Source organism: Vicia villosa, linkage group LG7 (assembly GCF_029867415.1).
Source record: "Vicia villosa cultivar HV-30 ecotype Madison, WI linkage group LG7, Vvil1.0, whole genome shotgun sequence".
Classification (NCBI taxonomy): Eukaryota; Viridiplantae; Streptophyta; class Magnoliopsida; order Fabales; family Fabaceae; genus Vicia; species Vicia villosa.
The window spans coordinates 43,991,922-44,136,100 of NC_081186.1; the positions used below are offsets into that span (position 1 = coordinate 43,991,922).

Below are 144,179 nucleotides of genomic sequence, written 5' to 3' on the forward strand. Positions count from 1 at the left end.
TTGAAAGCAAACAAAAAATGAAAATTTTGGATATGCAAAATGGTGTGTAAGGAGTAACTGATATCAGTGATAAAGCATTGAAGGAGCTTACACTGCTCAACCCAGTAAATGAGCTAATGGTTGACATTTGGGGACTTTGCTGGCCTCCAACTCCTAGCTGTTGTTCCTGCTCTTGCTCCAGCTCCCTCATAACTACAATTTAATCATATGTGCTGAGTCCCTGAGTCAATCGCAATAACATAACATTGATGTTAAATGGGAATTATCATGTAATCTTATACTTTTCAACATGAAGGCATGCTATCTTACCTTTTTAATGAGGAGGATATGAAAGAAGAAAAGCAGAACAACAAGTAAAGTAACAATCATAGCCAGTTGTTGAGCCATTTCAAAAGCTCAAAATACACCAGTCATTCAGAAAATATGCCAAAGAATGAGTAAAGAAATGGTAAATCAGAAAATCATACTCGGCAATGAAGACCAAAGTGATTTACACACTTGTCGCAAACTCTCCAATGCTTGATGTATTTGAAGACCTGAAACAATATTATTCAATGATATAAACTTTTATCATCTAGTCATTTCAGAGAAAGTATGAATATGACACTGAAAGTTTGATTGTTAAATCATCTTTTCCATTTTGACAGCCAATAGAGGGAAAATAGGTTCCTAGGCCTTATGCCAATTAGCTTTACCAACATCTATTATTTTCTTTTTCCCTCAAAATAATTTAGTAACATTATTTGAAAGTTTGAAGAGATTCACTACAATAGATGCATCTGACTGCACAAAATTGCAAACCCAAAAAAGTTCAGTCACTTTTCTGGTCCATGGCCTGATTACTTCCATATTCACCTTTGTCATCTCTACCTACAAATTATTTTTCAAACAGGGCACATATTGAAACAAAAAAAGTAGGGAAGTAAAGAAATTTAGACATCTTATCGTGACTATGTACCTGCTCATCAACAACTTAAGCTGATAATGACTCTCTGGAATGATCAATATGTTGGAGAAGGCTGACCCAGGCTGTAGCGGCAACAAACGCACTCATAACAACTTCTAAATCGCATAACCATGCTTGCAACAACATTGATCAGAACAAATACTGATCGGTCAAAACAATAATGCTCAGAACCAATAACTGTCTCAACTTCTAGGGTATACTTCAGGGCAAAAGTGGATCTGGGGAATTTGGTGAGAGGGAAAGTGATTTTGAATTTATGAGACCAACGAACAGATCTGAGAAGAGGAGTACGAAAAATGGTTTAGATTTTTCATTGGAGGTGGTGGCCGTAGATAAGGTGGAGAAAGGAGACAACAGCGACGGCGGCGGTGTTAGGGTTTGAAGAGAAGAGAGAGCAAATTAAAAACAGGAAAGAGAAGAGGGAAGGAGAGAAAGAGAGAAACGTGAGAAAATGGTGAAAAACGTTTCTTTTCTCTCTCTGCAAGTACAACTGTCATACCCCAAAATTTGCCCGCCATATTTTAAGATATTTGGGCTCAGATAGTCTCCACAGGCTCATGCAGTCTCTGACTGAAAACATGATCACTCTCCTCCTAAGCAATATGTCCCCGACTAGGGTTTGGTTCCATTTCAAGGAAACAAGATTTATGACACCCCAAGTGGACTTCATGGCCTCTCACATGCTTCAAATTATCCTCATGCCAATTTTCAAGCCCTGATTCATAAGATTGCTCATTAAACTACTCAAATGGCCCACAATCGACCAGTTTGACCTAAAAATCAACTATGGTCAAACCACAGTCAAAACCCCTGATATTTGGGCAACATCAACATTTTTATGTTATATTCATCATTTGATCAAAATTTGATCATGATTCATAAGGAAAAAGGTACAAAATCATCAAAAGAGGAAGTTACTAAATTAGGGTTTTAAGGTGAAAGTCAACTGAACTTTGACTGATCATAACTCTCGCATGGTTCATCAAAAATTGCCCAAGCAAAGCCTATTCGCGAGGAAATTTCATTATCTACAACTTTGATGTTAGGTCCAAAGTCAGGAAATGCACCAGTTGAAAGATACGAGTTAATACATTATAGGTCCTTTTGAAAGTCAACAAAAAGACATTTTTTCTCAAAGGATGGTAAATGAACATGGTAAACTCAATAAAGGTGAAACCAAAAGGATCTTTTAGAAGACTCTTCGAGATTTCTAAAATGTACAAGAACACCTTTATAGGATAAAAATTGAATGAGATATGAGTAGTGCAAGTTAGGCGAAATTTGAGAAATGCATAATGCCTTAATTGACAAATTTCATATTTTTAAGTAATGGGCCCATGATTTTATGTCACACATGATTCAAATTTTATAATAGGCCCATAAATATATTTATCTTTATTTTATGATTTTTATTTCTTTTAGTTTGAATTTATTCATTTAAATTCAAATAAAAACCAAATAAAATCATATTTAAATGATAAAAATTCATGTGTTTATTTTTTATTTTTTAATCAAGCTAAAAATCATGTTGGGACCCATAAAGAAATTCCATGTATATTTATTCATGATTTTATTCTTTTATTTATTGAATTTATTCATTTAAAATTCAAAAAAATATCAAATAAAATCATGAGAAATATCATGTGATTTTCTCACTCATCTAATCAAGTCCAAATCTCCATCCAAGGGCTAGCAAATCGTGAAAAATGGCATGGAAATAGAATTTGACCAAGAAAAGAAAGTTTTAAATCAAGAATCAAATCAAATTTCCTTTGAGTTAAGACATGATTCCTTTCCAATTTTTTTTAACCCTAATATGTTTACTATATATTCATAATGTTGCAGCCTCACTCTCCACGAAAAAACCCTAGCCTCCAAGAACTCATACTCAAAGTTTCAAGAAAACCTCAAAAAGGCTTGAATTTTGGTATTCACATTGGCAGTCGTGTTTCAATCAAACCAACAACATAATTCTCTCCCTGAGGTAATTTAGAATGAATATGGACTAATGCTTGACTGCATATTACGTAAAAACCACAGCATGTTCGTTCATATTTTGTTCAAGTTTTTTTGATTTTCGTTTGTTATGCTTCATTGATTTTCAACATGATTTGATGCTTTCAATATGTTTGAAATAATGTTTTGAACAGGTCTGATGTATCCCATGAGAGTTTCGATCCCTGAATAGAGATACACCATGGTTAGGGCACCATGCTTGAATGCATTCGTATCACATGTTCCCAGCCATTTTAGACTGAAACGATCCCATATTTGAACTTAGGGGTTTATTCTAAGTGAATCTGGGCTGTCACGTTCTGCTTATAACTCGTTTTTGCAGGTTTTAAAATTGTCAAAAAAATCGCTCTGAAATCCGCAGGTAAAATCCTAGATAATCCCGCAACTGAATCCGTAGGTGTAGAGGTAGGGGATGATGAACAGTACGTTGGACTTGTTGACCGTTGCGTTGGCATGAGGGGGAAATCCTATTCGTCAGTCAGCCTGCGAGTGGGTCAGCATGGTTGTTGGTGTTTGAAATTTTGACCATGTATATGTTCCAGGTATTTATTCATTCAGGTCCAATCCAATAACACCAAACGCATTCAGAACAGATGGCAAGGCAAGGAGACCAATGACGTCCATGGCATGGGTTCAACACCCAGCTACATCATATTTTTCTTCTTATTTTTGTACCCTTTTGGTTTTGGTTTATCTCCTTTTAATTATTTCACTAATTAACCAATTAACCACTAAACTAGTTAATCACTTCAAATTAATCTAAACATTTAGGATCTAATTAACCTATCCATTTTCACTTAACATCTTTTCTTTTTTAAAAATAAAAAAAATAAAATAATAATAATAATATTTTATTTTAGGGTTAGGATTTTTACTTTAATATTTCCTTATTTAAATAATCCTTAAAAAATAAAAAATAAACATACTTCCTTTTAAATTCTAATTAATTAATTTGGTAGAGTTAGAATTTGGTTTTAAATTAGGTTTTAATTTAAAAATCCAAAAAGATTAATTTACACTCGATTTTCTTCTCTCACCTCCAAATCTCGTGTATGGCGCATGTTTGCTTTATTTTACTGTTTTATTTATTTATTTAGATATTAGAATGTATATAGGTCCAAATGTAAACATCTAAAGAGAATCTCCTTACTTTCCCGCACTTTTAATTTCTGTATTTTTGTTGTATTATGTTAGATGTATACTTAAACTAGGGCATGTATGGCAAGCTCGAATCGAACGTTAGCTCACTAAAAAATACAAGATAAATTATAATCGAATCCAACACACATGCACGCACTCACCCGTAGGGTACGCCCCTCTTGGTTGCCTTTAGAAATAAGGTCGTGTCCCTCGAATGTAGAGGTACCTATTAGCAAAAGTCCCTCGATTGAAAATCATCGCAAAGATCATAAGTCCCTCGATGACCCTCGATGTTGCCTACGATAATATGATCTAGTCCCTCGAATGGTTGCCTACGAAACGATGATTGTCCCTCCGAATATTTGCTAAAGGTACCTCTACTTGTTGCCTTCAAACGACCTCGATGACCCTTCGATGACCCACACGTCCAATATAAATAAGGACTACCTACTCCTATATAGTATGGATAGTCCTAGGAACTTTAAAAATTACAAAAAAAGACTAATTAGTTAGGGTAGTGCTCTTGACCTGCCTAGCTCAATAAAAATATCTTTTCAATACTATTTCGAAAAACTAAGGCTACGCATTTACGCTAAAGTCCTTATGCCTCCTTTCAAAACAAACAAACAAACATGAGCTAAGCAAGTTAAGAGCCCGTAGATAACTACGGATGAAAAGGGTGCTTGCACCTTCCCTTTTCATAACTTACCCCTCGAGCCCGTTTTCTTTCAAAAAAGGTCTTTTTCTGTACTTTTTACCTTTCCTAACATTGGACAAAATAAAAGTCGGTGGCGACTCATGCTCACCGCAACATTGTTGCATATGAAAAATAAAAGTCAGTTCACCGAGTTACAGAACTGGCGACTCTGCTGGGGAGTCTTTAAAGAGGGGTTTACCTTAGGGCTTAGATCACCAATGCTTGTTTGTTTGCTTTACTTTTCAAGGTTGCTTGGTTTTTTTTGGAAGATGAATCCTATACCCGGATTCGAGTGCACCTTAAGATAGGAGCGGCATAGTCATGGAGACCTCCCTTGTGCATGCTCGGGATTGGTCAATATGAGAGTTCGCGCTTGAGTTAGGCCTCCACTGGTTATTATGTACCTCTTTTTCATGAGAGAGGTTTACGTATGTACCTTTGGGTGCGTCGGAGCTCAAGGACCTTTAGTCACCTTTAACCCATCTTGACTTTTAGGAACGTAGTGGGAGGGCTATTCTTGATGCATGTCAAGTTATGGTCGCGACCCGATACTACAACTCAGATAGGTTTCTTTTTAAAGTATCATTGTGTGGTATTCATGTACCATGTTCGAGGGTGCTTTAGAGGGGCTGACAATTCTGAGTAACTGGTAGAACCATGTTGTTGAAATCTCTTTATCCATAGAAGTACCTTTGGGGAAGGGTAATCACCTGGTCATACTCCATGCAAGCTGTAAACATAAGGACTCTTGTGTGACTTGTTTGCTATCTAACCCTTTGATTTCCTTGCAGGTTTTTCTTGTAGGACCCGTTTGTCCTTACTACCTTATGTTTTGCCTGATGCATTGCACTCGCATGACATCATAATATCATAACATAGCATATCAACTAACCCTTTCAAGGATCTTAGGGATTTAGGGTGCACAATTTCAGGTGCTCTTACCAAGGACTGGATTCCTATCGAGGGGCAAGAGGATTTATGTTTCTCTGGCCATTTGTCTTCCAATACAGAGACTCAGTACCTATCAAGGGGCAAGAGGATTTATTTCCTCTAGCATGTACCTTCAAATTCAGAAGTATCCCGAGTCAGAGGCGATGACCCACTCGATATGGTGAGCTTGATTCTCAAAGAAGGACGTTCCAAGACAAAAGTCAAAATTCTTCAGACGAAGCTGTGACTAATTCAATGTCTAAATGTCGCAAACTAAATTTCCTAAAGATCCTTAAAAAAGTTGCATCTACATTCATAACATCGCATCACAGGTTTCTGCCACAGGTTTCTCACCTCCTCGCTGTTTATTTCAGCATCATGAATCTCGAACAATCAGTTAAGGATCTCCAAGTTCAAAATGCCGAGTTCCAAGCCTTGATTCTGAATTTGTCCAAGGGGCAAGAAGAGCTGAAAACCATCCTCACCAAGAAGAAGAAGAAGGGAAGAAGACTCTGGGGAAAAGGCTTAGATCGATCTTGCAACTCAGGGATGCCGAAGCCTCTGAAGACAGTGACGAAGATGAGCAAGATGATGATGCTAGTACCAAAACTGATGCAAAAAGTAACCATGATTCTGCCAAGCCCTCCAAAGAAGAAGAGGACTATTACCATGAGGATGAACATCCTGATGACAAATACAAGTTGCTGGAAGAACGTATGAAAGCCATGGAAATTCAAAAGGTACCCGGGCTAGACTTTGAGGAATTAGGACTCATCTCTGGAGTTGTCATCCCTCCGAAGTTCAAGATTCCGATTTTTGCTAAATATGACAGAGTCTCTTGTCCTAAGTTGCATTTGAAATCATATATGAGGAAGATTCAACCTCATACTGCTGATAAGAAGCTTTGGATCCACTTCTTCCAAGAGAGTTTGTATGGAACTCAACTCGAATGATACTATCAACTGGAGGGTGCCAACATCCGTAATTGGGAGGACTTGGTTGTTGCTTTCTACACGCAATACCAATACAATGCTGATCTCGCGCCAACACGCATGCAACTACAAAGTATGTCTATGGGCCCTAAAGAAAGCTTCAAAGAGTATGCTCAGAAATGGAGGGATCTGGCAGGAAGAGTTCAACCTCCCTTGACTGACCGAGAGTTAGTTGACATGTTCATGAGTACACTAACTGGTCCTTTCTACAGCCATTTACTCGGAAGCTCCTCATCTGGTTTCACCGATCTCATATTAACTGGGGAACGCGTTGAAAGTGGTATCCGAAGCGGAAAGATTCAAGTAGCTACAACTTCCAAGAAGCCATGTAATGGGAAGAATGAATCTAACACCGTTGGAGCAGTCCTGGTCTCGGGTCAAGCGCCAACGCAACAACAACGCAATAATCAACGCAAGCAGAACGCACCCAAAAGACAACTCCCCAAGATCAACATGACTTTGGCCGAAGTGTTACCACAGTTGCTGAAGGAAGGGCTGATTGCATTGAAGGATCCTCCTCTGAAGCCTAATACTTCATCTCATCAATATAATCCCAATGCAAGATGTGCTTATCACTCCGACAGCATTGGACATGACACAAATGATTGTTGGCCATTGAAGAACAAAATCCAAGACATGATCGATGCTGGTGAAATTGAGATTGATCCTCCTAAGACTCATGTGCCCAATCATGACAAGACTGCTTAACCTCTATAAGGAGGACCTTTAGATCATCATTTTTTACTCGCATTCGCAATTTTTATTCTGTTTGTTTAAACATTTGAATTATGCTAGACATTATTTATTTTAAATAATCATCATCAATGCATTGCTTATGTTTGTCTTGAATTATTTCTTCTCTTATTAATACAATAAAACTTCGTTTTACCTTGTTTCCCTTTATGATATTCAACTCTCGTTAAAACTGTGAGCCTTTCGAGGGAGGATGACAAAAACGATACCGCAACCTCACACAGTATGCTTTTGAACGGACTATGCTGACGATGTACATGCATTGTTTCAATTCCTAAACAGTGGAGATATAAGAATGTTAATCCCTCATCAACCCCTTTGAGCCTAAGGCGTAGGAGTTTTCTTTCTCGTACAGATTAAAACCCTTAATCTCAACCTGGGGCAGGGTAGATTCTCAGTTGACTCAATTATGCCAGTCATTATTTAACACAATCAGTGATGGTTCCCCAAAATCATTAAGCCAGGCAGTCAATGTCCATAAAAAAAAGAAGAAAGAAAGACCGCTAAGTCAAAACCGATGAAGGAGGCTTAGCGAAAAGAGAAACATCTCGCTGACCGAAACTCCAAAATAAACAGTCAGGCAAAAGTTAGGGATAGCCAAAGTCAAAAAAAAAAGAAGTCACCACAAATCCTCAACAAGAAATATTACAAGAAAATAATGATGACTGCCTTTGCAAATAAATTCTGGGTTTTTGAACCATCACCACTGTCAGTGTTACAATTTCAAACTCTTCTGGAGCTTCAATGCATAGTCAGCTGAGTATAGGATTGAAGAACATCACGAAGATTGGGATGGGTACAAATAAATTTGAGCCATTTTCCTTTGTTTCTTAAAACCGTGAACCAAGCCACGTTACAACCTTTGAAAGTCCTAACTGAAGCATGGTTAGCTCGAAAGCATACTGTTACCAAAAAGGTATCCTGACTCCTTAAGGTTTACCATAAGATCCAGAGTTGATATCATGTTTTTACAAATATCGCTTTCCTATATCTTTTGATTTACTAAAAATGTTTTAAAACTTCAAGACAGATATATGCATTGCATTTCTATGAGTGGCATTATAAAACAATTCTGCTACATAATTTCAAATCTTTAACATTAGAAAGAATCTGCATGGGGAATGACTAATGACTAAAAGTTCTCCCAATAAGACTAAATTGCAGAGATGTCTCATACGCCTGACTCAATCATCTAAACAGCTTGTATATACAAGAGGCATGACATATTGTTACCCCATCTACCAAGGGCAATCTGGTCATAGTTCATAAAATCTCTCAAAGACGCCAAACTATCGGAAAGGCTAGGCCATCACTGAGGGCATGTTGCGTTAGTCACAAATCTCAGCAAGAGCTTCCAGCTACCTGCATCAGATGGTGTCGGCATCTATCTCACCTTCGAAGTTCTAATTCTAATCTCAAGCATCAAGCATACCAGGTTACTGAATTCAGGAGCAGCTAGACTCCCAGGCTAAAAATGTTTCCCAACAACAAGTACCTGAAGACAAGGGGCAACAAAAATATCTCTGGGAATCTTCCCCACAAAGTTATTTTCACAATATATCCCCACAAAGTAATCCTTAAAAAGTCATCGTCAAATAATCTCTTCCCAACAGAGGCTCGGTTCCCCGATAAAGCTTATGTCTTCGATACCGCCGATTCTCCGACACAATCTTCTTCTCCAATAGGGTGTGCTTAAACTCACCATTCCCATTAGAAGTTGACACTCACAGTCAAGCTCGATCAGATCCTACATCAGAAGATTACTCTTCTCTCTTGTCCCTAGGATATATCAGGATCAGATCATTCAAGCTACTCGCATCCCCAAGCAAAGATTAAAAATCCCCAGCTGGTATCCTCGAACGGAAGACAGGAATTCATAATCACCCTGTCAATATCTCCCGTAGTATACAGAGATTTACTTTCTCAAACTCGCGGTTTCTACACGGAGATACCAATATGCTTCGGCTATATAGTCCATCTCTACATCATTCATAATATATACATAACGTGCATCATCCTCGTTCATTTCAAGAACCTCATTCACATCACACATGCATCATGATATTGCATAAAAACTAATCTCACCTTTCAGGTCGACCAATCGGTCATGCAACTATCATCAACAAAATTAAATGCAGCCTAAAGTATGGCTATTTTAGATATGGTCTAATGAATGACTCGTTCTGACATCCTTCATCAGATATGGTCTAATGTACGACTCGTTCTGGTATCCTTCATCAGATATGGTATAATGTATGTCTCGTTCTGATGTTCTCCTTCAGATATGGTTTAATGTATAACTCGTTCTGATGTTCTACTTCTAGATATGGTCTATTGTACGACTCATTCTGGTATTCTTCATCAGATATGGTCTAATGTATGGCTCGTTCTAATGTTCTCCTTCAGATATGGATTAATGAATAACTCGTTCTGATGTCCTACTTCCAGATATGGTCTATTGCACGACTCGTTCTGGTATCCTTCATCAGATATGGTCTAATGTATGGCTCGTTCTGATGTTCTCCTTCAGATATGGTTTAATGAATAACTCGTTCTGATGTCCTACTTCCAGATATGGTCTAATGTACGACTCGTTCTCCTCTTCTGATATGGTCTAATGAATGACTCATTCTGACACTCTCTACCGGATATAGTCTAATGTATGGCTCGTTCTGATGTCCTTCTTCCAGATATGGTCTAATGAATGACTCGTTCTGACACTCTCTACCGGATATAGTCTAATGTATGGCTCGTTCTGATATGCTCCTTCAGATATAGCCTAATGAATGACTCATTCTCTCAAATGAAGTATATTTTATGGTTCACTCTTCAAATGAAGTCTAATGTACGACTCATTCTTTCGAATGTAGTCTAATGTACGGCTCTTTCCGACATCTCCTTCAGATTCCAACAAACACTTATCAATGCTTCAAGCTCGGATATAGTCTAATGTACGACTCATTCTGACTTTCATATTATTAATGGCTGGATGGCATCTTTAATCCCATCTGTGAAAAGTCCCTACATCATCAAGGGCAAATTTCTCGGTATTCTAGTGTTCAATCTCCTTCAACCTTCAGATTCCGACTGGCACCCGAGCCAATCTACATCCTCAGGTTTAAGAAAATTGAACAGGGGCAGCTGTCATACCCCAAAATTTGCCCGCCATATTTTAAGATATTTGGGCTCAGATAGTCTCCACAGGCTCATGCAGTCTCTGACTGAAAACATGATCACTCTCCTCCTAAGCAATATGTCCCCGACTAGGGTTTGGTTCCATTTCAAGGAAACAAGATTTATGACACCCCAAGTGGACTTCATGGCCTCTCACATGCTTCAAATTATCCTCATGCCAATTTTCAAGCCCTGATTCATAAGATTGCTCATCAAACTACTCAAATGGCCCACATTCGACCAGTTTGACCTAAAAATCAACTATGGTTAAACCACAGTCAAAACCCCTGATTTTTGGGAAACATCAACATTTTTATGTTATATTCATCATTTGATCAAAATTTGATCATGATTCATAAGGAAAAAGGTCCAAAATCATCAAAAGAGGAAGTTACTAAATTAGGGTTTTAAGGTGAAAGTCAACTGAACTTTGATTGATCATAACTCTCGCATGGTTCATCAAAAATTGCCCAAGCACAGCCTATTCGCGAGGAAATTTCATTATCTACAACTTTGATGTTGGGTCCAAAGTCAGGAAATGCACCAGTTGAAAGATACGGGTTAATACATTATAGGTCCTTTTGAAAGTCAACAAAAAGACATTTTTTCTCAAAGGATGGTAAATGAACATGGTAAACTCAATGAAGGTGAAACCAAAAGGATCTTTTAGAAGACTCTTCGAGATTTCTAAAATGTACAAGAACACCTTCATAGGATAAAAATTGAATGAGATATGAGTAGTGCAAGTTAGGCGAGATTTGAGAAATGCATAATGCCTTAATTGACAAATTTCATATTTTTAAGTAATGGGCTCATGATTTTATGTCACACATGATTCAAAGTTTATAATAGGCCCATAAATATATTTATCTTTATTTTATGATTTTAATTTCTTTTAGTTTGAATTTATTCATTTAAATTCAAATAAAAACCAAATAAAATCATATTTAAATGATAAAAATTCATGTGTTTATTTTTTATTTTTTAATCAAGCTAAAAATCATGTTGGGACCCATAAAGAAATTCCATGTATATTTATTCATGATTTTATTCTTTAATTTATTGAATTTATTCATTTAAAATTCAAAAAAATATCAAATAAAATCATGAGAAATATCATGTGATTTTCTCACTCATCTAATCAAGTCCAAATCTCCATCCAAGGGCTAGCAAATCGTGAAAAATGGCATAGAAATAGAATTTGACCAAGAAAAGAAAGTTTTAAATCAAGAATCAAATCAAATTTCCTTTGAGTTAAGACATGATTCCTTTCCAATTTTTTTTAACCCTAATATGTTTACTATATATTCATAATGTTGCAGCCTCACTCTCCACGAAGAAACCCTAGCCTCCAAGAACTCACACTCAAAGTTTCAAGAAAAACTCAAAAAGGCTTGAATTTTGGTATTCACATTGGCAGTCGTGTTTGAATCAAACCAACAACATAATTCTCTCCCTGAGGTAATTTAGAATGAATATGGACTAATGCTTGACTGCATATTACGTAAAAACCACAGCATGTTCGTTCATATTTTGTTCAAGTTTTTTTTATTTTCGTTTGTTATGCTTCATTGATTTTCAACATGATTTGATGCTTTCAATATGTTTGAAATAATGTTTAGAACAGGTCTGATGTATCCCATGAGAGTTTCGATCCCTGAATAGAGATACACCATGGTTAGGGAACCATGCTTGAATGCGTTTGTATCACATGTTCCCAGCCATTTTAGACTGAAACGATCCCATATTTGAACTCAGGGGTTTATTTTAAGTGAATCTGGGCTGTCACGTTCTGCTTATAACTCGTTTTTGCAGGTTTTAAAATTGTCAAAAAAATCGCTCTGAAATCCACAGGTAAAATCCTAGATAATCCCGCAACTGAATCCGCATGTGTAGAGGTAGGGGATGATGAACAGTACGTTGGACTTGTTGACCGTTGCGTTGGCATGAGGGGGAAATCCTATTCGCCAGTCAGCCTGCGACTGGGTCAGCATGGTTGTTGGTGTTTGAAATTTTGACCATGTATATGTTTCACGTATTTATTCATTCAGGTCCAATCCAATAACACCAAACGCATTCAGAACATATGGCAAGGGAAGGAGACCAATGACGTCCATGGCATGGGTTCAACACCCAGCTACCTCATTTTTTTCTTCTTATTTTTGTACCCTTTTGGTTTTGGTTTATCTACTTTTAATTATTTCACTAATTAACCAATTAACCACTAAACTAGTTAATCACTTCAAATTAATCTAAACATTTAGGATCTAATTAACATATCTATTTTCACTTAACATCTTTTTTTTTAAAATAAAAAAATTAAAAAATAATAATAATATTTTATTTTTGGGTTAGGATTTTTACTTTAATATTTCCTTATTTAAATACTCCTTAAAAAAAACATACTTCCTTTTAAATTCTAATTAATTAATTTAGTAGAGTTCGAATTTGGTTTTAAATTAGGTTTTAATTTAAAAATCGGCTAAATACCCTTTTTCGTCCCTTATCTTTAGCTCGGGGTCCAATTTCGTCCCTTAATTTTTAAAAAGTGCAAATAGATCCCTTAACTTTTTAAAACGGCGCACGTTTGTCCTTCCGTTCCAATCCGTTAGTTGTGTTATTTATTTATTTTCCACGTAGGCAAGTGTTTATCCACGTGTCTATTTCTTTTTAAGAACACTCTAAACATGGTTAAAACCCTAAAAAACAAAACGTTAGAGTTGCAGAAGTGAAGAAGAGGAAAACTCGAGCAACTGTGTGTGCATGCGACGCTCAACAAAGATTCGAGTCAAGATTCACGTTTCGGTTCGCAGGTATGTTAGTTCATTATCTTTCGTTCCTGTTCTTCTGATTTGTGCTGTTAGGGTGATAGTAAAATTAGGGGTTTGATAACATTTGAGGATTTTCACAATGTTTGTTATTTAGGGTTTGTATCAGTAGATTCTTATTCAGTTTAGGGTTTTTATGATTTAGGTGTAATGGAGGAGTATATGGAACTAACCATTTATCACAATGGTCGCTTCGTTGATGATGACAGTAGTGTGTATGAAGAAGGAGCGATTTCTAACTTGAGAATAGATACTGACACTTGGTCATATTTTGAGTTTGTTGGTGTGCTTAAGGATTTAGGATATAGGGAATTCGAGAAAATCTGGTACAAAGACCCCTCATTAGGCATGTCTGAATTGGTTGATGACAAAGGAGCACTAGAAATAATTGATATTTATAGGGTGCATCAAAAATGTGACATCTATATTCAACAGACGATAGCTGAGCCAGAATACTGCCAGTTTCTTATAGAAGAGGTTACTAATGCTGTGAGTGAAACTGTTGAAGAAGAGGTTCATGTGGGAGGTGGTGAAACTGATGTGAGGGAAACTGTTGTAGAGGAGGTTAATGTGGGGGGGGGGATGAAACTGTGAAGGGGGATAATGTTGATGAAGATGTTAATATGGAGGGTGGTGATACTGATGTGAGGGCTAATCTTGAAGAAGAGGTTAATGTGGGGGGTGGTGATACTGATGTGAGGGCTAATCTTGAAGAAGAGGTTAATGTGGGGGATACTGTTGAAGAAGAGGTTCAGGTGGGGGATATTGTTGAAGAAGATGTGCATGCTGAAAGTAGTAATGATGAAAGCAGTAATGATAGTGAGGATGAGAATTATGATAGTGCAATGGAAGTAGCTTTTGATGATTCATCTGATGGGTTGGATGATTTAGAGGAAAGGTTTTGCCAAATGTTGAGCAAAGGTTTTGTGTCAGACACTTGTACAATAACTTCAGAAAAAGATTTCCAGGGAAGGTCTACAAAGAGTTAATTTGGAAGGCTTCCAAATCAACATATGTCCAGGCATTTGAAAGAGAAATGAGGGCAATTAAGCAATTGGATAAAGATGCTTTTGTCAACATGATGAAGACACCTCCCAGATGTTGGAGTAGGGCATTCTTCAAGACAACTAACAAATGTGACTGTGTGCTTAACAACATGTCAGAATCATTCAATAGTGTAATCCTTGATTCCAGGTCAAAGCCTATAACCAGTATGCTGGAAGATATCAGAATTTATTGTATGGAGAGGTGGGCAACAAATAGGATTAGGTTCCATAAGCTGAGTGATGATGCAGTATTACCAAACATCAGAAAGAAAGTTGAGAAAACTAGTTGTTTCACCAACTCATGGATTGTTAGGTAAACCAGTTGCAATTTTATTTGAGAATACTAGTTATTTCATTTTATTTGAGCCTTTGCAAATTTGTTAATGTCTGGTATGCTTATTTAATGTAGGATGTCAGATGAACATTACTTTGAAGTTAAAAATGTTGAAAATCAAGCTGATATGTTAGCTGTCAACTTGAAAGACCACATATGTTCCTGTAGAAAGTGGGAACTTACAGGATTGCCATGTGTTCATGCCCTAGCATGTATGAAAAGTAGAAACTTTAAGTATGAAGATTACATCCCTGAGTGTTTTAGGAAGAGTAGGTACATTGAAGTATACAAACTTGTGCTTTATCCTGTTAATGGTTCCAATTTATGGGTAAAAACACCATATTCTGATGTTAGGCCTCCAAAGCATAGAAGGATGCCAGGTAGACCTAAAAAGAAGAGAAATCATGAACAAGGTGAGATTGATGGCACAGACAGAAAAATAAGAAGAACAGGGTTGCTTGTTAGATGCAGCAGGTGTAAGAAGTCTGGTCATAACAAAAAAACTTGTAAAGTGACTGATGCTGACACTTCTCAACAATCTGCACCAAGGTCTGATGTTGACACTTCTCAACAAGCTTCTACTCAACAAGCTTCTCAAGTGATTGATACTCAGCAGTCTTCTCAAGTGACTCAGAGTTCTCAACTGAATGCACCAAGACAAGCAAGAGCTTCAAAAGGAAAGGCCCCTCAACAACAAGCTGTTCAGAGTTCTCAAGCTTCCAAAGGGAAGGCTACTCAACAACCAACTGCTGCTGCAAAGTCAAAGAAGCTGGGTGTGAAAAAGACAACAACTCCATGGGTGCCACCTGGACCTGCCACCAGATTAAGTGCTGCAAAAAATGCCATTGGTCCAACAACTAGGAGGACTACCCCTACAAAAAGATCCAAGAAAATTGTTTAATTTGTCTTTAGTTTGTCTTTAATTGCACCTGGACCTATCACATTTAGTTTAATTTGTCTATGTTAGTTTTATGTCTTTTGTTTAATGGACCACTTTTGGTATTCTGAGTAACTGTTATGAACCACTTTTGGTAATGTGGTACCACTTTTGGGTTAAAGTACAATGTGGATTCTGATGTAATATTATGAACCAATTATTAATGTTGTGATAATTATGAACCACTTCTTGTGTTATATTGTTGTGTTATATTGTTGTGTTATATTGTGTTATGAACCACTTCTGGTTTGTGTATTCTGATGCAATTCTGATGTTAGATTAACTAAGGCATTATGAACCAGTATTGTGTTATATTGTTGTGTTATATTGTTGTGTTCAATAACAAAGGAATTGGATACATTGAACTGGTACATGTTGACTTATAATAATAAGGCATTGGATGCACTCAACTTGTACAATAAAAAAGCATAATTCATTACATGAAAAACCATGGTACATTTAACTTGTACAATAACAAGGTATTATTCATTACATGAAAAACCAGAGACCTATGCACACTATAAAAAGCATCATAATCCAAAATTTTTCCAGTTTGATCATCTTGTTCAACTGCCTCCTATTTTCATATATCTCTTTCCTTATTTCTTCACTTGACATATTTATTTTGTTAACATCCATCTGCAATTCTTCAAATTTCTTATCAAGCTTTTCCAACCTAGACATCAAATGTTTGCCCTTAGTATCTTCACTCTCCTCATAAAACCATTCGAAGAAGCCACACCCAGGTTGCCCTTGTCCCTGCATTCACGGGTTCCTTTCTTCATCAGTTTGAATGACGAAAAAAATTCAAGGAAAATCTAAATTATAAACATACCTTATAATGAGGACATCCCCAGAAATGTTTCCCAAAACTCTTAGTTGTCGTCGCCCTTCTTAGAATTGCCTTATCTCCACAGTGGCAAACCGGTTTCCAATTCAAACTTTCATGACAGCTTTGTATCATAGATGAAGAACCACTAGAAGATTTCATGGAGAAAGATGAAGAAAATTCGTTTGTGACTAAACCCTAGCCCCCAATTCGTTTGTGACTAAACCCTAGGCCCCCAATTTTGCAGAAATCGTTTTCACATAAATATGTCCGTTGAAGGCGATGAAGAAATATAAATATCCAACTCATCATGCCACGCAAGCTTAATTTAACGGCCGTTTACACAAAATAGACGGAAGGACAAAAGTGCGCCGTTTTAAAAAGTTAAGGGATCTATTTGCACTTTTTAAAAATTAAGGGACGAAATTGGACCCCGAGCGAAAGATAAGGGACGAAAAAGGGTATTTAGCCTTAAAAATCCAAAAAGATTAATTTACACTCGATTTTCTTCTCTCACCTCAAAATCTCGTGTATGGCGCATGTTTGCTTTATTTTACTGTTTTATTTATTTATTTAGATATTAGAATGTATATAGGTCCAAATGTAAACATCTAAAGAGAATCTCTTTACTTTCCCGCACTTTTAATTTCTGTATTTTTGTTGTATTATGTTAGATGTATGCTTAAACTAGGGCATGTATGGCAAGCTCGAATCGAACGTTAGCTCACTAAAAAATACAAGATAAATTATAATCGAATCCAACACACTTGCACGCACTCACTCTTAGGGTACGCCCCTCTTGGTTGCCTTTAGAAATAAGGTCGTGTCCCTCGAATGTAGAGGTACCTATTAGCAAAAGTCCCTCGATTGAAAATCATCGCAAAGATCATAAGTCCCTCGATGACCCTCGATGTTGCCTACGATAATATGATATAGTCCCTCGAATGGTTGCCTACGAAACGATGATTGTCCCTCCGAATATTTGCTAAAGGTACCTCTACTTGTTGCCTTCAAACGACCTCGATGACCCGCACGTCCAATATAAACAAGGACTACCTACTCCTATATAGTATGGATAGTCCTAGGAACTTTAAAAATTACAAAAAAAGACTAATTAGTTAGGGTAGTGCTCTTAACCTGCCTAGCTCAATAAAAATATCTTTTCAATACTATTTCGAAAAACTAAGGCTACGCATTTACGCTAAAGTCCTTATGCCTCCTTTCAAAACAAACAAACAAACATGAGTTAAGCAAGTTAAGAGCCCGTAGATAACTACGGATGAAAAGGGTGCTTGCACCTTCCCTTTTCATAACTTACCCCCTGAGCCCGTTTTCTTTCAAAAAAGATCTTTTTCTGTACTTTTTATCTTTCCTAACATTGGACAAAATAAAAGTCGGTGGCAACTCATGCTCACCGCAACATTGTTGCATATAAAAAATAAAAGTCAGTTCACCGAGTTACAACAACAATTCAAAAACTGACCAATGAGAACACAACGTTTGGCATGTAGTATTGTTTAATTTGTTAATTACGCGAATAACCTTTTGTAAGGATAAAAAATTTATTAATGGGTAGATAGTAGATAGTAGATAGTAGATTTTGATTTTCGATTCATCAAGATTTTTTTATTTTCGGTTTAACAAGTTCTGGTTGCATTTTTCAGTTCAATTCCAATTCATCTGCGCGTTTCTCATTTGGATTTCACACTATTTTTAGATTTTGAATCTCTGAATTTATAAGGTTTAGTTTTGATTTTCGTTTCGGTTCAGCAGCAAGTTCCAGTTTACGTTTCTTTCTGGTTTCGCTAGCTATTTCGATTCAGCAAGTTCAAACTAATAAACTCGAGCATCATTGAGAGGAAAATACATGTCAAACTAATAACTCATTCATCCATTTATGTTATTCTTCATTTTTTAAATCTATAATTTAATTTATTGTTTTTTTTCATTTTCCTAAACAATCAACAATTTCAATTTCACAATTGATTTGTAGATTTGTTTTTTTAATCAATATTGAATATATTACCAAATATTTACATGACCAATTCAATTCAAATAAGTTAATTGAATCATATAATTAAAAGAGTAATTGATGACAAAACTTAAACTAGGGGGAGAGAATATTTCACAACAAATTTTCAATAGTCTTATAGCTAAACCTGGAATTTTAGGTTCATCACTTAATCAGATTTTCATGAAAGTTGGAGAGATAAAAAGAGAAACAATTCATGAATGGTGGTGGAGAGAGAGAGAGAAACAATTCAGATTTTTAAGTTAAATATAATTTATATATTATATAATATCAAAATGATATGATTTACCTACTATTATAGATAAAATTTATAACTTTTTTATGGTGAACAAAAAATCATTTGCCCAGATTAAACGCGACCGTAATAATCCCCTTTTCATTCACTTACATGTGCGTACAAAAGAAATTTCAACCAATGGAAACACGTTCTTTTCTTATCTAAAGGACAAGAGCTAGAATTAATACTTTGCAAAAGAATATTAAATTCACACAGTCAATTTCCTTCCATACAACAATTACTAATACACATACATTGAATATAAAGCAGCTATATGACATAACTAAAGGTAGGGGATATCCTAAACATAGAAAAAAAATAACTAAATGTAAAATAGAGCACAGGAGAAAGCACTACACATTCTATTGTTCCTCTTGGTATCATAATAATTACTGCTACAATTGATAGAAAAAAGGAAGTCATATTAAAAACTAAGAACACAGAGAATTCTGGTCCTGGCAAGACTGAATGCCCAGAATTGGTAGAAATATTAGTAGAATTCCACCAAGAGGAAGTCATGTTATTGTTCACATCATTGTCATCAAAAGCACTAACCTGATAAATTCCACCAGGGGGACTCAGAGCTGATTGATACATGGCTGTTGCAACAAGAGTCGCAGCTATCAACCAACTGTTACGTTCCTCCTCTGATATATTATTTCTAACGCGAAATATAAAAGTTACCACTTTATGTCTAATGGTGGTATTTGATCTGAGTTTATGTGCAAGTGTGGGAGCATATCGGTGATTTGTGAGTTCGATTTGGCTCCAGCAGACAACAATATATTCCTTATATCTACATTGGCTACCATGTCCAATGCAGTTTTGTTCTCCAAGTTCTTTACCTTTAAATTTATCCTTGTCTTTAACAACAATCCAAGTGCCTTTACTACCTAGTCATTAATGAACAAAACAATTGTAAGGACATATACTATGAGAATGTCATTTTCATGTGAGAACATGAGAATGAATCTCAACCATTAGATTTTAAAATAAATGATGAAGATTATGTGTCATTCTTTTTTCTCTCTCCTCCATTACCTCCAACTCTAAAAGCACAAACATCTTCTCTGCAACTCACCACCACGCTTAACACGGTTTCTCCCAATCAAAAATCTACACCTAATCCTTCTTTAGCCAACCCTCCACTATCTCTTCCATTGACCTCCTGAGCACAATACACCATCTTTAAGCCTCATCAACTCTTAATTTCCACACATATTCCTGAAGCCAAATTTCTCCTCTCCTTTGTCTATCGATCCTATTAATGAACTACGAGATCATAACTAGAAAATGAAAGACGTATATCACACTTTTATTGAAAATAAAATGTGGGATTTAGTTTCATGTTCTTCTAATTTTGATACTATTTGAAGTTCGTTGATTTTCAGGCATAAGAAGGAAGATGACGATTCATTTAAAACGTACAAGGCTTGGTTAGTATGTAATGGTTCCAATCAATATAATGATGTCGATTGTGGCGAAATTCTCAGTCCACTAGTTAAAGCATCAACTATAAAGACACTTCTAAGTATTGTTCTTTCAAAATCATAATGTATTCGTCAGTTATATGTCAAAAATGCATTCTTAAATGGAAATATTAATGAACTCATGTACATGTACCATCCTCCCCGCATTTTCTAAATTCAACACCCTGGTCATGTGGTTTTCTAAAGAAGTCTCTTTATGGTCTCAAACAGGCGCCCCGTGCCTAGTACCAATGTTTTACTAAAATTGTTTCTATTTTGAGTTTCTCTCATAGTGTATGTGATCACTTCTTATTCATCTACCATGTTGGAAATGACAAAACCTATACTCTTCTTTATGCGCACGTTATCATTTTCAATGCATCATCCAAAATTCTTTTCCAATCTATTATGTCTAAACTAAGTTCTGAATTTTCTATGAAAGATTTGGGTGTTGTAACCCAAAATTTGTCCTCTTGATTTTAATTTTAATTGACTTATTACTTCACAATCATTTGCATCATATCATTAGGACATTCAGATAATTTGCATTCATTCATTTTTCACATCTTTTTAATTCATAATATTTTTTGATCATTTTTACTAACATTTTTAATTTATAATTTTAATTTTAATTCAATTTTAATTTTTAAGTTGAATCTCTATTAAGATTGTAAATCGTTTATGTTTCTATTATATTTTTGTCTTTAGTTTATTATTTCTTTTTTGTAGGTGTAAATAAGAAAATTATACCCTGTACCCCAACAATTATCCCTATATCCCAACAATTTTAAAAATATTCCAATTTTGTCCTTTTCTATTTTTTTTACTTTTAATTTTTAATTTTTTTAATTTTTACTGTTTTTCGGTAATTGGCGAAAGTTTGGAAGTAATACGTAAGCCAACCGGATAACTCAGTATGCAGAGTTCTGGTCAGTAACATAATAAACCGGATAACACAACTTCATAAGTTCCGGTTTTAGCTTTACCAACCGGATAACCCAGAGTGTGTGATTTTCGGGTTTTATCATTAGTCATTACCAACCGGATAACCCTTTGTGGTGATTTCCGGTTTTTAACACTACCAACCGGATAACCCCTCTATGGGTATTCTGGTTCACTTTTTTTTACAAATTATTTATTAAGTTTATTTAATTTTAATTGCCAGGTGTGGATCCTCCTTTGATGAAATGCGACGTAAATCAGACATGCGTGGATACAACAAATGCTTTTGTAACTGGTCAAAAAATTTCTACAAGAGAAGAGGCGATAAGTTGGATTAGGGAGGTTGGAATCAGGAATAAAGTGACAGTTATGATAACTCGTTTAGATACCAAAACAGTCAAGAGAGGAAGAAGTGACAAATTAATATTTGGTTGTGATAAAGGTGCAAAATACAAAAAAAAAAACAGATAGTGAAACCCAAAGTGCTAGTAAGAGATGTGGTTGTCCTTTCAAAATCAGGTCAACACCGTCGAAAGATGGTTCTGGATGGAAGATCGATGTAAAATGCGGAGTACGCAACCACAACTTACCTGATAGATTTGAAGGTCATGCTTTCGTAAGTCGACTAAATACATATGATAAGCAACATATTGTTGATTAGACAAAACGCCATGTTCCACCAAGACACATATTATTGTCATTGCAAGAGCGTGACCCGGAGAATGTCACTCGAATCACGCAAATATGCAAACATAAGAGTAAGATACAAAAAGACATGAGGGGTCCCAGAACAGAAATGCAACAATTGCTCAAGTTGGTTGAAGAATCAGGTTATGTTTACTGGAGTAGGAAAAAGGATGAGTCAGAAGTTGTGAGAGATATTTTCTGGGCTCATCCAGAATCAGTGAAGATGTTGAATATGTTTCCTATTGTATTGATTATGGACTGCACATACAAGACAAACAAGTACAGCAAACCGTTGTTTGAAATAGTTGGTATGACATCAACTAAATTAACATTTGCTGTTGCATTTGCCTATATGGAATCTGAGCAAACAGAGACTTTTTGTTGGGTATTGGATAAGTTGAAACAGTTGTTTATTAAGCAGGATTTTTGTCCTCAAGTAATATTGACTAATAGAGATCTTGCTTTAATGAAAGCCATTGAAACAGTATTTCCAAAGACAACTAATTTGCTTTGTCGATTTCACATCAACAAAAATGTGAAATCAAAGTGTAAGGAGTATGTTGTGGATAATATGCGAGAAACTGTGGAGAAAATGTGGTATGAACTTATAAGGGCTAGTGATGAGATGGAGTACCACCAAAGATCGAAACAACTTGAGGATGCATGTGTTGACTCCAAAGATTTTATTGATTATGTGATTGACACATGGTTGACACCGCATAGACATCGATTTGACGAAGAATGGATCAATCAAGTGTTACATTTGGGCAACACCACAACTAATAGTTATGTTTATGTGATTTTATCGACATTGTTTCTTTATCTTAATATTACATATAATTAGTTGTTTTGTTTTATTTAAAGGGTGGAGTCTGCGCATTGGAAACTTAAGCAAATGTTAGAGAATAGCTTAGGTGATTTATGCAAATGTTGGGAGGCTATGAATGACAATATCAAGATACAAGTGGGCAACATCAGAGCTTCATTTCAGAAGAGTTTTTATGAAGTTGAGCATGCACACACTAGTCCTTTTTATTCAAATTTGTGTGGTTCAGTATCAAGATCTGCATTGAGGCAGATTGCTGAAGAGTGGTTGAGGATTGACATGGTAGGTACAGATACGCAAAAGTGCGGATGTACCCATAGAAAATTATATGGGTTACCATGTGCTTGTGAGTTAGGGAGATATACATTGAGTGGTGAAGCGATGCCAATTGAGGCTATTCATATTCATTGGAGAAAACTAAGTATGGAAGATAATCAATATGTAGATGCAGATGATGGATCAGAAATAGACATGACAAATGCAATCGATGAAATTTGGAAAAGGTGGAGGTCACTAGATGTTGTCGAAAAAAGAGCATTAAAAAGCAGAGTGTGTGAGATTGCTTATCCGACTACAACAAAGATTTGTCCACTGCCTGAAAAAATTAAAACCAAAGGAGGGGTTAAGAAGAAAGAGAGGAGACTTGTTGAATATGATGTTTATCGTGATCCTTTGGGATATGAGTATGTTGATCAAGCACATTCGAGTTCTCAAAAATCTTCAAAGAGGTTATGTTCACAACTATCCCAAACCTCAAAAAATAAAGAATTTGATAAATACATTGTACAATTTCCAGATTACATCAGACCATTTATTGATGACATTGTTGATGTAAGAGATGATGGAAATTGTGGGTTTAGAGCCATTGCGTCTTTGCATGGTTATGGCACAAATGGATGGTCAATGGTTCGTCGGGATTTGGAGAAAGAAATTATAGTTCCTAGAAGCAAGTTGTATGAGGATTTATTTGGTAAACGCCTTCCAACTGTGAGATCATCGTTGGTGATCGAAACTTTAGGACAACAACCACCAAATGAATGGATGACGTTACCTGATATGGGCTATGTAATAGCTAATCGGTATAACGTTGTTCTCGTCTCATTAGGTTACCCTAGTTTGAGTTACTTTCCCATGACGAGTGCACATTCACCTAATGCATCTATTTACTGCATTGGGTTTGTAAATGGAAACAATTGGGTTCAGGTAATTAGTAACACAACTTTGTATATAGGTAATTAATAACACAACTTTGGAAACCATTGATTTTCTTATGATATTTATTTTATATGCAGGTAAACATGAATGAATGAGGATGTGACACCGTATAATACCTCGCCAAATAATCATCGTCTACCTCATATGGTATGGTGGAAAACACGGCTTGGGTAGCATCGTGGGCTCGGATCACCCGCAACACACTCTGCACATATGTAGCCCAATCAACATCCACATCAAGTGTGTCTATATTAGGAGGAGCAATGGGTATGTACTGTCTGTATCCAAACTGATGCATGCATCTGTCAGGTAAATATTGAACTACAGTACCATACCACTTCAAACCACCATTGTACAAACAGATATCATCAAACAAACGGTGTTGCCTATGATCCTCAAATACTTGCTTCAACCAATCTAACTTATAATATGGACCCCTTACGGAAGAAGCCTCCTCAGATGCTTCACTCAAAGAGACACCAAACAACTCAACAACAAGATGGATAGCATCATAATCAGTGACAATATTATCGGGGTCAACCAACTCACCCCGAATAGGTAAATGAAGAAGACAAGAAACATCATCTAACGTAATGGTCATCTCGCCGAACGGCATATGAAATGACGATGTTTCAGGATGCCATTGTTAGAACAAGATTTGTTCTGATCAATATTCTTAGTTTTGATGATAACAAGGATATGAATTTTGTGTGAGATAATGTGGTACTCTAATACATTGCAATTTCCCTTTCAGGAAATATATAAAGAGTATGCACAAATCAGCGCTCAGAAGCTTTGTCTCAGAAGGTTCAGCATGAAACATCAGAACATGGTCTAGCAAGACATCAGAAGATGGTCAAGGCAGAATCAAAACATGGGTCTATGGAAGCATCAGAAGAACTTGAGAGCAGAAGCAGAAGCACTGAAGTTCTCATGGTATCACGCTCAGAAGCACTTCAAGGTCAGAAGACAAGAAAATGCTATGCACCAAGCTGTTTGACTCTGATGATATTCAAACGTTGTATACATAAACATCAGATCAGAAGAAAGTACAGGTGGCAGGCTACGCTGACTGACAAAAGGAACGTTGGAAGCTATTAAAGGCAACGTCAGTAGACACAGCGTGAACAAGGCTCGAGGTAGTTGACAAAAGCGTGAAACATTAAATGCAATGCTGTACGGAATACGCAAAGCATTAAATGCTCCCAACGGTCATCTTCTCAAGTGCCTATAAATATGAAGTTCTGATGAGAAGCAAGGTTACCAACTCTTGACGATTTCTGTGAATATTAACTTGCTGAAACGCTGTTCAAATCAAAGCTCAGAAACTTCATCTTCATCAAAGCTCACTACATTGCTGTTGAAATATATTAGTGAGATTAAGCTTAAACGTTAAGAGAAATATCACTGTTGTGATTATAGCTTTTCAGAAGCATTTGTAATACTCTTAGAATTGATTACATTAATTTGTAAGTAAGTAGAGTGATCAAGTGTTGATCAGGATACTCTAGGAAGTCTTAGCTTGTGTCTAAGCAGTTGTAATTAGAGTGATCACGTGGTGGTCAGGATACTCTAAGAAAGTCTTAGCTTGTGTCTAAGCATTTGTTCCTAGAGTGATCAGGTTGTGATCAGGATACTCTAGAAGACTTAGTCGTGGGCTAAGTGGAAAACCATTGTAATCTGTTGCGATTAGTGGATTAAATCCTCAGGTGAGGTAAATCACTCCGTGGGGGTGGACTGGAGTAGTTTAGTTAACAACGAACCAGGATAAAAATAACTGTGCAAATTGTTTTTATCGTTCAAGTTTTTAGACTACACTTATTCAAACCCCCCCTTTCTAAGTGTTTTTCTATCCTTCAGCCATCTCTCAACAAAAGCAGATATAAGATGCGTATCTACTCTTGCCAAACTAGTATACGGTAGAGATTAAAGGCCAGAGGCAACAAACCAATCATTCATCGCCCTTGGGAGATGATGCGGAATCCATCCTATTAATTTACTGCCATGTGCAGCAACCTTTAAGGTTTTATTTGGTCTTCTCTCCTGAAAATAATTTGTAATATATGTTAACACATAAGTATATATAATTTAAAATTATTCAACATAAATTTTTAAATTCTTCAACCTAAAACGAGATATTAACGTACCTCTCCGAACCATAAATGGCGGGCAACATGATCCTGATACCTAGTCAAAAGCGAAGTATCGCTCGGTCCTCCAGGAAATCCCGGGTGCTGCGGACCAGCCTCCGGTGTAGCTGCCTGATGTCCCTCGCCTTCAGCCTCTCGACGTTGTCTTTCTCCTCGGCGCATTCCCCGATCAAACTTCATCTTCTACGAACCACTAAAAACTAAATAAAAGACAATTAATATATAAATAAAATATATATTAAAAAAATAAAATGTGCCAAAACTGGAATACCCAGAATTGGGTTATCCGGTTGCTGCTTGCCTAAACCGGAACTCAAAGCTCTGGAATATACAGTTGTTTTGTTTCAAAACCGGAACACCCAGCCTTGAGATGTCCGGTTGGTTATTTCAAAAATTTCCAAAACCGGAACACCCAGCCTTGGGATGTCCAGTTCGTAAATACAGCAAACTTACTTCTGCGTTATCCAGTTGTGCAATGCTCCTCAGTACAATTTTGTGCAAAATGAGTGAAAAGTGAAAATTTTTAATTTTTTAACTATTTATACAGGGGTAAATTCGTCCAATTAAATATTTTGTTGGGGTATGGGGATAATTGTTGGGGTACACGGTATAATTTTCTGTAAATAATTAAAGAAGAGTTTATTTGGTCCAAATTTCATTCAAGATAGTGAAGGCCCATTACTATTGTTCTTGAGCCAATTGAGAAGTGGGACCACATCACCCAAAACCATTCACGTTTTTCTTTCTCAGCAAGGAGTATGTTCAACAATTTTTTACAATGACATCATCAAGTTCATGTTACATCATCTTCTTCTAGAAAACCCATACAAGACAAAATAACAAACGTTTTCCTCTCCACTCACATGATTTCCTCCTCCCTCCACTCTCCACAAAATCTGCAAATACACCTTCCACTACTAACAACATTTTTGATTCCTTCTTATCCAATTCTTACCTCAAATGACAAATCTCTATTCTACCCTCTCATTCACTCTCCTATATAAAAAGCTCATTACCATAAAGAAGAATGGAGGAAGAAAAGCACCATTACTCTACTAAATTTTTACCATAAGCTTCCTCCAATATCATAATCTCATAATTCTGAAAAGAATTTCCATCAGCTTCCTCCTTCCATCATTCACCAAAACCTTCATTCACACACAAATCCTTAACATACCTTCACGCAATAAAACTCACAAAGAAATTCACGATCCACTTTCATAGTCACCTTCACTGATTTCCTTCATCAAATCGTAACCGCTTCACATCTTTCATCCTGTAAACCAACTTACACTACAAATCTTCGGATCACGACATCTTCAATATCATATTCGAACAATCGAACCATCATAAATGTTTCACAAACTCATAACTGATTCACATGCAAGCATTTCAGAACAACAATAAATCTGTTCCAAATAGAGCAACAACAATTCAGCATCAACCTTCGTTAGCTTCACACCATTGATGCAAGGAACCCGGAAGCAGCAACGAATTGTGACAACATCAATCTCGTACCGCAACGCACGAATCTGGTGAACTCTTTGCTTATGATTGCCCTAATATTTGTCATTTTCAGTTTGGAAATGTACTTCTTGTTTCATATTGCTGAAATCACTATTTGTTGTTGCATCTTTTTGTTTGTCACCACCTTGGTTTCAATGTTGTTTTGTTATAATTGATGTGAGTTGTCAGTGTGTTGTGTAAGGAGATCAGTTTATTGAGTTTAAGAGAGTAGAGTTTGAATGGAGGTGCGAGAGAGTCGTGAGGAGAGAAGAGGCTTGTTCTTGGTGAGGAACGTTATCCTTTGTGTGGAAACGTGAAACAATCGTGGAAGAGGAACGGGGGCCGGTGGAGAATTAGAGAGAGAAGAGAGGCGTTTGGGTTTTTAGCATTAGAAAATTTTTACTTTGTACCCCCCTACAATTATACGCATACTGTCATACCCTAATTTTTGACCCCCCTGAGATGACATATCTTCAGGATTTTCATCAGGTCAAAGCAAGTACCCAGAGCAGTCACCTCTTCATCTAGCATTTAATCAAGGATGTTCAAAGACAAGAAAACTCAGGAAAAGGATCAATCAATAAGAGGATTGGTCTCTAACACAATCATAGGACTCAAAAGCTTCACTTTTATATTCACCTATGATTGATTAGACACCCAGTCATCTGAGTACAGGTTTACTCAAGTCACCAGACTAGGGTTATTGAGCCTATCAAGGACTAAAATCAGGGATCACCTTTGGGAAACCCTAAAAAGCTCCAGGACATCTATTAAAGACTTCAATCATCTTCAAATGATCCATACAATAAGATCCACTGGACATCACACCTCAATTCAAGATCCACAGTCACCAATTTCATCTGGTCGACAATAAGGGTTTTTAACCTAATTCATCTGGATAAGTGACTTTTAATCAGGGCATGGATCCAAAACTCAAGACATGATTCAAGAACCTCTACTACCTCAATATAACCCATTTACATCACTCATTTGAGGAGAAGATCTTAATTCCACACAAAAGTCCAAAATCTCACTTTATTTGGAAAAAGTCAACTGTATGGGATCACCTTTGACTTTTAAGATTTTTGGTCAAACCATGACTTTCAAAGATCAATATCATCAATATATGAATATTAAAGTCATTTGACCAAAGAAATTCAAGAAGAATCATCAACGAGCGAAAAGTCGGGAATTAGGGTTTTTGAGGGCATTGTGGGAACTCAAAATTTCACCTACACAACTCAAAAAACTTCCAACATGAAAGTTGTAGATCTTGCAAAATAAAACAACATCTTACAAAGAACTTTTTTCAAAAGATCAACCATTTAAGAGATTTGGAATTTTCAAGCTTTAGGTTATAAAAACTTAAAAAAAATTCTAAGTGTTTTTAACCTAGTTTTCATCCAACTTTGGGCTCATTTTTCACAATTTTCCCAAATGATTCTGAAGAAACCCCAAACTAATGATTTGAAGTAGATGTTTATGGCTTTCCAAATTGTGCTCAACCTTCTCCAAATTCATTTTGAGCTAGGAGTTATGCTTGTTCAAAGTTGGCCTCATAAGGTGAAATTATAGGTCATGTACAAATTGGAACTTTGCAATTTTGTGCAATTAGCTTCACTAAGTGATGCTACACGATCTCTAATACATCTGCAAGCATGCCATACATCAATTTCCATCATTGCATAAGGATTGAAGAAGATTCCCAAAAACAAAGGCATGTGATTATGTAATGATTGCATTTTTGAATTTATGGCAAATGGTGAATCATCAAGGAATCTTGCTCTAAGCCAATTAGAACTCTCCTCTGCATCAGAAATGTTCCCTAAGATCATACAAGATCAATGGTTGGGGAAGCTAGCCCGAAAATGCATCATTGCATTTGGGATATTTTCAAAATTTCTTCATGGCTAAGAAACCAAACTCACTTCACTAAGCAAGCTTGCTATGTTCAATTGCTCTGAACCATTTGCCTATAAATAGAGGGGTCTTTCTCATTCAGAAAACACACCAAAGCAACATAATTCTTGCTTTCTCTCTTCTTTCTTCATACTTAAGGTTTTCAAAGGTTCTTTGGCAAGAAGACTCGGATTCTTCAAACCAGAGCTCTTCCTTTGGAATTAAGTATTCAAACACCTTAGGGGAGTCATTTAGAGGTGATCCAAACCTCTGAAACACTTCTGTACATGGGGAATCATCATCTTCACCTCTCACTTGGAGCTGTTGCAGTTGGGGTCGAGCAAGAGGTTCTGGGCACTTTCAGTCCAAGTTAAGCATCTCAACACCTTCTAGGAGGATCACTGAAGCTATCTGGATCGTTGCAACAACTCTGCAACACACTTTGATCAGAGCCAAATCTTCATTTTTCAGGTAAGTTTCAAAAGCTTCAAACTCTATGATTCACGCATGATAAATTTAAAATGAAGTTACCAGTTGGTTTCTGCACCTTCATAGATCATTAGCCCTCAATCAATTGCATCAAATCATGCATATATAGTATTTCATGTTTAATTTCAGTTTTAGGGTTCTTAGTGTTCATGCTTGTGAATTTTATGTTACACTTAGAATAAATGAAATTAAAGGACACCATCATGATCCTCCTCCAAAAACGAGCAAAATCCATCTTTACATCTTTGAATTTAGTTGAGAATTGAGGGAGATAGGATTTCCAGAAATTGAAATCGTGAGGTTGAAGATGAAGTTGCTTTGCGCGCGTTTTTTTGAATTCTCAGAAGCAAGTTTAAAATATAATCAATTGGAAGCGTGTTTTGAACGACTAAAACGTTCAGCTCACTTGGTTACAAGCGCCTCTCACTTTCTCATGCCTTAGGTCTGGGGTTCGATCCCCCCCTCAGACCGTTTGTTTTTTTTTTATTTTTCATTTTAACGCGCGTGTTTTATATATAACCAATTGAAATCCCTCTTTAGTCACACTGAGCGTGTAGCTCAGTTGGCTTTGTTTTGTGTGGTGACCATGGGAGCGTGGGTTCAAGCCTTGGTAGTGACAAAACAATATTTTTTATCACTTTTTCCATTTGATTTCTTTACAACTTTAAACAATTATTTAACCTATCAAATTAATTCATTTTAATTTCATTTTTTACACACTTGTCATTTAATATATCTATTTTGTGAATAATCAAAAAAATCATAAAAAATATTATTTATTTCATATATTCTTATTAGGTTTAAAATAGTATGTTTTAAGTGTTTTCTTAAATACTTTGAAAATATATATTTTTATTTTGTTTTAACCTAATTACTTTGTGAATAATTTTATGATAAAACCCTAATTATTTAGGTCTTAATTAGGTATAGATTTCATCTTTGCCTTAATTAAGTTGACTTTTGTCAATGTTCAAAACTGTTTTCAGTCTCCAATTAAACGGATGATTAAGGTTTTCAAACAACAAAACCTTATATCATTTCAATCATTTTCAACTGTTTCTCATAAACAGTGAATCATTTTTAAGTGGGCCTCTAATAGAGTGTAAGTCCCAACACCTTTTTTCTTTTCATAGTTTGTTTTTAAAAATTGTATTTACAAAATCTTCTTTCTGTTTTCAAAATATTCTTCTGGTATTTGAAGGGCATTATTCCCGGTGAAACTCTTCAGATACCTATGTGACCTATATCCATCTTCACTTCTTCTGTTTTCAAAAAAACCATTAACTGTTTATCATATATATTCAACTGTTATCCATCAATTGCTGGTAAGGCTTTGTACATACTTCTTCAAAGGCCTCCACTCCATCCAGGTTAGGCTTTACAAGCTTTCAATTTGCAGTCTTTGTTTAAATTACTGTCAAATATAAACTGTGCATATATTTGTTTAGAACTACGTCTGAGTGTAAACCTTAGGACAGTTAAACTATATATATATTATAGGAATATGACCTAGGATTGAGAATGTCTTCCCGGTGAAGGCTCTTTCCTAATTAGAAATTTGTAGTTCAAACCCCCAAGATGAATTATTCCCGGTGAAACATCTTGGCAAAAACCTTAGAATCCAAAAAATAGGACACATCCACCCAAAGAGGAATTATTTCCGGTGAAACCTCTTACCCATTTGCTTAAAGCCAAAATAAGTTCAAAACCACATAGCTTTCTCTTGTGCTATAACAAGGACCCTCGACTAGCCTCATCTTGGGCTTTGTACAAGGACCCACAGGCTTCTTAAAAGCATTTCCAGCTTCCTCTTGAGCTTGTATACAAGGACCCATCAGGTTTCTTATAAACATAGGAACAGGTCTTTAGTCACCTTTTAACATACCCTGGTGAGTTTCTTCCAATTTAAACCAAACTTTAAACAAGCTAAGTTTGTCTCAATTTTACATTGAGTACACCTTTTGGAATGAGAGGCATGGACAGTCTCTGTCACCCTTATCTTCATTAATCTTCCTTAGCAGAGTCTAGGATCCATGTTTTGTTTATCCTCAGTCAGTGTCAGCCTTCATCTTGGGCTTTAAACAAGAAGTCTCATTAGATAATCTTTCTGCCATCATTTTAACAAAAACCCCTGGAAAGGGTTAGCCTCCAAGTTCAGTCAATAAACAGTTAAAACCCCTGGAAAGGGTTAGCTTCCAAAAATCATTCTTTTCAAAAGATAAATTCTCCAGCAGTTAAAACCCCTGGAAAGGGTTAGCTTCCAAAAAACCTCATTCTTAAAAAAGATAAATTCACCAGCTGAGACAAAATCCCTAGAAAGGGTTAGCTTCCAAAAAATCAGTCTTTTAATAAATAAATCCTTCAGTAGGGTCAAAATCCAACAAAAATAGTTAGCCTCAACCTTGGGCTTCATACAAGGCACCAAAACAATAAAACTCCCTTGTTAATAGTCAGCCTCAACCTTGGGCATTGTGCAAGGCAGATAATAGAGTCTCCCCAGTGAGTCCTTCATCATTCAGGTAGCCATAACCTTGGGCTTTGTACAAGGCAGATAAACCATACTTCATGTGTCAAAGATTCCTAACATCTAGGATCTTTTCCCTATTAGAGTCATTCATACTCAGTCAGCCACAACCTTGGGCTTTGTACAAGGCAGAAAATAATATTTTTTCTAGCTAGAGTCAGCCTCAATTCTGGGCTTTGTACAGAATACAAAGATTCCTTGTAATTAACCCCCAGTGGAGTCATCTCCCAGAGTCAATAAATAATACATTAATCAAAAAGCCTCAAGCTTGGGCCTCATACAAGCCAGTTAAAAATCAAATCTTTTTATACAGTAGATAGACATAGCTTATCTCTATAGAGAGATATTTCTTCTATCTCACCACATTCAAACAAACAAATGTTACATTTCATTTTAATTTTAATCAAGTCTCCCACTTAGGATTTTGAAAGGCATGAGCTGGCAGTAAAACCCAGACATGTGGTAACTTTCCCTAATTTGGATGAGCATCTTTCTTTCATTTAAGAGGCATTTGACTGGTATACTTGCACATACACAAGTAAGGTCCCCCTCTTGAATGAAATTAATTCAGTTATTCTGTCACTCTTTTAATGTTTGTGGTGGAATAGTAGAAATACCTCTCTGTAAAGATAAATTCATGTCTCTTTACTGTAAACAGAGATTTAATTCAAGCTTCAACCTTGAGCTTCAAGCAAGGCACCCAAAAATAATTAATAATTAATTAGTTCCCCGAACTACATTAAGCTCTGACTTCCATTAGGGATATGTAGGCATGAGGTTCACAAGGAATCTCAGCGAGCTAATAAAATACCAAAAATAGTCAGTCAGTCTGTCTGTCTTTCTTTTATTCAATTCAATTCCTTCTCCTAATACAAAGGAGAAACTTTCCCAATAATCATTAGCAGCACAAACACACTTAGACACAGAGAAGGTTCCTGTAGAGTACTACAGATATGTAGGGTGCTTAAACTCTTCCCTATGTATAACCGACCTCCCGGACTCCAGAATTTCTAGTCTAGGTGAATCCCCACACTTAGCAAACTCCTAGGGTTTAGTTGAGATCTTTTTTTCCCTTTCCTACTTGTAGGACAATAAGAAAGTTCGTGTGATATCGTAGGAAGAACTGAAACAAAATTCATCCCACCACGGGCGCATTCTCCTTCCAAATTTCGCGTGAAGGGTCTAGCGTGCCGTCCTCCCAAGTGAAACGGGGAGGTAAAAAAAAACGACACCACACATACTCCTACACAAAACAAATTTGAATGAAAATACCTTCGTATAAATAGTATATATTTTAAAATTTTCATTTTTTCCTCACATTTAAAAAAAAAAATCGAAATATCCAAAAAATATATAAATCAGAACACTTTTTCAAAGTCTTCAGGCTTAAAAAATAAGACATCGGAACACTTAGAAAAAAAGTTTCGGTAGTTTTAAGTTGTTTGAAGTTGCATACCGGAACACTTATTTAAAGTGGTCCGGTGGTTTAATTTTTTTAAAAGTTGTAGACTTTATGCAACGATTTAAAAACGTTGCCTAAAGTGAATGGAAAAGAAAATAAAAGTGTTTCCTAAAGGTATATTTTGCAAAAAAAGTTTAAGAAATCAACTAAGGCAACGGTTCTTCCTTTTGGCCATAACTTCTAACATTGGTTTATAACCGTTGTCTAAAGTCTAAATTTTAAAAAAAAAATGAAACCACCGAAACACTTTAAATAAGTGTTCCGGTATGCAATTTCAAAACTCACTTTAATCAACTTTAAAACTACCGGAACAGTTTAAATAAATGTTCTGGTATGCAACTTTAAAATTTTGACTACCAGAACTCTTTTTTCAAGTGTTCCGGTATATTAAAAGTTTATGTTTTTTTTACCAGATTACTTTACAAAAGTGTTCCGATTTATATATTTTTTGGTGTTCCGGAAGCTTTTATTAAATGTGAGAAAAGTGAAATTTTTTAAAATATGAAATATTTATACAAGGGTAATTCGGTTCAAATTTTTTTCGTGTAGGGGTATAGATATAGTTGTAGGGGTAAAAAGTAAAATTTTCTTGCATCAGGGTTGTGTTGTTTTAAATTTTCTACTGGGCTTGGTGGTCATGGTTCAGCCCAATTCGTTTTATTATTACACACACCTTCAGATCCTATGGCTATTTCTTCAAGACAATTTCTTTGTAGACCCCCTTATGGGGAGAACCCCTGCTTAAAATCCTAAAATACCCCTGCTTCGGAGATGCATCTCCGAAGTATTTTTTTTTTAAAATTTTCTCAGATTTCAGAGATGTATTTCCGAAAATACCCATTTTTAGGTGTTTTCGGATATGCATCTCCCTAAGCACTTATTTTCCAATTTAAACGTTGGATTTAAAGTGTCAGGTGTTTTTTCGGAGACGCATCTCCAAAAAAAACCTTCCCAAAATTTGGAATATTGATTGATTCGGATATGCATATCCGAAATATCTCAATATTCTAAATTTGAGGTATCAAATTTTATGAACACACAAATTAAAACACAAACTAAATAAAATAAATATGCTAAAAACCGTACATTCAACCAAAAAAACAAAAATAAATCGTAAAATATAAGAACATTAATATTCCAAATATGTCATTGGTAAATTAATCGATCAATTAAATGCTACTATATATATTAACACACAAATTAAAACACAAACTAAATAAAATAATGGGGATACACTACGCCAAATTTGTCTTTTAGCAGCGCATCTACGAAAGCGCTTTTAGGAAAAGCGCTGCTATAGGGCTCGCTAAAAACAAAACTAAAAAACAAGAAAAAAAAGCGCTTTTTGAAAGCGCTGCTAAAGGGGAGTTATGAAAGCGCTTTAATAAAAGCGCTGGTAAAGGGGGGATATGAAAGCGCTTTAGTAAAAGCGCTGGTAAAGGGGGGGTATGAAAGCGCTTTACTAAAAGCGCTGCTATAGGGGGGTATGAAAGCGCTTTACTAAAAGCGCTGGCATAACCCATTTAAAATTAATTTTTTTAAACAAAACTAACAAACACACGAACAACACCACTTCGCGAACACTGTTAAAGTTCTTTTCCTCTCAGAGTCAGAACCCTACTTCGCGAACAACACCACACCACCACCATCTATCACCGATTCTGTTTGATTGTTCAAGCTCGATTCAAGAATTCTAGAATTTCTTCATTTTTTTCCTGCAAACTCACCGATTCTGTTTGATTGCTCTCTCCGACTCTTCATTTTTTTCCTGCAAACTCACCGATTATGTTCGATTGCTCTCTCCGACGAAGAAGCTCCAGTCGCCATCTTTATATCATTTTCACGATGTTGAAGCTCGAGAGTAAGAATTAAAAGGGTTTCTTGCAGTATTTCAGAGGCATTGAGTGAGTTTATTTCTCACTCTCGATAGGTAAGTTCAAATCTGAGTTCTTTCATCTCTAGCATTAAAATATGGTTTTATGCAGTTATAGAAGAAGTCTTCAAATGAAGACCTTGTGTTGGTGTTCTCTTATGTATCAAAGATTGCATTTGATTTTGATAGGTGTAGAAACAATATGCAAATAGCGAAACATATGTCAGGACATGGGTGTGTAAGACATATTAATTTACCAATCTAGCTTCTGTAAATAATAGGATTAGATAAACGTGAACCTTTACTATAGTCAAATTTATGGGATATAGGGGTATTGTTGGTGTAGCTGCTAGGAGGTCGTTTTGTTGAAGAAGATCGAGACTGTATTTGTGTTGGCATACTGAAATGCCTTGAGAGGTCCTTGCAATTTTGAAACTGAGAAAATATTTTGTTTTCAATATCTTTTGTGCAGAAGAATTTTGAAGTTGGTTATTTCGACCATATTATTGGATGCAATCATTAAATCGTAAACATAAACTAATATAGTAGTAAAAGAATGATTATTAGCTTTAGTTAATAGAGAGTAGATTTGGATTGAATGTAGCCTAGAGTGGTAAGAGTAGTAAATTTTTGATTCCATTGTCTACTACAGTGTTAATATCTAGTTGGTGGGGATACCAATTGTTGGAAGCAACTAATGAAAGAAGAATGCGTATAGTAGTCATTTTAACAACATGACTAAAGATTTCTAAATAATCAATTCCCTCGATTTGTTTGAATCCCTTAGCAAATAAACAGGCTTTATACCTCTTAACAGTTCCATTGGCAAAAAGAAAAAATTTAAAAATTTATTTGCAGCCAATCAGGTGTTTGTTGGGAAGTAAAGGTACTAAGACCCATGCATTATTAATTGTAAAAGACTCTAGTTCGTTGGTAATGGCAAGCTTTCAATTAGGGTCAGTAGTAACTTGTGTATAAGAAGATGGTTCAGTGAGACTAGAAAGCTTTAAGTTAAAACACTTATGAGAGTTTATAAATTAGCATAGGATATAACATGTTGTATTGGATAAATAGATTTACTCGTTGCAGAAGGTTGCTTATAATATGAGAAAGTGTGGGTGTAACATTGGTATTATGAGAAAATGTGGGTGAGTGGTGGTTATGCGAAGAGGGGGAGAGGTATAGGTTGAGTGGGATGTTTAGGATGAATAGAAAAATAGGTGAGTAGGATTATATAGGAAGGGATCTCGCTCACCATGTAGAGGGCATCACACCAAACAATTTGTCTATACATTTTCTTTTTAGTCTATAAATTTTATCACATTTTTTCAAATATATCATGTTCTATTAGTTTTTGTATTAAAATTAATTTGATTCACTTAATTAATAAAGTGTTTATGATTAGACAACTAAGAATTGATAAAAAAAATACATGATCATATAATAATTTCATTTTTGTGATCATATCACAACTATAAATTATTTTTATTATCATACAATTTTAATATAGATTTATTCATACAATTCTCAAAACAAACAATTCTCAAAACCCATAACTCAGTTTGAGTTTGAGTTTGTTCATGTAAATAAGTTGAAATGGTTCTTTTTCATGGCTCTTTTTTATGGTCTTTATATTGAAATTGTTGAGTTTTTTTAACATTGAACTATTGTTATGGTTTGTATAGTGAAACTGTTAGGTTTTTTTAACTTGAAACTTTTGTTATTGTCTCTATAGTGAAATTAGTGAAATTGTTGAGTTTTTTAACATGGAAATTTTTTATGTGATCTTTAAAGTGAAATTTTTGAGTTTTTATGAATTTTTATTGAAGAGACATTGAAAAGTGAAATGTTGGATTGATATTAATAGTATGATTGTTTTACAGGTGCAGAGTGAAAGTCCGATCGTTTACACGAATCTTACATTGTGTGGGTCCAGAAGTTGATTACTTCTCTACAGGAAATTAGTTGTTCTTTTGCTATAGTTGCGTGAATAATTAACGTTTTTTGTTTAGCTTAATTAGTAAAACCATTTGAATGAACTGCTATGATTCTTGATTAAGCTTAACGTTTTTTGTTTAGCTTAACGTTTTTCGTTTCCACTTTAATTAGTTGTGTCTTAATTAGTTGTTTTTGTTTAGCTAAATTTAGAGATGGATAAGACATGGATGAAATCAAACCGATTGTCGAAAGAGTACGAGAAAGGGGTATGGTAATTTGTTAAGTTTGCAGTTGCGCACGCTGAAGACCCGATTCGAATGACGTGTCCTTGCTTGAGTTGTTGTTATGGGGGTCAGGTTGACGGGGGTCAGTTGGCATCGCATTTACTATGGTTTGGAATTGATAGAAGTTATACATGTTGGAATTTGCATGGTGAGAAAATTAACGGGAATGTTGAGTCGAGGTGTAATACGACGTATGCTTCAAACGACGATTGCACAGACACATACGATTATGATCGAGTCGAAGAGATTGCAGAAGCGCTTGAAGAAGATCTTGAGGATTGTCCCAAAATGTTTGAGAGGTTGGTAAGCGATGCAGAGAAACCGTTGTATGATGGTTGTACAAAATTCACAAGATTGTCTGCGGTGTTAAAGTTGTACAACTTAAAGGCGGACAATGGATGGTCGGATAAAAGTTTCACAGAGTTATTAGCCCTTATGAAAGATATGCTACCAGAGGATAATGTTCTTCCCAATCGAACGTATGAGACCAAAAAGATGTTGTCCTCTATTGGCATGAGCTATGATAAGATACATGCCTGTCCAAACGATTGCGTTTTGTTTTGAAACGAGTATGCAGCGTTGAATGAGTGTCCTAAATGCGGTGCCCCTCGATATAAGAAAAAGTTGTCTCCGGCAAAAGTCTTATGGTATTTTCCTATAATTCCGAGATTTAGACGCATGTATCGTAGTGAAACCGATTCAAGACACTTGACTTGGCATACAGATGAAAGAATTATTGATGGAAAGTTGCGACATCCGGCAGACTCACCACAGTGGATGAAAGTTGATAATGATTATCCTGAATTTGGAAAAGAAGCAAGAAGTCTTCGCTTGTCATTGTCTACTGATGGAATAAACCCGCATGGTATTCAAAGTATCTCGCATAGTGTAACAACCCGTTTTTTTTATATAGTATTTATTTTATTATAATATTTTATTTTATACTTTTGGTGTGTAAAATTAATTATTTAATAGTTATGGGATTTAACTATTAATTTAATTAATTAAACTTGAGTGCAATTGTGTTTAATAGAATTAATTAAGTTATTAGAGAGTTAGACTAATTGGGCCTATTTATTGGAGTGATAAGCAATTGGGGGGTGTTATTAATTTTAAAGCCCAATATAATACATAAGGGTAGTAAGAGAGGAAACAAGGAATAGAGACATCATTTATTATTTTCTGGTTTTCAAGAATAGAAGTGGAGGAGAGGAACAAGAAGAGGAAGCTAGGGTTTTGGAGGAGAAAACAAGAGGTAAGGGGGAGAATCCCTAATCATTGTGGGTTAGTATAATGGGGTAATTGGTAGGTTGATATCTTTATAATTGTTCATAGATAAATCTTACAAAATGGGTGCTTATAATTTCCAATTAGTATGTTGAAAATCTGTAAAATAATTAGAAATTGAAGTCCAGCTTATGCTAGAACTGATACCTGTATTAAGACAAGTATAAAAAAAAAATAAGAGTGAAGTGTTAATGGGGGACACCGATTGAGTCATCCCTTAGCATTGATTGACGGACGGGTTAGCTGGCGGAGCGAGACAGATAACATTTAGAATGTATTGTTTCATTTACTGTTTCTTTTACTTGTTTCATTTATTCACCACTATTGTTGCTCATTAGCCAATTAGAGAACTACAAGTTCTCAGCAATGGTAATTAAAACCGTGGGACACTGTAGCAATAGAGTCACATGATGACTTGAATTACTACCCTCTAATTAATGCAATACGGCTACTGTTCCACCCTGTCCTAAATGAAGAGACCGAAACTGAGCATCTATTGCCTTGATTGAACACACTAATTGCCACTTGATGTACATTCATTAATGATGTACCGTGTGATGAACACACACCTCTTGCATTGAAGAAAATGGATACCACTCGTTTTACTTTTACTGTGTACAGCATTTTGGTTTTAAAAAAAAGAAGAAAAGAGAACTAGTACCTTCCTTAATGTCACATTTTGGTCTTATTAGAAAACAATCCCATGATGCTACATGCTGTAGCGCCTTATTTTTTTAGAAACAATGTGTGTGAGGCACACTGTAGCGATACCATAATAGTTAGATAAAATTGGTTCATTGTTAACACAGTATATTTATAATAGATATAATATAGGAATGTGCTTATATTTTGGTAAAAAAATTAATAAATCTCATGAATAACTAAATGGCAAAAGAAATCCTAATGATATGTTAGTTTAATAGGAAGTGAGTAAATTACATAAAATTGACAAATTATGAGTTAGCTTATAATAATATTAATGACTAGTATTAATTAAAAATGGTGGAGTGGATTTGTGTGTTGACTATTATATGTGAATAATGCTTATGTGATGAGAATGTTGTGTACAATATTGTGTAATAATTCTTTGAGTGAATTATTGTAATGTGCTAAATATTAAGATGGTAGAGATGATCTTAATTGCATGTGTTGATTAACATTGTACATACATTCATATCATGGATGCCTTGAAACAAAGGTGGTTTGCTTTGAAACATAAGCGAGGCTTAGATTCTAAAGTGAATCGGAAGCGGTAAACTATATGTTTACGTTTGGTGGGCTTTGGTCTTGTCCGGATCGGAAGCGTGGCTTGGATTCTAGATATTGAATCGGAAAGCGGTGAAACCTTGGGTTCACAATTCGGTACCACATGCATAGCGTCACATATCTTGCATTGAGTCACATTAAAATTATACGATAATTGAGTATGTGAGGTTGATGTAGTTGTGATATGTGTATGAGCTTGATAATTGAAACGAGTGAAGTTTGAATACATATTTGATTAGATGTGCGAATATGTGAGGATTATGATTGTGTACTTATTTTGGGAATATAATAGTAGAATTGAATTATTATACTATTTAAGCTTGTTGTATACTCGATAATATGTGAATTATGTGTTGATTACATTTGGATATTCCGTTTTACATAGTATGACTAATTACTTGAAGTATTGATTTAACCATTGTATTCTGTTATACTTTCTTCATAATGGTTCGTATTCTCACCCTTCTGTTTTAATGTTGCCCTCGTTTGGCGACATGCAGGTTCTGGAGTTTAGTAGCCGCGTGTGACCTAGCCGGAGGTTCTTCCTTGGTTATTGGAGATTAGGTAGTGAGTCGATGCTCTGGTCATGTAACACTGGGTAGACTAGGCGTATTGAACTCATGTTATGTTTGTGTATGTATTATGCTATGACTGGTGAACTTATTTATCGGTTACATGTCTTTTGAGAGGCTTACAAGCCAAACCTTTTGATTATGTTATATGTTGGATTGAGACTACTAGTCGGTATATGATCATGGCATGGGACATGAATCATTATAATCACATGAGTATCATATATTTCCGCTGTGAATGCATATTCAGGTTAAATTGTGATTTGATATTGAGTGTTATTAAAATGACCAGGAGTATTGTGCTGTGTAGATAAATGCTGTCAGTTTTTTTTAGGTTTTTAGTTCTTCTAAAAACATCAATGTGACGCCCTTTTTAATTATATGCATGTTATTCTCTGATTTTATGTTATATATTTTGGGGTATAAAGAGGGGGTGTTACATTAGTGGTATCAGAGCATGGTCGACCAGTTGGTCAATAGTCTTTAATGTTTTCTTATCTTGTTGTATTTGATTTGTGCATCTGACACGATCGATACTGTTTGTCTGGTTGTTTGGTTGTCTAGGACGATGGTTGCAGGCAGGAATGATGATGCTATTGCTGAGGCGTTGAGGATGTTGGCTGGCTCCATTGGTCAGATTCCTCAAGCGAATGCTGGTAACCGAAATGGGGATGATGATGAGTACCGTGCCTTAGGAAGATTCCAGAGGAACAATCCTCCTGTCTTTGAGGGTGAACATGAACCTGATAAAGCTCAAGCTTGGCTGAAGGCGATTGAGAAGATCTTCAGAGTTATGAATTGTACTGATGCTCATAGAGTGCAGTTTGCAATTGGTACTCATATGCTGGAAAAGGAAGCTGAAGATTGGTGGAACAACACTCTTCGGAGGTTTGAAGAAGATGGCATTGAGGTTACTTGGGATCTTTTCCGTGATGTTTTCTTGGAGAACTATTTTCCTGAAGATTTTCGTGGGAAGAAAGAGGTGGAGTTCCTTGAGTTGAAGCAAGGAAATGGTACCGTTGCTGTTTATGCTGCTAAGTTTCAGGAGCTTATCAAGTATTGTCCCCACTATAATACTGCTAATGCTGAGAGATCTAAATGTTTGAAGTTTGTGAATGGCTTGAGACATGATATCAAGAAGGCTATTGGTTACCAACAGATTACCCGTTTTACTGAGTTGGTTAACAAGAGTCGGATTTATGATGAGGATAGTAGGGAAAGTGCCTCTATCTACAAGAGTTTGAAAGGAAAGAATCAGGATCATGGGAAACCGTATGATGACAAGAGGAAACAAGCTGGTTTTGGCAAGAAGCCAAGTTGGGGAGGATCTTCTACTTCACCTAAGTGTTTCAAATGTGGTGTTGAGGGTCATAAGGCTGCTGAGTGCAAGAAAGAGGTTACTACTTGTTTCAAGTGTGGCAAGTATGGTCACATAGCTACTAATTGTAGAGGTGGTTCGAATGTGACTTGTTTCAACTGTGGAGAGAAAGGCCACATTAGTACAAAATGTGACAAGCCAAAGAAGGAGCAAGCAAAAGGAAAAGTGTTCGCATTGTCTGGTGTAGGAGCCACTACTGATGAGAGGCTAATTCAAGGTACGTGCTTCATTAATGGTACACATTTGATTGCTATTATTGATACCGGTGCGACACATTCTTTCATTTCCTTGGATTGTGCTAGAAGATTGAATCTTGTATTATCTGATATGCATAGAAGTATGGTTATTGATACACCTGCTATGGGTTCTGTTTCTACTTCTTATGTATGTCTGAATTGTCCATTGAGTATCTTTGGTAGGGATTTTGGGATCGATTTAGTTTGTCTTCCTTTAGAACAACTTGATGTGATTTTGGGTATGAATTGGTTGGAATTTAATCGTGTGCATATCAAGTGTTTTGATAAGACGGTCATCTTTCCTGAGAATTGTATTAAAGAAGATTTATTCTTGTCTACTAAGCAAGTCGACGGATCAGTTCAAGGTGGAGCTGAATTGTTCATGTTGTTAGCAACCTTAGATGTGCGAGAGAAGAGAACCATTGAGGAATTGCCTATAGTTTGTGAATTTACGGAGGTATTTCCTGATGATATAATTGATTTACCACCAGAACGAGAAGTTGAGTTTTCGATTGATTTAGTTCCTGGAACTAGTCCTGTATCGATGGCTCCATATAGGATGTCCGCTTCAGAGTTGAAAGAATTGAAGAGTCAACTTGAAGAGTTGCTTGAGAAGAGATTTATTCGTCCTAGTGTATCTCCGTGGGGTGCACCTGTTCTATTGGTCAAAAAGAAAGAAGGTTCGATGAGATTATGTGTTGATTATAGACAATTGAACAAAGTGACGATTAAGAATCGATATCCACTTCCGAGAATTGATGACTTGATGGATCAGTTGGTTGGAGCATGTGTGTTTAGCAAGATTGACTTGAGGTCTGGTTATCATCAGATTCGCGTTAGAGCTGAGGATATTCAGAAAACTGCTTTTCGGACGAGGTATGGTCATTACGAATATTCTGTGATGCCGTTTGGTGTGACTAATGCACCTGGCGTGTTCATGGAATATATGAATAGGATCTTTCATGACTATCTGGATAAGTTTGTTGTGGTATTCATTGATGACATCTTGATTTACTCTAAGAGTGAGGAGGAGCATGCTGAGCATTTGAGGGTTGTTTTGTCCGTGTTGAAAGAGAAAAAGTTGTTTGCTAAGCTATCTAAATGTGAGTTTTGGTTAAGTGAAGTAAGCTTTCTCGGGCATGTGATTTCAAGTGGAGGTATCTCTGTTGATCCTTCGAAGATAGAAGCTGTATCTCAATGGGAAGCTCCTAAGTCTGTTGCTGAGATTAGAAGTTTTCTGGGATTGGCTGGCTATTACAGGAAGTTCATTGAGGGGTTTTCGAAGTTGTCGTTACCGTTGACGCAGTTGACTAGAAAAGGTCAAGCCTTTATTTGGACTTCGCAATGTGAAGAGAATTTCCAAGAACTTAAGAGAAGATTGACTTCTGCTCCCATTTTGATTTTACCGGATCCGTTAGAACCTTTTGTGGTTTACTGTGATGCTTCTTTGTTAGGATTGGGAGGTGTTCTAATGCAAAAGGGATAAGTTGTAGCTTATGCTTCAAGGCAACTCAAAGTTCATGAGAGGAATTATCCTACACATGATTTGGAGTTGGCAGCTGTGGTGTTTGTGTTAAAGCTTTGGAGACACTATTTGTTTGGATCAAGGTTTGATGTGTTTAGTGATCACAAGAGCTTGAAGTACTTGTTCGATCAGAAAGAGTTGAATATGAGGCAAAGAAGATGGTTAGAGTTCTTGAAGGACTACGATTTTGGTTTAAACTATCATCCTGGAAAAGCGAATGTTGTAGCCGATGCTTTGAGTCGGAAGTCATTACACATGTCTATGTTGATGGTTCGAGAGTTTGAGTTGTTGGAATAATTTAGAGACTTAAGTTTGTTATGCGAAGAGACTTCTAGTGGTGTGAAGCTTGGTATGTTGAAGCTTACTAGTGGTATTTTGGATGAGATTCGAGAAGGACAGAAATCTGATTTAGGTTTGGTTGATCGATTCACATTGATTAATCAAGGGAGAGGTGGTGACTTTCGAATTGATGAGAATGGTATTATGAAGTGTCGTGATCGAGTTTGTGTTCCAGGTGTTGCGGACTTGAGAAAGAGGATTCTTGAGGAAGGACATAGAAGTGGTTTAAGTATTCATCCGGGCGCTACTAAAATGTATCAAGATCTGAGGAAAATGTTTTGGTGGCAAGGTATGAAGAAGGACATAGCAGAATTTGTGTATTCTTGTTTGACTTGACAAAAGTCAAAGATTGAACATCAAAAACCGTCTGGTTTGATGCAACCGTTATCTATCCCCGAGTGGAAGTGGGATAGTATCTTGATGGATTTTGTTTCAGGTTTGCCGAGGACATTGAGTAATTGTGAGGCGATTTGGGTAATTGTAGATCGGTTGACTAAATGTGCTCATTTTATTCCGATGAGGATGGATTATTCAATGGAGAGACTTGCTAAGTTATACATCGAGATAATTGTGTGCTTGCATGGTATTCCATCGAGTATTGTTTCTGATAGAGATCCGAGGTTCACTTCGAGATTTTGGGAAGGTTTGCAAGGTGCATTGGGTACGAAGTTGCGTTTGAGTTCAGCGTACCATCCGCAAACCGATGGTCAAACGGAGAGGACTATTCAATCACTTGAAGATCTCTTAAGGTCTTGTGTTTTGGAACAAGGAGGAAATTGGGATAGTTTCTTGCCGTTGATCGAGTTTACTTATAACAACAGTTTCCATTCTAGTATTGGGATGGCACCTTTCGAAGCGCTTTATGGAAGGAGGTGTAGAACTCCTTTATGTTGGTATGAGTCGGGAGAGAGTGTTGTAGTTGGACCCGAATTGATTCAAGAGACTACGGATAAAATTAAGATGATTCAGGAGAAGATGAAGGCTTCTCAAAGCCGTCAAAAGAGTTACCATGATAAGAGGAGGAAGACTCTTGAATTTGAGAAGGATGATCATGTGTTTCTTCGTGTTACGCCAATAACGGGAGTTGGTAGAGCGTTGAAGTCGCGTAAGTTGACGCCACGTTTTATTGGTCCTTACCAAATTTCGGAAAGAGTGGGTGAAGTAGCTTATCGGATTGCGTTGCCACCGTCTCTTTCTAATCTCCATGATGTATTCCATGTGTCTCAATTGAGGAGATATATTGCGGATCCATCGCATGTTGTTCAGTTGGATGATGTTCAAGTAAGAGATAATTTGACGGTTGATACAACACCTATGCGGATTGAAGATCGTGAGGTGAAGAAGCTTCTTGGTAAGGAGATCGCTTTGGTGAAAGTAATATGGAGCGGAGTCGCCGAGGGCAACATCACTTGGGAACTCGAGGATAAGATGAAGGAATCGTATCCGGAGTTGTTTGTTTGAGGTAATTTTCAAGGCCGAAAATCTTTTAAGTTGGGGAGAGTTGTAACAACCCGTTTTTTTTTATATAGTATTTATTTTATTATAATATTTTATTTTATACTTTTGGTGTGTTAAATTAATTATTTAATAGTTATGGGATTTAACTATTAATTTAATTAATTAAACTTGAGTGCAATTGTGTTTAATAGAATTAATTAAGTTATTAGAGAGTTAGACTAATTGGGCCTATTTATTGGAGTGATAAGCAATTGGGGGGTGTTATTAATTTTAAAGCCCAATATAATACATAAGGGTAGTAAGAGAGGAAACAAGGAATAGAGACATCATTTATTATTTTCTGGTTTTCAAGAATAGAAGTGGAGGAGAGGAACAAGAAGAGGAAGCTAGGGTTTTGGAGGAGAAAACAAGAGGTAAGGGGGAGAATCCCTAATCATTGTGGGTTAGTATAATGGGGTAATTGGTAGGTTGATATCTTTATAATTGTTCATAGATAAATCTTACAAAATGGGTGCTTATAATTTCCAATTAGTATGTTGAAAATCTGTAAAATAATTAGAAATTGAAGTCCAGCTTATGCTAGAACTGATACCTGTATTAAGACAAGTATAAAAAAAAAATAAGAGTGAAGTGTTAATGGGGGACACCGATTGAGTCATCCCTTAGCATTGATTGACGGACGGGTTAGCTGGCGGAGCGAGACAGATAACATTTAGAATGTATTGTTTCATTTACTGTTTCTTTTACTTGTTTCATTTATTCACCACTATTGTTGCTCATTAGCCAATTAGAGAACTACAAGTTCTCAGCAATGGTAATTAAAACCGTGGGACACTGTAGCAATAGAGTCACATGATGACTTGAATTACTACCCTCTAATTAATGCAATACGGCTACTGTTCCACCCTGTCCTAAATGAAGAGACCGAAACTGAGCATCTATTGCCTTGATTGAACACACTAATTGCCACTTGATGTACATTCATTAATGATGTACCGTGTGATGAACACACACCTCTTGCATTGAAGAAAATGGATACCACTCGTTTTACTTTTACTGTGTACAGCATTTTGGTTTTAAAAAAAAGAAGAAAAGAGAACTAGTACCTTCCTTAATGTCACATTTTGGTCTTATTAGAAAACAATCCCATGATGCTACATGCTGTAGCGCCTTATTTTTTTAGAAACAATGTGTGTGAGGCACACTGTAGCGATACCATAATAGTTAGATAAAATTGGTTCATTGTTAACACAGTATATTTATAATAGATATAATATAGGAATGTGCTTATATTTTGGTAAAAAAATTAATAAATCTCATGAATAACTAAATGGCAAAAGAAATCCTAATGATATGTTAGTTTAATAGGAAGTGAGTAAATTACATAAAATTGACAAATTATGAGTTAGCTTATAATAATATTAATGACTAGTATTAATTAAAAATGGTGGAGTGGATTTGTGTGTTGACTATTATATGTGAATAATGCTTATGTGATGAGAATGTTGTGTACAATATTGTGTAATAATTCTTTGAGTGAATTATTGTAATGTGCTAAATATTAAGATGGTAGAGATGATCTTAATTGCATGTGTTGATTAACATTGTACATACATTCATATCATGGATGCCTTGAAACAAAGGTGGTTTGCTTTGAAACATAAGCGAGGCTTAGATTCTAAAGTGAATCGGAAGCGGTAAACTATATGTTTACGTTTGGTGGGCTTTGGTCTTGTCCGGATCGGAAGCGTGGCTTGGATTCTAGATATTGAATCGGAAATAAGTATATTTAAGATTTTGAGGAATTGGTTTCAGCTCCCGGGAAGGTGGTTGTTCAATGGATGGTTTGATTCGGGCAGCCGGGGTGTCGAGAGCTTCATCTAAATGAACAACTTCATTTGCAACCTCATCTGTAGTAAGAATATCAACTTGCAAGGCAACCTCAATTTCAGCACAAACAGAGCAAATTTTAGTGTCAGTACAAACATCACAAGAGTAAACATCATCAAAACCAGACAATGATGGAAAATCATCTGCAAACAAATCAGTACAAGTATCATCAACATTTTCAGAAAGCAACTCTATTTGAAAAACAGAATGCTCTTCCAAGCGTTGTTGGTTTGATCCTTGAGCTTGCTGCATGGCATTCATCAAAGTGGCAAGCTGTCCAATCTGTGTTTGCAAAGTCTGGAGAGTAGAATCTACTTGCTGTTGATACTGAAGATTATTTGCAGCCATTTGTTTGACAATATCCTCTAATGAAGGTTCGGAAGGGGCAGAGCACACAACCTGAAATTCCTTCAGATGCTTATGCGGATCCTCACCTGCAAAACCATTAAACCTAGGCAACAAATGTGTTAAACCATATTCCAATTCAAAAGGTGCATCACCCGCAGGATAGTCAATACATAAACCATTATAGTTCACATTAGGGACAGCCAACTGCGTTAGTGTTCTTTGTTCAGCCATGAGTTCAACAAACACCGAAATACCGATAAAGTCTCATACATGCAGAAACGAATAGAAAGAATAAAAACGATTAAACTAAATTCAGGAAAATATAAAAACACGGAATTTAATCTAATTAAGACAAATAAGAATTTTGAGAATTTTTTTGGATTTTTTTTACTCTATGAAAACAGTAAAAAATTCATTAAAAATAGAAAAACGATGAATTTGGAGATTTTGGGTCGAATTCCCTTACTCTTCTAGAGTAAGGGAGTATTGATCGCACGATTTTTTTACTTCCAATAGGAAAAAACGTTTTACAATCGAATACAATTTTTGCAAAATCTGATTTTTTTTCGACTCTAAACGCGGACTGACCATAACCGTGAGGAAACTACGGCCTAAACGCACGAACACTAATTCTAAGACTCTAAAATCAGTTAATATTCACAAGAATCCCCGGCAACGGCGCCAATTTGATCCGCTGTCGCACGCGGATCAAAAACGAGTTATTTTGAATAAAACTGTAGATAGCGACAAGTGACTCGAATATCGTCTCACAAGGATTCTTAGTTGTTACTAACCGAATGGAATTCGAATTAAGGGGCGGTTGTTTCGTGTTCAATTATAAAAATGCAGAAAATAAGTTATTATAAAAAAGTGATTATCTAAATAAGCTGAAACGAATCAACCCACTGTATCAACTTCCGACTTTTCATTGATCCCTATAAAATTCCAATTCCCTAAACGGGTCTGATCCTATTCGACTACAAAAACTACTGACAAGCGCAATAGCAATTATACGAAGTCTGTCCCTGAATTCCGGATAAAGCAAACGGATTATAAGCTATTGTGAATTAAGCAAACACAATATGATCGAACGCGACAATGCAAAAGCTACACTAATCACGAAATTGATTCAAGAACAGACAACAATCAAATTAAAGAATTCTATCATATAAAAACAATTAAATTAAGCAAGCAATTGTAATTATAGATTGAATTCAAAGGAACAGATTAATGGAAAATTATAAAAGAACCTCAAAGCGGCATCTGATTACAGTGAATTGATCCTCGAGGTTTAGTTCTCCATTACCGTACAGAGCAAAAGAGTGGAAACAAAATTGTGAATAGTAAAACGTGATAAACAGTAACACGGCTGCTAGACCTATTAGGAATCATCCTAAAAACGTTTATGACCCAACTGGGTCGAATGACAAAACCAGGCCCACTACTAAACGACCCAAAAACTGAAAATAAAATAGTGTTGCAGCTTCAAACGCAATTCTGGGAAATATAGGTTCCGATTCTGACTTTGACTCCAACATAAAAGTTGTAGCTCTTTCTCTTAGCTTTCCGTCGATTATTAGAACGCCTCAATCGGACTCCCGGAACTCCAGTTATGATCGTTTCCGTGCAGACTGCTAAAGCTGAAAAATAAATACGAAAATCAAATAACAATAAAAATAATTTAAAATATAAAAACATTATAAAATACAAAAATAAGACAAGCAAACCATGGAAATGTATAAGTACAACCGTAGAAGAATGTGCATCAAAATGCACTGATCAAATTCCCCCACACTTGAACTTTTGCACTCCGAGCAAAATGAAAAACAAAACAAAGAAAGCAGAAATACATCAACAGTTACTCATCCTAGGCTACCAATCTTCTTCGGGTAAGTTTGCATCGACAGATACTAATCTTGCACACTAAGGACATCGTAAGAATACTAACCACAGATATGCAGACATAAGCCTCCTAAATACACAAACCAATTCAAATCATATTATTATACCATAGCCTAACTTACTCATCCTTTTTGCTCTTTTTCATTCAGGCGCAATCACATTAAGCCCGTTATCTCCACACACTTATAGCAGGACGACCGGTTAGTGACTCTGATCCTTTTTCACGGGATTCCGGTACTTGCATGGCATAACCCTTTGCTTACTCAGATGTAGTTGCGGGGGATCGGACCGTAATCCTCCCTACCAAGTTCAGCACCAGAAACCGCTGAACCAACTAACAAAGAGTTTTGAAAACTTTTTTTTTGAAGATTACACAACCGTTGGGTTAAGTGACCGGGTGAGGATCACCAAACTTAGAAGGTGTATTACCTTTTTCTTTTCTCTTTTTTTCTTTTCTTTTCGGAATATTCACTTATATTCATCGGCTTCCTGCGTAAAGTGTGTGAGAGATGGTGCCGACTGCTAAAATAAACTACTCAAGGGCTGTCAAAGAATGAGAATTTAAGGCTAAAACATAATAAAAAATTCAAATCGATTTCCATATGCAGGAGACTTACGGTGTTAGAACGATACTGGTCTTGTGAATTTTTCCCACGTCTCCGCAAACTCGACTCAAATCAGTCTATAGCCTAAAGCTTTCAAGAAGATGCATTTTTTTTATTGGTTGAAATTAAAACAAAAACAAAAAAAAAATGAAAGAAAACAAAACAAATAAATGATTCTCTCCCCCACACTTAAGACATACATTGTCCTCAATGAAAGAACATTAATATAAAATAAGAGTGAGAGAAAGGAAAGAACACACCCGAGTAGTCAAGGAGGATAAGTGATCACATAAGTTGCCTTTCTCAAAGAGAGATCTTCTATATTCTCTTCTTCCAAAGTGGGGCTCTCATGGAGTAGCTTTCGATAATTCTCATTGTCCTTAAAAAGTGGTTTAGATCCTTCGCCTTTTATTCCAGGATCAAAGAATGTTCTTCTGAAAGTAAAAGTGTCAAATGGGCATGTGAAGGTGCTCTCATCTTTCACAACATCAAGGAACCAAAGGTTATGGGGCTGCCTCGCTACTTTTGCTGCATCTTCAAGTGAGATCCTATGCACACACATGGACGAACTAATATCATAAATATCATCCAAGGTCCATCCAATTCCTTTGTTATGCTTCTTCAAAACCTGCAAAAACTTACTTTCTTGATCAAAATAAAGTTTAGAAGAAATTATAACCGGAAGTTTTTCATTCATCTCTAAATAAGTATATTTAAGATTTTGAGGAATTGGTTTCAGCTCCCGGGAAGGTGGTTGTTCAATGGATGGTTTGATCCGGGCAGCCGGGGTGTCGAGAGCTTCATCTAAATGAACAACTTCATTTGCAACCTCATCTGTAGTAAGAATATCAACTTGCAAGGCAACCTCAATTTCAGCACAAACAGAGCAAATTTTAGTGTCAGTACAAACATCACAAGAGTAAACATCATCAAAACCAGACAATGATGGAAAATCATCTGCAAACAAATCAGTACAAGTATCATCAACATTTTCAGAAAGCAACTCTATTTGAAAAACAGAATGCTCTTCCAAGCGTTGTTGGTTTGATCCTTGAGCTTGCTGCATGGCATTCATCAAAGTGGCAAGCTGTCCAATCTGTGTTTGCAAAGTCTGGAGAGTAGAATCTACTTGCTGTTGATACTGAAGATTATTTGCAGCCATTTGTTTGACAATATCCTCTAGTGAAGGTTCGGAAGGGGCAGAGCACACAACCTGAAATTCCTTCAGATGCTTATGCGGATCCTCACCTGCAAAACCATTAAACCTAGGCAACAAATGTGTTAAACCATATTCCAATTCAAAAGGTGCATCACCCGCAGGATAGTCAATACATAAACCATTATAGTTCACATTAGGGACAGCCAACTGCATTAGTGTTCTTTGTTCAGCCATGAGTTCAACAAACACCGAAATACCGATAAAGTCCCATACATGCAGAAATGAATAGAAAGAATAAAAACAATTAAACTAAATTCAGAAAAATATAAAAACACGAAATTTAATCTAATTAAGACAAATAAGAATTTTGAGATTTTTTTTGGATTTTTTTTTACTCTATGAAAACAGTAAAAAATTCATTAAAAATAGAAAAACGATGAATTTGGAGATTTTGGGTCGAATTCCCTTACTCTTCTAGAGTAAGGGAGTATTGATCGCACGATTTTTGTACTTCCAATAGGAAAAAACGTTTTACAATCGAATACAATTTTTGCAAAATCTGATTTTTTTTCGACTCTAAACGCGGACTGACCATAACCGTGAGGAAACTACGGCCTAAACGCACGAACACTAAATCTAAGACTCTAAAATCAGTTAATATTCACAAGAATCCCCGGCAACGGCGCCAATTTGATCCGCTGTCGCACGCGGATCAAAAACGAGTTATTTTGAATAAAACTGTAGATAGCGACAAGTGACTCGAATATCGTCTCACAAGGATTCTTAGTTGTTACTAACCGAATGGAATTCGAATTAAGGGGGGGTTGTTTCGTGTTCAATTATAAAAATGCAGAAAATAAGTTATTATAAAATAGTGATAATCTGAATAAGCTGAAACGAATCAACCCACTGTATCAACTTCCGACTTATCATTGATCCCTATAAAATTCCAATTCCCTAAACGGGTCTGATCCTATTCGACTACAAAAACTACTGACAAGCGCAATAGCAATTATACGAAGTCTGTCCCTGAATTCCGGATAAAGCAAACGGATTATAAGCTATTGTGAATTAAGCAAACACAATATGATCGAACGCGACAATGCAAAAGCTACACTAATCACGAAATTGATTCAAGAACAGACAACAATCAAATTAAAGAATTCTATCATATAAAAACAATTAAATTAAGCAAGCAATTGTAATTATAGATTGAATTCAAAGGAACAGATTAATGGAAAATTATAAAAGAACCTCAAAGCGGCATCTGATTACAGTGAATTGATCCTCGAGGTTTAGTTCTCCATTACCGTACAGAGCAAAAGAGTGGAAACAAAATTGTGAATAGTAAAACGTGATAAACAGTAACACGGCTGCTAGACCTATTAGGAATCAGCCAAAAAACGTTTATGACCCAACTGGGTCGAATGACAAAACCAGGCCCACTACTAAACGACCCAAAAACTGAAAATAAAATAGTGCTGCAGCTTCAAACGCAATTCTGGGAAATATAGGTTCTGATTCTGACTTTGACTCCAACATAAAAGTTGTAGCTCTTTCTCTTAGCTTTCCATCGATTATTAGAACGCCTCAATCGGATTCCCGGAACTCCAGTTATGATCGTTTCCGTGCAGACTGCTAAAGCTGAAAAATAAATACGAAAATCAAATAACAATAAAAATAATTTAAAATATAAAAACATTATAAAATACAAAAATAAGACAAGCAAACCATGGAAATGTATAAGTACAACCGTAGAGGAATGTGCATCAAAATGCATTGATCAATGATCATGGTATGGGACATGAATCATTATAATCACATGAGTATCATATATTTCCGCTGTGAATGCATATTCAGGTTAAATTGTGATTTGATATTGAGTGTTATTAAAATGACCAGGAGTATTGTGCTGTGTAGATAAATGCTGTCAGTTTTTTTTTAGGTTTTTAGTTCTTCTAAAAACATCAATGTGACGCCCTTTTTAATTATATGCATGTTATTCTCTGATTTTATGTTATATACTTTGGGGTATAAAGAGGGGGTGTTACACATAGCACCTGGCTTGTGATTCTTATGATTTATAATCTACCTCTGTGGCTATGTATGAAGCGTAAGTACATGATGTTATCTATGTTAATTTCTGGGCCTAAACAACCAGGGAATGACAGACGTATACTTGGCACCCTTAATCGAAGATTTAAAGTTTTTGTGGGAGAACGGTGTGGAGGTTTATGATGGGTATAGGAAAGAAAGTTTCAACTTGAGGGCGATGTTGTTTGGAATAATTAATGATTTTCCAGCATACGGTAATCTATCAGGGTACAGCAATAAAGGTCAAAAAGCGTGTCTTGTTTGTGAAGATGAAACCGATACAACACGATTGGATCTTTGTCAGAAGAATGTCTTTCTCGGTCATCGTAGATTCTTAAATTCTAATCATCACTATCGTGGGTGGAGAAAAGCATTCAATGGAAAGGCCGAACAATGTACAACCCCGCCTTTTTTGACAGATGATCAAATTTTTGAAAAGGTGAAAGATGTGAGCACTCAGTTTGGCAAGCCTTTTGCATATTTACTTGTCAAGGGTTGGTGGAAGAAGAAGTCAATTTTTTTTTAATGACCATATTGGAAGTCGTTGTACGTAAGACATTTTCTCGATGTTATGTATATTGAAAAAAATGTATTTGATAGTGTTTAGGTACGTTACTCAATATACAAGGAAAGTCTAAGGATGGCCTTAACATAAGGAAGGACATGGTAAACATGGGAATGAGAACTGAATTGGGACCCGTGACGAAAGGAAGACGAACATATCTGCCACCTGCTGTTTACACTCTATCTAGAAAGGAGAAGAAAACATTGTGTAAGTTCCTCAGTGAAGTTAAAGTTCCAAAAGGCTACTCATCAGATATTAGAAGACTTGTGTCCATGAAAGACCTTAAGTTAAAGAGTTTGAAGACGCATGATTGCCATGTTATAATGGAACATTTTTTACCAATAGGTATACGTTCTATTCTGCCAGAAAAAGTAAGCGCAATAACTAAACTGTGTTTTTTCTTCAGGTCAATTTACAGTAAGGTGATCGATCCCGCGATCTTACCAACATTGCAAAAAGAGATAGTTGTTACTTTATGTGATCTTGAAATGTATTTTCCTCCCTCGTTTTTTGACATAATGGTTCATCTAGTCATTCATCTTGTGAAAGAGACACAATTGTGCGGACCAGCTTATATGAGATGGATGTACCCTGCTGAACGTTATATGAAAATATTAAAAGGGTACGTAAAAAACAGAAGTCGATCGGAGGATTGTATTGCCGAACGATACATTGTTGAAAAAGCGGTTGAGTTTTGTACTGTTTTTCTGTCAAATGTTCAATCAATTGGACTCCCCAAATCTCATATTGTTGAAAAAAAAGAAGGAAAAAGGCTAATTGGAAATAAAGTTGTGACAGTATCAATGGTCGAGCGGGATCAAGTGCATTTGTATGTTCTGCACAACGAGATTGAGGTTGAGCCGTATGTTGAAATGCACAAGGTTGTTCTGCGAGATTTAAACTCGAATAGAAATGAGAATCGGATAGTACGAGAGCACAATCGAAGTTTCATACCGTGGTTTAGGGAACATATTTATTCAAAGTATCGTTCAAATCCTGCTTCAGTAACAGAACGGTTGAGATGTTTAGCATATGGTCCAAGTATAATTGTGTTTTCTTATAGCACATACGCAATTAATGGATACACATTTTATACCAAAGAACAGGATGATAAAAGTACTATGCAAAATAGTGGTGTTACCTTGGTAGCTGAATCAATGCACATATCAAGTGCGAATGACTTAAATCCGAAATTTGCAAATTTGTCATATTTTGGGGTTATCGAGCGCATTTTGGTGTTTGATTACGCGAAGTTTCAGATTCCTGTATTTGGTTGCAAGTGGGTTGAAAATAATAATGGCATACGAATGGATAAGTCAGGATTTTTGCAAGTGGATCTCAATAGGGTGGGGTACAAAGATGAGCCTTTCATTCTAGCCTCTCAAGTTAAACAAGTGTTCTATGTCAATGATCCGACAAGTACGAAATGGTCTATAGTGCTTTTATCTAACAAAATAATTGATGAAAACATTGGAGATCAAGGTGATATTGGTGTTGGCATTGAATCTTGTACAAGAAACGATCAAAATGAGAATGAATCTTGTACTAGAAATGATCATAATGAGGGTATTTGGATCAATCCAACCGTCCGCGTTGTTAAGAGACGCGTAGAACACAATCCTACCAAGAAAAGAAAGAGACGTTAGTGAAAAAGGTAATAGTATACATATTCCGACAACTTTCAATTTGTACCGATTGTTATATATTCAATTTGTATAGTTTTTTTCAATTTGTATTCTGATTGTTACAATACTTATTCAATTTTGGTGCATATTTTCGTTTTGTACATAACTTTTGAACCATGTATCAGTTTGTCGACTTCTGTACATGTAACTATACTATTTTGACGATTCCGGAGCTGCTCATGCACTTATCTTTGCATTTCGGGACTGTTTTTTTATCGGTTTTGCTTCTGCCCGTAGTCAAAAGTCGGGCTTAGGGTCTGAATTTTGGAAAACCGACTTCATTTTTGAGTCCGTGAGGACGTTTTACCATAGCCATGTAAATTTCGTTCAATTCCGACAACTTTCTTTTTTTGACACTTATTCCGATTTCACCGATTTCGATTCCGATTTACTTGTACATGGTTACTTTGACTTCCATTTGACTTGTATAGACTGTTAACTTATTAATAGTGTACTAATGTGCTTTAGTTTGTTTGATACAGGTCAAATTGCTAGTAATCAAGAAAACTCACAAGAAAACTCACAAGATAGAGATGCTCCGGATACAAATCCTCAACCTGATACATCATCAACAGAAGTTGCACGAGGCATCACCATTATGAAGGGAATCATTCGAGATAGTGACAAAGGATTAATATATAATTTAGAATGGAATTCTGATAAACAAGCAATTGGTTCTAATGCTGCAAAGTTGACAAGCTACATTGGTATACTTGTTCGTTTGCATAATCCAATCTCCGTATCTAAATGGAATTTGAAAAGAAAAACGTTGGACGAGAAAAAAGATATGATTTGGGACGAGCTTAAGGTATCATATATGGTTGTTGTTATAATCTTGACGATAATTTGTTTAAATTACTTATACTAACACACTCTATGCGTATGTTTTTTCGCAAAGGTCTTTTAACATACCAGATGAGGCTAAACGCTACATACTTAGTTTGGCCGGAAAAAGATATAAAGGGTGGAAAGCTATTTTAACAAACACCTATCTTAAGGATAAAGATGGAAACTTTCTTGAAGAGGCACCGGGACGGCCAACAAAAATATGAGCTCTTCATTAAAGAAGAAGATTGGGCTGAGTTTTTAAATCAAAGAGATGAAGCTTTCTGGAAAAGGATTGCCACAAATAGTGCGAGAGCATTAAAACCCGCGTATCCATACAAAAAAGGGCATTTGGGATATGCACGCTTAGAGGAAAAAATTGTAAGTAAATATAAATGCTACGTTCTTATTAATTGTCTAAATGTGTTTTAATTGACGATTTTATCATTTATGTCAATGCATAGTTAGAGGAGACGAAAAGTGAGGAAACCTCACTTCCAGTACATGTGTTGTGGAAGGAAGCTCGTGTGGGCAAGAATCGAGCTGTTGATCCCGATGTTCAAAAAGTTTATGATGAATGTGTAAGTATAACATCGTGTCTTTAATTAAATCAAATGTTTATTAATATATAATTGATTTTTTATCTCCACTAATAATTATTGAAATGTAAATGAATTATAGGAGACCATGTTGCAATCGGTATCCACCGGTGAGGACCAGGATAATAGGAGCGTACTTAGTAGAGCACTAGATGAATATATTATTTAATTAGTTGAACAATTTATTTACACATTTAAATTAAAATAATCTAATGTTTATTATGTTTTTATTTAAGGTTGTTGTATGACAAAGTGTTGCGCGAGACTGAATTGTCAAACAGATTCCATTTTGTAACACCCCAATTCTACCTAAAGCATTTAGGCAAGAAAATATCAGAGTGTTAAAATTTCATACAACACAATTAGGATGTTACACTAAGTAACCAAACAAACACCTAGAAAACAAACGGACATCAGCGATGCCAAAAGCATACAACACCTGCCAATAAAACGATACATAACACACGGAAGATATGAACATATATATATATATATATATATATATATATATATATATATATATATATATATATATATATATACGTATAGCTCTCACTCTCAAAGAGGAGTTTTCCAAAATAAAGTGTTTACAATACACAACGGCACGTTATCACATATACATATTCAAAAGAGTCGTATACAAATAAATAACAACAGACTCCCGACTACCCAGTGTTACATATCAGAGCAACCGACAAGACAAACTAGAGAACTACCTCTTCCAAAGACTCCCGAAGCGGCTAATCTGCAGGATGCCACTCAAGCATCAAATCAACAGAAGGGTGAGTATATAGTTCATTACGAATAAGTATAATATATGTAGCGACTAAAACACAATTAATCAAAATACAACACATGGATCAACATGATATCTCAAGAATAAAAGTCACGGCAATCCACTCATTCAACCACAATCGGTATATAAGTAATGCGACACATGAATGATAACATAAGTTATAAAGACAGACAATGATGAATGAGACTCGACTATGCATATGCATGTGGTACCAAATCCGGAATAAACTCCTCCTTGTCATTATGACAAATACACCTGGCCGAGCATTATGCTGGGACTTTATTCCACTCAGGAAGCCCGCAGGCTGTCGTCATCGAGCATGTAGCTCCCACTAATGACCTCTTGCCACTCAGGCTAATATACTGTTACCGAGCATTAACGTATTGAAATGTTATGATGCGCAAATATATGACTCTATTACATGACAACAACATCATCAACAATATAACACGATCATACACTCACGTTACATCGTTTATATTCTATCCAAAAGGATACATCACCAATTAATAACATCGTTATCAATTACATCACACCATAATTACCACACTGGCATTAATAAGCACACATCACACATTCACCATCAAAACATACTAGCCACATTGGCATAAATGATCGCATATTTGCATCACATCAAATTAATATTGGCCATCGGCCCACAACTTCATTAATACATCAACAACAAGTTGTAATAACAACAATTCAACAATGATAATACATCATTCTCATAACAACAATTACTTGCCATAAGGCCACACATCATGTTAACAACGAACAACCAAACATCGTCACATATCAAGAATGAACATTCATTAATACATAACACATATGAACATGGTTTCATGTTATCGACAACTAATCACATACCTCGTACCAATACGTTAACATTCACACAACACATCATCATGATTTATCATGCACTAGTTCACAAAACCATTTATGAAAATCAACCAACCACTACTACCTCCTACATCATCATATAGAGCATGGAAATAGCTTCCCAACGTTTCAAACGACACATAAAACGAACACCCAAGTTAAATGATACGACTTTTCAAAGTTTGGAAAACATAAACATACTTCATATGTTAACCCTACTTAGTTCTACCACTAAATCCTAATAAAAATAATAGGAGACTACATCATATGAATCATTTCATTAAATCTTAGTGTAAATTATTGCCTTAGCTTTCCAACGCTTCGAACGGCGACAACATCGGAGCTACGGATCAAAAGTTATGATCGTTACAAAATCTGTCAAAAATGGAAAAAGCTGTAGGTCGACGCATGGAAAACATTGGTCGACGCATTGAACTCCTGCCCCCCTCAGGTATGCGCATGCTGACCCAATAGGTCGACGCATTCATCAGAAAACCCAGATTTTTGCCTTTTAGGCTGCACAGGTCGACGCAAACCCCTGTGTAGGTCGACCTAAGCTTCGTAGAAACCCTAAAATCACCATTTCCACCAACCAAACTCTTATAAACATTACTCTAACACCTATACATCATTATAACATCATTATAACACACACATGCCATATAAACAACATAATATTCAACTTTCATGGTTGATTCATTAATCTCTCTCAAACCTAACATTATCTTACAAAACAAGAAAAAATGGAAGATATGGAAAGGATGAAGAAGATGAACAAGAACAACTATATAAACCATACAAATGCATAATAAACGACATACCCCCCCTTACCTTGGATTTGTTCTTGGATCAAGGTTTGTTTTGATCACCACAAAATCTCTTTTCCTCTTCTTCTTCTTCTTCTTCTCTTTCTCTCTTCCTTTTCCTTTTCTTCTTTTCTGTTTTTCTTCTCCTTTCTTTCTATCCTTTTTCCCTTCTTATCTTTTCTCCCACAAATATCTCTTAGCCACTTAACAAAATATCTCACTTTACGGTCCAAAATCAATTGCTCAGAAAAACCCCAAAACGCAGAATATTACCTTAATAATATTTCCAGTACCAAAAATATGAAAACCTTCAATTAAATATTAGTCCGCCATCCCGAACTAATACCGACTGAAACGAATCCAAAAACGGTAAAATTCCAATAAACGTCACAAATGTCCAAATTAAGCATATACTTATTTTTCCGGGCGTTACACATTTCGTGTCTTCCGCCCATTGCAGTGGACAGACAATTGCTACGGAACCGGAATCAGTTTAGACAGCGCTTAGTCGATAGATTCCTGACCACCGGCAATACAGAAAGTCTGTTTCTTTGGGCGTATAATACCCGACCAGTAGGGTTAGTTTCTCATTCTTGGTTCATCTAATCTTTGTTTCTTTTGCGTAGCAAAATTTTCATATAAACTTTTGTTTTAATTTACAGAGCACACTGGTTGTTGCTTGCTATCAACCCTATAAGAGAAGTGGAATATTTTCTGAATTCGGTAGATGGTGAGTGGACCAATTATCCGGCTATGAAGTCAATGATTGATACGTAAGTGGGATCGTTCTAAATATTCGTGTATATTTATATATTTAATTATTTGTGAGATTGATCTAAATATATGCTTTTATATTTTTGTTAGATGAATACAAGTGTTCCGAAGTCAAAGAGACGCACATGTATCCTGGACTAAATCAAACAACATTACTTGGATCAAAGTGCAGGTACATTAATTTTCACAATTTTGCTTATAATAGTTATTCTACTTGATAAAACAAGACAACTATAAAATCTTATTTGTTTTTCTATGTAGTGTCCGCAACAGCGAAACAGTTATGATTGCGGATACTTTGTTTTGAGGTTTATGAAAGAAATCATTCAAACGAATCAATTAGAGATTCCAATCACGGTATGAATTTATAACTTAAGATAATTTCTTATAATTTATTACATTTAACTAAATCATTCATATTATGTTTTTGTTATGTAGTACTTTGATGACTTCAATGTTGCTTCTTACACGAGACTTAAGTTGGAAGAAATCAAAGAGGAATTGTGTCAATTTTATATTCAGCAACTATTTATATAGGTATGAATACATTATTGTGTGAAAAGTTTTATGAATACATTATTTTGATAATGACTTTGTGTTTGAGTTTCTTTGGTGGATGTTGGTTCATTTTGCTTAATATTAGTTGACGATGATGACGTTGTTATATGAATCAAGTTTATTTTTGTTGTTGTTAAGTGGTGCTGATAGTTTGATATGAGACTGGATTGATGACACATTACATTGGTGGATTGAGTTGCAAATCACATGAAATTGTTGCTAATAATATTGTTGATGTTACTGAATGACAATTTGTTTTCATGGAAAATTTGAAGTATAGATGTTGGAGCCTTTAATTGACCGTGTTGTTTTGTTCATACTTTGCAGGACCAGGACCGTGCGCTCGTCTGATTATTTACATTTCGGGCTTATATTCAGATTTAGTTATTGTTAGAGATGAGTTAGTTATATGTATCTGATTTAGTTTGTTTGAGATGAGTTAGTTACATGTGAATTGAACTATAATGGTGTATATATATTATTTTGGATTATAACGGTATTATATTAGTATACATTGTCCTACCTATGGTTGAAAATATTACAAGTTGAAAATATATTATAGGTCGAAAATAAATATAGGTTAAAAATATATTACAGGTTGAAAATAAATATAAATTATAGGTCGAACTGGGAGGCTTAAATTACAGGTTGCACTTTAAAATACTGCGTTTAGCAACGACAGCGCTTTCAAAAACGCTCTTAGAGGCCTACCTACGAAAGCGCTTTATAACTAAAAGCGCTGCCTAAGATAAAAAAAAAAGCATAAAAGATAAAAAAAGCGCAACCTACGAAAGTGCTTTTGGAAAAAGCGCTGCTATAGGGGGGTACGAGAGCGCTTTTCTGGATAAAAGCACTGCTATAGGGGAGGCTACGAGAGCTCTTTTCAGGAAAAAGCGCTGCTATAGGGGGGCTACGAGAGCACTTTTCTGGAAAACGTGCTGCTATAGGGGGAGATATGAGAGCTCTTTTCTGGAAAAAGCGCTGCTATAGGGGGGTCTACGAGAGCGCTTTTGGAGTTTCAAAAGCGTTGTCGTTACCTACGGCAGCGCTGGCTTTGGCAGCGCTTTTAAGCGCTCTAAAAGCCCAAAATAAGCGCTTTAGAAGCCCTTGTACGGCGTAGTGATAAACCGTACATTCAACCAAAAATACATCGTAAAATAAAAGAATATTAATATTCCAAATATATTGGTAAATTAGATGTTAATATATATATATATATATATATATATATATATATATATATATATATATATATATATATATATATATATATATATATTATAAAATAATTAATATTCCTTTTACTTTATTATATTAAATAAATATTTTGATTAAAATAGTATATATTTAATTATATATTTTAATTAATACAATTAATTATACAATTAAAATAATTGATTCACCTTGATTTATGTTTTCTGTATCAAACAATATTTCGGAAGTGCATCTCCGAAATATTTCAGGGGGGTGAATCGGAAGTGTATCTCCGAAGACACCCATTTTCCAAAAAAATAAAGTTTTCGAAAATGCATCTCCGAAAACACATTTTTTTTCTAAAAATAAGGTGTTTTCGGAAGTGCACTTCCGAAATCAACTTTTTTTCAAAAAAAAAGTGATTTCGGAGATGCACTTCCGAAATATAAGAGCATTTTTAAAATTTCGCCGCAGATTTTCAAAAAGTTTGGAGGGTCCATAAAGAAATTGTCTTTCTTCAATTCACTTTGGACCTGTTGTTATTTCTCGAGCCCAATCTGGATTTCTTTTCTATGTGGCATCATACCCAGCGCTTAACTCACCCCCGGGATGGATTTTTATTGATTTTGGGCCTTCTCCCTTTAATCAGGCCCAACTCTTTATTTTTGTATCTCTTTTTACTATCCTTTTTTGGCCATGTTTCAATGTTGTTTTTTTATTTAATATTTATATTATTTTAATTTTCAATATATATATAAAAAAAATCAAAAATGTGTTTTCAATATAGACTTAATTTTCTCTTTTCACTTTAAAAATCCCAAAAAAATATTAGGATTAACTCCACTCCATTAACATAACAATATTTTATAAAATAATTAATTTTTTTTCTTCTCAACCTTTCAAAACACTTAATAATATTTCAAAGTCTCATAAAGTAGAGAAAGGTGAGTATCCTTGCATTGGGATTAATTCACAACTATCTACACCAAAAACCCAACAAAACACATAAAACACGTAGTAAATTTCAAACTCTTAAAAAGGTAGAGAGGTCGAGTATCCTTGAATTGAGATTTAATTCACCATTATCTACATCAAAAAACACCAACCAACCATTTATCTCTCTCTCTCTCTCTCTCTCTCTCTCTCTCTCTCTCTCTCTCTCTCTCTCTCTCTCTCTCCTTCAGGGCTTTTCCCTTAAACGGACATGTTGCTTCCTTTCAATCGTAGACAGGTAACACATAAGACTTCACTCAGCGAGCTGCTATCCTAATGCTACAATGCGAATGTAACTCTGTCCACTAAAAAAACAAACAAACAAAAAAATGTTGAGCTGAACTACGACGCTCTGATTCCTCAAAAGGGATACGTAGGCATTAGGTCGCGGGGCCTGAACGAGCACAATTTTGTAAATATTTCCTTCTTTTCCCCGCATTTTCTTTTCCATCCTTTGTTTGCTTTTACCCTTAGCTTAAGCTTTAGACTTTCATAACACACGCTTAGATTAGAAGCAAGCATGAGTGGATCCTGTGGAGTACCACAGACGTCAGGGGTGCTAATACATTCCCCTTGCGTAACTGACTTCCTTACCCGATCTTTGGTCGTAAGACCTTTTTTCTTATCCTTTCTTTCTTTCGGGTTTTCTCGATCTTTTCCCTTCTCTCAGTAGAATAAATAAAGTTGGGTGGCGACTTTATTTTTCGAGCCAGTTAGTTTTTTTCGCGAGGGTGCGATATTGGGTGCTCTAAACTATATCCTAGGTATCTCAATTACAAGACACTTAGATGGTATATTTCTTTCTAAACATAAGTATGTCAAATAAATCATTAATTTACCTGTCATGTCCTCTTGCCGACCAATTTCTACCACAACAGATACAAAAGCGAAACTTAATGGAACCTCAGACAACCCATATCATGATCTCTCTGAGTATAGAAGTTTTATTGGAGCACTGCAATATCTTACTTTCACAAGACCTGCTATCTCTTATGTCGTTCAGCATGTATACCTTTTTATGCACGATCTAAGAATGTAGCACATGATTCCTTGGAGTAAATCATTAGATACATTAAAGGCACAATATTCACAGGTTATATTTGTGACCCTCCTCGGTTGACAAACTCACCATATATTCTAATGTTGACTAGAGAGAATGTCTCAACACCTGCAGGTCCACATCCAGTTATTTTGTTTATCTTGGGGATACTAGTTTTATGGTCTGCTTAAAGACAACCAACTCTTTCTCATTCTAGGGAAAAAATATATTATCGTGGTATTGTTAACGTTGTTTCTAAATCTTGTTGTCTTGAAAACTTCCGTGTCTTGTAATGAAAGTCACTATAGTATATTGTGACAATGTTAATATTGTATACTAATCAAGTAATCACATTCAATATCAATACACAAATACATGAAAGTCACTATAGTATATTGTGACAATGTTAATATTGTATACTAATCAAGTAATCACATTCAATATCAATACACAAATAACATTGAGATGAATATTCATTTTATGCATAAAAAAGGTTACTCTTAGTCAAATTCATGCTCTACAAGTATTGTCACACCATCAAATGTCTAACATAATCCAATAAATTATCTGTAAGTGTCAAATATTTTACTTGGTGTTTTGAGCATAGAAAAATTATTCTTTCATATATGAAAGAGATAATTGATATTTTTGAGTGTGACTAAAAGTATTTTTATTTGGTGTTTTGACCATAGAAAAATTATCCTTTTTATATTTGAAAGAGAGAAAAAAATTATTATCTTAAATCTAACATGGTCCAATAAATTATTTTTAAAACAATCTTAAAATTTAAAAATATTTTGAATATATATAATTTTTGTAAGTAGTAAAGAGTATTTATCGAATGTAAATAAATAGGAAAAATATTATTTTTATCCTTTATGTTAATCTCGAGGTTCATTTTGGTCCCTTAACTCTTTAAAACGTGTCATTTTAGTTTTTTTTTGTCATATTAGCGACTGATTTAGCAACCGATTTTTGAGTTTTTCGGTCGCTAATAGGATAAAAAAGACTAAAATGACACCTTTTAAAAAATTAAAAGATCAATATAAAACTTTTTAAAGTTAAGGAACAAAAATTAACTTTGAGATTAACATATACCGGACAAAAAGAGTACTTTTCCAAATAAATATCTATCATTTTGTGGACACCGTGTTGCATTTCAAAAAGTGACAAAAACAAAAAGTTACCTGTGGCTCAAAATTTCTCTGTGCTAAAATATGCAAAATGGTGTTGTCATCCTCGTCCTTCCAATTTAGTATTTTATCTTGAATCATCCTAGCATTTCTCTCGATATTTGTTCTAAGAAAGCATAGAAGAAGATCAAGAGCTTCGTACTGTTCACTCTTGAGTCTTGTCAGCAACATGCAAGGCAGTCTCACCCCTAGTGTAACAGCCCGAATTTAATTAACTGACTAATTAAATTAAATAATGATTTATTTACTTAATTTGGACGAAGTTTGATAATTAATTGGATCGTCAATGTTATTGAGAAACATGTTCGGATTATAAAGTGAAGTTAGAATTTATTCGGTTAATCGAAAAATTAATAAAGTGGAATATGTAGAGAAATAATATTAGAAATAATATTATTATTGGATTTTTATTTAATTTAGATAAAGTCGGATTTAATTGGATTAATTGAAAAATTATATTAAGGGTAATAATATTATTTGTTGGAGCATAATTATTTATTTGAACTACTCTATTTTATCAATTGGGCCTAATTAGTTAGGAAGTGGAATTATATGGGTTAAGCCCAATTTGAATAATATAGTAAGGGTTGGAAGAGTTGAGGTATCATAACTTTGTTCATTTGCAAAAGAAGAGGAGAAATGAGACTAAGAGAGGAGAAAGGAGAAAAAGTTAGGGGAAGAACAACAAGGGAGAAAGCTAGGGTTTGAAGCACATTGAAGAGATAAGGGGGAGAATCCTTATTATTATGGGTTAATATAATTGGGTCAATGGGTAAAAACATGTTTAAGTTGAAATCTCTAATTTTTATGGTTTTGAAATTGTTAGGTTTTGATGAATAATCTTTGAATTGTGATAATTGATTGTGTTTGGAATTGGTATATTAGTATATTATAGAGACTCAATTATAGTTTGAGAGAACAATTTGGAAATGATTTCTCCTTGAGAATGAATACAGTAGCGAGAAAAGAAAATTATGGGAATAGTGGCGTTGAAATGCACAAACTGGATATAGACTATGTCAATATTTAATTACTTAAATAGTATCATGTGCACATCTTTTAGTCACAAATATAACACTTAATTATTTATCCGAACAGTATATGTTCTATGTGTCAATATAATGATTCTATATAATCAATGTGCCAATATAGTGATTCTATATATATTCTACTGTGTTGGTGAATTGGTAGAATAATGTCATGTGCCAATATGTATCCAAATAGTATACCATGTGCAAATTCTAATACTTAATTATTTTGCTGTGATACACCAAATTCTAAGAGTTTAAGAAACTAGTACTACTAAGTATGGTGAGGGATATGCCACGTGTCACTATGGGGTTAGCAAAATTGGAAATGCACCATTATAAATTGATAGAAACAGGAATGATAGTATATTGAATTGTATAATAGTAACAGTTAGAAAACAAAATGAAATGCAAAACAGTCCCGTTTGATCGAAATAGTCGAATTAATCGGTATAATTAGTTGTTCGGAATTTAATAAAAATTTATATGGTAGCTAAGTTTAATTAGTAGATTAACATGATAGTGTTATTTTGTTGAAATGATGATGTTTTACGAACCGACCGAAATTGGATAAATTTGAATATTTCTTATATTAGATATTGGTTTTGTAATAAAAAATAATAGAGTAAATTGGAACTAATGTAATATAATTATTAATTAGTTGATTTAATTTATAGTTGAATTAATTTCAATGAGTTTAATTGATTGAAATAAATTTGGAATTAGATCAATTATTCGGTTTTTTTGGTAAAATACGGTATCTTGAGAATTTAACCGTAATTGTATTTTTGGCCAAATACTAATGAATTGATACTTGGTTTGGAAGTATATTCTTATATTTCGTTGGCAATATGAGTTAACATGAGATAGTATGATTTACTAGTGTTAATTGTATTTTGTGAATCATAATTGAATATTGTTTCTATTATGTTGATTGATATCAATGTGTTGTGAATGTTGTGTACAATTTGATATATAATTCATAGAGTTGAATTATTATGGGTATGCGGTAAGCTAAGATTGATGAGATGATCTTAATTGCATAGTTGGTTGGTAATTGTACATTCATTCATGGCATAGTCAGCTTTATTGTGGAAGCGGTGAAACTGTGGGTTCACATGGTAATAGACGGTGATCCTTGAATGGAAATAGACGTACACTACGTTGATCCTTAATTGGAAACATACGTGGTGGCTTTGATCTTGTCCGGATCGGAAGCGTGGCTTGGATTCTAGATATTGAATCGGAAAGCGGTGAAACGTTGGGTTCACATTGCGGTACCACATGCATAGTGTCACATATCTTGCATTGAGTCACATTAGAATTATGCGATAATTGAATATGTGAAGTTGATGTATTGTGATATGCGTATGAGCTTGATAATCGAAATGAGTGATGTTTGAATACATATTTGATTAAATGTGTGAATATGTGATAATTATGGTTGTGTGCATAATTGAGAATATAATATTGGAATTGAAATATTATACTCTTTATACTTGTTGTATACTTGATAACATGTGAAATATAGATCGATTATTATCTACCTGGTTATACATAGTGTGATTAATTACTTGAATTGTTGATTTAATCATTGTATCTTATTATACTTTTTTTATAATGATTCGTATTCTCACCCTTCTGTTTTAATGTTGCCCTCGTTTGGCGACATGCAGGTTCTGGAGTTTAGTAGCTCGTGCATGATCTAGCCGGAGATTCTTCCGTGTTTGTTGGAGATTAGGTAGTGAGTCGATGCTCTGGTCATGTAACACTGGGTAGATTAGTCGTGTTGAACTCATGTTTCTATTTGGTTATGTATTATGTTTATGACTTGAGAACTTGTTATTTGGCTACTTGTTGTTTGAGAGGCTTTCAAGCCAAATATTCTGAATTATGTTTTAATTTATGTTGATATGATTATTGAGACTTGATCATGGTATGGGACATGGATCATTTTATGAAACACATGAGTATTTAGTAGTTTCCGCTGTGAATGCATATTCTGGATAAAATATGATGAATTAAGAAGTGTTATTTGAAATGACCAGGTGTATCATATATTGTAAGTAAATGCTGTCGGTTTTTAAAGGCTTTTAGTTTTTGAAAACATCGATGTGACGCCCTTTTATTATATGCATGCTTATTTATTTTTGGGTATAAAAGGGGTGTTACACCTAGCAGTCACATCTTCAACAGAATTCGAACAAGCAATGAGGAATTCAGCTAAAACTTCAACTTCTCTAATTTGACTTGCAAAATGAAGAGGAGTTAACCCTTCTCTTCCTTTGATTCTAACAAAATCTTTATTCATGTCGACCAATCGAGACAACTTCCTCGTTTGGTAGTGTTGCATAGCAAGATGAACAGGGCTGAATCCTTGCGGATTTAGCTTCAAAGCAAATGAAGGTTTCAAATCCATAATCTCAATGGCAAATCGGATATGCCCCAATGTTGTGAAAAACGATACCAATAACAAAGTATAATAGGGAATTAGAGAGGAGAAGAAGAACACAAGAATTGGTTATAACTTTTATTCTTTTACTTTCTCTTAAAACAAGATTACAAGTTTACAAGAATAACAAATAACCTCTCTCACCCAAAATTAGTATTTGCAGCTTAGCAATGATGAGAGACTAGTATGCTATTTATAATAAAACCTAACATACTAACCAATGAGCTTTTTCAGCAAGGCCCACTACATAAGCCAACTTAATAAACAAGCTAACTTAACAAATTAGGGTTTAAACACTAAAACCTAATTTAATATGCTAACAACCCTAGAATCTTCGACATCTGCATGCTAGACCCATCTTCGATTACAGCATGCACACTTCGACACCAGCATGTGAACAACCTTCGACTTCATGCTTAACTCTGTCTAACTGTCGAACCAAGAAGCTACCATTCGACCATACTAGAGTTCGATCCAATATCTCACAAATCTCCACCTTGGATCTAACTCTACTACATCAAGGAAACAAACTAGCTTTCTTCATGCAGCTTTATCAACTGCATACAGTGGAAAAACTTGCAACTCGGCAATGTCTTTGTGATCATATCAGCAGCATTGTTTTCAGTCGAAACCTTCAGCACTTGGACTTCTCCACGCTCGATTACTCCTCTGACGAAATGCAGTCTCACATCAATGTGCTTAGTTCATTCATGATAGGCTGAATTCTTCGACAGGTTTATTGCACTCTGACTATCACATATAACAGTGATACCTCGACCTTGAAGTTTCAGCTTCTTCGCAAAACCTTCAAGCCACAATGCTTCTTTCACAACTTCAGTTAGGGCAATATACTCCGCTTCAGTGGTTGATAGAGCAACAACCTTCTGAAGTGTTGCTTTCCAACTAATTGCAGTGCCAAACATAGTGAAAACATATCCAGAAATAGATTTTCTAGAATCCATACAACCTGGATAATCAGAGTCGACATATCCTTCTATTACTGCTTTACTATCTTCACCCAAGACTCCACCATAAATTAGGACTCTGTTTAGAGACCCATTTATGTACCTTAAAATCCACTTCAATGCTTGCCAGTGAGCCTTTCCAGGATTCGCCATGTACCTGCTTACAAGACTTACTGCATATGCTATGTCGGGTCTAGTACAGACCATAGCATACATCAAAGAACCAACTATATTAGCATACATGATGCTATTCATATAGGCTCTTTCAACATCAGTACTGGGACACTGATCAATACTCAACTTGATTTGAGGGTTTGTTGGAGTCACAACTGGCTTCGAATTCGACATACCAAACTTTTCGAGAATCTTTCATAGATATGCCTCTTGAGATAAGCATAACTTCGACTTCTTTCTATCTCTTCGAATGTCAATTCCAAGAATCCTGGAAGCAGCTCCCAGATCCTTCATATCGAACTCCTTATTGAGTTCAGCCTTCACCCTCATCACATCTTCAACATTGTTGCTTGCTATGAGAATATCATCCACATAAAGCAACAAACTAACAAATGAATTACCAGGTCGAAATCTGAAGTAAACGCAGTGGTCGAACTGACTTCTAATGAAACTTATGCGTGCCATGAACTTGTCGAATCTCCTATTCTGCTGTCGAGGAGACTGTTTCAGCCCATACAAAGATCTCTTTAACTTGTACACACAATCTTCCTTCCCCTTTTCGACATACCCTTCAGGTTTCCTCATCAGGAACGTTTCATCTAGATCACCATACAAGAAGGCAGTCTTCACATCCATCTGTTCCAGTTCAAGGTCGAACTGTGCCACCATGGCAAGCAACATTCGAATGGACCTATGCTTCATAACAGGAGAAAACACATCATTGAAGTCGACACCTTCTTTCTGAGTGAAACCCCTTGCAACAAACCTTGCCTTGTATCTTTTCGACGTCACTCCTTCGATTCCTTCCTTAACTTTGAAAATCCATTTACAACTGACTAACCTTGCCCCAGCAGGTTTCTTGATCAGTTCTCAAGTGTGATTATCATGAAGAGATTTCATCTCATCATCCATGGCCTTCAACCATTATGTCTTATTTCGACTCCTCATAACTTCCTTGTAGTCTGTAGGTTCTTTGTCTAGAACCTCACTTGCAGAGATTAAGGCATAAGCTATAAGATCTGCATACCCAAGTCTCTGAGGTGCCTTAATGACTCTTCTCGACCTTTCTCTCGACAATAGGTAGTCATCGACAGTTTCCTCATCCTCCTCAGCATCTTCTGCTTCTTCTTCGACTTCATCAGGGATATGCAATTCAGCATCAACATGCTCCACCTCAACAGGAATCTCTACCTGTTCCAGCTCTTCGTCAGATGTTTCTGTACTTTGACCAACATCATCAGTTTTCTTAAAAGCCATTTCAGCTTCATTGAAAACTACATCTCGACTGGTGATACACCTCCTGTGACCTGGCTCTAGGCACCATAGCCTATAAGCTTTGACTCCTTCAGGGTATCCCATGAACATGCATTTCAGAGCTCTAGGTTCGACCTTGTCTTGCCTAATGTGAGCATAGGCTACGCAGCCAAATACTCTCAGTTTGTCGAGATCTGGTGGATGTCCCGACCAAACTTCTTCAGGTGTCTTCATATCTAACGCTGTCGAAGGACATCTATTTATCAAATATGTTGCTGTCGGAACAGCCTCAGCCCAGAACACCTTCTTTAGTCCAGCACTAGTCAACATGCATCTGACTCTCTCCAAAATAGTTCGATTTAACCTTTCAGCCAAAACCATTTTGCTGTGGAGTACCTGCAGTAGTTCTGTGCCTTGCAATACCAGAGGCAGCACAAAAACTGTCGAATTCCTCATTGCAAAATTCAAGGCCATTGCCGGTTCTTAACCTCTTGACCTTTCTTCCAGTTTGATTTTCAACCAGAGTCTTCCAACTTTTGAAATTCTCAAAAGTTTCATCCTTAGTCTTCTGGATGAATACCCATAATTTCCTAGAATAATCATCTACTATGGATAGGAAATACCTCGCTCCAGAATGTGATGCACACCTTGCAGGCCCCCAAAGATCAGCTTGGATATAATCAAGGGATCCATGTGTTCTTTGTTTGCCTTTGTTGAACTTCACTCTGCAAGATTTTCCAAGTACATAGGGTTCACAAAACTTTAGCTTTTCGACTTTTTCACCACCAAGCATATTTTGTTTCCCTAATTCGACCAGACCCCTTTCACTGACATGGCCCAATCTCATGTGCCAGATTTCTGTCTTCGACAAAGGTTTCGTGGATGCAACATTTGTCGAACCACTTACAACTTCAGCCTCAAGGGTATATAAGCCTTGTTTCATCACGCCTCTCAAGACTTCCTTCGTTCCCTTCATGACTCTTAGGACATTTTTCTCTCCTTGGAAAACATATCCTTTCTTGTCGAATTCACCAAGAGAAAGTAGATTTCTCTTCAAATCAGGAACATACCTGACTTTAGTCAACAACCTTATTGACTCATCATGGAGCTTGAACCTTACAGATCCAACACCTGCAATCTTGCAAGCCTTGTTGTTTCCCAGCAATACTGATCCACCATCTTGATCACATAATTCCTCGAACAAGTCTTTGTTTGGAGTCATGTGCCAAGTGCAACTTGAATCCATAATTCACTCTTCTCGAGTCACTGCTTGAAACTACAAGATCATCAGATGATTCAAAATCATCTTGAACAATGGCTGCATTGCCATTATCCTTACCTCCATGACCTTTCAGACGTTCAGGGCACACCTTTCTTGTGTGACCCTCCTTCTTACAATGATAGCATCGAATGCCAGATGCTTCGCCACTGTAAGACTTCGACTGGCTTTTGCCCTTCTTGTCGAACTTACCATTCTTTCGCAAGAATTTTCCTTTAATGGCCAAACCTTCACCAATAGTCGAAGGTTTATGCTCCTTTCGTTCATTCAAGTCCTTAGAATACAAGGCTGATTGAACTTCTTCAAACGTCAGGGACTCCCTTCCATACAAGAGAGTTTCTTTGAAGTGAGCATGTGATCGAGGAAAAGCGCACAATAGTAACAGCGCTTGATCTTCATCATCAATCTTTACATCGATATTTTCAAGATCAAGAATCAGCTTGTTGAACATATCCAATTGCTCAGCCAACACTTTGTCTTCAACCATCTTGAATGAATACAAAGCCCACTTCAGGTAGAGTCGATTTACCAGCGATTTGGTCATATACAAACTTTCAAGTTTCGCCCATAACCCTGATGCCGTCGTCTCCTTTGATACCTGTCGTAGAACCTTATCACCAAGGCTCAACAGAATTGCGATGTGTGCTTTCCCGATCATAGTTGTCTTCTCCGCTGCCGTTAATGCAGCATTCATGGCTGCCTCTCCCTTCAACGCTTCCAAACAACCCTGCAGAACAAGTAGGGCTTTCATCTTCAAGCGCCACAGACCAAAATCATTCACTCCGGTGAACTTTTCAATCTCATACTTTGTTGAAGGCATCTTCTCCACACTCACCGCACCATTTTATTGTGAAAAACGATACCAATAACAAAGTATAATAGGGAATTAGAGAGGAGATGAAGAACACAAGAATTGGTTATAACTGCTATTCTTTTACTTTCTCTTAAAACAAGATTACAAGTTTACAAGAATAACAAATAACCTCTCTCACCCAAAATTAGTATTTGCAGCTTAGCAATGATGAGAGACTAGTATGCTATTTATAATAAAACCTAACATACTAACCAATGAGCTTTTTCAGCAAGGCCCACTACATAAGCCAACTTAATAAACAAGCTAACTTAACAAATTAGGGTTTAAACACTAAAACCTAATTTAATATGCTAACAACCCTAGAATCTTCGACATCTGCATGCTAGACCCATCTTCGATTACAGCATGCACACTTCGACACCAGCATGTGAACAACCTTCGACTTCATGCTTAACTCTGTCTAACTGTCGAACCAAGAAGCTACCATTCGACCATACTAGAGTTCGATCCAATATCTCACAAATCTCCACCTTGGATCTAACTCTACTACATCAAGGAAACAAACTAGCTTTCTTCATGCAGCTTTATCAACTGCATACAGTGGAAAAACTTGCAACTCGGCAATGTCTTTGTGATCATATCAGCAGCATTGTTTTCAGTCGAAACCTTCAGCACTTGGACTTCTCCACGCTCGATTACTCCTCTGACGAAATGCAGTCTCACATCAATGTGCTTAGTTCATTCATGATAGGCTGAATTCTTCGACAGGTTTATTGCACTCTGACTATCACATTTAACAGTGATACCTCGACCTTGAAGTTTCAGCTTCTTCGCAAAACCTTCAAGCCACAATGCTTCTTTCACAACTTCAGTTAGGGCAATATACTCCGCTTCAGTGGTTGATAGAGCAACAACCTTCTGAAGTGTTGCTTTCCAACTAATTGCAGTGCCAAACATAGTGAAAACATATCCAGAAATAGATTTTCTAGAATCCATACAACCTGGATAATCAGAGTCGACATATCCTTCTATTACTGCTTTACTATCTTCACCCAAGACTCCACCATAAATTAGGACTCTGTTTAGAGACCCATTTATGTACCTTAAAATCCACTTCAATGCTTGCCAGTGAGCCTTTCCAGGATTCGCCATGTACCTGCTTACAAGACTTACTGCATATGCTATGTCGGGTCTAGTACAGACCATAGCATACATCAAAGAACCAACTATATTAGCATACATGATGCTATTCATATAGGCTCTTTCAACATCAGTACTGGGACACTGATCAATACTCAACTTGATTTGAGGGTTTGTTGGAGTCACAACTGGCTTCGAATTCGACATACCAAACTTTTCGAGAATCTTTCATAGATATGCCTCTTGAGATAAGCATAACTTCGACTTCTTTCTATCTCTTCGAATGTCAATTCCAAGAATCCTGGAAGCAGCTCCCAGATCCTTCATATCGAACTCCTTATTGAGTTCAGCCTTCACCCTCATCACATCTTCAACATTGTTGCTTGCTATGAGAATATCATCCACATAAAGCAACAAACTAACAAATGAATTACCAGGTCGAAATCTGAAGTAAACGCAGTGGTCGAACTGACTTCTAATGAAACTTATGCGTGCCATGAACTTGTCGAATCTCCTATTCTGCTGTCGAGGAGACTGTTTCAGCCCATACAAAGATCTCTTTAACTTGTACACACAATCTTCCTTCCCCTTTTCGACATACCCTTCAGGTTTCCTCATCAGGAACGTTTCATCTAGATCACCATACAAGAAGGCAGTCTTCACATCCATCTGTTCCAGTTCAAGGTCGAACTGTGCCACCATGGCAAGCAACATTCGAATGGACCTATGCTTCATAACAGGAGAAAACACATCATTGAAGTCGACACCTTCTTTCTGAGTGAAACCCCTTGCAACAAACCTTGCCTTGTATCTTTTCGACGTCACTCCTTCGATTCCTTCCTTAACTTTGAAAATCCATTTACAACTGACTAACCTTGCCCCAGCAGGTTTCTTGATCAGTTCTCAAGTGTGATTATCATGAAGAGATTTCATCTCATCATCCATGGCCTTCAACCATTATGTCTTATTTCGACTCCTCATAACTTCCTTGTAGTCTGTAGGTTCTTTGTCTAGAACCTCACTTGCAGAGATTAAGGCATAAGCTATAAGATCTGCATACCCAAGTCTCTGAGGTGCCTTAATGACTCTTCTCGACCTTTCTCTCGACAATAGGTAGTCATCGACAGTTTCCTCATCCTCCTCAGCATCTTCTGCTTCTTCTTCGACTTCATCAGGGATATGCAATTCAGCATCAACATGCTCCACCTCAACAGGAATCTCTACCTGTTCCAGCTCTTCGTCAGATGTTTCTGTACTTTGACCAACATCATCAGTTTTCTTAAAAGCCATTTCAGCTTCATTGAAAACTACATCTCGACTGGTGATACACCTCCTGTGACCTGGCTCTAGGCACCATAGCCTATAAGCTTTGACTCCTTCAGGGTATCCCATGAACATGCATTTCAGAGCTCTAGGTTCGACCTTGTCTTGCCTAATGTGAGCATAGGCTACGCAGCCAAATACTCTCAGTTTGTCGAGATCTGGTGGATGTCCCGACCAAACTTCTTCAGGTGTCTTCATATCTAACGCTGTCGAAGGACATCTATTTATCAAATATGTTGCTGTCGGAACAGCCTCAGCCCAGAACACCTTCTTTAGTCCAGCACTAGTCAACATGCATCTGACTCTCTCCAAAATAGTTCGATTTAACCTTTCAGCCAAAACCATTTTGCTGTGGAGTACCTGCAGTAGTTCTGTGCCTTGCAATACCAGAGGCAGCACAAAAACTGTCGAATTCCTCATTGCAAAATTCAAGGCCATTGCCGGTTCTTAACCTCTTGACCTTTCTTCCAGTTTGATTTTCAACCAGAGTCTTCCAACTTTTGAAATTCTCAAAAGTTTCATCCTTAGTCTTCTGGATGAATACCCATAATTTCCTAGAATAATCATCTACTATGGATAGGAAATACCTCGCTCCAGAATGTGATGCACACCTTGCAGGCCCCCAAAGATCAGCTTGGATATAATCAAGGGATCCATGTGTTCTTTGTTTGCCTTTGTTGAACTTCACTCTGCAAGATTTTCCAAGTACATAGGGTTCACAAAACTTTAGCTTTTCGACTTTTTCACCACCAAGCATATTTTGTTTCCCTAATTCGACCAGACCCCTTTCACTGACATGGCCCAATCTCATGTGCCAGATTTCTGTCTTCGACAAAGGTTTCGTGGATGCAACATTTGTCGAACCACTTACAACTTCAGCCTCAAGGGTATATAAGCCTTGTTTCATCACGCCTCTCAAGACTTCCTTCGTTCCCTTCATGACTCTTAGGACATTTTTCTCTCCTTGGAAAACATATCCTTTCTTGTCGAATTCACCAAGAGAAAGTAGATTTCTCTTCAAATCAGGAACATACCTGACTTTAGTCAACAACCTTATTGACTCATCATGGAGCTTGAACCTTACAGATCCAACACCTGCAATCTTGCAAGCCTTGTTGTTTCCCAGCAATACTGATCCACCATCTTGATCACATAATTCCTCGAACAAGTCTTTGTTTGGAGTCATGTGCCAAGTGCAACTTGAATCCATAATTCACTCTTCTCGAGTCACTGCTTGAAACTACAAGATCATCAGATGATTCAAAATCATCTTGAACAATGGCTGCATTGCCATTATCCTTACCTCCATGATCTTTCAGACGTTCAGGGCACACCTTTCTTGTGTGACCCTCCTTCTTACAATGATAGCATCGAATGCCAGATGCTTCGCCACTGTAAGACTTCGACTGGCTTTTGCCCTTCTTGTCGAACTTACCATTCTTTCGCAAGAATTTTCCTTTAATGGCCAAACCTTCACCAATAGTCGAAGGTTTATGCTCCTTTCGTTCATTCAAGTCCTTAGAATACAAGGCTGATTGAACTTCTTCAAACGTCAGGGACTCCCTTCCATACAAGAGAGTTTCTTTGAAGTGAGCATGTGATCGAGGAAAAGCGCACAATAGTAACAGCGCTTGATCTTCATCATCAATCTTTACATCGATATTTTCAAGATCAAGAATCAGCTTGTTGAACATATCCAATTGCTCAGCCAACACTTTGTCTTCAACCATCTTGAATGAATACAAAGCCCACTTCAGGTAGAGTCGATTTACCAGCGATTTGGTCATATACAAACTTTCAAGTTTCGCCCATAACCCTGATGCCGTCGTCTCCTTTGATACCTGTCGTAGAACCTTATCACCAAGGCTCAACAGAATTGCGATGTGTGCTTTCCCGATCATAGTTGTCTTCTCCGCTGCCGTTAATGCAGCATTCATGGCTGCCTCTCCCTTCAACGCTTCCAAACAACCCTGCAGAACAAGTAGGGCTTTCATCTTCAAGCGCCACAGACCAAAATCATTCACTCCGGTGAACTTTTCAATCTCATACTTTGTTGAAGGCATCTTCTCCACACTCACCGCACCATTTTATTGTGAAAAACGATACCAATAACAAAGTATAATAGGGAATTAGAGAGGAGATGAAGAACACAAGAATTGGTTATAACTGCTATTCTTTTACTTTCTCTTAAAACAAGATTACAAGTTTACAAGAATAACAAATAACCTCTCTCACCCAAAATTAGTATTTGCAGCTTAGCAATGATGAGAGACTAGTATGCTATTTATAATAAAACCTAACATACTAACCAATGAGCTTTTTCAGCAAGGCCCACTACATAAGCCAACTTAATAAACAAGCTAACTTAACAAATTAGGGTTTAAACACTAAAACCTAATTTAATATGCTAACAACCCTAGAATCTTCGACATCTGCATGCTAGACCCATCTTCGATTACAGCATGCACACTTCGACACCAGCATGTGAACAACCTTCGACTTCATGCTTAACTCTGTCTAACTGTCGAACCAAGAAGCTACCATTCGACCATACTAGAGTTCGATCCAATATCTCACAAATCTCCACCTTGGATCTAACTCTACTACATCAAGGAAACAAACTAGCTTTCTTCATGCAGCTTTATCAACTGCATACAGTGGAAAAACTTGCAACTCGGCAATGTCTTTGTGATCATATCAGCAGCATTGTTTTCAGTCGAAACCTTCAGCACTTGGACTTCTCCACGCTCGATTACTCCTCTGACGAAATGCAGTCTCACATCAATGTGCTTAGTTCATTCATGATAGGCTGAATTCTTCGACAGGTTTATTGCACTCTGACTATCACATTTAACAGTGATACCTCGACCTTGAAGTTTCAGCTTCTTCGCAAAACCTTCAAGCCACAATGCTTCTTTCACAACTTCAGTTAGGGCAATATACTCCGCTTCAGTGGTTGATAGAGCAACAACCTTCTGAAGTGTTGCTTTCCAACTAATTGCAGTGCCAAACATAGTGAAAACATATCCAGAAATAGATTTTCTAGAATCCATACAACCTGGATAATCAGAGTCGACATATCCTTCTATTACTGCTTTACTATCTTCACCCAAGACTCCACCATAAATTAGGACTCTGTTTAGAGACCCATTTATGTACCTTAAAATCCACTTCAATGCTTGCCAGTGAGCCTTTCCAGGATTCGCCATGTACCTGCTTACAAGACTTACTGCATATGCTATGTCGGGTCTAGTACAGACCATAGCATACATCAAAGAACCAACTATATTAGCATACATGATGCTATTCATATAGGCTCTTTCAACATCAGTACTGGGACACTGATCAATACTCAACTTGATTTGAGGGTTTGTTGGAGTCACAACTGGCTTCGAATTCGACATACCAAACTTTTCGAGAATCTTTCATAGATATGCCTCTTGAGATAAGCATAACTTCGACTTCTTTCTATCTCTTCGAATGTCAATTCCAAGAATCCTGGAAGCAGCTCCCAGATCCTTCATATCGAACTCCTTATTGAGTTCAGCCTTCACCCTCATCACATCTTCAACATTGTTGCTTGCTATGAGAATATCATCCACATAAAGCAACAAACTAACAAATGAATTACCAGGTCGAAATCTGAAGTAAACGCAGTGGTCGAACTGACTTCTAATGAAACTTATGCGTGCCATGAACTTGTCGAATCTCCTATTCTGCTGTCGAGGAGACTGTTTCAGCCCATACAAAGATCTCTTTAACTTGTACACACAATCTTCCTTCCCCTTTTCGACATACCCTTCAGGTTTCCTCATCAGGAACGTTTCATCTAGATCACCATACAAGAAGGCAGTCTTCACATCCATCTGTTCCAGTTCAAGGTCGAACTGTGCCACCATGGCAAGCAACATTCGAATGGACCTATGCTTCATAACAGGAGAAAACACATCATTGAAGTCGACACCTTCTTTCTGAGTGAAACCCCTTGCAACAAACCTTGCCTTGTATCTTTTCGACGTCACTCCTTCGATTCCTTCCTTAACTTTGAAAATCCATTTACAACTGACTAACCTTGCCCCAGCAGGTTTCTTGATCAGTTCTCAAGTGTGATTATCATGAAGAGATTTCATCTCATCATCCATGGCCTTCAACCATTATGTCTTATTTCGACTCCTCATAACTTCCTTGTAGTCTGTAGGTTCTTTGTCTAGAACCTCACTTGCAGAGATTAAGGCATAAGCTATAAGATCTGCATACCCAAGTCTCTGAGGTGCCTTAATGACTCTTCTCGACCTTTCTCTCGACAATAGGTAGTCATCGACAGTTTCCTCATCCTCCTCAGCATCTTCTGCTTCTTCTTCGACTTCATCAGGGATATGCAATTCAGCATCAACATGCTCCACCTCAACAGGAATCTCTACCTGTTCCAGCTCTTCGTCAGATGTTTCTGTACTTTGACCAACATCATCAGTTTTCTTAAAAGCCATTTCAGCTTCATTGAAAACTACATCTCGACTGGTGATACACCTCCTGTGACCTGGCTCTAGGCACCATAGCCTATAAGCTTTGACTCCTTCAGGGTATCCCATGAACATGCATTTCAGAGCTCTAGGTTCGACCTTGTCTTGCCTAATGTGAGCATAGGCTACGCAGCCAAATACTCTCAGTTTGTCGAGATCTGGTGGATGTCCCGACCAAACTTCTTCAGGTGTCTTCATATCTAACGCTGTCGAAGGACATCTATTTATCAAATATGTTGCTGTCGGAACAGCCTCAGCCCAGAACACCTTCTTTAGTCCAGCACTAGTCAACATGCATCTGACTCTCTCCAAAATAGTTCGATTTAACCTTTCAGCCAAAACCATTTTGCTGTGGAGTACCTGCAGTAGTTCTGTGCCTTGCAATACCAGAGGCAGCACAAAAACTGTCGAATTCCTCATTGCAAAATTCAAGGCCATTGCCGGTTCTTAACCTCTTGACCTTTCTTGCAGTTTGATTTTCAACCAGAGTCTTCCAACTTTTGAAATTCTCAAAAGTTTCATCCTTAGTCTTCTGGATGAATACCCATAATTTCCTAGAATAATCATCTACTATGGATAGGAAATACCTCGCTCCAGAATGTGATGCACACCTTGCAGGCCCCCAAAGATCAGCTTGGATATAATCAAGGGATCCATGTGTTCTTTGTTTGCCTTTGTTGAACTTCACTCTGCAAGATTTTCCAAGTACATAGGGTTCACAAAACTTTAGCTTTTCGACTTTTTCACCACCAAGCATATTTTGTTTCCCTAATTCGACCAGACCCCTTTCACTGACATGGCCCAATCTCATGTGCCAGATTTCTGTCTTCGACAAAGGTTTCGTGGATGCAACATTTGTCGAACCACTTACAACTTCAGCCTCAAGGGTATATAAGCCTTGTTTCATCACGCCTCTCAAGACTTCCTTCGTTCCCTTCATGACTCTTAGGACATTTTTCTCTCCTTGGAAAACATATCCTTTCTTGTCGAATTCACCAAGAGAAAGTAGATTTCTCTTCAAATCAGGAACATACCTGACTTTAGTCAACAACCTTATTGACTCATCATGGAGCTTGAACCTTACAGATCCAACACCTGCAATCTTGCAAGCCTTGTTGTTTCCCAGCAATACTGATCCACCATCTTGATCACATAATTCCTCGAACAAGTCTTTGTTTGGAGTCATGTGCCAAGTGCAACTTGAATCCATAATTCACTCTTCTCGAGTCACTGCTTGAAACTACAAGATCATCAGATGATTCAAAATCATCTTGAACAATGGCTGCATTGCCATTATCCTTACCTCCATGATCTTTCAGACGTTCAGGGCACACCTTTCTTGTGTGACCCTCCTTCTTACAATGATAGCATCGAATGCCAGATGCTTCGCCACTGTAAGACTTCGACTGGCTTTTGCCCTTCTTGTCGAACTTACCATTCTTTCGCAAGAATTTTCCTTTAATGGCCAAACCTTCACCAATAGTCGAAGGTTTATGCTCCTTTCGTTCATTCAAGTCCTTAGAATACAAGGCTGATTGAACTTCTTCAAACGTCAGGGACTCCCTTCCATACAAGAGAGTTTCTTTGAAGTGAGCATGTGATCGAGGAAAAGCGCACAATAGTAACAGCGCTTGATCTTCATCATCAATCTTTACATCGATATTTTCAAGATCAAGAATCAGCTTGTTGAACATATCCAATTGCTCAGCCAACACTTTGTCTTCAACCATCTTGAATGAATACAAAGCCCACTTCAGGTAGAGTCGATTTACCAGCGATTTGGTCATATACAAACTTTCAAGTTTCGCCCATAACCCTGATGCCGTCGTCTCCTTTGATACCTGTCGTAGAACCTTATCACCAAGGCTCAACAGAATTGCGATGTGTGCTTTCCCGATCATAGTTGTCTTCTCCGCTGCCGTTAATGCAGCATTCATGGCTGCCTCTCCCTTCAACGCTTCCAAACAACCCTGCAGAACAAGTAGGGCTTTCATCTTCAAGCGCCACAGACCAAAATCATTCACTCCGGTGAACTTTTCAATCTCATACTTTGTTGAAGGCATCTTCTCCACACTCACCGCACCATTTTATTGTGAAAAACGATACCAATAACAAAGTATAATAGGGAATTAGAGAGGAGATGAAGAACACAAGAATTGGTTATAACTGCTATTCTTTTACTTTCTCTTAAAACAAGATTACAAGTTTACAAGAATAACAAATAACCTCTCTCACCCTAAATTAGGATTTGCAGCTTAGCAATGATGAGAGACTAGTATGCTATTTATAATAAAACACTAACATACTAACTAATGGGCTTTTTCAGCAAGACCCATTACACAAGCCAACTTAATAAACAAGCTAACTTAACAAATTAGGGTTTAAACACTAAAACCTAATTTAACATGCTAACAACCCTAGCATCTTTGACATCTGCATGCTAAACCCATCTTCGACTACAACATGCACACTTCGACACCAGCATGTGAACAACCTTCGACTTCATGCTTAACTCTGTCGAACTGTCAAACCAAAAAGCTACCCTTCGACCATACTAGAGTTCGATCCAATGTCTCACACCCAAGGATGCGGCGATGTGCAAAGGAGTTTCAACAAATTATATTGAATCAATATCCAAAATGGATGGATCATAATGAATTACTGTGTAGAGGAGATCTATATCACCTGTTTGAGCTGCTGTTTTCAGTTGGTTACCAATATTTGTGTTCATGTTTGAAACTCAGCAATGCGTGCAAGAATGAGGCTGTCGTTTATCTATTCACACGTCGGGTCTCTTATTTCAATACCCTTTTTTTTTTTGGATAAGGTATTTCTACACCATTTGATTTTTGGCCAAATTATTTTCGTAAAAAGCTATTATGAAAAGTATAAACTTAAGAAACACGTTAAGTAAATAAGATTGTATATATTTCATATTTAAATAAAATTTAATTTTTAATATTCTCTAAAATAATAATATAAATACAATAATATAATTATTTTATTAAAAATTAAATAAATTTCTATTGAAACTTTATATTATTTATTTTGCTTATAAAATAAATATTTTTTTTACTATTTTTTTTGAAGATATAACTTTATTTTTTTTAATGAGCAACAATGTATTATAGGAAAGTACAAAGGGGTCCTTTAAACCCAAATACCAGTGTTTTAAAAACCGGACCGGACCTCAAATCGGTGAGGGTACTGGGTCATTGGTTTATTGGTCGAATCACTGAGTCACTGGTCGAACCGCATGACTAAACCGGGTTAAGCCGAATAACTCGGTTGGATAGACCGATCGTTATAACAAAATTTTATAGGTATAAAATCTGTCGAACCGGATGATTCAGTCTCTACAAAATATAACTAGCACTTAATTTTTTGAAAACATCATATTATAAAAAAATACACAAGTTCATAATTTAAATTTAAATTTTACACATAGGTATCACACACAATAAAATAGTACATAATTATAAAATATAATTACAAATAAGAGTTTAATCGCAACATAATCTAATTAAATAATTTATAACAAAATAATTTCATTGTATATTAAATTTAATTTCAATAAAAGAAAAATTATTTCAATGTTGGGATCTCGTTCTTCAATATCAAAATTATCGGTAACAACATCAACAGCTTATCCAACAATTTTTTTAATATTTTATTCATTTTATTTTTTATTTTAATTTTTAATTAAAATAGTCAAAACAACGTTGTTTTAATTTTTTAAAATAAAAAAATAAAAAATGCATTTAAACCACTAGTTCACAAAAACTGCCGATTTTTCCGGTTTTAGCGGTTTACACCGATTTTGACCGGTTCACATCGATTTAATGACATTTCCGATCCAACTATTGAACCAGATCGGTTACCTGGCCGGTTCACGGTTCGACCGGCCGGTTCGGTCCAGTTTTTAAAACACTGCCAAATACAAAGAACAGAAGAAAAATAGACAACCCAACTACCTCAAATCTACAATAAGGTATGGGATTTGTGAACCATTCATAGAAATTACAATGAATCTTCTTCATATCCCCTATTGCTAACCACCATCAAGACTACATCATTATATTGTGAACAACCTCACCCGAGTCAAGCACCTAATATAAATTATGAGCTTGCTTGACTGCACAGGCCTCTATGATTTTATTTTACAAAACATGAAAAATTATTTATTTAAAAAATAAAATTATTGAAAAAAATTAATTTTTCTATCAATAAATATAATAGTTTAAACATTCATTTGATTTTTTTTAATATAATTATTTATATAATTATATTATATAATATTAAAAAATTAAACTCTAAAATTATTTTAGCACTGAGAGCGTAAAAATAATTTTACATTGTCAACCAATTACGACCATGTATCCCGTCAAGTTAGACTGTAATTTTTAAATTATTAATATGACATGGTTGAACGATATATTCCTATTGAATAATAATGTAAACTTTTTTTCATTGTCACTGCATAACCAAAGTGGTATTGTCATGTGAATGTCAACTAATAAAATTTGAAGAACATCAAAAATATCAAGAAAAAATTAATTAAAGAGACTAAAAATTCACCTTAACAACCAAAAAAGAAAAATGAAAGGATATTCAATTGGTTTTTCTCACAACCAAAATGAAATTTCTCACAATAAAAAATTACAATATTACCCTTATACTAGACCCTAGCACCATACATTTAAAAAGTGTTCACTTTCAAAAGCACCAAGGCAAAGTAAAGTAACAAAAAGTGAGAGGAGAGTGAGAGAAAGGTATTTCAAATACCTTTCTAGTGTGTATTAAAAGAGAAATGAACTATTAAAAAAATTCAAATAAATAAGTTTTTCAAAAAAAAAATTCAAAAAAACCATATTTTCACATGGCACAAAATGTTGATTTTAAAGTGGATTGCACCAACGTGGAGAGGTACAAAATTCTGTGTCGAAACCCTGATTGTGGATTCAGGCTGACTGCGTCATACAGGAAGAAAAGTTATTCATGGGTGATAAGATCTATTTTCCAAGATCACACATCCGGTAACACAAATCTATCCCAATATCATCGAAAGTTAAGTTATGATATTATATGTCAAGAAATCTTACCTTTTGTGAGCAAAAATCCGTCATTAAAGGTGAAAACGATAATCTCTCATATCGTTATAACATATAACTATACTCCATCTTATAGAAAGGCGTGGTTAGCAAAAACCTAGGAAATTGAAATTGTCTATGGAAATTGGGAGGACTCATACAAACAACTTCCACGTTTCTTGACTGCACTTCAAATCTATGCTCTTGAAACCATTTATATTTCAGAAACACTTCCGGCGCATTCTCCCGACGAAATGTGTGTTCAAGGAAATGGGAAATTCCATTGACTATTATGGGCTTTCCGACCTTGCATTATGGGATTTGCATATTGTAAACCAGTTATTCAAATAGATGGCACTTGGTTGTACGGTAAAACAAGGGAACCTTATTGATGTCCGTTGCACAAGATGGAAACAATAATATTTTTCAAGTTGCGTTCGCTCTTGTGGAAGGTGAAACTGCTGGGGGTTGGAGTTTCTTTCTCAAGAATCTCCGGAGATAAGTTGCTCCCCAATCTGGACTTTGTTTGATTTCAGATAGGCATGCTTCCATCGAGAGTGTGTTCAACAATCCAGTAAACGGTTGGCACGATCCACCTTCAACGCATCTCTGCTGTATTCGACATATTACGCAAAATTTCATGCGGTAGATCAAGGATAAGGTTCTTCGGAAGACTTTTGTCAATGCTGGATATGCATTAACTCCACCAACGTTCCAACATTATTGCCGTGAAATCGTATTGTCAAATTCGGATGCAGGCATATGGATTGATAATCCAGCCAGAGAGAAATGGACTAGGGCTTACGACAACAACAATGATGGGGGCACATAACGATGGGCTACGCCAGTGCTTTTAAGTAAAGCGCTTTCATACCCCCCTTTACCAGCGCTTTTAACAAAGCGCTCTCGTACCACCCCCTTTTACCAGCGCTTTTAACAAAGCGCTCTCGTAACCCCCCTTTAGCAGCGCTTTCAAAAAGTGCTCTCGTACCCCCCCTTTACCAGCGCTTTTTTTCCCTTGTTTTTTAGTTTTTTTTAGCGCAACCTATAGCAGCGCTTTTCATAAAAGCGCTTTCGAAGATGCGCTGCTAAAAGATAAATTTGGCGTAGTGTTTTAAGGGCATCAGATATACACCTTCCGATTACTGCCTTGGTGAGATCAACCTACTTTAGGATGACTTCTCTTTTCGCAAGAAATGGTGAGTGGGAGTGCAGTTTCCGAATCGAGACAAATGTTCAGCGAAAGCTGCGTGAAATTTATGAAAAAACAATATGCCAAAGCCAACCACCACAATGTTTCAGTTTTCGACTGATTCAACCGCACCTTCAGTGTCAAAGAAACAGTTAACCACAATGAGGGCCTCCCGTGACAAGAATACAGGGTTCTGCTAGAAGAAGGGTGTTGCGACTGCGGAAAGTTTCAAGAATTTCGCATGCCTTGCTCCCATGTCATAGCAGCATGTTCATATGCGCACCGAGATGTCTTAGCACTCTTATCTACAATTTACAAGAACGAAACCTTGCTCGGAGTATACAACAATGCATTTCCAGTGATGACAAAGGAGGATTACTAGCCTGCGTATGAGGGGGAAGTAGTTTGGCAGAATGACATGATGCGACAAAAGAAAAAGGGTCGACCCAACAACACGCGTATCATAACCGATATGGATGATCATGAAAAAATGGAAAGAAAGTGTAGCATATGTCGTCAAGTCGGGCACAATAGAAATAATTGTCCTAATCGTGGAGCAACCTCCACCAACCCATAATTGTATGTCATGTATTTGTACTATCTTTTGTGAATTCAATTAGACTTTATTTATTCGCGAAACATATTGGTATTATAACTAAACAAACACAAACAAAGATTAAACAACAACAACGCAAACAATGCTTAAACAAAAACAACAAAAACAACGCTTAACAACAACACAAACAATGCTTAACGACAAACACGAATATAAATTAAATACATTAATACAATAATATTTTTACAATATCACAACCATCAAAACGATGTCGTCTGTGTCATGCATCATGATCATGATATCAGTGTCGCTCTTAACATCATTCCACCAACGCTCGATTTTTTCCGTGATAATTGATGTCCTCATTCTCTGCCTCTGAATTTGTCGGATGCTTTTACCAGCTTCGTACTCCCCGTCTAACCAAAGCATCAACGATCTCTTAAAATGGTTTATGGAATGAATGTTCCAAAATTTCATTTTAATTGGAGGTTTCACAATCGAGAAACAAAAATGACCATCTCTCTTAAAAATCGACAAGTCTGCCATGACCAAAAAATCGGAGAGAATGTGAGAAAATGGTTGAGAAAATGTGTGGAAAATGAAGGGGGATTAAAGGTATATTTATAGAAAAATCCCTAACACATAGGAGCCTCCTCATATGGCTCCTATATACAAAATATCTACATAGGCGCCACCTTGCAGCAAACCCTAGTTTCCTCTCAACTAAGTCGCCACCTAGGGTAGCGCATACTCACATTTTTTCCTCTTTGGCGCCTATGTGAAGGGCACCCCCAAACCTGGTTACCTAGGTAATATTTTTGAAAACATGATTTTTTTTGAAAAACTTGGTTATTTGAATTCCCCCCCGCTATTCATAGGACAAAAGGTGACTCAAATATAGAAACAGTTCATGAATTTTTTTAAGGCTCCAAATCGATTATGCAATTCTCATAATCGATTATGAAGTACAAAAATGTAAGATTTTCTAAAGAGTCGTTACTAATTGAATATAAGCCCTAATAGTTGACTATGTGGCGTTACTAAAAGAGATAATTAATTAAGCCTAAGGGATAATCGATCATACAATGTAAATTTCTTTCGTAAAGAACTTTTTGAGCTCTAAGTCAACTTGCTAGGCACAAAAATATTTTCTAGTAGTTTGAGTAAAATTAGAGAGGCATTCCAATCATTTAAAGTGTGTGCGATATTTTCCTTAATGAATTTGAGAGCTAGTCTTATACTCTTACATACACACATCACTCAATACACACTCGAGGAGCTTTCACACTTCCTCTATTTCTCTCTCAACTCCGAAGCTTCGTGCTCATTGTTACATTATCTTTGATTTTATCACATCACTAGAACCTTGAATCTTCTTATTGAGACTTAAGATAACTCTTGGAGATAGACACCATCTTTAGACACACTGCTTGATCAAAGATATTCCCTGACTCCACCAAACATCGTTTGACATAAGGTGATGTCCCTGAAAGATAGGATTGTACAACTTGATCTCCAAGCCCTATAACAGGATTACCACATCATATGGCACCTTCATCTTCAAGCACCATCACTTGATCATATTATATGAAATCTTGACCACATTAGATGAAATTTTGGGTGCATCTTTAACATCACATTAGATGCTGACTTCACTTGCCATCATCAAAACCAAACATTGATTAGCACTTCTAAAGAAGACTTCACTTAAAAGTGTTGTCAAAATTAAAATTGGACAAATTGTTTTAGATGTCATACATTCATACACATGGATCGACAACACACCTTTCCACCAAGAAGAAACGGACAAGAACCCGAGGTCCACCCTTGAACAACTAGAGCACCGTATCTAGATACAAGAATATCACACCAAAGACCATAAACACTTGTAATCAATCTCTATCTCCATTTAGCAAAGAGAGCTAAATTAATTTGTAAGGGATCCCTAACTCCTAGCCCCCATTTACTCTTTGGTTTAAAAAATTCCCACTCAATCTAGAAGATCTTGGCATCTCCCTTCATTCCACCCTAAAGAAACCTTGTAGATGATATAATAATCACTCACAACAATATTGATGAGTTCACATCAATCAAGGAAGCCATGCACAATTCATCAAGATCAAAAACTAAGTTAGGTAAAGTACTTCATTGGTGTTGAAATAGCACACTCAAATGACAATATTTCTTTTTGTCATGGAAAATATTGTCTTGAACTTCTCAAAGATTCAGGATTCACCTATTCAAAGAGCTTGTCAATACCTGTTACTACAACAAATAACGCTTTTCATGACGAAGCTTTCATGTCATCCCGAAAAAAACTGAGGTTTTATTCCATTCAGGACATGCTTCGAATCCTAGCTAATGCACTTTATGTTTTTATTTGTTAGCAACTGTAAAATAAATTATTTAACCCTTTGGTTTCTTTTATAACCCGAGGTATAAAATAATCATATGTGTTACTATAAAATACTCGCTCAACATATTTCACCCTAATGATATCTAATTTGTTGTCGTCTCACTGTCGAATGCATCATTTCTTTTAGTATGGATTGCAAAATTTTAAAAAAATATTCTTCTATATTGAACACAATATTTTTTCCAGCTTTTGCAATCTATCTCAAACAATGGTGTTGATGTTGTTGTTGTTGTTGTTGAAGGTTTCGAACAACTATGATTTATTCCTAAAAGTCTTTACTGATGGATTGCAAGTGTTGAAAAAGCATTTTCCAATTTAAGGAACAAACACCTGATTAGAAGTTGGATGTATTCTGAGCATGCAAATTTTATACGCTAGTGAAAGCAGTGATAATGATATCATCAACAATCAATCTTGGTGAAGGCAAGTCGGACATTCAAGTGCAAATCTCTAGCTTCTTTTATGGGACCTGCTCATGCTGTAATCTTAATATTCTGGGTAAACAATCTTGATATTCTGCGAAAGTTTGTTGCATACAATGTATTTTTAATATTATGGGTAAACAATGTAACCATTTTTGTAAGAAAAAATTATTTTATTTCCCCGAGGTTGTTTTAAAATTCGAGATGATAGTTAAGTATTTTTTTCTCACTATTTTCAATCAACGGCCTTAAACAAATATTTGTCGTCCATTTAAAGGTTATCAACGCTCAATAATCCATCATTAGTGATCCGCGTGAAATCTAAGTGACGTCCATTATAAAAGCATGCTGAATATTGAAAATCTAACCTAAATGGAACGTATTGAAACCTATGGCCGCTTGGAAAAATTCTCTATGATGGATTGCAAGAGAAGAAAATTTTCTGGATTCAAGGTTTGTTTTCTTAAATATTTATTCTAACCGAAAATGATTTGATTTTTGATATTAATTATCTTACCCTATTTTTTCATTAGAAACAATTGCATGTAAGATCCCATAGAAAATTTTCCCCAAGATTCAATTATTCGAAGATCTAAAGTCTAGATCTTGAGAGAATTTGACTTTTATTTTAATTTTAATATTAAGTGTAAACAATGTAATATTTGGTAAACAATGTAATATTCTGGGTAAATAATGTAAGAACTTAAAAAAGAATAATAATAATCACAACCCTCGGTTTTTTGAATAAATCGAGATAAAAGATACACTAGTTTTGAAAATAATAAAAGTGCAGTTGATGGGATTCGAACCCATGTGCATATAACTATACCCTTCTAGTTTTTAATCACCGATGTGTTAAGTGGAATTAAGGTTGTTTTTTTGTGTTGGATAAGTGTTTAGAAATATTGGAGGCTTGAATAGAAACTTGAGAAGTAGGAGAATTCTTTATGGAAGAGAAGACTTTGTATTTTTGCTTGATGCAAATGTGTAGGATTACATCTCTATTTATACTACTCTAAGGAGAACTCTAGACTCACTAATTCTAGAGAGTTCTGAACTCTAGAGATCCAAAGAGTATTCTAGAGAATATTACAACCATAAGAAATATCTAGACACTCCTAACAAGAATTCTCTAAAAACATGACCCATAATTACTTAAGTCCAAAATGACTAAGCCAAAGAATACCATTAATAATTATGCCCAAATCAAGTTTATATTTCAACAAAATAAAATACAAAATACAATTGAAAAAATTAATTTACTACTTCAAAACGAGGATGAAATTGTGTTGTCTATAAACTCGGCTGGCAGTGGTATGATTTATCAATTTCACTAATAATTGTACGATCTTTGTCCAACTGACAAAACCAAAACTTATATTGGTGTTTCTCATATTACAAACCAGAGGTTTAACATAACTATGATCTACTCTCCTTCTTTGCATTGCGTTCCTGTTGAAGTCGAAAGTACACTATAATAGCAGAACAACACGCGAGAAATCCAATTGAAAACATAGCAATGTTAACAATAATAGAGTTGGTACTTGTAGGTGATATCTTCCCCATAGAAAACAGATAACAAACAACAAAGCAACCAACTGGAACAAACACTAGAGCGCCGACTAGCCCACTTGGTGTTAGAATAAATATTGCTATAATTGACGCAAAAAAAGATATCATATTCGCTAATGAAAACACAATGAAACCATTTCTCGACAATACTGATTTCCCAGCATTTGTAGAATTGGAGAAATTGTTGTTGACATTATTGTCCGTGGCATTAGCCTGATAAACTCCACCAGGAGGACTCAGTGCAGATTGATAGGTTGCAGTTGCAACAAGAGTTACAACTATCAACCAAGTGTTACGTTGATCCTCTGATATATCTCTTCTAATGCTACGTATCCAAATTAACCCGTTATCAATAAACGCAGTCTTTGATCTTGGTTTATGTCCATGTGTGGGAGTGTTGGCAACTTGTAAGCCGGGTTTCGCTCCAGCACACAACAATATACTCCTAATATCTACATTGGCTGCCATGTCGAATGCAGTTTTGTTGTCCATGTTCTTTGCCTTCAAATTTATCTTAGTCTTTAACAACAATCCAAGTGCCTCTTCTACCTAATGAAGAAATCAATTTTTGTTAAAGCATATTCATAAATGTTGTTTATGAGTGTAAAATCTATATAATAAAGGAAGTGTTAAGGAAGGTAGATATAATTACTTATAACGTTTTGATATGCTGTGTACAATATCCAAACCACTTACGACTTTTAATCTGTACTGGTTCGGTGCAATATTATATTACAAGTTATATAAAATATTAATATTTGTTTATCACTTTTTATTTTCGTAAAATTCATTTTTACTTCAAAATGTAAAAGTCACCCTTAACCCTTAATATTCTCACTAATGAAATGTCCTATGTTTTTTCAGCTAAAAACAAACACATATAAGTTTTTGTTGATTAAAAAAATATCATATATACTTATATATTTTGGAACATAAAAAGAATTTTTTTATTAGAAAAGAATAAAACCTCCCAATTATTGTAAATTACTTTACATATTGACAAAAAACTATTATGCATAGTTATGTGTATGGTACTCATAACTCATAAGAGTACGAATATCCTCAGTATATGTTTTTAAACAAAAAGTCCAAGTACATCAGTAAAAAAAAAAGAAATATTTACCAAAATATATCATTTAAAATTAAATTATTCATTTAAATTAAAATATCATAATAAACATTTAAAAACTGAAAAACTAAATTGAATTATATTAACAAAGAAATAAAATTTATAAACAATATTATATTAATACATGAGAAAACTACATATTTATTTTTTAAAGACAAAAGGTTACCTGTGGGTCGAAATCCCTCTGCACTAAAATGTGCAAAATAGTGTTATCAACCTCATCCTTCCTATTCAGTATTTTATATTCTAACTTCCTAGCTCCTCTCTCCATACTTGTCCTAAGAAACGTAACAAGGAGATGAAAAGTCTCATAGTTGTTGTTTTTCACCGCAACATGAAGTGCAGTCTCACCTCTCACAGTCACATCTTCAATGGAATCCGGACAAGCAGAAAGAAATTCAGCCAAAAGTTCAACCTCTCCGATTTGACTTGCAAAATGTAGAGGAGTTAACCCTTCTCTTCCTTTGACTCTAACAAGATCTTTATTCATGTCAACAAGCCGAGACACCATCCTTTTTTCGCCGTTTTGCATAGCAAGGTGAATAGGGCTGAGTCCTTGTGGATTTAGCTTCCAAGCAAATGAAGGTTTCAAGTTCATAATTTCCATGCCAAACTGGATATGCCCCCTAGATGCGGCGATATGCAAGGGAGTTTCGACAAATTGTATCGAATCAATATTATCCAAAATGGATGGATCATCCTGAATTACTGTGTAAAGAAGATCTATATCACCTAAGTTAGATGCAGCTTTCAGATTATCAAGATTGGATGTGCTCATTTTTTAATCTGAAACTCTTCTGTATGAAATATATGCTTGTTGACATTGCTAATAAATAAACATCTACTACTCTTGTTCATCCCATTTACCACAATATAGTATTTGATTGACTTGGTAACTTGGCTTATTTAATTAAAACAATGTGTACGAAATAATATGTCCCTTTCTTGTATACCACCTCTTGTCCTATACAATACAAGTATACTAATATAGCAATCAGGACCAGTTCGATACATATAGGCTTAGGCGAATGTAATAAAATTTCTTTTCACTTTTGAAGATAAATATATTTTTATTAAAGTTTAACTACATCTAAACAAACTGCAATTGTATAAATTTCATTTGGAATATAAATACAATTTCATAATATAAAAAATATTCATTATATCAATATTATATTTATATAAGATTATTGCATAATAATAAAAATAAAATAGTATTATATTATGTTCATTTGTTATACTTGATAAAATTGAAAATAAAATAGTATTCCGATACGTTCATTTGTTATATCTAAAATAACAAATAAACGGATGCCTCTAGGGAAGGCAATGGACAGGGTTTGAGCAGGATATTATAGTACCCGTCCTCATACTTGTGGTTTGAAAAAAATTTCCGTATCCGAACCCATACCCGCGTAGACACTAATGTTCATAACCGCACCCATACCCTATGGGTACATCAATACTCGTCCTCGTGTCCGTTTACCTGCATTTGTAGTAAAACTAAATCAATTAATTATAAAATATCATAAGCACTTTTTAACAACAATGAGAGAGAAAGAGAGGGTGAGAGAAAACGCTGGAGCCTACGACAACAATGGTGATGAAGGATGGAAGCTGGTGGAGAGAAAGAAGCTAAAATCAAAGAATGAAAGGGTTGCTAGTGGTCAATGGGATGCAAAGAAAGGGAAGAGGATCCAAGAAGAGGCGAAAATATCAAGTTTCTTCTTCACAGAGTTCTCAGAGGAATATGGAGCGAGAGAAATGTTTAATGTGTTTAAAGAATATGGACTGGTAGACGAGTTAGTAATACCACCAAAAAGAGACAGAACACGTAGGCGTTACGGATTCATAAGATTTTGCAAGGTGTGCGATGAAAAGTTCTTCGCAGTTCAACTGGATAATATCTTCATCAACTAAAAAAAATACGTGCAAACATACCAAGGTTCCAACGTCCATGGCAAAAGAATGAAAGACTTCGAAGCATTGGAGTTTCAAATAGAAGTGTGGGCGGTCTGAAACGACATCAATATATGGAGAGTGCAGGAGGAAAACAAATACAAATGGGTGGAGGAGGAAAACAAATACAAATACAAATGGGGGAGGCGACCAAATCTTTTTCCCAGGTTGTTAGAGGACTGAAGGTGAAGGGTGGAGACAATAGGGCCACAATGCATAAGGAAAAAATATGGAGGAAGGTAGGGATCTCTAATGGGAATAACAGGTTAGGAGGGGGTGAAAAAAACCAAAATTTGCTCATTTGCACTTCACTGTTGAAGAGAGTAAGTTGGAAAGATTTAAGAAAGCTTATGTAGGGGAGATTGAGAAAGCAGGATCCATTTATAACATTCAAGTAGAATTCAATATCGAATACTTCTTTGGAATTAAGATCACTCCATTTGGTGCAAATTTATGTTTGATAGAGGAGGAGATTGATGGGGCGGTAAAAACATTGAGTGAAGAAGAAAAGGAACGTATTGCTTGAGGTGGCACATGGCCCTAAGAGGCTTATGGAAATCAATAATCTGCATGAAGACTCTTTGGAGGTTGAGAGTAGTGAGGAAGAAGATTCAGCATCCAATGATTCTGAGGAAGGTGAAACGGCGGGAGAAACTCAGGTTCCGGAGACTAATGATGTTGTGGTACCACTGTGGTGTCGTTTTTTTACCTCCCCGTTTTACTTGCAAGGACGGCACGCCGTACCCTTCACGCGAAATTTGGAAGGAGAGAGGTGCCCTTGTGGGATGAATTTTATTTTAGTTCTTCCTACGATAGCACACGAAGTTTTTAATTATCCTACGAGGAGGAAGGGGAAAAAGATCTCAAATAAACCCTAAGAGTTTTCTATATGTGGGGATTTCACCTAATCAGTTGTTCTGGAGTCCGGGAGGTCGATTATACATAGGGAAGGTTTTAAGCACCCTACATATCCGTAGTACTCTACGGGAACCTTCTCTGTGCCTGAGTGTTTGTGTTTGCTTGTTTGATTGGAAAAGTTTCTCCTTTGTGTTAGGAGAGAGAATTGAATTGAAAGACAGATGAACTGACTGTTTTTGGTTTTTGATTAGCTCTCTGAGATTCCTTGTGAATCTCATGCCTACATATCTCTAATGGAAGTCAGAGCTTTTTATAGTTCGAGGAACTAATTAGGGAAATGAATTGATTTTGGTGCCTTGTTTGAACTCAAGGTTGAAGTTTGAATTAAATCTTTGTTTACAGGAAAGAGACATGAAGTCATCTTTACAGAGAGGTATTTCTACTATTACACCACAAACATTTGAAGTGACAAAAAAGCGGGGTTCGTTTCATAAGAGAAGGACCTTACTTGTGTGGGTGCAAGTATGCCAGTCGGAGTCTCTTGAATGAAACAACGATTCTCAGCCAGTTTAATGAAAGGAAACAAGTCTGGGTGTGTGTTCCTCAAAGCATGCCTTTCAAAATCCTAAATGGGAGAATGTTTTGAAATTGAAATGAAAATGTTTGTATTTTTGAATGTGGTGAAATAGGAGAAAGATCTCTTAGTAGAGATAAATCATGTCTATCTACAGTATGAAAGATTTGAATTTGACTGGCTTGTATGAGGCCCAAGCTTGAGGCTAAAAAAATTTTTGATTGACCCTGGGATTGACTTTGGCTGAAGAAATTTGTGTTCTGTATGAAGCCCAGAATTGTGGCTAACTCTAGCTGGAGAGTGTTTGTTTTATTTGACTGAAATATTTATTTGGTGTTCTGTACAAAACCCTGAATTGTGGCTGACTCTAGCTAGGGGGACATTGTTTTCTACTTTGTACGAAGCCCAAGGTTATGGCAGACTCAGTGAGGAAAAGACTCAAAGGTTATGAATCTTTTCACACAGGAAATGATGTTTATCTGCCTTGTACAAAGCCCAAGGTTATGGCTACTCTTGATAGGGAAAGACTCACTGTGGAGACTCTATTATCTGCCTTGTACAAAGCCCAAGGTTGTGGCTAACTCAGTGAGGAATCACTCTGTTGTGCAGAGATTGATGAATGTTGACCCTACTGAGGAAGTTGCTTTTATTAAGAAATGATTAATGACTGAAAGTCTAGAGTTGAAGGTTGACCTTACTGGGGATATTGTTTTATTGAGTGATTGAGACTCACCCAGGGTTGACTCTACTGGGGAGTTTTGAAGGTTTGAATGATGGATGATGGAGGCTAAACCTTTCCAGGGGATATTGGATGAAATGAAGGAATGATTGATGGAAGCTAACCCTTTCCAGGGAATTTTGGATTATGAAGGAATGATTGATGGAAGCTAACCCTTTCCAGGGAATTTTTGACTTATGAAAGATTGATGGAGGCTAACCCTTTCTAGGGGATTTTAGACTTATGAAAGATTGATTGATGGAAGCTAACCCTTTCCATAGAATTTTTGACTTATGAAAGATTGATAATGGAAGCTAACCCTTTCCAGGGAATTTTTGACTTATGAAAGATTGATTGATGGAAGCTAACCCTTTCCAGAGAATTTTTGACTTATGAAAGATTGATGGAGGCTAACCCTTTCCAGGGGATTTTTGACTTATACTTCTTGTTTAAAGCCCAAGATTAAGGCTGACCTTGCTGAGGAAACTCCATATGTGGAATCTTGACTCTACTAAGGAGAAGACTTACTAAAGATTGAAGATATGGGTGACAGAGACTGTCCATGACTCTCATTCCAAAAGGTGAACTCAATATTGAGATTGAGACATTCTTGGCTTATTTGAAGTCTGGTTTGAAGAATAGAAGAATCTCACCAGGGTAGGCTAAAAGGTGACTAAGGACTTGTTCCTATGTTTAAAAGAAACTTGATGGGTCCTTGTATACAAGCTCAAGAGAAAGCTGTGAATATGCTTTTAAGAAGCCCATGGATCCTTGTATTGTAAGCCCAAGAGGAGGATAATTTAGGGTCATCGAGGGTCCTTGTTATAGCACAAGAGAAAGCTATGTTGGCTTTGAACTTAGTTTGGCTCTAAGCAAATGGGTAAGAGGTTTCACCGGGAATAATTCCTCTTGGGTGGATGTGCCCTAGTTTTGTTCTAAGGCTTTTTTCAAGATGCTTCACCGGGTATAATTCATCTTGAGGTTGAACTAAAGAAATCTAATTAGCAAAGAGCCTTCACCGGGAAGACATTCTCAATCCTAAGCCATATTCCTATATTTGATAGGAATTTAAATGAAAGCTGTAAATTGAAAGCTGTAAAGTCTAACCTGGATGAAGAGGAGGCCTTTGAAAGATGTATGTACAAAAAGGGGTTTGGAATTAGACTCAAGGAGAGGCCCATGTGAAATGGATTTGAAATTGTTTTGAAAACAGATTGAGAGTTGATTGAAAATAGTTTTAATGTTTTTGAAAACAGAAGAAGTGAAGATGGACACTAGGTCACATAGGTATATGAAGTGTTTCACTGGGAATAATGCCCTTCAATACCGAGAAGAAAGTTTTGAAAACAGATGAGAAGTTTTCTGTTAAAAGAGGATTTGAAAAAACTGTATGTAAAGAAAAAGGTGTTGAAAATGATTTACTGTTTATGAAAAACAGTTGAAGAGATGAATGATGAGATGAAGAAAATATTTGGGACTTATACTCAAGGAGGCCCATTGAAATTGATTTACTGTTTATAAAAAATAGTTGAATGATTTTGCTGGAGGATGCAAGGTTTTGTTGTTTGAAAACCTTGATCGTCTGTTTAATTAAAGATTGAAAATAGTTTGAAAAATTGACAACAATCAACTTAATTAAGATAAAGACAAAGTCTATACCTAATTAAGACCTAATGGATTAGGATTTTATCACTAAAATATTTACAAGAGATTTAGGTTTGAAAAATATAAAGAAAACTTTATTTTAAAAGTATTAAAAATACTTAAAAATATGCTATTTTAAACCTAATAAAAATATATCAAATAAATAATATTTTTGTGATTTTTTTGGATAATCATAAAATAGATATGATAAATGAAAAGTGTGTGAAAAATCAAGTGAAAATGATTAATTTTGATATGTTAAATGAATGAGTGAAGTTGTGAAAAAAAATTAGAGAAAAATAGCATAACAGTTTAGTTTTGTTGGTAGCATGGTTTGAACCCTCTCCAAAATGGGGGGTCAACACAAATAAAAGCCACATGTGCTACACTCCCTATGTGTCATAGGAAAACTTTCATTTGGCTATATTTGAGGGCAAAATTGCTTTGAAAATGTGTTGAAAAAGGTTTGGAAAATAATTTGAATAAAAAGGTCTGAGGGGGGATCGAACCCCAGACCTAAGGCATGGCAAGAGTATGGACGCGCGCTGTAACCACTGGGACATTACGATGAATTCGTAAGTAAAACGCGCATCATTAAAAATATAATAAACTTCGCCCTTAAGAAATTTGAAAATGGCGCCACGGCCATCATCGTCTTCAACCTCTCATCACTCAATTCTGGAAAACGCATCTCCCTCATTTCTCAACCATTGGCCAAGATGTGAACATCAAATTTGTTCCAAATTCACTCACGATTCTAGATATATAGCTAACATAAATTTATATTAACTACAACTACTGAATTTTCTAAAATACGTCAAGAACCCTAAAAATTGAGAATAAAATTAAACGATGATGCTGATGAATAAATGAATGATGATAGAGCGGTTTTAATTCTCTGATGATGTAGAATAGACTGGTATCAAATTTTAATGAAATATGTACAAGAATTAAAGAGTTAGAGTTTGAAAATTTACCTCAGAAAATGGAGCTCGACGACTATGGTGGATGACTCTCAGAGGGAATGGATGATTGCAAAAGCTTCCTGGGACTTTGTTGATGCTTTCTGGGAACTTATTTCACTTGGAATACCTCTGAATTGATCTAACCGACGCCTCTTGCTTGAGCTTCAAGTAGAAATGGAGTGTGGTGATACTGTACTTACAGATGAGCTGCGACCATCTGGATAGCTTCACCACACCCTAAGGAACGTGTCTGAATGCTTCACACGTCCTGGCACACTCTGCATTATTCTGCACTACCCCAACTAACTTTGCTATGAATTTAAAGTGAAGATGGCGTTCCTCCACTTCCAGAAGTGTTCCAGGTGCTTGGATCACTTCTAGTGAACCTCCTTGGGATGTTAGAAGGCTTACTTTCAGAATAGAAGCTTTGGTTTGAAGAAATTGATTCTTCTTGCCAAAGACCTTTTGAAAATGATAAGCAAAAGGGAGAGAGTGAGAAAGCAAGAATTATGTGTTGCTTTGGTGTGTTGAATACTGAGGAGAGCACTTCTATTTATAGGCAAAGAGCTCAAAGTAGTTGAGGGAGTGAGCTTGCTTAGTGAAGTCATTTTGGTTTCTTGGCCATGAAGAAATTCAAAGAATATCCAAAGTGCAATGATGGAGTTTTTGATACCACTCCCTAGCCCTCGGTTTTGCTTGATCTTAGGGGACAATTCTGTTGCAGAAATGTGCTCCAATTGGTTGGGAGAAAATTCTTTTGGTGATTCACTCATTTGCCATAAATTCCCAAATGTAATCATTACATAATCACATGTCTTTGTTTTTTGGGAATACTCTTCAATCCTTATGCAATGATGAAAACGAATACATGGCATCTCTTCTGATGTATTAGGTGTCATGTAGAACCATTTAGTTGGAGCATTTGCATAAAATTGGTAAGATGCAAAATTTGGTCATAGCTTGAAACAACTTCAAATGCCCAACTTTGAACATGCATAACTTTCTGCCCAAAATGAATTTGGAGATGGTTGAGCATAATTTGGAAAGCCCTGAATATGTACTTCAATTCATTAGTTGAGATCTTGGAATGATTCTTCTTGGAATTTGGTGAAAACAGTCCCTGAAGTTGGAGAAAAACTAGGGTTTCCACCATTTTTGCATCATGCAGCAACTTTGAAGCTTCATATCTCTTCAATGGTTGATCTTTTGAAAAATAATTATATGTGTCAAAGTTGTTTATTGGACCAAAATATACAACTTTGATGTTGGAAGTTATCTTCAGTTTGTACTTGAAATTTTGAGATATTCCCTTCCAAAGTTTGAAAAAAAACCTTAAAACACTTAGAAAAAATTTCTAAGTATCCTTCATTGATTTTCTTGACTTTTCTTGGTAAAATGACTTCAATAACCATATATTGGTGATTTCAATCTTCAAAAGTCCACGGTTGACCAAAAATTCAAAAAGTCAAAGGTGGTGTTGTACAGTTGACTTTTTCAGGTGAATTGTGATTCTGGAGGTTTCAAGTGAATCAAGTTATATTCATCAAATGAATGATATGAGGATCATATTGAAGTCTTAGAAGATCTTGAGTCATGGTTTGAGTTGTGGAACCATGCCCTAATTAAAAGTCAATTGTCTAGGTGAATTAGGTCAAAAGACCTAATTGTGAGCCAGATGAAATTGATGACTGTGGCCTCTGAATTGAAGTACAATTCCCAATGGATATTGACATAAGGATCATTTTAAGAGGATTAGGCACTTTGAGTGATGCCCTTGAGCTTTTTAGGGTTTCCCATATGTGGGCCCTGATTTTAGTCCTTGATAGGCTCAAAACCCTAGTTTGGTGACCTGAGCAAGCCTAAGTCCTAATGCCTGATGTTTGAAAATTATAGGTGGGTGGATGAATCACCCTGAGTCCTATGATTGTGTTGGAAATCATTTTATCACTGATGGCTCCTTTGTCTGAACTTCTTGCCCTTTTGAAGACCCTAGTCAGAGTACTTGGTGAACAAATGATTGCTCTGGGTACTTATCTTGAGTTGATGAAATATCTGGAGATGTGACATCTCAGGGAGGGTCAAAATTAGGGTATGAAAACCACCTATGGAGCTAGAAGCAAAAAAATGTGGAGGCGGTATGGAGGCTAGGGTGGAGGAAGGGACGTTTCGTAATAATACTTGCATGGAGAATAGGAATTGCGGTAACGTGATTGGAGAGTCTGATGGTGCATCAATGGGAGCATTAAATGTGAATTCTGAATTAGTCTTAAAAAGTGGAGAAACCCTTCAGAAGTCAAAACCAAGTGGCAACGTGCTAGTTGTCAACAAAAAAAAGTCTAAGTTAATCCTTAATGAAATCAGGGGGAACCCTTAAATGCCTGTTCAGATTCAATTTCGGGTACCCCTATTAGGCCTTTTATTAGAGAGGGAGTTGGGCCATCAGTTCGGCCGAGGATTAAAAAGAAAAAAAATCAGAAGCTATTGTATATGTTTGTACGGATTATGTTGTTCCTTCATATTTCAATGCTCTATTGCCACATAGAAGAAACTTATGCAGCCTTGCTTTACCAAATCAGAAACCTAGTTTTTCTGATTCAGCCTCTTCAATTAAAGTCGAAGGTGCTAGTGATTCAGGAGGAAGTCTTGAAGGCATATACAACAAGGGAATGCAATATTTAGAGGGGAGGTGGATAGAAATATTTCGGTGAAAATAGGGAAATCTATCAAGGAACTAGGAATTGAAGGCGAAGAAGATAATGAGGTGTTTGAAAGTATTATAAGGAACATCGAAGTTAGGGAAAAGAAGAATGATATTATGGCTTTGGAGTATAACAAGGGTGATCAATGAATATAGGAACCTTCAATATTCGTGGGTGTGGCAATTCTCTCAAGAAAAGAAGAATTCGTCTGATTTTAGCTAAGCAACAAACAGAAGTGATACTTTTTAAAGAGACTAAAATAATTGATATGAAGGAGGATGTAGTGTTCAATCTATGGGGATCGAATGATTATGATTGGTCTGCAAAGAACTCTAAGGGCCGGTCAGGGGGAATCCTCACGGTTTGAAAGAAAGGTAGTATTGAGCCAATATTCAGCTTTATGGGGAAAGGATGGCTGGGGTTGAAGGCTATGAGGAAAGGTAGTGTGATTTATTTTATCAATATTTATTCACCTTTCAAATTTCTCACGTCAAATTTTCTGGTAGAATTTGGGGTGTTACATTAGTGGTATCAGATCAGGTAGGTCCGTCCGGCCAAGTTGTCGAGTCAGTTGAGTTGTGTGACAATTGAACGATGTCAGTGTTTTATTCCCTAGTACGCGAGATGTGTGTGAAACACTGTTGGTACTTGTTTGTTTTGTTGTAGGGTTAGTTTGAGAAAAGTGGGGGAGAAGCTGTACTTCTCGGATATGTTTTAGTTGTAAGTTGTTGGTGCAATATATTGCTTAAGGAATAGAGCAAGCCATTTAGAAGTTTGTTGGTTTCTGAATTCAAAGGTAACATGGATTTAAGATTTTGGTTGTTTAACAAGTCGGAACGTCTTGGAATAAGGATAATTGTTATAAGATGGAATTTAGGAAGTCGCTATATTCAGTATTATTGGTGGACTGTGAAGTTATCAATTTGAGTAACCGTTGCGTAGGATGTTGACGTAAGAATAATGATTAAGCGACGAATTATGGTAGACCTTGTCAAGGGATCCTTGGCAAGAGATTGGAAAAGTTGTCGAAGTTGTTGGAACGTTCAAGTCGGAGTTAGAAATGCGAAGGGATGAGTATGATTCCAATAATAAAAAGTGTTGATAATGGTATAAAGAAATTCTTTTCTAATGTTATCACAAGGTGTGTGTTAGCATGTTCAGATGATTTTCGGAGTTATTGAAGTATGGTACTTTAAGTGACGTAAAGGATTCTGTTGCAGTTGAGTGACGATGGTTTACGCTACCATTATGGTTGTCGGCTATCTATTGACAAATTTAGGAACCGATCACCCTTAATCTCTTGTTCATAGTAGACGGGATCGTATTGGATGGGATAGACTTGTCTTGCCAACTTGATAATATTGGAAGTGAATGAGTCTGTGCAAGATGGTGCGATGTTGTTTAGGTTATTTGTAACTTTGGATGTTCATAAGGAAAGAACGATTGAGGAATTGTCGATAGTTGGCGCATTTGCATAAGTGTTTCCTGAAGATGTAAGTGATTTACCGCTGGAAAGAAAAGTTGAGTTTTTAATCGATTTAGTTCCTGGAACTAGTCCTATATCGATGGCTCCATATAGGATGTCTGCTTCTCATGTTGAAAGAGTTGAAGAGTCAACTTGAAGATTTGTTTAAGAAGAGGTTTATTCGTTCGAGTGTGTCCACGTAAGGTGCATCTGTTTTTGTTGGTTAAGAAGAAGGAAGGTTTTGCGAGGCTTTGTGTTGAATCAAAAAGGACACGTTGTAGCTTATGCTTCATAGCAACTTAAGATTCATGGGAGGAATTATCTGACGCAAGATTTAGAGTTGGTCGCCGTTGTTTTTGTTTTGAAACTTTGAAGGCACTACTTATTTGGATCGAGATTCGATGTGTATAGTGATTACAAGAGTTTGAAGTATTTGTTTGATCATAAAGAGTTGAATATTAGACAAAGAAGATGGTCGGAATTCTTGAAGGACTAGGATTTTGGTTTGAATTACCATCCGGGAGAAGCTAATGTTGTAGCCAATGCATTGAGTAGGAAATCATTGCATATGTCGATGTTGATGATTCAAGAATTGGAATTGTTGGAATAATTTCAAGATTTGAGTTGGTATGTTGAAGCTTACTTGTGGATTCTTGATGAGATTAGAGAAGGTCAGAAATCAGATTTGAAATTGGTTGACAAGATGACATTGATTGACCGAGGATAAGGTGATAATCTTCGGATTGATGAGAACGGTGTCATGAGATGTCGTAATTGATTTTGTATTCCTGATGTTTTGGATTTGAAAAAGAGAATTTTTGGATGAAGGGCATCGAAGTGGTTGAGTAATTATCCTGGTGCTACTAAGATATATCAAGACTTGAGAAAGTTATTTTGGTGGCGAGGTATGAAGAAGGATATTGCGGAATTTGTGTATTCGTGTTTGACTTGTCAAAAGTCAAAGATTGAACATCAGAACCCGTGTGGTTTGATGCAACCGTTATCCATTCCTGAGTGGAAGTGGGATAGCATTTATATGGATTTTGTTTCTGTTTTGTCGAGGACATCGGGTAATTGTGAGGCGATTTAGGTCATTGTAGATGGATTGACGAAATTTGCTCACTCTATTCTGATAAGCATGGATTATCCGATGGAGAGACTTGCAAAGTTGTATTTTGAGAAGATTGTGAGTTGGCATGTGTTATACCCCAAAATTTGCCCGCATCTTTTTCAGAGAGAAGACAACAGACTTCTATCTAAAAATTGGGAGTTTCATATAATCTATGATTTTATTTCGTAAATATCCTGATTTTATGAATACTCAGTTTTTAGAAGGTTTTATACGGTATTTTGGTTCGCTGTTGAATTTATTCTTACACAAACGCCAAATACTGTTTATCACTTCACATACGCTGTTTATTTGAGATTTATTTGAAGATAAATAGTACTGACGCAATTGGTACAGAATTAAATTTTTGCAGGCGCAGAGTCCGGGGATTCAGACTGTACTGGTAACAATTAAATTATTATTAGTTTTTGTTTCCCACTAATTTTTGTACTATACTATTGTTTTCAAATCTTTTCCTTTCTTTTCAAATCTCTTTCTTTCAAATCAAATCCTAACTTTATTCCATACATCTTTCTTTTCAAACCCTACCATACACTTTCTTTCAAATCCTACTACCACTCAAATTTTTCTTTTTTGTACGGTATCACTTCATTCCCCAACGTCTCCATCCTTCTTTTCACTCTATAAATACCCCTCATTTTTTTCATAAATTCTCACATCAAATTTCACTCATTTCCCAAATTTCTATCTCATAATTATTTTCTCTTCTTCCCCGGCAAAAATGGCAAAATGGATGGATACGTTTTTTCTTATGGTCATCACTGTTTTTGTGGTGATCATGTCCTTTTTCTGTCTGCATAGTCCTGAAAAATGCGGACCTGGGATGCTTACACTCCCGTGCATCCATATGTTGTTATTTATAGCATGGGTTTTTAATCGTCATATTTAAAGTTTGTCGTATCTTTCGCTTTCAAATAATGTACCGTTCATTATATTTGTCGTACTGTACGATATATTATTATGTAATATTTATACTGTCAGTATTAAATATTGTATTGTCTGTCGTACCGTCGATTAATTATCAAGATAGTATTATGTGTGTTTATTGCTAGTTAAATATTTATTTTTCTGTGTATTAAATATTTTTTCAAGATTATTATCGGTAATTTCGTTCGCGTACGGTATATGTTATTTATTTATTATGTGTTTTTCTAACAACTCAGGTAAATAAATTTTCACCATTAACACAATAAAAAACAAAAAGAAAAATTAACTTTAACTGTTAAAGTTTTTACTTTAACTGTTATGGTAATTCCCGGACAGCCAGTTAACAGTCAAACCCGCTGACAGCAAGATTCTCCGTGTTTGTACTATCATTCAAATCAATCTTTCATATTTCAAAATTCCAAGATTTTTGTTCTAGAAGTCTTATGATAATCACATGATCAGCAGAGACTCAACACTGCACAAAAATCAGGTATGCTTAACTGTCTCCTACACAAACAGTCCCTAACTAGGGTTTTTGTTTTTTTTTTTTCAGGAAAACAAGTTTTTTTGAGACCTCAAATGGATTTCATGGATCTCCATATGTCTCAAAGTACCACCAGACAAATTTTCAAACTTCGATTCGCTCGGACGCACAATCAGCAGCTCAAACAGTCAACAGACGACCAGTTTGACCGAAAAGTCAACAGACAGTGAAAAATGAAATTTTTTGTCAACATCCATATTTTGTCGAAATATTCATCATTTGATCAATGGTTGATCATAATTCATCAAGAAAAGTTCAGAAATCAACAAAACCCTAAGTTTCAAAATTAGGGTTTTCTCCTAAAAAGTCAACTGAACTTTGACCGGCCATAACTCTCTCCTCGTTCATTCAAAAAATTCCAACCAAATCATGTTTTGAAGGAAATTCAATTATCTTTCAAATGAAATTGATCCCATGGTCATTGGATTTACCATTTGGAAAATATGAGCCAGGACATTACAGGTCATTTTCAAAGTCAACAAAAATTGGTTTTTTGTCAAAGGCCATAACATCAAGATAACTTCTCCAAATGCAAAACAGTTTCCAAAGTAGCTTGTAGAAGACATCTTGAGGTTTCTAAAAAGTACAAGAACTCCTTCATATGATCAAAATTGAGGGAGATATGCCTTGTTGAAGTTGGCTATTTTTTTGAAAAATGCATGAAACCAACATTGATCAAAAATGTTTTTTTTTTCAAAAGAGGCCAAGCATTCATGATCCAAACATGTTTCTAATGATGTTAAAGGGCTCCCATGACCAACATTAGGCCCGTGACATTTTTGTTTCTTTTTTAATTTAATTTAATTACATTTAAAATTAAATTAAAAAAGAAATGGTTCAAGACAAATATCCAAAGCTTTTGTCCTTAGCTTGAGTCACCAAGATAGCTTAACTTCTGCAGCATAGAGATTGTACAGCGGGCCTAGTGCAAGAGGGTGAAGAAAAATGAAGCCATGGCCAAAGAATTCAAAGCTTTATATATTAAAAAATTCAAAAGTTCAAAAGCAATCAATAATTGTTAGCTTAAGATTGCAGCACTTCTATTGCTCATAAATAGCTTAGCATACTTCAGTAAGGATAGAGACACAAATTTAGAATCAATAGCATGCTTGTATCACTCTTGTATCAACTTGAAATTTTCAAAGAAATTTGAATTTCAAATTTTTAGTTTAAGCTAATTTCAATCCAAACTAAACATTCAAACATCTTCCTCAAGTATCACTGAACCTATTCCAATCATTTTCATGCCTCAAAGCTTCATAAATCAAGCCATACAAGCCACGGTTTGTCAAGAACTAAACCAAGTTCTAACACATACTTACATGCTTATTTAATTGAATTTAACCTTGTATTTGTGTTTATGATGAAGCATAGATGCTTTCTGGGTGGTTTAATTAAAGTTTGAGTGCAAAACGAAGCATACACCATTTTAGGGTTTTTGAGTTCAAAAAGAGGGGTCTTCGTTTTAGGCAAAATTTCAGGAAACTAATGGTTCTAGTGAGTTCGTGAGGTCCATACGAACTCAACCATGGTCTCATATTAGATTTATCATGCTTGTATGAGATTTTTGATTTGCAGGAGCTTTAGTGACGGAAAAAACCGTTGGTAAAGCCTTTACCTACGGTTGCAGGTATTTGAAATGAAGAAGACAAAGACGTGGCGTCTTCTGGTTGGTCGGTTTGCGCGCGCGTGTGTTTTATGTTTCAGACCAATCATATGCTTTGCGTTCCACTATCATATCATGTGCCTTATGATTACAGCCATCAGATCTCATTAATTCAAGATCCAACGCGCCTGAATACTCATCCTTACCGTAGACCTTCCAGCCAACCACACCAGATCATATCTTTAATATATTTTCTATTTTATTTTATTTTATTTGCAAAATTATTCAAAAATAGTTTTAAAAATCAGAAATATATAATAAAAATATTTTTAGGTTGATAAAATAATATATTATTTTTTGACACAAAAATATTTTATTTTTCTTCATAATTAACATATTTTGTTTAATTAATTAGAATTTATATATTTATCTTTTAATTAATTTCTAACCTATCAAAAAAAATCAGAAAAAAATATTTTCTTTTTATTAAATTAAGTTTATATATTATAAACTAATTTTGCACATATTTAGAATAATTTTATCTTTAAGTTTAAATTATGTGTATAATTATTTGTATAATTATATGTTAATTAATTTAATAATCTCCAAAACAATTTAAAAAAATCCCAAAAAATTAATTTTATTTTAAAATTAATTGACACACAATTTGGATGTATTTTAGACTTAATTTTTTAGGTTTAAATTTTATTTCTAATTCCTAACCTTTTAATTAAATTAATTATGCATTAATTTTAATTAAAATCAACCATCCAAAAATCCAAAAAATATTCTCCTTTTATCTTATTGCAATTTAAATTCATAGATAAGTGTATAGGTTGTCAATTTCATGTAAATAACGTAGTTTAGATTTCTCACACAATCGATGTAATAACGTAGATTTATTTTCCGCATTTTACATTTCCGCACTTTAATTTCTGTACATATAAAATTGCGTGTATGGCAAAGATAATAACTGAAACGCTAGATCACTAATTTCAAAGATACCATATCTGAAAATAAAACACAATCACACTTGCACCTCTTAGGGTAATCCCTCTGTTACTCTTTTCAAAATCAATTCTACTGTTTCAAAGGCGATTCAAATAATTTCTTTCTGTATCCAGTCAAAGAAAATTTTCTAAAAGAAATAAGAAAGGACCTTATGAACTTAGGGTAGATCTCTTAATTGCTTGCTCAAATCAAACAAAACAACAAATGTTTCACATATCACTGTTTTTCCAAAACAAAACAAAACTTTCAAAAGACAATACTTTGTATATATCCAAACAAGGATCATTGCGAAGTTAAAAATCTTTTTGAACCATCAAAACATCTTTCGAAAGATAAAACACTTTGTATACATCCGCACAAGGATCATTACAAAGTTAATTCTTTACAAAAGTATTTAAAACCACATACAAGCATTTCAAAGCAAGACAAACGATTCAAGCAAGTGAGCTAAGCAATTAAGAGCCCATGGATACAAAGGGGTGCTAACACCTTCCCTTTGTATGACCTACCCCCGAACCCAAAATCTCTTTAAGGTCTTTTTCTGTTTCTTTTATAAACCTTTCCTTAGTTGGATAAAATAAAAGTCGGTGGCGACTCTATGATTTTCACAACTCAAAAATAAAAAGAAGAGTCAGTTTGCATCCCACAAAAAACCGAGGACGACAGAACTGGCGACTCTGCTGGGGAATTTCAAAAAACAAAATGTTTTCAAAAGGGGTTACCTTAGAGTTTAGATCACTTCGATGTTTTCAATTGCTTGTATTGTTTGCTCTATTTTTCAAAGGTTTGTTTGGGTATTTACTTGTGTGAAAGATTCTAGCCCGAATCTCGAGATACCTTAAGTATGTGACAATAGACCAAGGAAACTATACGGCATGTATCGATACGGTTAATCTGGTAGTCACCGTTGGTACGAAACTTTGGTCTGTACTGATATCCCTTGAAAACGATCAAGGAGTATGTTAGGCTTCCGAAATGTCATTAAGCACTAATTTGTCTTAGAACCTTTAGTTGAACTTGACTTGTGGCCTATTAAGTGACTGGCTTTGAAATTGATCGAAGTTAGTTATCCTCGAGGAATGTTTTGATCGGCCGTCCGAGTGCCGTATTGAGATGTTGTCTCCAAGGATCATAGAACCCGAATACCATTTTAAGACAGGTTTAAACCAACTCAACTTCAATGGGGAGGGTATCACCTATGAACCTCATGCAAGCCTTTAAAACCTAAGGCTATTGTTTGATTTGTTTGTGTTTTCCACATGTTTGACATCATGACATCATAAGCATCATAAAACATATCATTTTCTCACTAATCATTTCAAGGATCGAAGAGTTTACCTTTGTTCTGTTGTTGCAGGTAATGGCTCCCGCTACCATAGATTATATCCGGATCAACATCTCAACAGTACCATCTGAACTTAAGGACTTAATATCAGAATTTCCCAAAAATGCTCAATTCACCGAAAAGCACGGTCACCTACTCCATTTGGTTACGTCCTGTTCCAGTTCTTTGATCCCGAACATCATTGTTTTACATTTCCTGATTACCAGCTAGTACCCACCTTGGAGGAATTCTCTGAATTAATTGGGTTACCTGTTCGAGATCAATTACCTTTCACTGGTTTAGAAAGGATTCCAAAGCCTAAAATCATTACTGCTGCCTTACATTTACGAAAGTCAGAAATCGAGTCTAATTGGGAAACAAAGAGTGGAGTCAAGGGTTTGCTTGCTAAGTTCTTAATGGGAAAGGCTCGATCACTATTAAAAGATAGAAGTTACCAAGCTTTTGAAGAAGTTGTGGCTCTTTTGATTTATGGGTTGGTTTTATTCCCTAATCCCGACCAATTCATAAGTGTGCACGCTATCAACATTTTCTTAACCCGCAATCCGGTACCTACTTTGTTGGGAGACATTCTACATTCTCTACACACTCGTACCATGAAGAAACGAGGAACTCTTATGTGCTGTGTACCACTACTGGCTAGATGGTTTACATTACACCTTCCCCGATCAGTATTGAGAAACGAGCAAAGGATGCAATGGTCTCGCAGGATTATGTCTTTGTCTCATTCAGATATCCGGTGGAACAACTTCTTTCAAAAAGACATCACTCTCATTGACCATTGTGGGGAGTACCCTAATGTGCCACTCCTTGGCATTAGGGGAGGCATCACCTACAACCCTTCTCTAGCTTTACGCCAATTTGGATATGCACGAAGAAACGGTCCTCACGACATGATTATCCATGGCATTGTGTTCGACTACGAAGATGATTCCCAAAGATATCGACAAAGTAGAAAGTAGGACTTTAGGACAATGGAATTCTATTCCCATGGAACCTTACCTCAGATGGGTGCGTGCTCGTGCTCAGAAGTTCATCATGCCATATCCCGCTATCCTACCTGTGACTATTGAGCCAGAAGTCGAAGGGGACGAACCTCGAGTTATTCTACATTCGGACATGTCAACTGACCTGGAAGAGCTGCAGAAATCTTGGGTTCAACTAAAAGGAGAAAGAGACACCTTCAAAGCACACTGTCAAGACTATGAAAGGAAAGTGTTGGAGCTCATCAGACAACTCCATGAAGAGCAGCGGATCAACACGTTCCTGGGTGCAAAGAGAAAGCGTCCATGGGAGGCTTGAAGAATCCTTTATTTTCTTTATTTTTTGTTTTATCTTGTAAGCCCGAAAGAGGCAGAGAAAAGAAAAAGAAAAAAAAAGAGACAAAAGAAAAGAAAAAAAGAAATAAAATGTTTGACTAATAAATGTTTGTTTCTCTCTTGTTTAAACAAATCTAAATTCTAAGATCCTTGAAAACATTGCATATACATTTCATTCATAAACATTGCATAACAGGTTCACATAACAGGTTTCTCATCTCCTCGTTGTTTATTTCAGTTAGAAGGGATGGATTCCGAAACAAGCATCAAGAATCTCAAAGCACAGAACGCCCAAGTTCAGATAGCAATTTTAGAGCTAGCAAAGGGGAAACAGGAACTGAAAGCCCTGATGATCAAGAAGAAAAAGAAGCCCAAGGGATCTGTAGGTTTAAGCCACCTCGTGAGGAAAGTCAGAGCCCCAGCCAGGATGCCCAGAAAAGCGCCAATCCCTGAAGTAGTCGGTGAAGGTGATCAAGAAGACAACCACAGCAACCAGGGTTCTGCCAAACTCTCTCTCTCTCTCTCTCTCTCTCTCTCCTGATGAAAAAGATTATCACTCCGAAGACGAACAGGGTGAGAGCAAATACCAGCAGTTGGAAGAACGCATGAAAGCTATGGAGATACAAAAAATACCTGGTTTAGACTTCAATGATCTTGGACTCGTCTCAGATATTGTTATCCCTCCAAAGTTCAAAGTTCCTGTCTTTGCAAAGTATGATGGAGTCTCTTGCCCAAAGCTGCATCTAAGGTCCTATGTGAGAAAGATACTACCTCATACGGCAGATAACAAATTGTGGATTCATTTCTTCCAAGAAAGTCTGTCGGGTACTCAACTCGAGTGGTACTATCAACTAGAAAGTGCAAAAGTTCACACTTGGGAAGATCTGGCTGTTGCTTTCTACAAACAGTATCAGTACAACGCTGACCTTGCACCAACCCGTACTCAATTACGGGGCATGACTATGGCACCAAAAGAAAGTTTCAAAGAGTATGCACAAAAATGGAGAGATCTACCTGGAAGGGTTCAACCACCCTTATCTGATCGCGAGCTGGTCGACATGTTCATGGGCACTTTAACTGGCCCTTTCTACAGTCATTTGCTGGGAAGCTCGTCGTCAGGTTTCACTGACCTGATATTAACTGGAGAGCGTGTCGAAAGCGGCATTCAAAGTGGAAAAATTCAAGTAGGCTCCTCCTCTGGTACTACAAAGAGGCCCATCAGTGGGAGAAATAAAGTCAATACAGTACACAGTAAGAAAAGTCGCAAAAGTGAGCATCACCAATCTGTAGGGGTTGTTCTGATCTCTGCATCTACACCTCAAAAAGATCAACCGCCGAAGTATACGCGTCGACCAGATGCACCAAGAAGAAACTTCACCAGAATTAATATGCCAATCTCTCAAGCATTACAACACTTGTTAAAAGAAAATATGATTACATTGAAAGACCCTCCGAAGAATGTCAACACTTCATCTCATAGTTATCGCCCCGACGCAACATGTGCATACCATTCCAACTGTCCAGGACATGACGCAAATCATTGTTGGGCCCTAAAAAATAAAATCCAAGACATGATAGATGCTGGGGAAATTGAATTCGATCCTCCTGAGACTCCAAATGTCATCACTGCGCCTATGCCAAAGCACGACAAGACTGTTAATGCTATCATAGACACTGTTTATATCTATGATGTCAGAGAGCTGTCAACTCCGCTCCTTGAAGTCAAAAGAAAGCTAATACAAGGTAGTTTATTTCCAGGTTGTGACCCTGATTACTTTTATTGTGCATACCTACCCAATGGGTGTGAGAATTTGAAAGGAGGAATTCAAAAGTGGATGGATCGTCGTATCATTATTTTTGAGAAACTTCCTTCTATAGACAATTTGTGCGAAGTTTTTTCAAATGGGATGAAGATAGAGGACGTCTCAGTGGTTTCTAACATGCCATTAAAAATCGCTACCAAGGTTCCCTTCAAGATTTCTCCTGCACCCAGAGTAGCATATGTAATCATTACCAATCCGGCTCCATTTCCATATTCCTCAGACAAAGTTGTCCCGTGGAGTTATGACGCTAACGTTTATGTCCATGTGTTGCACCCTGATTTTTACCCTACAAAAAATATGTCTTTTTTTTCTTTTGTTTTTGATAGCCAGGGACTGAATCGATAATATCCAATTTCGCGAGATGATTCAAAGAAGTTCGACCCAAAAGTCAACGTTTCGAGGCAATTTCAATTCGAGAATTAAAGTTCCATTCTCCCCTTTTTTCAAGTTTATACTCGTTTTATGATTTTATATTAATTTTAATCTTAATTTTAATTTTAATTCAAATTTGAGATATACTTTTAATTTGAATTATTATTAAAATTAAAATTAATTTTCAATATAAAATCATTTCTTTTTATTTCTTTAATCATTTCTCATTTTATTTTTAACCATTTCTTTTTTTTTCCTATTAGTATTATTCTTTTTGTTTTTTATGTTAACTAAAATAGGTGGAAGAGGAGTGAAAGTGGGTCCATAAGCTTCAAGTCACGTTTTTGCTCTAGCAGTGATATTCACATCTAATCAATTCACAAGTGCAGAATTCACAATTCCCACGCCTCAGCTTCACGTTTCCAGCCTTGCCTTCACATTTTCTTTGCTCATTTACAAAAAACCAAACAAAATTACTACAAACTAATCTCAATTCCCTCCAATTTTCCCTCTCAATTGATCACACTTTCCTCACTTCTCATGCCTATAAAAACAAGCCCAGATCACAGAAGAAAGGGGGGAGAAAATTGCAATGTTATGGTGTCCAAATTAAACCAGATCTCTCCTCCAACAAATTCATCAACAACCATTCATCATCTGTTAAATTTCAACTTCAATACAATCAACCTTCAAAAAACCTGCATATACACCTTCACTGATCTCAAACAACTTACCTTCAATTCAATCCTTCAACAACGATGTAATCAGTACGACCTTCACGCAACAAAAGCTCAGCGATTCAATTTTGATTCAACATCACCTCACGTTTTCACCGGCAAACTCAAACGCAACGAATCAGACGCATCATTTTCATCACATGAACGAGTCAGCATCAGCAGCGTGAGTTATCAACATCAGACGCATCATTTTCATCACATTGACAATGTCACATTCAACTCCAACAGCAGAGGATATTTTCATCACATTGACAATGTCACATTCAACTCCAACAGCAGAGGATTGAAGCAGAGCAGAAGATTAAAGCAGAGCAGAAGATTGAAGCAGAGCAAAAGGAAATCAAGCTCACCGTGGATTCGTCCTCCGATAACATTTAGTTTCCTGATTCTATATGCTTCTTATGACTGATCACCATGTATGTCGTGTTGCCATGCTTGAACCGTGTTAGTTTGTAATGTTTGAATCTTACCGCTGTTTGAATGTTGAATGTAATCGTGTGGATTTATATGCTGCGATTTTGGGTGTTGAGTTGTTTGTATGCTTTTTATTATCGAAATCGAGAGTTGATAGAGGTTAGATCTGAGAGGAGAGTTTGAATGTGAGAACGAGAGAGCAGAGAATTGAGACGTGAGAGTTTGAAGCGAGAGCAGAGTTAACCGATAGAGATAGGTCAGAGGTGAGAGAGAGTCTTTGTGTTTTGGTTGCCATGGATGTTTGTTGTTGTTGCAGAAGCGTTGAAACAGGGGAAGAACGTGAGACATGAGGGAGGCGGACTCCAACTTTAGATTTAGGGTTTTCTTTTTTTATAATTTTCGGTCTGGGCCATGTTTGGTTAGTGTAATTTCAGCCCAATTACTTTCTCCTTGCTACACCCATTTTATATATCACACCCTCGCTGGCTGTTATGAAGCTTGCTTTTGGGCCAAGTCTTAGAGCCCAACGAATTCACTCCTTCTGCACTAGCCCAGCGCCCAGCCTTATTATCACACCCCTCTTTTGTTTTGTTTTTAAGCCCATTTCTATTTTACTTTATATTTTGCTTGCATTTTAGTTTTATTTTAATATTTGTTTTAATTTTTAAAATGATATCACAAAAATACAAAAACATGCTTTTATTTTTAAATTTAGACTTTATTTTCTTTTTCATATTAAAAACCATAAAAATATTTTAACTTGTTTATTTTCCTTTTTAGCTACTTATGCTTGTATATATTCATCTTTTACATTTTCTTTTTCTTTTAAAGTGCTTTGTTCGATTTTCTTTTTATTTTCTCTTAAAGCACCTGTTAATTCCGTTCCACGACAATTGTGTAAGTCTCCAAAGGTCGAGCAGCAGTGGAACGCGACGTTTAACATCACATACACAAAATGTTTTGAGCCAAACTACGGCTGCTCTGATTCCTTAATCGGGATACGTAGGCATTAGGTCGCGGGGCCTGAACGAGCACAATCTTGTATATATTTTATTTCTTTTCCCCGTGTTTATTTTCTCTTATTTCTTTGTGTGTTTCCCTTTGGTTTTAGGTTTTGACTTTTTAGATAACACCCTTAGATTTAGACTAACAAGAGCGGATCCCGTCGAGTATGACGGACGTGAGGAGTGCTAACCCCTTCTCCTTGCGTAACCGACACCCTTACCTAGTTCTCTGTGTCGTAAGACCATTGTTTATTTTCTTTTATAGGTTTTATTCGATGTTTTCCTTTCCCATTTTTGGGATAAATAAACAATCGATGGCGACTTCATTGATTTCATTTTGATGATTTCGATCTAGTTGTTCACCATGGAGTTAAGCAAGACACCTTGACTGAAGAGGCCATGAATTTTACTACTCCAGCTGTTGATAATATTGTGGGAACTAGTAAGATTACAAGAAGTGGAAGGCTCTTTTCACCAGAAATTTCTCCAAATATTGCTACTAATCCAGTCCAGGTCCCAGTTCCTAATCAAGATATCAACGCTCGAGGCAAAGAGCCACTAGTTGAACCAGTTCAAGTACCTGTGAAAGTCACTGTTGAAGATCCGTCAAGGCAAGAAATGGAGGAAATATTGAAAATCATCTGCAAAAGTGATTACAATATTGTCGAACAACTGGGGCACACCGCTTCAAAAATTTCAATGTTGTCTCTGCTGAAGTATTCAGAAGCTCATGCCAAGACCCTGATGAAGTTCTTAAAAGCTGCACATGTACCACAGGAGATTTCAGTCGACCAATTTGAAAATTGTGTTGCCAGTCTAACATTGGATAACGGTCTCGGTTTCTCTGATGCTGATTTAACCCCTGCTGGGAAAAATCACAATAAAGCCCTGCACATCTCTATCGAATGTAACGGCACCACTTTGTCTCATGTGCTGGTAGACAATGGTTCCTCGTTAAATGTGTTACCAAAAGTAGTACTGGAGAAACTTGACTTCGAAGGAATTGTGTTACGGCCAAGCGATGTTGTGGTAAGAGCCTTCGACGGGTCAACAAGAACAATATACTGAGAAGTTAAGCTCCCAATCAGAGTGGGCTCTCAGATCTTTGATTCTACCTTTTACGTGATGGAAATTCATCCAACATACTCCTATTTACTAGGACGCCCTTGGATACATGGGGCAAGCGCTGTAACTTCTACCCTGCATCAGAAGTTAAAATATCCGGTAAAAGGCAAGGTCGTCACAGTTTATGGCGAAGAAGAATATGTGGTTAGCCACCTGAGTAACTCCAAGTATGTTGAGATGGGTGGTGAATTCATCGAAACTCCCTGCCAATCTTTTGAGGTGGTCCCTCCAGCTATCTCTACTGCCAAACATAGTTCTGCTACTCCTGCTACAAAAATAACTCCAACAATGACTTCTCTCAAAGATGCTAAGGCTGTGATCGAAGAGGGTGGATGCATAGTATTGGGACAACTCCTTGACGTACCTTACAAGTTCGATAAGCTAGGTCTAGGCTATGCTAATGGAACTCAGAAGAATGATCAAAATCCTCGTTCGGGAGGATTAATGTCACATTTCATCAGCCAAGGAATAAATGCTATTGAAGACAACCAAGTTCCACCTGTTTCCAAGGAGGTTTGGGATACTTTGGGAGAACCAAGCGGCAGGTACGATTTTCTAGTGAAGTACACTGCTCCTCAGAGTTCTTTTATTACCATTGAAGACATTGTCCCAACTGGATGGGATGATCAGTTCGAAGATTACAAAAGTCTCACAAGTTCCATTACCGAGCAATACCAAAGTCCACCTAGTCCAAAAGAAGTCTGGGATACACTGGGAGAGCCAAGTGGCAAGTATGACTTTATGGTGAAGTATTCCGCTCCCCTGAGCTCGCAAATCGCTATTGAAGACATCACCCCAACTGGATGGGATGAACATTTCAAAGACAATATGACACTCACAACCCCTGTCGCTCCTGAAGAATTCTAGGAGACACCAAATGATGAGAATGATTTTCTAATGCAGTACACTGCTCCCCAGAGTGCACAAGTCTCTATCAAAGATATCATCCCAACTGGATGGGACGATCTTATCGAGTATCTCTCCCAGCCAACAGAGGCACCTCAGTCTGAGCTTTCATATCCAATAGAGTATCTTGCTCATCCTGAAGGATCGACAACTCATCTCGCCACAAAAGAAGTCAATGCTGTGGAAGACGAAGAAGACAATTGCAATTGGAGCAACTGGATATTCCCTACTCACAACAATGGATTGAACAACTGGGAGGCCAAAGATGTTATCTCCTTTGACCAGGAGTAAATGCAATTTCCTGTTTTCGTTGTTTATATGTTCAAAGATAAAAATGGTTCCTGTACTATCGAACCATGAACTTAAAAGCCAGGTGCCTTGCCCGAAGCACACTGGTCCTTTTTATAAGGGTTTGTCATACCATGATCATATGTTCATTCAATAAAATCATGGGACGTTTGCATATTCAAATTTTGCGATCCTTTTTGTTTCTTTCTTTACTTTATTCATTTTCAAATAGCTATGTATTCTTACACACACCCACATAATAAATGCAGATTCACATTCACTCTGGATCCTGTTGATAACGATTTTGCTATAGCCAGTCATGACTTTGAAAATCCGATCTACCAAACTGAGGACGAAAGTGAGGAAGATTGTGAAGTACCTAGGGAACTTGCAAGGCTATTAGAACAAGAAGAAAGGGCTATACAGTCGCATGAAGAGCCAATTGAGGTAATCAACCTGGGCAGTAACGAAGAGAAGAAAGAAGTCAAGATAGGGGCTGATTTAGAAGACAGTGTCAAGCAAAGACTAATTCAAATGTTACAAGACTATGTTGAGATATTCGCTTGGTCCTACGAAGATATGCCTGGTCTCGATACCGATATTGTGGTCCATCGCTTGCCGATCAAAGAAGGAAGCACTCCAGTTAAGCAGAAGCTGCGGAGAAGTAGGCCCGACATGTCCAAGAAGATCAAAGACGAGGTTGAGAAGCAATTCAACGCTGGTTTTCTAAAAGTTGTGAGTTATCCTCCATGGATAGCTAACATCGTGCCTGTGCCTATAAAAGACGGGAAAGTCAGAATGTGTGTAGACTACAGAGATCTGAATCGGGCAAGCCCCAAAGATGATTTCCCTTTACCTCACATCGATGTACTGGTTGACAATACTGCACAATGCAAGGTATTTTCCTTTATGGACGGACTCTCAGGTTACAACCAAATCAAGATGGTGCCTGAAGACATGGAAAAAACAACCTTCACAACACCCTAGGGAACCTTTTGTTACAAAGTGATGCCCTTTGGTTTAAAGAATGCAGGAGCAACGTATCAGCGTGCAATGGTAGCTCTGTTCCATGATATGATTCATCAGGAAATAGGGGTTTATGTGGATGATATGATTGCAAAGTCCAACACTGAAGAAGAACATATGGGTCATCTGCACAAGCTGTTTGGAAGACTCAAGAAGTACAGGTTGCGACTGAATCCGAACAAGTGTACCTTTGGAGTAAGATCCGGTAAACTCTTAGGTTTCATCGTCAACAGCAAGGGTATTGAAGTCGATCCTGCCAAGGTCAAAGCCATTCAAGAAATGCCCATACCCCGTACCGATAAACAAGTCAGAGGATTCTTGGGACGTCTGAACTACATCGCCAGATTTATTGCCCATATGACTAGTACTTGTGTGCCAATCTTCAAATTGTTGAAGAAAGATCAAGTGGAAAGATGGAACGACAAATGCCAATTAGCCTTTGACAAGATCAAAGAATATCTTCAAAAACCACCGATCTTGTTACCACCAGTGGAAGGAAGACCTCTGATAATGTACCTAACAGTGTTAGAAGATTCAATGGGGTGTGTACTGGGGCAACATGACGAGTCTGGCCGAAAGGAGCATGCAATCTACTATCTTAGTAAAAAGTTTACCGATTGTGAAACAAGATACTCACTGCTCGAGAAAACTTGTTGTGCCTTGGCATGGGCGGCTCGACGACTAAGACAGTATATGCTAAACCATACCACTTTCCTGATCTCCAAAATGGATCCTATCAAATACGTGTTCAAAAACATGCTCTCTCTGGAAGAATAGCAAGATGGAAAATGATCTTAACAGAGTATGACATCCAGTATACTTCACAAAAAGCGATCAAAGGAAGTGTGGTAGCTGATCATCTGGCTCATCAAGCATTCGATGATTATCAAGCGTTGAACTTTGACTTCCTAGATGAAGATATTATGCTAGTTACTGACTATGAACAACTAGGACCGGAGGAAGGACCCGAGCCAGGATCCCGATGGACTATGGTTTTTGATGGAGCCTCTAATGCGCTTGGCAATGGCATCGGAGCTGTGATCATTTCTCCTACGGGAGGACATACACCATTCACTGCCAGATTATGTTTCAACTGCACTAACAATATAGCCGAGTATGAAGCATGTATTCTGGGTCTCAAAGCTGCACTCGATCTGAGAATCAAGTTCCTGGAGGTCTACGGAGACTCGACCCTTGTAATTTATCAAGTCAAAGGAGAATGGGACACGAAGCACCCGAATTTAATTCCTTACAAAGAATATGTGCTGAGTTTGATTCCTTACTTTGAAGAAATCACTTTTGAACATATCCCGCGAGAAAAAAATCAACTAGCTGATGCCCTGGCCACCATGTCATCTATGTTCAAAGTCAGGTGGGACAATATGTAACACCCTATTTAAAATATTTAGTCATTGTGTGTTGTTTGTGAATTTTATGGTTTCAATAGTATTATGAAAGGGTAGAAAAATTCACTTTTCATTTATATATTAGTTTGATTTCATTGTTTTATATATATATATATATATATATATATATATATATATATATATATATATATATATATATATATATATATATATATATATATATATATATATATATATATATATATATATATGGTTTTATTAGTTATCATAAGAATGACTATAGTGATCACTCACAAATACTTACTGTCATTCATTTATATAAATGAGCATAATGACTATCATATATATATATATATATATATATATATATATATATATATATATATATATATATATATATATATATATATATATATATATATATATATATATATATATATATATATATATATATATATATATATATATATATATATATATATATATATATATATATTCTACCATTGTCATATGTAGGTGTATTGTTCTTGTTATTATAATGTGTTGAATTATAGATGGGATCATGTTTCAAACATATAGATACCTAGCACATGAAATATAATTTAAGACTTACATTATACTGTAGAAATTTAATAAGGTTAGGACATTGATGCATATAGTAGAACCTTATGTTAAAATCTTAACTAGCTAGTGCTGTAGCGTTAAAATTTAATAGCGAGAAAAAATTGATTCAAATTACTAATAATTTACTAATATAGATTATTCCACTAATTTATTAATAATAATAATAATATTAAATCATTATTGTTAGAAATATTATTATTAGGAATTAATTAAGGAGGATAAAAACCAAATTAAAGGGAGATTAGCAGGGGATTGGAAAATAACTGGTAGAACGTGAAAGAAAAAGGGACTAACAAGAGAAAACTAGGGCAAGAGATTCTTCCATCAATTTTGGAGGTTCAAACTCAGAATTAAGGTAAGGGTGATAATTTGATTCAATAATATTGTAGGAGGTATTCTTTGTCCGAGATTGAATTGTCGAAATTGATATTAAATATTGTAGCGTGTTCATAAACATATTATCTCATTAGAACCATATGAAAATATGTTGTTCATAAGAGGTTTATCATTCATGTGTTGTGAAGATACATATATGCACCGATATAGTAGTGGTACTGTAAGTGATGAATGTATGAAAAGCGGTTGCGGCACTTTCTTAATCGTAGGTTTTCGTGTTTCAAAATTACTCCAATTTACTGTAGCGGTCATATAGAATTAGTTAGATCACCATTTTTATAGATGATAAATTGGTATATAATAATCAATAGGTGATTAAACTGTGTTGGCATTTTCCATTGTCAAGTTTTAAGTTACTAACATATGAAATATCATTAGTATAAGAATGATAATAATAAAATAATAACAATGTGTGGTGATATACTTATGATACTATATATTCGCATGGCAGTTTCTAATGTATGGTCTCCTTTGGTAAACATTGGTTTTCTCCTGATATACTTCATGTGCCAGTTGCTAATTAATATATCTATGTCACTATACTGTGTAGCGACACTTGTTAATAATCATGTTCAATTACTAACTGTAGCGTCACCTGTTTTGGTGATTAGTTCTTGTGAGCTATTCAGTACCGTGTGATTGATGTGCCGGTTGTTGTATCGAGATAAACACGAGAAACATTTTTGTGATGATTTGGTAATTTCATTGGGAATTACGGTGAGTATATGGCTCACGTGTGATCAGTGTAGATCGTGTGTTATGTATTAATGAAAATATCTTGTGCACAATTATATGTCATGCATTCATAATGTGTCTGATGGAGATAAGCTAGGTGGGAATCCATGATGGGTGCCTAGTCTTGTCCGGACTCCATGTGGGAGTTGTGATGGAGATAAGTCGTAGTTCAAAGGAATGTATACGACTTATCCAGATTCCGACGGGGATCGGGTTCAATGAATGAACCGTATGGATTGTGTTGGTACCGCATGCATGTTGTCGTGTCAGTGAGTCACATTGCATATATACATATATATTTGATTGCGAATTGAGTATGACGTGTTTGTCATGAATTAGGTGTGAATTGTGAATATATTTTTCATAGAAATTACTGCTCCTTAGTATGTGTTTTTCCACCGGTTAATTATTGAATGTAATTCTCACCCCTTTTCTGTTGCTGTGTCTGTGCTCCTTGTGGAGTACAGATAATCAGGTACTTGAGTAGTGCTTGGAGCTTGTGTTGCTTGATCGAGTCTTAGGAGTCGCTCTGATACCAATTGTAACACCCTACTATCCCCATTAATAAAATATGTAAAATAATTTACGAAAACATCAGAGTACACACGTAGGATGTCACGTCTCATAAAACACCATGAATTCTCAAGTCACTTCAATCACTTTATTACTCAGAAAATAAATTAAACAGCGGAATATTCAAATTAATTCACTTTCATGGCGCTAAGCAATGTGGTGGTGTGGGTCACCGTGCTAATGAATGTCATAATGATGTGAAGAAATTCTTCAAGTGTGGTCGGCTAGGTCATCTTGTGGCTGATTGTAGGACCAATATACCTACCTGTTACAACTGTGGAGAACAGGGTCACAACAACACTCAATGTCGGAAGCCGAAGAAGTCACAGACAAGTGGGAAAGTGTTTGCATTGGTGGGAGCTCAGCCTACCAATGAGGATCGTTTGGTTAGAGGTACTTGTTTTATCCATGACACTCCTTTAATTGCTATTATTGATACGGGTGCAATCCACTCTTTCGTTTCTGTTGATTGTGTGAAGAAACTAGGACTCGTGCCGTCTACTTTGAATCGGGGGATGGTGATTGATACTCCATCTATCGGTTCTGTGACTACGTCCTTAGTGTGTTTGAGTTGTCCATTGACCATCTTTGGTAAGGATTTCAGAGTGGACTTGATTTGTTTACCACTCAGTAATCTGGACATTATCTTAGGGATGAACTGGCTAGAATACAACCGTGTTTTTATTGACTGCTATAGGAAGACATTGTTGTTTCCGACTCCAGAGGAAGAAGAATTGGATAATTCTATATCTACCAAGGAATTGAGAATCTTGTTGGAAGATGAAGCTAAAATGTTTGCTGTGTTTGCCTCACTGTCAGTTGAAGGCAAAACGTCGATTAATGAGTTACCGGTGGTGAAAGAATTTCCAGAAGTGTTTCCAGATGACATTACAGAGTTGCCTCCGAAGAGAGAAGTGGAATTTGCAATTGATCTTGTTCCTGGTACCAGACCTATATCTATGGCACCATACAGGATGTCTGCATCAGAGTTGGCAGAATTGAAATCTCAGATAGGGGAGTTGCTTGATAAGAAGTTTATTAGACCCAGCGTGTCACCATGGGGAGCCCCAGTGTTGTTGGTTAAAAAGAAGGATGGTAGTATGCGTTTGTGTATTGATTATCGTCAGCTGAATAAAGTGACTATTAAGAATAAGTATCCTCTTCCAAGGATTGATGATTTAATGGATCAACTTGTGGGAGCTCGTATTTTCAGTAAGATTGATTTGAGATCGGGTTATCATCAGATTCGAGTGAAAGATGATGACATTCAGAAAACATCTTTCAGAACTCTTTATGGACATTACGAATATGCAGTGATGCCGTTTGGAGTGTCAAATGCGCCAGGTGTATTCATGGAATACATGAATCGTATCTTTCACGCTTACTTAGATCAATTTGTGGTAGTTTTTATTAACGATATTTTGATTTATTCTAAGTCAGAAGAAGATCATGCAAAACATTTGAGGATTGTGTTACAGGTGTTGAAAAATAATAAGTTGTTTGCGAAGCTTTCAAAATGCGAGTTTTGGTTACAAACAGTGAGTTTCTTAGGACATGTGATTTCTGGTGATGGAATAGCTGTGGATCCATCCAAGGTAAGTGCAGTGCTTCAGTGGGAACCTCCAAAGTCAGTGACAGATATTAGAAGCTTCTTGGGTTTAGCAGGTTATTACCGAAGATTCATTGAGGGATTTTCAAATTTGGCTCTTCCATTGACTCAGTTGACCAGGAAAGGCCAAGCCTTTGTTTGGGATATTTTATGCGAGGAAAGCTTCAGAGAACTGAAGAAGAAACTGACTACGGCACCAGTATTGGTTCTACCAAGTCCACATGAACCTTTTGTTGTATATTGTGATGCGTCTAAGATGGGATTAGGCGGAGTATTGATGCAAGACAGGAAAGTTGTGGCTTATGCTTCACGACAATTGAGGGTGCATGAAAGGAATTATCCTACTCATGACCTTGAGTTAGCTGCAGTGGTATTCGTGTTGAAAATTTGGAGACATTATTTGTATGGATCAAGATTTGAAGTGTTCAGTGATCACAAGAGTCTCAAATACTTATTTGACTAGGAAAAATTGAATATGAGGCAGAGGAGGTGGTTAGAATTTCTGAAAGATTATGACTTTAGCTTGAGTTACCATCCAGGAAAAGCTAATGTGATAGCAGATGCTCTAAGTCGGAAGACGATTCACATGTCGACGTTAATGATGAAGGAGATGGATTTAATCGAACAATTCAGAGACTTGAGTATGGTTTGTGAATTGACCCCTGAGAGTGTTTGATTGGGTATGCTTAAGGTGAAAAATGATTTCCTTAATGAGATTAGGGAGAATCAGAAACTTGATGTGAAACTAGTGGATTTGATGCCTGTAGGGGAAACTAATTCTGATAGTGACTTTAAAGTGGATAATTTTGGTGTGTTGAGATTCCAGGACAGAATTTGTGTGCCGAATAATACTGTATTAAGGAAGATGATCTTAGAGGAAAGTCACAGGAGTAGCTTGAGAATTCACCCAAGAGCTACAAAAATGTATCAAGATCTGAAGAAACTGTTTTGGTGGTCAGGTATGAAGAGGGATATAGCACAATTTGTGTACGCCTGTTTGACATGTCAGAAGTCAAAAGTTGAGCATCAGAAACCTTCAGGTTAGATGCAGCCATTAGAAATTCCAGAATGGAAGTGGGATAGTATCTCGATGGACTTTGTTACTGGGTTACCGAATACGGCGAGAGGCTTTGATGCTATTTGGGTTGTTGTGGATCGATTGACAAAAACAACACATTTTATACCGATTAATATCATTTTTCATTTATCCAAGTTAGCAGAGATTTATATAAGAGTAATAGTGAAGTTACATGGAGTTCCGTCGAGCATAGTGTTAGATAGAGATCCGAGGTTTACTTCCGGATTTTGGAAAAGCTTGCAGGAAGCTTTGGGTTCTAGTTTGAAATTAAGTTCTGCTTATCATCCACAGACAGATGGACAGTCGAAGAGAACTATTCAGTCATTGGAAGATTTGTTGAGGGCTTGCATACTCGAGAAAGGAGGTGCTTGGGACATCCATTTACCGTTGATTGAGTTTACGTATAATAACAGTTACCATTCTAGCATTGGAATGGCGCCTTTTGAAGAACTGTATGGTAGAAGGTGTAGGACACCTCTATGTTGGTATGAGTCGGGTGAAAATGTCGTGCTTGGACCCGAAATAGTGCAACAAACTACTAAGGTGATTAAGATGATCAGGGAGAAGATGAAAGCATCCCAGAGCAGACAGAAAAGTTATTATGATAATCGGAGGAAAGATTTGGAATTCAGTGAAGGTGACCATGTGTTTTTGAGGGTCAATCCTGTGACAGGTGTTGGACGTGCATTGAAATCAAAGAAACTGAATCCTAAGTTCATTGGACCGTATCAGATTTTGCAGAGAGTCGGAACGATTGCTTATAGAGTGGCGCTGCCACCCGAACTTTCAAACTTGCATGACGTGTTTCACGTGTCGCAACTTCGAAAGTACATATCTGATCCATCTCATGTCATTATGAGAGATAAAGTACAGGTTCGAGATAATCTTACTGTAGAGACAATGCCGATAAGGATTGAAGACCGTAAGATGAAGCAGTTAAGGGGCAAAGATATTCCCTTAGTGAGAGTAGCTTGGGGAGGAGCTGCTGGAGGAAGTGTGACCTGGGAATTAGAGTGCAGGATACGAGAGTCATTTCCAGAATTATTCTCGTCAGGTATATTTTCGAGGACAAAAATATTTTAAGTGAGGGAGAGTTGTAACACCCTATTTAAAATATTTAGTCATTGTGTGTTGTTTGTGAATTTTATGGTTTCAATAGTATTATGAAAGGGTAGAAAAATTCACTTTTCATTTATATATTAGTTTGATTTCATTGTTTTATATATATATATATATATATATATATATATATATATATATATATATGGTTTTATTAGTTATCATAAGAATGACTATAGTGATCACTCACAAATACTTACTGTCATTCATTTATATAAATGAGCATAATGACTATCATATATATATATATATATATATATATATATATATATATATATATATATATATATATATATATATATATATATATATATATATATATATATATATATATATATAAATATATATATATATATATATATATATATATATATATATATATATATATATATATATATATATATATATATATATATATATATATATATATATATATATATATATATATATATTCTACCATTGTCATATGTAGGTGTATTGTTCTTGTTATTATAATGTGTTGAATTATAGATGGGATCATGTTTCAAACATATAGATACCTAGCACATGAAATATAATTTAAGACTTACATTATATTGTAGAAATTTAATAAGGTTAGGACATTGATGCATATAGTAGAACCTTATGTTAAGATCTTAACTAGCTAGTGCTGTAGCGTTAAAATTTAATAGCGAGAAAAAAATTGATTCAAATTACTAATAATTTACTAATATAGATTATTCCACTAATATATTAATAATAATAATAATAATATTAAATCATTATTGTTAGTAATATTATTATTAGGAATTAATTAAGGAGAATAAAAACCAAATTAAAGGGAGATTAGCAGGGGAATGGAAAATAACTGCTAGAACGTGAAAGAAAAAGGGACTAACAAGAGAAAACTAGGGCAAGAGATTCTTCCATCCATTTTGGAGGTTCAAACTCAGAATTAAGGTAAGGGTGATAATTTGATTCAATAATATTGTAGGAAGTATTCTTTGTCCGAGATTGAATTGTCGAAATTGATATTAAATATTGTAGCGTGTTCATAAACATATTGTCTCATTAGAACCATATGAAAATATGTTTTTCATTAGAGGTTTATCATTCATGTGTTGTGAAGATACATATATGCACCGATATAGTAGTGGTACTGTAAGTGATGAATGTATGAAAAGCGGTTGCGGCACTTTCTTAATCGTAGGTTTTCGTGTTTCAAAATTACTCCAATTTACTGTAGCATTCATATAGAATTAGTTAGATCACCATTTTTATAGATGATAAATTGGTATATAATAATAATCAATAGGTGATTAAACTGTGTTGGCATTTTCCATTGTCAAGTTTTAAGTTACTAACATATGAAATATCATTAGTATAAGAATGATAATAATAAAATAATAACAATGTGTGGTGATATACTTATGATAGTATATATTCGCATGGAAGTTTCTAATGTATGGTCTCCTTTGGTAAACAATGGTTTTCTCCTGATATACTTCATGTGCCAGTTGCTAATTAATATATCTATGTCACTGTATTGTGTAGCGGCACTTGTTAATAATCATGTTCAATTACTAACTGTAGCGTCACCTGTTTTGGTGATTAGTTCGTGTGAGCTATTCAGTACCGTGTGATTGATGTGCCGGTTGTTGTATCGAGATAAACACGAGAAACATTTTTGTGATGATTTGGTAATTCCATTGGGAATTACGGTGAGTATATGGCTCACGTGTGATCAGTGTAGATCGTGTGTTATGTATTAATGAAAATATCTTGTGCACAATTATATATCATGCATTCATAATGTGTCTGATGGAGATAAGCTAGGTGGGAATCCATGATGGGTGCCTAGTCTTGTCCAGACTCCATGTGGGAGTTGTGATGGAGATAAGTCGTAGTTCAGAGGAACGTATACGAGTTATCCGGATTCCGATGGGGATCGGGTTCAATGAATGAATCGTATGGATTGTGTTGGTACCGCATGCATGTTGTCGTGTCAGTGAGTCACATTGCATATATACATATATATTTGATTGCGAATTGAGTATGACGTGTTTGTCATGAATTAGGTGTGAATTGTGAATATATTTTTCATAGAAATTACTGCTCCTTAGTATGTGTTTTTCCACCGGTTAATTATTGAATGTAATTCTCACCCCTTTTCTGTTGTTGTGTGTCGCGCGCTCGGTTTTTTGCCATACCTCTCGCGGAGAGATACGCGAACTGACTCTTTTTTATTTCTGCTTTTGTATTTGAAAATCAGAGAGTCGCCACCGACCTTTTATTTTATCCAATTAAGGAAAGGTTTTAAAAGAAACAGAAAAATGACCTTTAAGAAATTCTGGGCAAGGGGGTAGGTTATACAAAGGGAAGGTGTTAGCACCCTTTGTATCCATGGTTATCCATGGACTCTTTAATTTGCTTAGCTCACTTGTCAATTGCTTTTAAATGCTCGTATGTGGTTTCAAATACCTTTGTAAATTGAATTTGTAATGATCCTTGTGCGGATGTATACAAAGTGTTTTTATCTTTCAAAAGATGCTTTGGAAAAAAGAACGTTAACTTCGTAATGATCCTTGTTTGGATATATACAAAGTATTGTCTTTTTGAAAGTTTTATTTTGAAAAACAATGATATATGAGAGATTTGTTTGTTTTGATTTGAGCAAGCAAATTAGGAGATCTACCCTGAGTTATAAGGTCTTTATCCTATTTCCTTTAAAAATCTATCCTTTCACCGGATATAAACAAAAGTTCGATTTTGCGTTTGAAATAATAGAATTTGATTTTGATTTTGAAAAGAATGAGAAGGGATTACCCTAAGAGGTGCAAGTGTGATTGTGTTTGGATTCAGATATTTTATCTTTGAAGTTAGTGATCTAACGATTCAATTTTATCTTTGGCATGTACGCAGTTTATATGTGCTGGAATTTAAAATGCGGAAACGTAAAATGCGGAAAGTAAATCTACGCTATTACATCGATTGTGCGGGAAATGTAAACTACGCTATTTACATGAATTTGACAACCTATACATTTATCTAGGAATTTAAATTGCAAGAAAAATAAAGAAGTGTTTTTGGTTTTTATGGTTGTTTTTAATTATAATTAATGCATGATTAATTAAATTAAACTGAGGAAAAAAGATGAAAATAAATTTCAAACCTAAAAATTAAGTTCAAAATATGTTCAAAATGCTTGTTAATTAATTTTAAAACAAAACTAATTTTTTTGGGATTTTTGAAATTGATTTGAAATTTATTAAGTTAATTAACACATAATTATATAAATAATTACACAAATAATTAAAACTTAAAGAGAAAATTATTCTAAATATGTACAAAATTAGCCTATGATATATAAACAATATTTAATATAAAGAACAATTTTTTATGATTTTTGATTGGTTGAAAAATAATTAAAAGATAAATATATGCATATTATCTAATTAATTATACAAAATATTTAAATTATGAAGAAAAATAAAATATTTTTATATCAGAAAATAAAATATTATTTTAGAAACTTAAAAATATTTTTTGTGTATTTTTTGGATATTTAAAACTATTTTTAATTAATTTTAACAAAGAAATTAAAATAAAATAGAAAATAAAAAGATAGTAATCAGATGTGGAAATTAAATAGAGTCCATGGTGAGGATGAGTGTTTTGGTGCGTTGGATTGAAGATTGGCTGCATCTAGTGGCTCAGATTAAAGAGTGCATGGCATAATGATAAGACTGCATGCACTGAATTCAAAGGGAATTCAAACTTCTGATGGGGTCCACACGCGCCAAAACTGGCCAATGGGGAAGCGAGATCCGGCCACGCGTGCAGTCAAACATTCAACTACACTATTCATCTTCTTCTTCCTTTTTCCTACGGATTTTGCTGCGGATTTAGCAGCCGAATTACCTGCGGATTTTGCTTCTTTTTTTTTTTTTATGCTTTTTAAAACCTGCAAAAACAAGGAAATAAATTGTTGCAAATAACCCAGATAGCCTAATTAGGACCCCCTGAGTTCATTAGTGGCATTAGTTTTTGCTAAAAGTCTCTGGAAGGTGCAACTCGAAGCTTCTCAAGCTTAAACAACCAATAATGGTGGAAGGAGTTAGAGGAGTGAATCCTCGCATGAACTACATTGGATCCACTCTAAATGATGTCAGGAACTCAAATCAAAGATTAGATTAAGTTATTATACGTGGAAACTTGGAAAACGAAAGTGATGAAGTTATGAATATGAAGATGATGGTACACGTATTTAAAGCATCATGGGACTTGTTTAGTGCATCAATCTTACTCTATATGACTCCAAAGGATGATTTGAATGATTATTTTTTATTGAAGTAAGCTACAAGTAGCAAAACGAAAATTACAAAGTGTTTGATATTTTGTGAGAATTTTGAGGTTTCTATGCTATGCTTTGGCTATGATTTCGTGTGTGTCTTGTTGTTGAAGTATGCAGCTTCATTTATAAGCCAAGAAGTGCTTAGAAACTAAGCCAAGAAGCATTCATTGCTTGGTTGAAACTTTGATTTTTAAATATTAAAAATCTTTGAATATTTGACCAAGTCTTGCTCTCCTTCACTTCTCTTGCCTTGTACTTCAATTTTCTGCAGAAAATTAAAGATTCTTTGGTGAGTCATGCTTAAGATTTAAGCCATCCAATATCCTTCCATTTTCCATTTTCAATTTAATCTTAAAATAGGATAAAATTAAACCAAAAATGAATAAAAATGGTGTGGGCTTTGTCTTGGTCGTGGGAGGCCCATTATATCATGTTAAACATGTTTGAACTATGAAAACTTGGCCCCATTTGGAAAAAATACATTTTTGAGCAATGTTGGTTTTATGCATTTTCCCAAAATTTAGCCAACTTCAACAAGGTGTAAATCCCTCAATTTTTGTCATATGAAGGAGATCTTGCACTTTTTGGAAACCTCAAAGAGTCCTCTAACCAATGTCTTTGGTATCATGTCAAAATGATTTTTGATGCTCCTTGTGTATCCTTTTGAAAAAAGTGTCTTTTTGTTGACTTTGAAAATGACCTGTAATGTCTTGGTTCATATTTTTCAAATGGTGAACCTAATGGCCATGGGACCAATTGAATTTGAAATATAATTGAATTTACTTCAATATGAGCTTTGGTTTGAATTTTTTGGATGAAGGATGAGAGAGTTATGACCAGTCAAAGTTCAGTTGACTTTTTAGGAGAAAACCCTAATTTTGAATCTTAGGGTTTTGTTGATTTTTGATCTTTCCTTGATGAATTATGATCATCCAATGATCAAATGATGAATCCTTTGACAAAATATGGATGTTGACAAAAAATTTCATTTTTGACTGTCTGTTGACTTTTTTGGTCAAACTGGTCGTCTGTTGACTGTTTGAGCTGCTGACGGTGCGTCTGAGTGAATTGAAGTTTGAAAATTTGTATGATGGTACTTTGAGATATATGGAGGTCCATGAAATCCATTTGAGGTCTCAAAAACTTGTTTCTCCTGAAAAAATAATAAACCCTAATCAGGGACTGTTTGTGTAGGAGACAGTTAAGCGTACCTGATTTTTGTGCAGTGCTGAGTCTCTGCTAATCATGTGATATTCAGAAGACTTCTAGGACAAAAATCTTGGAATTTTGAAATGCAAAAGTTTGATGTGATTGATGGTACAAAACACGGAGAATTGTACTGTCAGCAGTTTGACTGTCAACTGATTGTTCAGGCATTAATGGTTAGAGTGAAAAATCAACAGTCAAAGTTAATATTCTTTTTGTTGTTTTTGTTTTATGTGAAAGATGAAAGTTTATTTACATGACTTGTTTAAAAAACACAGACATAGTAAATAATTAATATTTACTGTACGCGAGCAAAATTACCGATAATAACCCTGAAAATCATTTAATGCACAGAAACATAAATATTTGACTGGCAGAAAACACACAAAATATTATCTGAATAATTAAGCAACAATATGACAAATAGTACAACATTTAATACTGACAGTACAAACATTACATACTATAATGAACGGTACGACGAGTAAACGATACATTTAAGAAAATAAGAGATACGGCAAACTTTAAGAATGACGATTAATAACCCATGCTATGACCAACAGAAAATAGATGATCGGGAGTGTAACCATCGCAGGTCCACATTTTTCAGGACTATGTAGACAGAAGAAGGACATGATCACCACCACAACGGTGATGACCATAAGAAAACACGTTTCCCACCGCTTCGCCATTTTGTCGGGGAAGAAGAAAGAATGGATATGAAGTAGAAATTTGAGAGATGATTTAGAATTTGATGTGAGATTTTATGGAAAAAATGAGAGGTATTTATAGAATGAAAAGAAGGATAGAGACGTTGGGGAATGAAGTGATTCCGTACAAAAGGAAAATTTGAGTGGAAGTAAGATTTGAAAGAAAGTGTATGATAGTGTTGGGAAAAAGAGATGTATAGAAGCATTAAAATGGTATTAACAAAGTAGGCCAAAGATATGGCCAAAATTCATACAACAAAATCATACAAAATTTAGCACAAAAGCATATAGGAAACAAATCAAAATCAAGTGCAAAAATTAACCTAAAAAATACTACTATTTTTATAAGCTTTTTATGTTAACCATTATCTAAGAACCTAAAAAACTATGGTTTTTATTGTTTTTATCACTAAGAAAAATAAGAAAAAAACTATGTTAAAAAACCTAAATTCTAATAAAGAAAATATGGGCCCAGAGGGGGGTATGGAATTGAAATTAAGGGTGCATGGGAACAAAGGCGCAAGGCCCATTGGTACAGGCCCCGGACTTGTTTTTGTTGTAGTTTTAGTGGCTAAAAAACGTGTATGATTGGGCCATAGTGGGGGTGAACCAGAAGCAATTTCGGTCTTGGCCCAAGGGATTATTCAATCCACTTTCTACTCACAATTTTGTATCAGATTTTTAATAAAAAAAGTGATTGAATTAAAACAAAAAATTAAAAAAAGAAAGGGGATTAGGGTAAGATTGTATGTGACCTTTCAAATTACGTCTTCTTCCTCTCAACTCAGACGCAGCGGCGCCTCCTGGCTTTCGTCTCCGATCGAAGATTCCTCCGCCGCCGTGAACTCACGTACTCCGTTTTACTTTGTCCGCTTTCGTCTCAGTCCCTTCATCTCAGATTTCAACCTCTCGGTCCCTTCCTCTCAATTTCGTCTTCGACTCGTTCTTTGCAATGTTCTTGATGATGATACGCGATCGAAATAGAGCTAGGATTCGAGATTGGTGATTGAAGGTTGTTGAAGGTTGCTGATGGAACGAAGTTGTTGACGATGAAGCGTGAAGATGATGGATGAATGAAGTTATTGTCGACGCGTTTGATGCAGCGTGAAGCTGAAGATCATGATGATGATTAGGGAAACAAAATGGAGATTGTGAGTTGCGACTCCGTTATGAGGTTAGTCATGATTCTCTTTTGATAATCTTTTTCTTCTCTATCTCTCTCTCCGATTCGCTTCGTGATTATTTTCTGTTACGATTTTCTTCCCTCTCTCTGTTTCCGTTTGCAGATTGAAGAATTGATGGAGATTCTCGGAATTGAGGTATGAAGAGAATTGCAGATTGAAGAGAGTGGAGTAGAATCGAAGAAGAGATGAAGGTTGAAGGAAAGTTGTGGATTTGCAGAAGCTTGAAGACGGTGTAGAGTGTGAAGAACGTGAAGAATTGGAGAAGATGGAGAAGGTTGAATGAAGATGAGAGGAGTGGAAGGTGGATGAGTGTGTGAAAATGGCGTGAAGAAGAGAATTGGAGAGTGAGGTTTGAATATATAGGTTGAGGAGATTGAAGAGTGGCAGTTAGAGAAGAGAGCTGAGAGCTGTTAGATTGGGGGAGGAAGTTATGAGATTGGAGGGTGAAGATTGAGTTGGTTCGAGCTCTGAAAATCAGTTACAAATTCTGTTATAGGTTGTTGAGAAACTGTTATGAAAGTTAGTTACTGTTATAGGTTTTCTGTTATTGGTAGTTGGAGTTCTGTTATTCTGTTATGGTTTTGAAACTGTTAAGAAATTCAGTTAGGGGCTAATTGGTGGGTTAATGGGAGAGTGCTGAAACTGTTATGGAGCTTAGCTGGTTTAGTTTTTTCTGTTTTTGACAGTTAGGATAGTTGAAACTAGTATCTGGATCGTGCAGCAGCTTATTGTTTGTATGATTTTGCTATGAGTTTTTCAACGTGGTATGTACGTATGGAAATGCGTTGCTATTGGGTTTGAACTGAGCTGTTAGTATTTTGTATGTTTATGGATTTTGTAAGGGCTGGTATATGGAACTGGGGTTGAAAGCTATGTTGTGGCTTATATGACTGTATGAAATTTGATTTGAAGTATGATGCAGGGACTGGTTTTGTTAATCATGCCGCTGCTTTTTGGTTGTTGTTTAGTGAGGCTGTTTTTTTCTGTTAAATGTAGGGCTGCTGAAGGTTAGTTTATTTTTGGGTTGCAGGATTTTGTTTTGTTGTAGCTTGTAGGTTTGGGTTGATGTATGGTGGCTGAACTGAATACTTTGTTTTGGTTTTTTCTTGATGTATGTGGGGCTGGATTTTAACCGCGTGTATGATATATGTGTGCAGGCACGTTCAGAACTGAGATGGTTCCTTCTGAGTCATGTTGCAGGGCTGATTGAATGGTTTATGGAGGGTTGTACAATGCGAACACGATAGCAGGTGAGTGATTTCGGAATGATGAGCTGAATGGTGCGAACTTAAACTGTCTGTTCGGGATATGTAGGTTATGGCATTGGTGTGAAATTGTATGGCTTTTGTAGGATGTAAGTGGTGCTGTTTGAAGGTTGAATGGTATGTGACCATGACTTTGCATTTAGTTTGTTAGGCTGAGATACTGACAGTATTTTTGATGTGTTTCTAGTGTTTACAAGCAGCATGAAGATGAATTGGGATGAAAAGGCTTTGGAAAGAAATAGGTTTGTCAGAACTATTACTTATTTGTTTCTTTTCTGGATGATGAATTCTCTGGTCAAAACTGTTAGGAAGTTATAGGTTAGGGAATTTGGTTTTGGAACTGTTTTAGCGTTTATTTTGCCGAAAGTTAGTTATTAGTTGGGAATTAATGCTGTTTGAAAGGGTTAAGAATGGTTAGGTTAGTAGGGAGTGGTTTGTATATGAATGACTCTGTGATGCATATTTATGGATGTATGAACATGTAGATCTATTCAGAGCTGATGTGATGATGACCCTTCTGCAGGTTGAAGACATGGTGACAGCAACAACTTGCATATGGTATGAAGTTTATGCCATTTTTTTTGGCAGTGCATGGAGCAACATGAATGTGAAGTGGAAGAAGATGAGATTAGAATAAATGAAGGGAAATAGATCCCTTAGGAAGCCAACAGCTGCTATTTTGTACATTTTCTTGTAAATCTTCCATTTCCATGTAATGACCTTGTATTGAGATGGATCCGGTATTGATTTTGAAATAACCTATGACAAGCTTTGACTTTGAATTCTAAAGTACATTTCCCTCCAAAATATTCAAATGAATCTTCATATATTTCTTTCAACTTGCAACTTGAATAAACATCCTAAGACAAAAGCCTAACACAATCCATTATGGACTTTGGTCAAAAGCTGAAATTTTGCCACATGTCTTCAAAAATTGAAAGTGACCTGATATTGTCTTCAAATGAATGAATCAACAAATGGGTGGCTTGTATTCCAGGTAACCAGATGAGCCAAACCTTGAATTGGAGAATAACCAGATGAAACTCGAACATTGTGATGATCCACATAATAATCATAGGTACCACCTTGAAAATCCACTAGTTGACACAAGCACAGTGAAATGAACCTCAATCCATGACCAGTTGAAAGCCTCAGCATGTACGGGGTATGAACTGCGAGCCCTGTAAAAAATCAGCTCCACCTATGACCATGATCCCCTACCATGTTTATTGATTAATGATGCATGAGTTATGTTAGACGACCTAATGGAAGGTATGCAGATGAAATGTGAAGCTAAATCCAGTTAAAAATTAAGGGTAGGACAAATTTGGGGTATGACAACGCCCCTTCAGGGTACTCCTGAGTTTCGAGATATCTTCTTACTTCATGGAACCATGGTTTTTCTCCTGATCCTTCGGCATTGATCTCATTGTAGTAGGATGGTTCATCTTGTCTGTAAATGGTGATCGTCGGCGCCTCATTGTCCCACCTGACTTTGAACATGGATGACATGGTAGCCAAGGCATCAGCTAGTTGATTTTCCTCGCGTGGGATGTGTTCAAAAGTGATTTCTTCGAAATAAGGAATCAGACTCAGCACATATTCTTGGTAAGGAATTAGATTCGGGTGCTTCGTGTCCCATTCCTCTTTGACTTGGTAAATTACCAAGGCCGAGTCTCCGTAGACCTTCAGGAACTTGATTCTTAGATCGATTGCAGCTTTGAGACCCATAATACATGCTTCGTACTCGGCTATATTGTTAGTGCAGTTGAAGCATAATCTGGCAGTGAATGGTGTATAACCTCCTGCAGGAGAAATGATCACAGCTCCGATGCCATTGCCAAGTGCATTAGAAGCTCCATCAAAAACCATAGTCCATCGGGATCCTGGCTCGGGTCCTTCTTCTGGTCCTGGTTGTTTGTAGTCATTGACTAGCATAATGTCCTCGTCTGGGAAGTCAAAGTTCAATGCTTGATAATCATCCATTGCTTGATGAGCCAGATGATCAGCTACCACACTTCCTTTGATTGCTTTTTGTGAAGTATATTGAATGTCATATTCTGTTAAGATCATTTGCCATCTTGCTATTCTTCTAGAGAGAGCAGGTTTTTCGAACACGTACTTGATAGGATCCATTTTGGAGATTAGGAAAGTGGTGTGATTTAGCATGTACTGTCTTAGTCGGCGAGCCGCCCATGCTAAGGCACAACAAGTTTTTTCGAGTAGTGAGTATCTTGTTTCACAATCGGTAAACTTTTTGCTAAGATAGTAGATTGCATGCTCCTTTCGGCCGGACTCGTCATGTTGCCCCAGTACACACCCCATTGAATCTTCTAACACAGTTAGGTACATTATCAGAGGTCTTCCTTCCACAGGTGGTAACAAGATTGGCGGTTTTTGGAGATACTCTTTGATTTTGTCAAAGGCTAACTGGCATTTGTCATTCCACCTTTCCACTTGATCTTTCTTCAACAGTTTGAAGATCGGCACACAAGTAGTGGTCATGTGGACAATAAATCGGGCGATGTAATTCAGACGTTCCAAGAATCCTCTGACTTGTTTCTCGGTACGGGGTATAGGCATTTCTTGAATAGCTTTGACCTTGGCAGGATCAACCTCAATACCTTTGCTACTGACGATGAAACCTAAAAGTTTGCCGGATCTTACTCCAAAGGTACACTTATTTGGATTCAGTCGCAAACTGTATTTCTTGAGTCTGTTAAACAGCTTGTGTAGATGACCCAGATGTTCTTCTTCGGTGTTGGACTTTGCAACCATATCATCGACATACACCTCTATCTCCTGATGAATCATATCATGAAATAGAGCTACCATTGCACGTTGATAGGTTGCTCCTGCGTTCTTTAAACCAAAGGGCATTACTTTGTAACAAAAGGTTCCCCAGGGTGTTGTGAAGGTTGTTTTTTCCATGTCTTCGGGTGCCATCTTGATTTGATTTTACCCTGAGAATCCATCCATAAAGGAGAATACCTTGCATTGTGCGGTATTATCAACCAGTACATCAATGTGAGGTAAAGGGAAATCATCTTTGGGGCTTGCCCGGTTTAGATCTCTGTAGTCTACACACATTCTGACTTTCCCGTCTTTTTTAGGTACGGGAACGATGTTAGCTATCCAAGGAGGATAACTTACAACTTCCAGGAAGCCGGCATTGAATTGCTTTTCAACCTCGTCTTTGATCTTTTTTGACATATCAGGCCTACTCCTTCGTAGTTTCTTCTTGACTGGAGTGCTACCTTCTTTGATTGGCAGGCGATGAACCACAATGTCCGTGTCAAGGCCTGGCATATCTTCATAGGACCAGGCGAATATCTCGACGTAGTCTTGCAATATTTGAATCAGTCTTTGCTTGACACTGTGTTCTAAATCAGCCCCTATTTTGACTTCTTTCTTTTCTTCGTTGCTGCCCAAGTTGATAACCTCAATTGGTTGCTCATGAGGCTGTATAGCCTTCTCTTCTTGTTCTAGCAGCCTTGCAAGTTCTCTTGGTACTTCACAATATTCCTCACTTTCGTCCTCAGTTTGGTAGATCGGATTTTCAAAGTCATGACGAGCAATAGCAGAATCGTTATCGACTGGATCCAACGTGAATGTGAATCTGCATTTTATTTATGTGAGTGTGTGTAAGAAAACATATCTATTTGAAAAGAAAAGAAAGAAAAAGGATCACAAAATTTGAATATGCAAACGTCCCATGATTTTATTGAATGCACATGCTCATGATATGTTAGACCCTTATAAAAGGACCAGTGTGCTTCGGGCAAGGCACACGGCTTTCAAGCTCATAGTTCGATAGTACAAGAACCATTTTTATCTTTGCACAATATACACAAAGAAAACAGGAAATTGCATTTACTCCTGATCGAAGGAGATCACATCCTCAGTTTTCCAGTTGTTCAATCCATTGTTGTGAGCAGGGAGTATCCAGCTGTTCCAGTTGCAATTGTCTTCTTCATCCTCCACAGCATTGATTTCATTAGTGGGGAAATGAGCCGGTGATCTTTCAGGATAAGTGATATACTCTGCTGGATACGAGAGCCCAGGCTGAGATATCTCTGTTGGCTGAGCGAGACGCTCGATAAGGCCGTCCCATCCAGTCGGGATGATGTCTTTGAGGGAGACTTGTGCAGTCTGCTGAGTAGTGTACTGTGACAGAAAGTAACCCTCGTTATTTGGTGTTTCCCTGGTGTTTTCAAGGGTAAAATTGTCATCATAATGTTCATCCCATCCAGTTGGGATAATGTCTTCCATGGCGATTTGTGAGCTCGGAGGAGCGGAATATTTCACCATAAAGTCATATTTGCCACTTGGCTCTCCTAGCGTATCCCAAACTTCTTTAGGTGCATTTTGATATTGCTGAGTGCTGGGACTTGTGAGACTTTTGTCATTTTCAAATTGATCACCCCATCCAGTTGGGGTAATATCTTCCATAGCAATAAAAGAATTCTGAGGTGCGGCATATTGATAATTATATCCGCCGCTTGGATCTCCCAAAGTATCCCACATTCCCATGGAAATGGGTGGAATTTCATCTGGATATGGCTGAATGATATGGTTCAAGAATACTCCATCGTCTTCAATGGCGTTTACTCCTTGACTGATGAAATGTGACATTAATCCTCCAGAACAAGGACCTTGATCATTCTTTTGATTTCCACTATCATAGCCTAGGCCTAGCTTGTCGGACTTGTAAGGTATATCGAGGAGCTGTCCCCATACTGTGCAATCACCTTTTTCGATCACAGCTTTGGCATCTTTGAGAGAAGCCATAGTTGTAGTTGGAGTAGCAGAAATATGCTTGGTAGTAGAGACATCTGGAGAGACCACCTCAAAAGATTGGCAGGGAGTTTCGATGAATTCGTCATCCAACTCGACATATTTGGAATTGCTCAGGTGACTAACCACATATTCCTCTTCGCCATAAACTGTGACAATCTTTCCTTTTACTGGATATTTCAACTTCTGATGCAGGGTAGAAGTTACAGCATTTGCCCCATGTATCCAAGGGCGTCCTAGTAAACAGGAATATGCTGGGTGAATTTCCATTACGTAAAAGGTAGAATCAAAGATCTGAGAGCCCACTCTGATTGGGAGATTCACCTTTCCGTACACTGTTCTTGTTGACCCATCGAAGGCTCTTACCACAACATTGCTTGGTTGTAACACAACTCCTTCGAAGTCAAGCTTTTCCAGTACTGTTTTTGGTAACACGTTCAAAGAAGAACCGTTATCTACCAGCACATGAGATAGAGTGGTGCCATTACATTCAATGGAGATATGTAGGGCTTTATTGTGATTCTTTCCGGCAGGGGTTAGATCAACATCAGAGAAACCGAGGCCATTGGTCACTGTTAGATTGGCAACACAATTTTCAAATTGATCGACTGAAATCTCTTGAGGCACATGCGCAGCTTTCAGGAACTTCATCAGAGCTTTGGCATGAGCTTCTGAATACTTTAACAGAGACAACATTGAGATTTTTGAAGCAGTGTGCCCCAGTTGTTCGACAATATTGTAATCACTCTTGCAGATGATTTTCAATATTTCCTCCATTTCTTGCTTCGATGGATCTTTAACAGTGACCTCCACCGGTATTTGAACTGGCTTAACTTGTGGCTCTTTGCCTCGAGCGTTGATATCTTGATTAGGAACTGGGACCTGGACTGGACCGGTAGCAACATTTGGAGAAATTTCTGGTGAAAAGATCCTTCCACTTCTCGTTATCTTGCTGGTACCCACAATATTATCCACAGTCGGAGCAGTAAAATTCAGGGCCTCTTTGGTCAAGGTATCCTGTTTAACTCCATGGACATAAACATTAGTGTCGTAACCCCATGGGACAGCTTTGTCTGAGGAGTATGGAAATGGAGTTGGACTAGCAATGATTACTGATGCCACTTTGAGTGTAGCGGAAATTTTGAAAGGAGCCTTGGCAGAGATTTTGAATGGTAAGCTGGAGATCACTGAGACATCCTCTATTTTCATCCCGTTTGCAAAGACTTCGCATAAAACGTCCATAGAAGGGAGCCTCTCAAACATAATGATACGGCGATCCATCCATTTTTGAATTCCCATTCTCAGATTTTCACAACCATTGGGCAGGCATGAGCAATAAAAGCAATCAGGGTCACAACCTGGAAAGTAACCAGCTCGGATTAGCTTTCCTTTGACGTCAAGGAGCGGAGTTGACAATTCGGTCACATCATAGATGTAAACAGTGTCTAGGATAGCGTTGACAGTTTTATCATGCTTCGGCATGGGTGCCGTGATGACATTTGGAGTTTCTGGAGGATCGAACTCAATTTCCCCAGCATCTATCATGTCTTGTATTTTATTTTTTAGGGCCCAACAGTGATCTGCGTCATGTCCTGGACAGTTTGAGTGATACGCACACGTTGCATCGGGGCAATAACTCGGAGAGGAAGTGTTGACATTCTTTGGAGGGTCTTTTAATGTGATCAGATTTGCTTTTAGCAAATGCTGCAATGCCTGAGAGATTGGCATATTGAATCTGGTGAAATTTCTTCTTGGCGCATCTGGACGACGCGTATATTTTGGCTGTTGATATTTTTGAGGTGCAGATGCGGAGATCAGAACTGCCCCCACAGATTGGTGCTGCTCACTTTTGCGACCTTTCTAAATTTGCATTGTATTGACCTCATTTCTCCCACTGATGGGCCTTTTTGTAGTACCAGAGGAAGAGCCTATTTGGATTTTTCCATTTTGAATGCCGCTTTCGACACGTTCCCCAGTTAATATCAGGTCAGTGAAACCTGATGATGAGCTTCCCAACAAATGACTATAGAAAGGGCCAGTTAAAGTGCCCATGAACATGTCGACCAACTCGCGATCAGATAAGGGTGGTTGAACCCTTCCAGCCATATCTCTCCACTTTTGTGCATATCCTTTGAAACTTTCTTTTGGTGCCATGGACATGCCCCTTAGTTGAGTACGGGTTGGTGCAAGATCAGCATTGTATTGATAATGTTTGTAAAAAGCAGCAGCTAAATCTTCCCAGGTATGAACTTTTGTACTTTCCAGCTGGTAGTACCATTCGAGTTGTGTACCCGACAGACTTTCTTGGAAGAAGTGAATCCACAATTTGTTATCTGTTGTGTGAGGTTGTATCTTCCTTACATAGGACCTCAGATGTAGTTTTGGGCAGGAAACTCCATCATATTTTGCAAAGACAGGAACTTTGAACTTTGGAGGGATAACAACATTCGAGATGTTTCCCCCAAGTCCATAGAGGAAACCTTTGATCATTCAACCTAATACCTAAGTCCTTAGAGACATAGGATGAAACTAAGCCTTGATTTTATCAAGATGTAACAGGTGATTATAGGGTATCCCTAGTCCTAGGTGATATCTACTATAATCAAATCATGCACAAACCCTAACAACTACGGTCCTGTACCTGTTAGCCTTAGATTAATCTTTACTTGACCGATAAAGAAAACATTAAGCATAGTACATAATTTAACTGAATAATAACAAGCAATGTATTGATGAAATCAGAAATTTAGAGTCATTACCATAACCATATCAGGATCACCCCCTAGCATTGGGGGGTTTAGTTTCTCATAATATTCAAGAAAGACACAATAAAGAATTTAGACATTACTAAAAAATAATGGTGACTTTGATCTTCAATAGTGGAAACCCTTGAATCCCTCCGTCTCCAAAACTCTTGATGAAGCTATCTTCTCTCTTGTGTGATTTTCTATCGTGTGATGCCAAAAAGTCCTTAATTCTTCTAAAAAATTAACCTAAATAGTTTCCGAACACATCACAGCCCAGTAGAATGTCAAAAATACCCTCTTACTTCAGTTCCAAGGCAACAACCCAAGAATATGAACTTTAACGCGCCTACCAATACGGGTCGTGCCAAGCAACACGGCCAGCCGTAGTCGCTTCCAGGTGAAAATCTTTCTTTTTGCACAACACTGCTGACACGGGCCGTGCCAAGCAACACGGCCACCTGTGTCAGCCCCCTG

General features: G+C 36.3%; 1 protein-coding gene, 1 long non-coding RNA gene and 1 pseudogene across 2 annotated transcripts; 1 reads left to right on the forward strand and 2 right to left on the reverse strand.

Moving 5' to 3' along the window:
- Positions 1-19,235: 19,235 nt before the first annotated feature.
- On the reverse strand, positions 19,236-83,861 carry LOC131618955 (ankyrin repeat-containing protein BDA1-like; annotated as a pseudogene).
- On the forward strand, positions 39,411-42,070 carry LOC131620491 (uncharacterized). Its single transcript, XR_009289132.1, has 3 exons — positions 39,411-39,471; positions 41,270-41,333; positions 41,906-42,070. It is a non-coding gene; the product is annotated as an uncharacterized LOC131620491 (long non-coding RNA).
- Positions 83,862-92,201: 8,340 nt separating the features above from the next.
- Positions 92,202-94,300, reverse strand: LOC131620490 (ankyrin repeat-containing protein BDA1-like). The gene is made up of 2 exons (XM_058891588.1): positions 93,674-94,300; positions 92,202-92,918 (listed from the first exon to the last, which is right to left on the reverse strand). The coding sequence occupies exons 1-2, from the start codon at positions 94,283-94,285 to the stop codon at positions 92,226-92,228; spliced, it is 1,305 nt and encodes a 434-aa protein (XP_058747571.1). The 5' UTR covers positions 94,286-94,300; the 3' UTR covers positions 92,202-92,225.
- Between the last annotated feature and the right edge of the window lie 49,879 nt (positions 94,301-144,179).

Coding starts and splice junctions, on each gene's coding strand:
- LOC131620490 (XM_058891588.1), bottom strand. CDS start 94,285: ATGAGCACATCCAATCTTGATAATCTGAAAGCTGCATCTAACTTAGGT. Junction 92,919..93,673: donor AGAGGGATTTCGACCCACAG/GTAACCTTTTGT, acceptor TAGGTAGAAGAG/GCACTTGGATTGTTGTTAAA.